This window comes from Gymnogyps californianus, chromosome 3 (assembly GCF_018139145.2).
Source record: "Gymnogyps californianus isolate 813 chromosome 3, ASM1813914v2, whole genome shotgun sequence".
NCBI classification, from domain to species: domain Eukaryota; kingdom Metazoa; phylum Chordata; class Aves; order Accipitriformes; family Cathartidae; genus Gymnogyps; species Gymnogyps californianus.
In genome coordinates, this window is record NC_059473.1 from 114,955,011 (window position 1) to 115,099,189 (window position 144,179).

The 144,179-nt window shown below is 38.7% G+C and overlaps 1 protein-coding gene across 5 annotated transcripts; it reads right to left on the bottom strand.

Annotated features, from left to right (window-relative positions):
- Positions 1–31,348: 31,348 nt before the first annotated feature.
- On the bottom strand, positions 31,349–89,901 carry CYRIA (CYFIP related Rac1 interactor A). 5 transcript variants are annotated; one of them, XM_050894081.1, is made up of 13 exons: positions 89,822–89,901; positions 72,236–72,286; positions 70,330–70,398; positions 51,895–51,974; positions 42,468–42,589; positions 41,417–41,522; positions 40,215–40,351; positions 40,053–40,130; positions 39,665–39,781; positions 39,490–39,569; positions 37,511–37,637; positions 34,881–34,951; positions 31,349–33,617 (listed from the first exon to the last, which is right to left on the bottom strand). In XM_050894081.1, the coding sequence occupies exons 4-13, from the start codon at positions 51,962–51,964 to the stop codon at positions 33,554–33,556; spliced, it is 972 nt and encodes a 323-aa protein (XP_050750038.1). In that variant the 5' UTR covers positions 51,965–51,974; positions 70,330–70,398; positions 72,236–72,286; positions 89,822–89,901; the 3' UTR covers positions 31,349–33,553. The 5 variants fall into 5 exon arrangements, with proteins under 5 accessions (XP_050750038.1, XP_050750039.1, XP_050750040.1 ...); XM_050894082.1 differs by lacking the exon at positions 89,822–89,901 and adding an exon at positions 89,051–89,195; XM_050894085.1 differs by lacking the exon at positions 31,349–33,617 and having other exon boundaries at positions 34,891–34,971.
- Between the last annotated feature and the right edge of the window lie 54,278 nt (positions 89,902–144,179).

Sequence of the window (144,179 nt, forward strand, 5' to 3'; positions counted from 1 at the left end):
GCTAATTCTCTGACCCTTGGATTAATAAGACTTGGTGGAAATTAGACGAGCTTAGAGCATCAACACAAACTGAAAATGCATTCTGGTCTCAAATCATGTGAATCAGCATCTTATCTACAACATTTCCTGCCTTTTACGAGTGCCGGTATTTAGCTTACCACAGTGACTTCAGAGTGTCAGTATATTTCACAACTCAATTAGTCATTCCCAAGTGAAGTATTGTAATTGATTCTTTTTTGGTCTCCACTGATGATAAAAGTAATGGATGTTTTTGTCAAGCAAATGGACTTCCTCTAAATATCTGCTTCTCCATGTCACTGCCTCTGAAGTAAATGGTGAGGTGTATTTCTATAAATAGACAAGTAGCTGGCAAGAGGAGAAAAAAAGGAGAAGGGGAAAAAAGAGTGGAGAACCATATATTTCCTGACATTGCAACTTTCATAATGGTTTAACTATATCACAAATGTACCTTCTTTAACCACTCTTATCTTAGGGGGCATTGCAGGAAGTAGAGAATAATTTGGATGTTAACAGATACTGCTTAAAATACAAAAGGAAAATGAATCAAATGCCCCTGTACAGTGTCCGTGGTTTCAGTTTGGGAGAACTGATGTTCTCAGAACAGGCTGAAGTAGCATCTCAGTACTAAGAGCTGTGGCTTACAGCAAGAATTGATATACCATTTTCCAGCAGCTGGTCTGCACTTGAAAAACAGAGCAAGCAAAGCCTGAGAAAAGCAATCAATCATCAGCTGCATTTGTCACAACTCTATGAAGTCCTCAGTTATGGATATCGCTAACTGAATACAGTTTCCCTGCATGCAGTGAGGGGCAACAGGCCAAGAGCAGGGGTAGAGTTACCTTGAAAAACACCCTGAATGCCAGGTTTTAGGGCCTTCCTCTTCATAATGCTTCCTTTTGCCACCTAGAAAAGACTCGCTGATCTAAGAAACATCCTGGATCACATTAAAATCCCATCATATCCAAACTCTCTGGGAAGAATTTTTTCCTCATGGAAACCAAAACTGCTGATTCCTTGGCTTTTTGCCAGCGCTGCGATGTAACAGAACAGAAATGCCTGGCATTTTGCCAAGACTATGCACATGATTTTGGGAGGTACACAAGTAGCCATCGGAGGTAGAAAAATATTATTGTTTATCTGTCAGTAGTGGTCCTTTCCTTCTTGACATTCACATGAAGATGTAAAAGAAGAAATTCTGGTGTTCTGAGATTTTCAGAAAATTAAAAGATAATAGGTATCTCCCTGGATAGCTCACGAAGGATTCCTGGTGGGCTACTGTGGTTCCATCTTTCCATTTAGATGATTTTATGAAAGAAGAGCATGCATCACACACGATGGAATGTGTTCCACTATATTCACCAATCCTGTCAGATCTATAAATTAAATCAAGGACTTCTAGAATTGTGCCTAGAAGACAAATCTTTCAGAAAAGTCTGATGATGCTTTCCCTAGATTGTGTTAAAGCCCTCCATGCTGTTGCCCTTGGGTGACGTATAAAAATGTGACTGAGGCCTTTGCATATCCCAAGGCATATTTTCAAAAGCAAAAGGATATTAATCTGCAGCCAGACTTGTTTGGGGATAGGCAGTCTTCTGAAATTTCTCAGCAATCTCAGTATGTTATAGCTTTTCTCCTATAGCCTGCCTCAAAATCTAGAGTGGTACTGTCATGCACTTGTAATATACTGCAGAATTTTGCATTAAAGATGGATAAAGTCCATAATTTTTGTAATAATTAGGAAAGTAATCTGAATCAAAAAGCCTTATATGTTAATATAAAATAGGATTTATTATAATTAGAGATGTAAAGGATTGATTAGATCCCATAAGGGTAAGATATAATTTTGAAAACACATTAACTGTTGTGTTTCCATTTCCTTGTAACTTCTGTAAAGTCCCTGAGCATTTGGTGGATTTTAAGAACCTACTAGTTAAAGTAGCACATCTGATTTGAGCCTAAGGATGACAGCTTAAAGATTTCCTTTCTTCCACAGGTAAAGAGCACTACAAATTAAATGTGAAGGGCCAGCTAACATCTCTATGAGGCCATGGTGATCATGTGGGACTGTACCTTGTTGCCCACTCTTGGCAAAGAGAACGCGGAGTTCCCATCCGGGATGGAAATGGGATGACTTCGCTGGCATCTTGCCCGTTTGAGTTGGTGTTAGAACAGCCCTTAATTGACAAAACAGAGACTTTCTTTTTAGAAATTTTTTTCCTCTCTAATATGCTAAGCTTCGCAAGACTTCTTGTGTGTCAGCATTTCTTCCCCTGCTGGTAAAGGAGATTGGCATAAAGAAAGTATGGAAACTTGCTTGGCTCTTCTCAAGAGCACAACTGCCTCCCTAGCATTTTCTATTTAGTGAAAATAAAATAAGGTTATTTTAAGTCCACATCCTTAGCTGGTCTTTCGTTAACATGATCTTATTGATTTTGATGTTTATTTCAAATGAGGATTGGGCTGTCATGAAAAATCACTTAACTTCCAAATCTCTTTTCTCAGTTGGATATTATGTTCTGTTTTATGTTATGTTCATGATAGGTTATAGTCCATATATTTTGAATAAGATTTTGTAACACATTTTCAACCTTGTTCAAGTTTAGATATCTAATCTAATCTACTTATCTAGACCCCTCCTGTATCGGTAAAACATATAGGCACTGCTAAAGTGCCTATAAAATGTCCTAAAAAATAGCTGGCATCAATGTCTCTCTTCAGAGATGCCTGCCTTTCTCTGTAGAGGGTGATCCTCTAGGCAATTCACAAAGACAGGAAAATCCGGGATTTACAGAGACAGGAAAAACACTTTAATGATAAAAGGAGGTTGTACCAAGCTTGTTCAGACAACTGGAATTAGTTTAGGGATAAAACGTGTTTGTTCCAAAACCAACTCACTGGCTCCATTAGCCAACATTGGGAAACTGGAGGTGGTCTGTTTGGAAAAAGATGACAAATAAAGGAGTTGTAGACATTTTTTCCCCCTCATAAATGTAAGAGGGCTCTCTGTGAAACCTTCACTGACCCACAGCTACATTGTGATAGCTCAAAGTACTCAGAGATTGGAAAGGGAGTAGATGTGGAGGAATTGCACAGCACAGCACTAGCACTGAAATGGCACAAGCCGAGTTCACCAAGCAGCAGTCAGGGACCTCATACATCTGTTCCTCAGAGCTCAGCAGGCCAGCCGCGATGGAGAGAGATTAGCTCAAATGAAATGGAAGATGAAAAGTCTGGTGAAATTGCCACAAATGAAGTAAAGAGTGGTTCCTGGAGAGACAAGCAGCTCCATCTGCAGCAGAGCTAATGAAGCTTGGGTTTTTTCATGGATTTGTGTCTTGTGGTTGGATTCTCTGGTGTGAGTACCAATTAAAACTTTTCCTGTGGTTGGGGCAGCCATAATAGTTGTCTTCTGTGTGAATTCTCCAGTGGGTGGAGAGCATGCTGCAACCTTGTGATCAGAGAAGGTCTGACTCCATTAGACTACTGATGACATCTCTCCTGCTCAGCCACCTATTCCTACAAAATTGGATATTTAATTCCTGCTAACTTCTGTTATACGGGGTTGAAACTAGTTAAGTGATTCAAAATTATTGGGATGTAGAGGGACATGATGGCAGACCTATGTGCACAGATACCTGCATATGCACAAATGGAGTGTAATCTCATATTGCTCACTGCAGGGAGCATCATATGCTGCAAATATATGTATATGGACCTATGATATTATCTCCTGGGTAATGTTGGCTTGTGTTTTAAATAATAAAAGCTGAAATATGCCTTCTGTCAAGGTGATGATGTTTACTAAGATGACAGTGAGTACAGAAGTGTTCCTGAAGACACATGCCTTTCGGCTTAACAAGGGTCAGTACAGGCTAGTGGGTAGATCACTGTGTGGGACAAAGGAGACATGAAATCTAACTTTATGCTTTATTTGGAAAAGCAACTTCAGCTACAGCTCCTGTTTGTAAGAGGAAAATAGTGATCCTTTCTGTCCGCATTGTTATCCTCTTCATTAATTTCACATCACATTTTCATGGACTTACCCCTTAAGCTGAGGAATGTTCACCTTTTATGATGATGATGGCGATGACTGTTGATTGTTGGGTATCCCACTTGTGTGACCAGGGAGCAGCTATTTCAAGTGACAGCACTTTCATTTTTGGGAAGCAGAAGTCACCTTCAAGAGAAAGTCCACATCTCTAATGTAAAGGTCTGCAAAATTTGAATGAATTTTCTTGACACTCAGTTCTTCTTGGCACTGGAACAAGTGGACCAGTTCTCTGAGCTACTTACTTAACTCCTATTTTTAGTAAACTCCAAGAGTGACAATAAAGTAGGAAAGATGGTCTTATATTTGGCACTATCCTGGCTTCATTTCTGGCTTGGTCGCAGCCTTTCTGTGTGACTTGAAATCTTGTACCATTTTTCACCCTGTAAAATTCTTCACTGTCTAACAGGGTCATTGTAAACTACTACTCCTTTCTCTCCTTTTAAGTATAAAGGTACTAAAGCATAAAAGTCTGTATACATCCATATAAACATTAAGTTAAGATTAATACAGTTCCAGAGCTACTTAGTAACTCACAGAGATAAGATAAACAACTGAATTTAGAAAAAAGGCTTTTTATAGACTACAGAAAACTATTTGCAGAATTCTTATTTTGTTCCAGAATTTTAACAAAACCAAAAAACCCCAAACTTCTTTTTTTTCCCAAAATCTTCCCCCAGCTAGAGTTTTAAACACTAAACAGAACACTTTTGTTAGGGCAATTATTCCACATTGTGTCCAATGATTATATTAATTATAATGCATTGCTCCAGAACCATTGGCCCAGACTCATTGCTGTGGATTTTGGTGTAATAGGACTCTCAGAATAAGACCATTTCTATGATCCAGTCAAAATGGTGATCCCATCTGCTTGCTGTCAGAGCTGGAACATAGACTAAACCCAACTCTTCCCAGATGTCAGCAGAGAATTGCCATATATTTGTGGATCTTATTCCTGAGAAATGTTATGCCAAGAACACCCCCACCTGGTCAAGGAAAGAAATGGAGTCAGAGAAAGATTACCACATCTGAAACATATTGTATAAAAAACTACTATTCTGTGCTTATTTTTGGAAAAATGCTGTCCATGAATGTCAGCATGAATGAAATTCTAAAGGTTACAGAGGGAGAAAATAAAGTTATAAATGACAATTTTTAACATTTTGGTATTGTTCATTGAAAATTTGTCACACAATCCGTATATTTCAGATTGTAGTGTAAATACTCAAGCTAGCTTGCCTGGCGTCAGCAGTCAGGCTTCTACAACATCAGCCTAAGTACAAATTAGTTTCATTTGTTGTTACTGAGGAACACCAGTTTTCTTAAATAATAATCCCAGCGCTAGATACGGAATTCCTGTGCTCATAGGAACTATACCATACTGCACACATTTATTATTGAATTGTTTACATATGGCTGTTTATGTTGCCATTTTTTAATTCACACTTAAATCTTATTTTCCAGAATCTAACAAAAAGCACAATATCCATAAACTGTTTCAATCTTCATTGAAATACCCTTTGAGATTTTCAGTGTTACTTCGGTGATGCTTGCACTGTAGCTTGGTCAGATCCCATTGGGAATTTAAAGCCAACAGACTGTTATAGAATTAAAAGAATTGAAAAAGTAATGGAAATGAAGCATATCACCAGACTTACAATCTCATGAAGGATTCATATAATAATTTTTCTACCACTCCTTTCAAAAGAACTTTTAAGTTACAGCTGGGTAAAGCAATGGAGTTTCTACCCTGTCTCCTGAGAAATAAGCCCAGGCACATTCATTGAAAGAATGTTGTGAATTTTAGCACACAGGGGTTTTTTTATTTGTTTCTTTTTTTTAGCAAGAAGATTTGTACAGTGTTGAACACTCACGGAGTGGCCACCTACATGCAGCCGTGCACAAAACACATCAACACAAACATTTTTCCTGCAGTCACTCTCAACTTTCCAAAAAGAGCAGAAAAGAAAATCAAGAAGGCCTATTTTATTTACTGTAGACAATCAACTTATAATCATCCCTAATTAGGCTTCTAACAAGATGTTTGGTTCCAGTCCAGACGTTCTTAATTAGTCTATATAGCCATCGATTTCAAGGGAAGTTTTATCTGAGTCAGGATTTTGAATGAGGTCATGAGGAGTGAGCCCCGAGGAAGCAAACGGAGCCTCACCCTTGTGCAGGTGTGTGGGTAAAGTTGCAAGGAGCTTCTCCAGTCTGTAATCTTTTTGGTCCCCTGTAGGGAAAAGGCTGTATTTTTAGTGTGGTACTAATTCCTGTGGTACAGGAATTTAGAAGCATCCAGACAGGGTTAAATTCAGAAAAGGAAAAGATCCCAGGAAAAACAAGAAAAAAATGTAGGGAAAAGGAATTCACAGTAAAGTTCAGGAACAGCAAAGCTTTAGAAATACAAAATGAGGGTTTGAACTTGACACTGGGTTTCTATGAAAAAAAAAAAAGAAGCTTGTGGCAGGAGACTGGGAGGAAAATGTGAGCAGGATGTGAAGAGCAGTGCCGGCGAGGAGCTGCGGCTGGACGGAGAATCAGAGGTCAAACCAGCTGCCTGGGAGGGGGCTTTGGGAGGTCTCTGACCAAACCTCCTGCTCGGGCACAAAAAAGAAACTTGGCCTGAGAACTGGTGGGTCTGTAAAAGTGCAGACAATGAAATGAGAAAAACGAATGACTTCACAGAGAGAATGGGGTGACATGTCGCGCTGCTGTAGGAAGATGAGGACTGAGATGCTGTAAAAGGCACAATCACCCCCTGCAAAATTTAAAGCCTCATGGCATGTGGGTAATTGGATTACTTAGTAAATCACCTCTGTAACATCAACAAAATCATATATATTTCTTGAGACTGATGTATTAGTTTTCTGAAACAGCTGAAGAATTTTGGACAAAATTTTCTATGCACATGCATAGAATTCCACATGAAGCAGACGGCTGGCTTAAAAATAATAGCCCAGAAAATGGGAAAAATTCTAAACAACTGAAAATGGATTCCTGTATGCAGCAATGCCTTTAACCTTAATAAGATACAGGTCCCCCTCCAAGACTTTAAAATATGAATTGAAAGATTCCATAGACTGTGTGCATGAAACAGTAGGTAGATGATGAAGTCCAGTAAATGTAATTGTAGCAATCAATAGGTATGTATTGGCTTTGTAATTACTTTCCTATTAAAGCTAAATTAGCTAAGGTATATTTCAGGCATTTGTTATCATTTAAAGGATTGCCGATAATTCTTATCTTATTGAAAAAAAGATTACTCCTTATTGGAAAGGCCATAAAGCAAACCTGAAAATCTTTATCATCCATGGAGTTTGTCTCACAGCCCATGGTGTCATCAATAAAACATCTCACGGACTGCTCACTGCTGCTGCGCAGAACTGAGGACTATTAAAAGTGGTAGGTATTGATCATTTTCTGTCCTGACACACCCTAACACATGTTTTAATGTTGGTATTGCTCTTGGATCATGTCTCACTCCTTTAGGACATGTCAGTTCAGCACCCAGCTGACCTATCCAGCATTCCTGGCATACCTTCAGTCAAGCCCCATGAGCTGATATCCATAAAAAGCCACTTTAGCTGACAGAAAGGGTACAATACACTGGTTTTAAATGCCTACTTTTTAAAATCTGCTTCGTAAAACTTATTTTTGCCTGGGCCACCCAGCTCTGTTGTTCTTTTATGCTGCAAGAAGCAGGTTGCATCTTCCCCTCCAGCCGTTACCAAACAGTCTGAGGGGGGAGAAGGCAGCAGTTAAATCTCTCACAAACCAAATGTTAACTCTCAAAAACCACCTGTGGGGGGAAGAGTCTGCCTTTGCACGTGTCCCTCTTATGTATTCTGTGCATGCTACAGTTTCTCTCCTATGCGTCCCAGGCAGTTTTCTCAAGATTATGTGATTTACATTCTGCATAGGTCTATGTGGATCCATACCTCTCAGCAGGAGTGATTTTTATAGATTTACTGTACCAGCCAGAGGCCAGGGTAGGATTTGAATTTTTTTCTTAGATGTGATTCACAACAGAGTCTCAAGGGCAGAACATCCCCCAGCTGCTACAGGCTTCAGCTCCTGGGAAAATCATACCTGTCCAAGGTGGAAGGTCCTTCCCAAGGCACAATCCCTGCCTAAGACTTTTTAAAGGAGCTAAAGAAAACTGAGGGCTCTGACACATGATCAAGTTATTGAATATTAATGAGTTACCATGCATCAGCTGAACCACAGCATACTTAATCGTAGCCCATTGCTACCGCCGAGGATAACATAAAAGTATTACCTCTTTCACTGAGGTCTGGTGTGACTCATTTTATCTACGTTTGCTACAAACTAAAAGCACACACAGAGAGCCAGCTACTGCCACTCAGCTGACGTGGTAAGTCGTGAAACTACGGTCACAGGGGATACAGGGGAATCAGTAGTCAGGTTCATCAAAGTTGCTCATGCACTTCTGAAATGCCATGTCAAATGTCAGTACAGTAGAAAAAGCACTAGCAAATATCTCCTGACTGAAAAAAGACATCCTTCAACTGTCAGGAGAACAGCCGCAGTGATATGCTGAGCACTACTTTGACTTGGCCTATACAGTGGCTCTGTTCCTAAACTCTCCCTCCACCCTAGGGGCTTGTATCTCACCCCAAAAGACCTTGTTTCTCACCAGAACTCCTTTGCATGGCCACCATGCTCTTGACAAAAGGATGAAGAGATGGTTTGCAGACCAGTGCAGCCCCATCTGAGTAAGATATCTCAGTCTGGTCTCTCCTATTCAGTATGCAGCAGAGCTTAGCTTTTAAATAGTATTTTTTTAAGTTTATGCACACAAACAAGCGTTGTAGGCTATTGAGAAAAGTGGCCTTTCTGGATTTTGGAGGTTGTTTTGTTTTCCTGGGGTTTTTTTTGCTACTGCAGAAAATGGCGCATGGGGTCTATCTGCAAGAAATGTTTTGCTTTTAGATAATACCAGTCAGTTGGGGGCGGGGCTTAAGAATTCTAGTAGGCAATTAGTATTTTGGGTGATCTCAGGGGGCAGAAGCCACTGAACACTCTTAAAATGGTATTGCTAAGGAAATCAGGTAAATATACTATGCTACAATGGTCATTGAAAGTTTATGAACACAAATGCTAGGACAGGAGAAGATTCTATGGGCTACCAGGTCTTGCAGTGTAAGACACGCTGGATTGTTGCTTTCAAAATTCCTTCCCTGAAATATATGCTTCAAGTGTGGCACTTCAACGTGACTTAGAGTTGTTTATATTTGTTCCTGTTTTGATATTGTGCAGCTTATTTAATGCAATCCAGCCTCAGTATTCTAAGGGAATTGAGTATTCTTATGGGCCTGCACCCAAGAGAGATAAAATCTCATCTTGAGCTTAATTCAAACTAGCGGCATGCAAATACAACAGTACAGTGCATGTGTGTCTGTGACGTCTGTGCATCTAGACCTCCTGTGCACCAATCCCCAGAATTTCCTTTGGTAGGGTTAGTTTGCGCTGAGATAACTCGCAGTGTAGAAATCTCTTTGCAAGTCTATTCATCCCTACTTCCTGTAAAAACTGATTTAAAAAAATCATATTTCCTTATTATATATACATTACCAGCATTCTGTCAACCTTATTGATGGTTTCCCATTAAAATGTGAATTTTCCAATAGCTTCTAAATAGACATTCTAAGGTGGGATTTCAAAAACCTTGTCATTAAGTGAATTTTGCACAAATCAAGGTCACTGGAAAAACTCCAGAAAGAGTAGAGTTATAGCAAAGCTAGCAGACTTTCAGAACAACAACAACAAAAAAATCAATCCAAAGAATCACTAACCAAGAACTCCTTTGCCATTGTTGCCGCAAAATGACTTCACTAAGTGAGACAGGACCACTCTGTTTTGACTGGTGAAGAAATAATATTGAGAGGCTAATGTCAATGTGAGAAATACCTTTGCTTCTTTTCATACCATTTAAATTCCCGTTCTGTTACCATACCATACTGACGACATGCAGAAGTAATATCTATTGAAAACATGACTTTATTTTATTTCTGGAACTCTTAGCCCTCTCAGAACTTTATGCCTTTCCATTTAAGATAGTTCAAGACCTCATATGAAGGCATGATTTTTGCAAATAGCCTTCACTTTTTGTACATTGTCATATCAAAGGACTTTTTGCTGCCTCACTTTCTGTCCCCTGCTCACGCGCGTTTCTTGGAGCCGTGGATCCCAGGAGCACAAAGGAGCCCCGCAATGGTTGTGCAATGGTCGCGCCTGACAGGCAGTTTTGAGGACCTGTCTCTAGTGACTGCTTCTAGGCAGAAACACTGACTGTGCCCACAGCACATGGTGTCATGCCCACCACCCTTATATCTCATCAGGAATGTCTACCTCCCTCCATGAACTACATATGGAATAGAAATGCATGGTTTTCCTGAGATCAGAGGGCCTGAAATCCTGTGCTCCTTTTTTTTTTTTTTTTCTCTTTTGCACTAGAAGGTGTCTATACCTAGAAATTAAACCACGCCAAAGCCCATTGCTTGGGCTCCCAGGTCAACCAGCATAAGCTGACCACGTCCACAGTACTAAGCTCTTAGAATCATAGAATCATAGAATAGTTTGGGTTGGAAGGCACCTTTAAAGGTCATCTAGTCCAATCCCCCTGCAATGAGCAGGGACATCTTCAACTAGATCAGGTTACTCAGAGCCCCGTACAACCTGACCTTGAATGTTTCCAGGGATGGGGTATTTACCACCTCTCTGGGTAACTTGTTTCATTGTTTCACCACCCTCATTGTAAAAGATTTCTTCCTCATAGCTAGTCTAATACTATCTTTTAGTTTAAAACCATTACCCCTTGTCCTATCGCTACAGGCCCTACTAAAAAGTTTGTCCCCATCTTTCTTATAAGCCCCCTTTAAGTATTGAAGGGCTGCAATAAGGTCTTCCCAGAGCCTTCTCTTCTCCAGGCTGAAAAACCCCAACTCTCTCAGCCTTTCTTCACAGGAGAGATGTTCCATCCCTATGATCATCTCCATGGCCCTGCTCTGGACCCATTTCAACAGGTCCATGTCTTTCTTGTACTGAGGACTCCAGAGCTGGATGCAGCACTCCAGGTGGGGAGTACCAGGTACCAGAGCGAAGTAGAGGGGCAGAACCACCTCCCTCGACCTGCTGGCCATGCTTTTTTTGATGCAGCCCAGGATACAATTGGCTTTCTGGGCTGCGAGCACCCATTGCTGGGTCATGTCCAGCTTTTCATCCACCAGTACCCCCAAGTCCTTCTCTGCAGGGCTGCTCTCAATCTCTTCCTCCCCCAGCCTGTATTGATACGGGGGGTTGCCCTGACCCACGTGCAGGACCTTGCACTTGGCCTTGCTGAACCTCATGAAGTTCACATGGGCCCACTTCTTGAGCTTGTCCAGGTCCCTCTGGATGGCATCCCTTCCCTCAGGCATGTCAACCACAACACTCAGCTTGGTGTCATCTGCAAACTTGCTGAGGGTGCGCTTGATCCCACCGTCTATGTAATTGATGAAGATATTAAACAGTACTGGTCCCAATATGGACCCCTGAGGGACTCCACTTGTCACCGGTCTTGGTGCTTCCAAAACAGGTTGCCTGTGTTCAAATTGCAACTAGGACAAGATGTTCCTGCAGAATCGAAGATGCCTCTGATGGACTCAGGTCTAACTGAACTTCAGTGTTCAGATACAGCTCCTGACACTTTACTAGTATACACCTAATAGATCATTCTCAAGTTTATTATCCGCTTGACAGGTAACAAAAAACTAGCACATTGGTATTTATCCGTAATGTAGCTATGGTAAAAGTCTTCATCTGCTAAGAAGTAAAGAGACAAGAAAAAGCCCTGAACTAGTTACCAAAACAGAGGTTAGCATTTATGCAACTACAGCTTCTCCATAACACTGAGCTTTGATTCTCCAAGGTTGAGAGACTATTTCTATTTTTTAATTAAGATTCCCAAGATAAAGATAAAGACAAAATTGCCAAGCTTTTTGCGTTAAACATCAGGTAAGGAGGGAAATTTCATGCCCTAGGAAAAAAAGATGCTGTGAGGCAGAGTGGGTTTTTCTTTTTTTAAATAAGCACGATAAAAGTGTTTAGTAAAAGTAATAAATGTAAAGAGGAAAATAATAAACATAAAGAGGGAACCTACATGGGTCATGTAGTGAGGACCTGACATTCATTTCTCAGCTATGCCTGCTCAGAAAGGGACCATTTGCTGTAGGTTTAGAGACTTAAAAGTTGCCCCCTCCTAACCTTGCAGGAAGTTATGTGTAGCTTTTCACAGTCCATAATTTCAATGATCCCACAGGGGGTGGAGGGCGGCGGGCACATGTGAGCGAGTCCCCGGAGCCCTGTCGCTGATGGGAAAAAGATTAGCGCGGCTTGCAAAGACACGGAGCAACATGATAGGGAAGATAACTCAGCAGAGCGTCTACCCCAAAATGATTTTTTACTGAATTGCCGGCGTGTTGGCCTGACAGCCCCCCGGTTCACTGGGATTAACATCAAGGCTCCGGCGCGGGAACGGTTCCAGACTGACCGGCGAGAGAGACAATAGACAAAGCTGGGCTCTTTCATCTCGGGGCTGCTGGAGCAGAGCCCTGACAGGTGATGGATGAGCAGAAACCGACACGACTTCCCCATGTCCTCCCCAACACTGCGCGGTTTATGGCCCGACACACTGCGCCCATTATCCCGCCCCTCGCCCCCAGCTCTCCCCGGCCCTCCTCTCCCCCGGGGCCGCCGCGCCCTCCGCCCGCCCCCCCCCCCCGGGCCCCCGCCGCCCTCTCGCCCGGCCCCGGCCGCTGCCGGTGACGGGGGCCGGAGCCGGGAGGCGCCCGGCGGGGGCTGCGCGCTGCCCTGCGCGGCGCCGCTGCGCGCCCGCGGCCGCCGGTGCTGCAGCACCACCTACGGCCGGGAGCGGAGGGACGCGGCCGCGTAAGGCAGCGCCCGGCGCCGGCTGGACCGCATGGAGGGGACAGGCAGACACCGACGGAGTGCCACAGCCTGAGCGGTGGCGCGGCCGGGCGGGGAGCGGGCAGGCAGCGGGGGTACGCGCCTGGATGGCCCCGCTGTGTGGGTGCTGCACTGCTGCGCGCGTATTGCGTTGCTGCTTCCCGCATTGCTGTGGTGCGGGGCATTGCTCTGTGTGTGTATGTGTGTGTGCGTGACACTGCTGCCTGGGTATCACAGTGCTCTGTGTGTGCGTGACATCGCTGCCTGGGTATCACAGTGCTCTGTGTGTGCGTGACATCGCTGTCTGGGTATCACAGTGCTCTGTGTGTGCGTGACATCGCTGTCTGGGTATCACAGTGCTCTGTGTGTGCGTGACATCGCTGTCTGGGTATCACAGTGCTCTGTGTGTGCGTGACATCGCTGTCTGGGTATCACAGTGCTCCGTGTGTGGGTGGCGAGGGCACCCAAGCCGGCGGACCTTTCAGTGATCCGTGTTCCTGGGTCTTTGCTGCCATCACCCCCATCACGCTTTCAGCCACCGAAGGCACCGAACGCCCTATTCAGTCCTCTATCACTTTAGGTACTCTATGCTTTGTGGTCATAATTGCCATCAGATGTGACCATTGCACAGATGTTATGGAATATATCCCTCAAGGCTCCCGGAGGGAGACATTTAGAGAGGAAGAGGAGCACAAGTGGTGGATTCCTCCTGCTCCATCCTTCACTGGACAGCTGAATTCAGCTCTTCACAAGTCTCAGCTCAGGAGGATTTTAGCCTGTGCATGTAGTGCTTGTCCAAAAAGATAAAAACTATCTAACCTGCTTGGCAGGTCAAGACTTTTCGGTCTAGTTGCTTCTATATGAGGAAATATCCATTAAGCACCCTTACAGCAGCTTGTTTAGCTCTCCAGTGATATAAACATTTAACTCTGTGATTCAATCACTTCCCTCAATATTGTCTGAAGTCTAAGATGCTCTAAAGTATCTAAAGTCCTCTTGGATATGTGCTTCAAACTTATACTTACTAGCTAAGAAAAAAATTAAGCTTTAAAACTTCTGGTAGCCCAGCAGGAGTGCCACTTTGTAAGCTAAAAAAGTTCTCTGATTAGAAAGCAGGAAATTCCCTGCCGTTTAACCTGGATTTTTTAACTCACTTTCTATTATATTTCAGATAATGAGACAAGAAGTATCATGAACGATTAAGTACAAATATTATAAAAGAGATAATAGTGTAATTAATTGGGCTTGGGAGGGCGTAAGGACTGAATGAAGAATGAGTGATCTTTAAAAAGAGCTGAATTTAATGGAGGCTTATGTGTACAAAATTTAGAATATTTATATCTGTCATCGTTAACACAGGTATAGAAATATCACATCCATGGCCTTTGTTATGCATCAGCATAAGGGTGTGCTTTCCCTGCAAATGCAGTTATTGAGCATAGCTAATTGGGGGGGGGGGGTTATGCTTCAGGGATAAATCACAGAGAGGACTAAATGTTTGTCTTCAATGTGCACATACGGTGGAGTCATTGCACCTGTAGATGGTAATTCAGAGACATAAAAAGAAGCTTGGGGAAGCAACGAGAAACCATCTGAGCTTGCTCCTGATAGACCTTGATTGATGTGCCCAGTATTCCCTATGTTACTAGTCAATACACAAAAACTAATACTTCAGCAAAACACAGCAAAACTGATTAATATAGAGGCCTTTGAGTCCGCAGTGTCATACAGCTGACAGTTTTATAAATTCAGACTTCAGGTGAGCAATGAAGAATGCATGCCATTAAGCTGAATAATAATACTATGATGCTGAACGAGAAAGCATTAATATAAATGACAGCTAGATGGACTGGAAAAGCAACAAGATAGAAAGTTGAGGCAAACTGCTGTGGCTTTCAAAGGTAAAAAGGTAAACCTGATTATCAGCTTGTGGATTGTTTTGCTTCTTAAGACTGGTAATTTCCTGACCTCACAAAACACACAGGCCTGTTCTTACTAATTTCATGAAGCACTTCACATTGTCAATGAACAGATTTTATTTAGATTTTGTCAGCACATAAACAGGTCATTTAAAAAGGAGTGCAGTAAAGCCATTTTAGGCAGTGATGCTACTATTTTAAATTACAAAAATTTGGATTTGATACAATGTTAGAGAGACCTTCAAAAAATTCAAGCTCTGGTTGGCATTGGGTACCAAATGTTACACTTCTCATTGAATAATCCAGCTGCAAGCCATATGGATTTATCTAAAAAACAAAACAAAACAAAAAGAACCTCAATTCCTTTATTTCTATAACTTGTAATAGATGACTTCAGATTACCAGTAAGGTTTGTGCCCGTTCTCAAACCATTGCTGGAATTTCCACCATGCTGTTAGATGAACTCAGTTGATGCAAACACTCTCTTCTGCTCAGTTTAAGGCATGAACTGGTGGTATTTATGAAAATTTTTCTGTGATACTTTGCACAAAGTGGGAGTGGTTCTAATCTAATTAATAAATGGTTTAAACATTTTGTATTTTACTGTGATTAGTGAATAGAGATCGTTTTGAGACCCAGGCAAAGTTCTCTATTACCTTACAGGTTCCCTCCCGCACCCCCCTTTAACTTGCTTGCTTTCTGGTGCCGTGATTTCTGCATTCCTGAGACCAGCTTTAATAACGCTGTAGGGGTGGTGGAGCAGAATTGTTTGCAAGCATGTAAGTTTTGCTTTGAAATCACAGGTGATCTTGACATTTCTAGCAGGCGGAACTTCCACTTCTGTAAAGCTGCTGGATTCAGTCCAGAGAATTTGGTTTGGATGAGTGAATAAAGCTGAACAGAAATCCTGGGAATACCTCCCTTCACTATGACTCAGAGAGGCACTGCTGGGCATGGTCAAAATCTTAAATTAAAATTAAAAAGCTGCTTGCTTTGTCATACATGTGTTTCTGATGATTTTAATGAAACTATTCACATAGGGGAATTGTGTAACATTTATCTCATTTTCCGAGGAACACTACCGTATTATGTAAGATCGTGCCACTAATGTTCGGCTATCTGCACTGATAAAAGTTAGCTGTGTCACAATATTTATTTTAAATTGCCCTGATAATATGTTTCCATAAATTACAGTACCTGATCTTTCTATACACAGTCCCTGTCCATATGTTGAAACTTCAACTTGTTCCCTACTGTTCTTACTAATGAAAAACATTGCTATGAGCAATTTTCTATACACATGTATTAATTGTGGATTACTGAGATTGCCTAATGAGATTATAATTCTCTGTTAAATATTTCTGACAGAGAATATACAGTACAGAATTTGGAAAACATCTTTAGCTCATGATGAAACCAACTTCCAGCAGGTTTTGTCAGAAATATTCCCAAGAAAGCCTCCATAGCTCTGCAAGAAATTATCCTGCATAATGCTAATAAAGCAGAATTAGTTTAGGTTGCTGCTGACAGCAAAAAACTTCTCAATTGTTTCACCCTATCAGGCTCCCACACTTGGAAATTATTACAAGCAACTGCTAGGAACAAGAAAATTAACACGGGAAAAAGCAGAGAGAGAATTTTCTTTCCTCCAGTTACTCTTGGCACCTTGGGATGATCATCCTAAACTGGATCCCAACTCTGTTATGTGGGTGAAATCACCTCCAATGGAGCACCCTCTCAACACACAGGTAAAAATTCAGTTCAGTTTTCTATGAATTCTCATTTTTATGGGACTTCTGGATTATGTTTTATTATGCAACAGTGGAACAGTAGGGTTTTAAAAGGGAAGATTATTTTTCTCAAATTATTTTTGAGGTAAGATGCTGCACACCAGTGTGCTTTACTAACTGATGGTCGCAGGCAGGAGTTCAGTTGGTTGGAGGGAAGGTGGGCTTTGCTAGTTTTTGGTTTAGTTTCCTGGGAGGCTTTTTTTCTGCTGCTTCCTGTTTGAGATGCTGCAGCTCTGGTCAGCTTGATACAAATGTTTTCTTAAGGTGAATACTGATGCAAGTTACATCTTCTTGTGATTGCTGGGAAATCAGGGAAGATGCTGAGCCTTTTACCACCATGTTCTGCTCTCTGTGGTAAATAGCGTTACAATAAAGAAGCGTATACTAAAGCTCTGACTAGTGCTAAATAACAATGAATTTGGCCCTTTCCTAGTCATAAAGTCTGTAGTAAACAGAGCCAAAGCATGAAGTAAAAAAAAATATTAACTGATCATCCTTGGGTTATGTCAAATTTAAGAAGTTGTGTGGCCCAAGAGGAAATGGATCTGTAGAGCAAAACTGTTGGTGCTGAGGACATGATGCCTCCTGTATATGTATTTTGGAGGTTTTACTTCAGGCCAGATCTATTCTGGTGTCGTGGACTGAACACTCATTAGCACCTAGAGCTGTGAAGTGAACTTCTGGAGCACATCTCCTGGCTTAGTATCGGGGAAAGGAGTCGCTTCCTGTGCTCCAAGACAGCTCCACCACATGGGCAAGAGAGTTACTTCCAAAACTCCATTCCCCTGATCTAAATTACAAAATCGATGCCGACACACCCAAATATTTATTTAATTATCACCATGGGGCCTGGTGTATATGGATGCAAACTTTGCCATGTCACTCGCCCTCATCTTAGATCCAGCCGTGGGCTGTTGTGTTTGTAAGAAAAGCCACAGCCATCCCGCCCCCACTGCACACACGTCTCATTTGCAAGAGAAGAGGTGGTAAATGCAACTCGCATTTCCTCGACTTAATCTGCAGATTGGATATTAAGGAAGTGGGAAATGTGTGTCTGATGACCTCAGGCTGTGTCTATGCTTGAAAACAAAACACGCCACAGATCAGAGCTTGGCTCACACCCATACACGTAAGCTCTCTTCCCTTCAAAACCAGGGTCTCCTCAGGTAAAAGCCTTGCTTTCTTGTACTGAAGTTGCACATCTCTCTCATCCACTTCCTGCTTTTTTTTGTTTACTCTAACGTTTTTAATTTGAGAATTGAACAAAAAAATCCATCACAGCCATATAAATCCTCTCTCTTCCTTCTCTCTTCAAAAGAGTGGCACCATCATGCTACTACAGCTCTTTGGAATCAGAATGACAAAATTTCCAGAAGCAGAAGAGCCTTGTTTTACACCCTGGCAAAGACTGGTGGAATAGGACATGATGACGAAATGATATTCCTGTTTGGGAACTCAGTGTTGTGTACCCATCCCTTATTTTACCATTCTTACTCTGCAGACCAGACCACAGAGCGTGCGAGCATACCTTAAGTCTGCAGCACCTAACACTTGACCTCAGAGACCAATGCATCTAAAATCCTCCACACTTTGCACAAAACTAATACAACTCAAGCCCATCCTGCAGATTCTGTATACTTTGCAAATTGCTTTGCTTTCCTGGCACTGATGAAGATGCTGCTGATGCCCAGGGGTCCCAGTCATCATTGCTTCTAGTGTTGGCAGTTCTGTAGGTGCTGTGGTCTCTCTATTAGGTAAAAATTGCCTTTTATCCTCAGCTCACACTGAAATCTTCTCTGTCTTCTATTTTTGACATTTTTTTTTTTTGTTTTATAACTGAAAACCAAAAATAGGAGCCTGTATTTCCACACAGACAATGTAGTTAAACAGGGTTCAGGTGTAAACTGCCAGTATTTTGCCTCAGAATGCAGTGCTTGGTAAGGTCACATCCTCTGCTTCTATAAATTAGAGTTGCTCATTAAATAGAGCTATTCTGATTCGTGTCAATTCAGGAGATGGTTTGATGTGATGTGAAGAAAAAGTTCCTAAAAATTAGACATCCATCCTTGAAGACTGCTGAAGGAATATATTCCTCGTATTTGGTACGGACAATTTCTTGATTTAAAATCTCTGCATCTATAAAACTCCTGTCCATGGACACTCTAAAATTGCACATCCAATACTTGTCCGTATCAGGAGCATTAATTCTAGATAGGAGTGAAGGCTTAAGAACTACCTCTTTAGTCTAACATCTGGATGTTCGGGGGAAGTATTTATTTAAAATCCATTGATCTAGTACAGACCCCACAGACTATCAACTTAGGATGAACATGGTTGTATAGACAAATCTGCCTATAAAAATAAAAAAAAACCCCTAAAAATCCAGGTTAATCCAAAATAATTCACTTAAATGAATCTCATAAAGGAAAAACATACTTAGAGTTATCAGTAATTCATTGCCAGAAGGAAGGTATGTATCAAAAGAGGATTTGCAAAGGCCTCTCCTAATGCCCAGTGTTCTTCAATATATTTATAAAAGTCATGGACAACGGGCCAGAGAATACTTTCATTACATTTGTAAATAATACCAATGTGGGAAGGATTGAGAATGCAACAAAGACACTCAGGTACATCTTGCTACTGAAAAATGGTCCCATTTTCCCCAGGCCATTATTTCCCTCAGACACAATCATTCACATAGCAGTTGGAACTAACGTGACCAAAAAACCCCCAAAAGGATTACTTTTCAACTGCATATTGTAGACTGCGAAGCGACATGACACCTGGCTCAGAACGAGGAATAGGGTGGGAATGCGTGACCAGAGCTGGGGGCAGGGAGGGGGAGATGCCCTCTTCAGCCACAGGCATTGTAACGGGACCCTGCAATTGCACCCCCATAATACACTGAAGGCTGGAAATAGAGTTCAAAATAATCTTGACAAATGGGAAATTCACTGAAAATAGGATTAAATAGTATAGGAGCAAAGTACTGTACTTAAGTAATATAAATGGCCATTGTAGGTGGATAACAAGATTGCAGTTCCCCCTTTGAAGTTTATTTTTTTTCCACACTGACTTCTGTGTGCACCATCTTGATCCCGTGCCTCTGTGCTACCTATGTGAATTTTGGGTTGCCTTTCCAGTTTGGTTACGATTAAGTATTAGGGCAAACCAGAGAGAAGGCTGTTCTACAAGTCGGTGAGCCGATACTCAACCTGCTGCCAGTGCTTATTGCAGATAACATCTGTAGTAATTCTTGTGTCCTACAATTGTTTCACCTACAGCCTCCAGTTTCTGCCTTTTCAAACAAGGCAGGAGACAAAACAAACAAAAAATCTGCTCTCACACGCGAAAATCACAACCTAAATAATAGGATTAGAAGGCTTCATGTCTCTCATGTTGTATATCCACAGTTAAACCCAACACTGAGGTCTTTCCTCAGTCTTCAAGTAGACCTTACTCAGGTGGAAACCTTGTGGAAGGGTTCAGTGCACCAGAGATCTCGGCTGCCTTCTCTAGATATCATTCTCTCTTATATTTAGGCTTTCTATTAATTTGCTTTTATAGACAGGCACCCCAAAGCTGTACCTGCACCCTTCTATATTTCAACAGGGTACAAGGCCTATATAGTTTCCTATATTGCCCTTGTTACCTTCCCACTATGAATGGAGCAATATTATGTACATCTAACATGTGAGATTTCTTTTCTTACACTTTTACCAGAGGATAATGATTTCTTTTCCTAGCATTTAGATTAAAGGAAAGCTTGGGTGGTTTGGTTTTTTTTTTTTTAATTACCTTCTGATGTCATTTAAACTAATGGAATTACACTAGAATACAAACAATATGCAAAAGAAGAGACTAGGGCTCCTAAGCCATGTTTACATCGGCATCTGAATGAGGAAACCCTTTTTCTGAGCTGCACACACATCATTCTCCATGGAGCGTGGTTTGTATAAAGCTGTATTGTTCCCTCTTCCAACTCACTCAGAGGGCTTTTTGTATTTCTGCTGCCTTTTTTTCCCCCCAGTCCTATACACAGCCCATTTTTCTCTTTTTATTCTTACTGCTGCTGCGTCCTGCTTCCTTCTTTGGCCTTTTTGCAGCATGTAGCAGAGCTCGGACTCCCACCTCTCAGCACACAGTATCTCTCTCTTAAACCAGCCTGCAGTCCGCAGGAACACACGGTTCCATCAGCCCCGGCCAGCGACCAGGAGCTTCTCTGAACAGATCCTGAGACCCTCGGCTTCTGCAGCAAAGTGAACCGCAGGGTGGGGAAGTCCGTGGCTCAGCATTTAGCCTGTATCAGCAGCAACTCACACCCCTGGTTTTACTCTACAGGCATATAAAAAAACCCCAAAGAAAACACAAAACGTGTAATACTGGATTTAAGTTTGCTTCCAAAACATTGTGCTCAACAGCTTACGCTGAAAAGAGAGAAGGGTCTTTTCTTCCCCAAGTAAGATCAAGGAGTGATGGAACAGAGATAAATAACAGTTCGCAAAATTCAGCTGTTGTTTGGCACCCATGGTTATTAAATCCACCATTGTAACTATTAGATTTTCTTTTGTTCTTTTCTTACTTATTGTGACTATCTGCTGATAATAATTACATAGCAGGAATAAGACAGTGAGAGTAACATTCTACCCATATTCAATTATGCTACACTTCACCTTTCTCAGATTATATGAATTATGATTCATGGCTTTGGCAAACCACTCATAGTTAAAGGGCACTCAAATAAGGAAGAAAAACAAATGTAATCTCTGGCTCCAGAGTACTCATGCAAGCCCTGGTAACCCAGTGATCAAATGATCTAGCCTTACATAATTATCCCTCTTTTATGAACTAGTAAACAAAGGCAAAAAGGTGTCTTTCCTAGTGAGAGCCAGCGCAAGGATATCTTATCCATTAATTTCCACTGAAGCTTTAAAAATATTATTGTTAGAATGTTAGTATTTTGCCTTAATGTTCACAAACTTCAATCAGGATAAATTCTTACATTTGAAATCAATTACAGTGTTTCAGCAGGGGATGACAGATGACATCTAAGTCCCTCATATTTTAGACTGCATGGCAGAATTTGTATTTCATCAGCTGGCTACAGTTTTATATAATATCACTTAATAAAACTGAACATTTTCCTTAACACAAATTAATGTATTTTGGTGTTTGTTTAAAGGAGTAACTACACAAAAGCCATCATGTAATACAAAACAAATGTCTGATGAACCATTGTTTTTCCCCACCTAACATCTCTGTCTTCTTGAACCACAGTTACCTGGAGTAAGATTCAAAGTGCCTACATAAAAAAGCTACATCGCTACTAATAAATTGAACAGGTCTAGTCCCTGGCTGGTGGGCTGATTGGCATGATCTGGCTACAACCATACCCTTATTCTTTCTCTGCCTCCAAAACAGCATTGTCACAACTGACGGAGCGAAGGCTCGAGCTGTAGGTGGACCTTCTTGGGTACTGGGGTATGGGGTGGGACTGAAGGATGCCAGGCACCCAGAGACTCCCGGCGCTCACACCCGTGCCCTGGCCCGATACAGTTGTACAGCTGGAGTGTCTGTGTTCAAGAAAGGGCTTTTATTCACCTTGTAACAGATTTATCTAGACCACATTTCTTCAGCTACCTACAGTGTGGGGTAGTATCAAAAGCCTCATGGAGGCAAATGACTTGATATTGCTGCTTCTCCTCTGCTACTTCTTCCTCTCTATCAAGGAAACTATACTGCTTTGACATGGTCTGACATGGCCTGTTATCTAACTGGGCTCTTATTTGCACACCTCTTCCTGATTTTTAAGGGCAGGCACTTGCCTCACCTCCCCTTTAGAAGTAACCACATAGAACTACAGTCTGTGCTAAGCCAGTTCATCAAATACCTTTTGATGAAGTTCATCAGGCCCAACCTCCTCCAAAATACTGCATTTAGCTAAGGCTGGGGCACTGAAGCATGAGCTCGATATTTAAGGATATTACTTGCAGCATATCTACTACTTGCTATGGGATAATGGTGAAAAATGCTAGCTAACTGACAGATCAGCAAGTAACACTGCAAAGCTTTTCCATTACTAGGGTTGTGTTTTCTCGTATTAGTATTGTCAGTGCTATGTGCCATTGGAAGCATCATTCCTTTCTTTCCTCAGTCCATTTTAGTATCAGAGTGGAGTAATTCCACTAAGTCAGTGCAGCAGTACCTACAGGAGACAATTTCCAAGTATTCCGAAGAGCTGAATTGCTTTGCTATACCTCTTGATTTCATTGCCTAGTTCTAGAGGCTTTTTGTAGATCCTAAACATTTCCAGGTCCTCCTGTCCCTAGTTGTTTGTATTCGCCTCTCACGTTCTGATTTCACTGTTTAAAGGGCAGGGAAAGTTTACTGAATGGAAAGACCTTGGAGTCTACAATATCAAACAGCGGAGTGACCTCAAAGGAAAACATATTTCATTAAAAAGAAAAAAGAGTTTCCTTGCAAATCCAGCTTGTTTTACCCACTCAGATCTGTCTTTTTGCTGCCTCTGTGGTAACACATGTTTTATATGAATCTATATTAAGATGAATTTTAACCTACAAATAACTAGATACAGCTATGCAGTAGGAGGGAATTCCTACAAGATGATGTAAAGTTTTTTAAGCAGTAAAATTAAAAATAGCACATAAAACCTGACCAGTAGATTTGGATCTGAACCAAGGCAACACATTTGGGAAACATTATCAAGTTTATCAGGGGTAACATATCACAGAAAATCTGCTTCTGTTTATACGCCATTTATTATTCATTTTTGACATTTCCCTTTTTTCTTCAACCTTTTTTACCCCTAAGCAAATATATGCTAGACTTAACTGAAATGTGAGATAACAGACTGGTCTTTTAATTTTCTTTCCCTATAAGACAAAAGCAGATCTGACTAGAAGTAAAAAAAAAATTCTATGAAATATAAGTACAGGAAAAAAAAGTTGCCAGAATAGCATTGGTAATAAAGGAGAAACCTGCCTTACAATGAAAACCAGAAAAAAATTAAAATGCCTAATAAGATTAAACTAAGGGCCAAATTCTGTCCTTCCCTATGCTGTCTTCCATTTCATGATGTATAAATAGCACATCACAGACTTCTGCCTCATGCAACATACCATATCTGTGATAAAAAGCTATTTTTTATGTCTAGGACACCTATATTAATAGGGTTATGCCAGCAGAGACTTTTTTGCCCATGGTTGTCAGAATGTTTGCAGGTCAAAACAGTTTATGGTACCCAAGTCTAACTCAGGGAAAAATACAATGAAAGCAAATTCAGTCTTGGTAAATGACCCACTCCCACAACTTTACTCGGACAAATTCTCACTCATATCATCACAATAAACTTTAAATGAGAAAGAGCTATGACTTCTTGCTTTTGATCTGTCTTCGAAATAAAGGTAATCATTAAAAGTCAGTTTAAACCTGGTCCAAAGTCAGCCAAGATTCACGCACTCTTTCTACTGAATGCAGTTCAAGTTGAAGCTCAACTTAAATTTGAATTCTTTTATGTTGGTTGTTTGCCCATCAGTAGTTCGTAATTTCCTTCAATGGATTCAAATGCAAAATATCAACATGTCTTTGAAAGCTGTTATTGAACAGTGATTTGTTCTGATGCTGAGATCTCCAGCTGAGGTGAATGTTTATCATTCTTTGCTTGGATGAGCAAAACTTTTGGAGTGGTTTCAGGAGCAGATCTTTCCTCTGTGTGCTCTAGAATCCACGCTTAGACCCCATCCCATCAGCACTCCCTCCTTTTATCTCAAAGAAAGCAAACACAATAATGGGCATAAAGGGGTGAAGACATTTATTTTAAAATGCGAGCAAACCCCCAGAATATAATAATATAATATATATATATATTATTTAGTGTTTATTTATGGTTTAGCTTTATTTTAGTAAATGCTGCAGTTTTGTAAGTAAGTGGAGGCTTTTTTTAGCATCTGTGTGATAAAACAGCTCTGTGATTTCATCAGTTGTTGCATACTGCTGCTGATGTAAATGCTTTCTTTGAGTATCATCTACTGAATATTTCCAACTGAACAATTATTTATGGTAATAAAAGGTAACTGTGAAGATTCTTGTAATTACAACATACAATGAGTTTGCAGATTCACACCCAGACGTTACTAAGGAAATTTTGGGTAACTCTCCACTACTGTGGCAGAGCACAAAACTCATGTTTTGGCTAATGTAAGGTAACATGTCTTAAAACATGGTATTTAGAGGATGTTTATGCAAAGTGGATACAGATGGAAGAGACCAGAGAGAGTAAGTCAAAAGGAGTTACTAGTAACCCAGTAAGGTTGAACTGCTGAACCCTGTTGTGGAAATTAGCATTGCTGGTGATGCTGTCAGGTAGCTGAGTGCTACTAGACAGAAAAGATGATTTATTAGCACACATGAAGAAAAAGTTACAACTTGTAAGAACGAAGAGGTTTTGTTTGGGGTTTATTTTGGTTTGTTTTCAGCTTGGCAATTTGAAGGCTAATGACTTGAGCAGGCTTTGAATCAGATCCTCAAAGATAAACTAAATGAGGATGAAAACCAAGTCATTTATTTTATATTGCTGCTTGTGTTGCCTCTCTTTTGCTGCTGCAGAAATCCCAGCACAGGATAGCACTAGACACTGCTCAGAGTAAAAACTTTCAGATACTGGGAACACTTAGATGTTTCGTTGCCTCTCCTGAGGATCAGTGGAAGAGCTGGCATTTCATCCAAGGTAATAATCCAGGATCTCCACAGTCCACAGTGGAGAGATGGAGGCATTTCTGGGGGTGAGTCAGTCCACCCTAACATATGAGTTGAAGAAAGAATGAGGGTCTTCAGTGGTCTGTCTCTCCATACTGTTTGGAAGACTGCACATAGGAGGACATAATTTGCTGCCTCAGGCAAAGCCCATGGCTGTTGCAAGCTGTGTCCCTTGAAATGTCAAATGAAAATTAAGGTTATAACACCTGCCACCTGTACTTTCACGATGTCTGTGGCAGGCAGCACTCAAAAGTCTATGCTTCAAACAGCATATCAGGTCAAGACGAACAAAGCTGTGGAAGAATCCACCTGCTTCAAATGGAGGCAAAAATATATTTTCTAATTTTGAAAAGAGATGATTAAAAAAATTAAAAAATTAATGCCATTAAAAAGAAGGTGAGAGGATGTCCTTTTAGCAGCTCCAATGCCAGTACTCTGACCATGAATTATTTTTGTTCTGCTTTCAAGATCAGGGAGGTGAATGACCCGTCACTGCAAAGTCTAGAATGCTATCTTTCATTTTTATGCTTCTTGACCCATGAAGTCAATAAAAGATGTCTCAGAGATTCGTCCAGCAGAGGTTTCTAATACGATTGTGATACAATTGAATGAACGCCCCAGGAGAAATGAACTTTCCAAATACACACAAAATCCCAGACTGACTTTCCCCATGAGGCCAAAACCCTGTTATTTCACGGGCCTTTTGTTTTACACAGAAATGGCCCCACTGCTACCTGGTATGAAAATAATCTGAATTAAATTGAAGCCTGTACCTGTCAGAGCTAAAAACCACAAATGTTTGCTTGTTAGTCTTTATCAGCTGATTTTTATTAAGTATGGCATTTCAAATTGGTCTTGGGGTCAGAGAGGACAGATGACTTTTTTTTTTTTTTTTTTTTTTAATTTCAGAAGTATGAAAGAACTGAGGAATCTCAAACTTTCCAATATGAACAGTGATCAGTGGCTTAGGCACCCGTGTCAAACTTTACCAAAATGGTTCTGTCTTTTCTCAGCTCAATTACAGTGTGCCTCTTGATTCAAACTACTTGCATACTCAGGAAATATCTGTAACAGTAAAACCCCAGTTTCCATCTGGAAAATACATATAATAAGGAGGACTACTGATACTTGTTTGAAAAATAATCTTGTCTCAGAAGTAATATTTTTCAACGAAATAATTGAAACTAATTTTCAGATAGCATGCCTTTGAGTACTTTTCCTGACTTCATTTAACCTACACTGGATTGTATTATATAAAAATCTGGCCAATTATATCACGAATGACAAAAATAAAGAAAAAAAAATTGGTCTCATTTGCATATCTCAAAGTAATTACAGTTGTACAACATATAATCAGAATAGTGGGTCTCAATGTGAATGTGAAACCACTGAACAAAAGGAATCTTCATTAGCTTTTTAAGCTTCCAAATTTAATAAAGCAAATGTCACTTTGACAGGCTGTGTAAAACAAATGTGGCATTCACCCTGTAGTTTTAAAACACAGCTGCAAAGAATTGGCTAAGTCAGTGGTTACAAATAATCTTTCATTGTATAAATATCATAGATATTATTATGAATGTATACCTGAGTATGTGTAATTCAAAATTAATCAGAAGAACAAATACGTACATTTCATCTGATACACATAACAAAAATCTCCACAAAATCCTTTAATTAGGTTGGCTAGATAACACAACTTTTCTTTCTCCAAATTAAAAATTTTCATAGAGATGTAATACCTGGTTCAGTCTTACATTGATATATTCAGTATCTCAGTAACTAGGACCATGTATACCTGTTTGGTGAAGTTCATCTAGAGACCTAATTCAAGTCCACTGTAAGGAATCTTGTTTGGGAAGGTTTCTATTAAAGACCCTTTGAGTTCTGATGCTGGATGCTATTTAAGTCTGAGTTTAATAGTTAAAGTGCCTATAATTAATCACAGCCTTGTGTGCAATACAAAAAAAAAAGAAAAAACATGAAATGGATTTAAATTTTTTTTTTCCCCAGCCACCCTAAACTAAATCAAACACAAAAGATCATGGAACTAGCGTATTTCACTGTCAGACATTTCTTTCTTATGAGTTTATAAAGACACAAATAGGAACTGCATAGAAAATTCTTGCGGAAAAGAATTAAAATCATATAAAACAATAGTATTCGATTTAGAAATATATCTGAAATTGTCAAATATTAATACTGTTGAAAAACCAGTATAAGATCACTTTTTTCAATAACCTTCTCAGAAATGTTACCAAATGAGGTTCAGCTCCCATCTCTCTGAATTCACTGAGAAGACTCCATTTACAAGAGGAGAAGGCAGATGGAGGCTGCATACAGGTGAGGTAAGGTGAGCCACCTCGCATTCCCTCACACGCTGCTTTACATTACTTGATAAAGCCAAGCATCAAAGAGCAAAGGTTACAGCCTGAGGTGGGCCCTCAGGCAGCAACTGGAGTGGCAACCGAGGCTCTGCACAGTGCAATGCTGCTGCCACAGAAAGGGAGGTAAGGTTTGTAAGAGCCCTTAAGCTTCCTCCTACCATGGAGGTAGGACTAAATCATGTCTGTAAAGAGACCAGTTTCTTCATTTTGGTTAGAATCCTTTCGTGGTCAAAGCCCTTCAGACGTTCCCTGTCCATCTAACATGATCTGAACTTCAGACATTGCCATGTCACACAACCCACAGGACAGGGTAGTTTTTGCACTGCACGGTGACTGCATCCATGTCAAGTCTTGTGCTTTGTCCTCTTTTAATTATGGAAGATCTAAACCAGTTGAGGTTGATCATCTCCCACTGTCCTCTTCCAACTTTTTTTGTGTGTCTAGAGAAGACAGACAAACTCTTCCACAATTTTCAAGGCAGTAAGAGAGTAGCTGTTTGACACATCACTAAAATCCATGGAAAATTTCTTTAAACCCTAGGATTTCACTGAAGTGGATGCAGAATCAGAATGAGAACAATCATAAGCTGTAATAGCAATTTTGATCCAAGCCACACACAAATATTCCAACCTTTAAGTTCTGTTAGCAATTTTAAAATGTCAAGAGGTATGTCACATTCTTAATACCCAAGTCTACAGATTTAATTGTCAACAGCCCAAATATCCAAGACAAGAGAATTATATTAATTCCAGCTGGACCTCAAATTAAGATCTGTTGAAAAATCATGATATATCTTCCTCTTAAACTAGGGATTAGTGCTTGGTTGATCTACTTTTTAACTATATACTTACTGATTTTCTAGAACACCTACTGCACTGTTCATTTTAGTTTTAATTTCAAAGCAGTCAAGCGCAAGAGATCTCTGCAAGATTATCATGTTACGTCATTGATCTGCACTAGCAGAAGACTCAATTTGCTCAGTAATAAGCAACTTAGGTCAAAGGCCACGACTGAGAAAAGACAAAGAGTATCATTTACACCCATGTCAATCAGAAACAGCTCTATTGAAATCAACTGAGTTACATTTGTCTCAAATTGGTGTTAAAGAGAATTCTGTGTTTGCAGAATTTGGATTATGTGTCAGTCAGGAATTCACCTTTATTAGTCTGTAGCAGGGAGCACTACAGACTACTAAGTTAAAATACTAGATCTGCTATGTTGGCTTTTTAACCAAAATGGGTTTTATTCTCTTATTGGCAAATCAAAATTCATGTCACTGTTTCAGCTCACTGGCTTCCATTGCATTATCTAATCTGCTTCAAGGTATGAATTCATAGATTCTGTAATTTTGCATTAGAGAATTCATCTGAGGTAAGAGAATAGTAATTAGTGTCCTACTTTTTAAAGAAAAAAAAAACTCAACAAAAACCCACCTCTTCCAACTATTTGCAACTATTAGCAAACTAGGATATGCAAGATCAAAGATGGCAGGAGGCCTGCATGGATGAACACGGAGCTCCTGACTAAACTCAAACATAAAGAGGCAGCATGCAGGAAGCGGGAGCAGGGACAAGAGACCCAGGAAGAATATAAAGACACTGTCTGAGCATGCATGGTTGGGGTTAGGAAAGCCAAAGCCCTTCTGAAGTTAAATCTGGTGAAGGATGTGAAGGCCAACAAAAAGGGCTTCTACAGGTATATCAGCAGCAACAGGAAAGCTATGGAAAATGTATGCCTGCTGCTAAATCGGGTACGGGACCTGGTGACAAAGAATGCAGAAAAGGTCAAGGAACTCAGTGCCGCCTTTGCCTCAGTCTTTAATAGTAGGATTTGCCTTCAGGAATCCCTGGTCCCTGACACCAGAGAGAAAGTCTGGAGCAAGGAAGACTTACTCTTGGCGGAGAAGGATCAGGTTAGGGAACGTTTAACAAACTGGACATACGCAAGTCTATGGGACCTGATGGGAGGTACCACAAATGCTGAGCGAGCTGGCCGATGTCACTGAAGGCTTGTTTATCTTGACTTCAGCAGGGCTTTTGACACTGTCTCCCATAACATCCTCATAGACAAACTGATGAAATATGGATGAGATAGACAGTGAGGTGTATTGAGAACTGGCTGAACTGCCAGGCTCAAAGGGGTTGTGATTAGCAGCACAAAATCCATCTAGAGGCCAGTCCCCAGTGGCGTACCAGTGGTTGATACTGGGACCAATACTGTTTAACATCTTCATTAATAACCTAGAGGGTGGGACAGAATGCACCCTCAGGAATTTTGCAGATGATACAAAACTGGGAGGAGTTGTTGATACACCAGATGGTTGTGCTGCCATTCAGAGGGACCTTGACAGTCTGAGAATTGGACAGATAACAATCTGTACTGGTTTTGGCCAAAACCAGATGTGGCATGAAAAAATGATGCAGTATTTCCCAAATGTGCATCCACCTAACTGGCACTGTATTTTTGTAGGAAAGTATTGATTCCATTAAACTTCTCAAGAAGTAAATGGGGGGGGGGGGGAAGAGAGATAATTTCATATGAAGAATTTATGTCCCACTTTGTTCAATTCAGAGTAAATGTAAGAACGTAAGTCATCTTATATACCACTTATGTCTTACTTCCAGTTTAAATTTAGCTGAAATACAACACAGAAAGCAACACAGAGAAGACTTTTTGTTGCTTTCTATTTTAGTTTAGAAAACATTAGATAAGTTAACTGAGTGATGTAGTCTATCACATACCAGTAAATACAATCTCAGTTACTATCCTTTGTGACAGCCACTTAGTAGCAGCAGAAATCTTAGAAGTCATAAATTATGTTTCAAACCCATTCACTTGTTTGCAGCAGCAAATTCTAGTCTTTCAAATTCATAGCACCCTAAAATAATATTTTCTTCCACCACAAAACATGCAAATTTTTTAGAGCTGTTCTAACCCAAAGTAGTCACACTCATTTATGCACATTCTGAAATGCTGTCATTATGAGGCTTAAATATTTATCATACTACAAACATGTATTCTTACATAATGATGAGCCAAAATAAGGAGAAACACTGACAAAATGGAGATCAATAACTTTGACCATTAGTCTATATAGCTCTTCTTCCGAGAGTAATTCATTTGCACTTATCTTAAAATTAAATGAATCATCCTCTGGTGACCTTATTGATTATAAATGCAACCTGAGATGGCCACCATAGCCTAGGATGACTAATGTGAAGATATAAAAGTCATAGAACAGATTCATGCCCTCTACTCTGTAAAGCAGTATCAACAATTTCCCCTGGTGAAGATGACAGACAAGTGCCAAGAATCATCAGAAAAAAACAGGAATTAAGTGATGTGAGGCTATATTGTTGTGGCATACAAGTACAACATTTTAAATGCTTTTTAAATAAACTGTAAACTGGATACATAAAGGTGAGCCTACTATATCTCAGATCCAAAACTTTAAATGAGATATTTCTCAACCTGTTTAGGTTGTCTCTAAATATAGACAGTCCCAATACTTACTGTACCAAACTTTTTATTATTTCAAACAAACTTCTGTACAAAAACATCAAAGCAGGCAAAGAAATTCAGTGACTTCGGCAAACAGCACATGACAACTCACAGAATGCTTTAAGGTTTACATTTTTATTATACAAGCGACAAATAGCTTTCCTCTGGGCTACTTAAAGATAAGACTTCATTGTTTGACAAATAATCGCAGGTAAGCATGTATTAACTTCAGTTACCAAAGCTCAACAGAATGACCTGTCATCCACCTAGATTTACCTAACTGGAAGTGACTATGAACAAAGCAGGATTTTCCCTAATATACATTTTTAAATGTCCCCCCATTAAAAATGGAGCTTGTAAACACTGGATTTACTACTGTGAAAAAGCAGTGTGATCACTGCTTCTAGAAAAAGAAAAAAAACTAGCTTGATTTCTAATTCTGTTCCCGACAACAACATAGTGATCTGCTGCTACAACTGCAGATGTGTGACATGAATGCTGGAGTTGCGGTGCTGCCCAGTATCACGACATGTAAAACGTTGGCACCTATGGGTTCTGATCAGGCTTGAGACACCTCATAGTGGTCGTTCTGCTCAGAAATAAACTCTAAGGCAATCCCTACTCCAAAGAACTTATGATATTGATACTGTTTAAGGACTGAGTTCAATGACTCAATTTGTCACAGCGCAGCCAAGTTTCAGCAGACCAAATGCATCTTCAAAGTCCTAAGGTGATGTTTTTAGAAGTGATATGCATGAAAATTCCAGTGAGAGCACACAAACCCTGATTTATGTACACAGGAATGAGCAAATACAAATCTGAATCTGTGCACAAGCACTGGAGTTTTCACACATACATGCAAGCAAAGTACACAAAATGGAACACATTTTCAGAACGTGACCTCTGCAAGAATATGTACAGCAACTGCAGACCACCGAGAAGACACACTTAACAGAGCACGAGCACTTTGCTGCTTCTGGCAAAGTATTTCTATTCCATTTACTGGAAAAATTACTAGAAAGTAAGAACAAACAACTCAGCAAGGAACTCAACTCCTTGAAGCATCAATCACATCTCAAAAACCAATGAAGAGCAGTCAGCTGATATATATTTCTGTGTTGACTCTGAATCATCTAATGAATAATACTATCAAGGAACTTGATGAAGTGCCTAAGAACAGATCAGCTCTTGAAAATTATTTATATCACCCCTAGTTTGATGAGGCCAATTTGACACTAGGGAAGTTTGCTGCTACAGAAGAGTGTTCTGCTTTATACCGGTTTATATCAGCAAAAAAATGACTGGGTAGAGCTGTCTGAGAGACAAAGTTCATCATCATATATTTACACTGACAAACCCTTTCTAGGTAAGTCAAGGCATTAGTATTTTCTCTTTCCTTTCTAAATCTAATAAAATTATACAGAATTTTCAAAATCTAGCAATGGTCTTAAAACACATTTTCTGTTTTTTTTTTATATTGAATCTGAAAAAGGATATTAATTTCCTCAATTGTTGAAAGGTACAGGTTATACTTAATAAAAAAGGTAAAATGACCTCTTTGCAATATGTTTTTGGATGTCAGCCAGCACATAATCCTTAAAACTAGGTGGATCTCCACTTATTACAGGAAAGACAATGTATTTTATGAGAGTGATGAACATTCAGGTATTCTCCTATTCATACAAGTTTGATGAGATCCTAAAACTAACTGACTGAAAAACTGTGCAACATGTTCTTAAAACATATCCAATGAATTTTACTTTCTCTTACATTAACTTTCTCCTTCTTTAAAGTTCCTTTTCTGTGGTATCTTTGTCATTTCAGTTTATTTGATTTCCATTTTGTCTTCACTACTACTTACTTCTCTGATAGAGAAGGTGTTCAAGGATTAAAATGCACAGATAAACTGTCGCAGCTGAAGTATCTAAGTAAAAAAGTATTTTAAAAGTCAAAAGATAAAGGCTAGCATAAAAACTTAGGCTGCACTATATAAAGTCAGTCAGGTTATGAACAGATTCATATATTTTAGCAATGTGAAGAAAATGGTTATGTAAATACACACAAGTATTAACATCAAACTGTATTAAATTATGTAAACATACACATCTTCTGTGATCAATACAAACATCTACTTGTCTCAGGATACTACTGCAGCATAGCTCGAATTTGTTTTGAAGTAGATTCATCATTCAGGTGTTTTGTAGTGAACCTAGAAATTACAAGTTAAAACAATATTTTATAAAATGAACAGGGATTAGAAAAGTCTACAAACTTCAGTGCCTGTTTTTGAAATCAGTGCAGTTCAATTACACAAAGGAGGAACTTACATGTTCCTCTAGTCACTGATCACTGGAATTTAACTGCTAATAGTCTGGTGCTCTTTGTGTTCTAAATACCCCTTGCAATAAATTATTCCCTGTTAATAGGTGGAGAACTGTGGCTAAAACCTGTTTGCCATCTGTCCATGACATTGTCATAATTTCGGGTCAAAATTATCTCTTTTTTCCCAATTAAAAGCCTCAAAAGAAGTAAAAATCATGGAAAGACATAAGAAATAGGGTAAATACTAAAAGGACTTCGGAATTTAGACCGAATTTTGGCGTAATCTATGAGCCTAATTTTAAGCAGCTTTCTTAAATGTCCTGGGAGGACTGAAGAGCTTTAGTGTGGTTTTTTGCATTTAAGCCCAAACATTCTCCACTGCTTATGTTTATAGGGAGATTGATTATCACATAAGCTCAAAACACACCTGATACCTGTAGGATTTAACTCCACATCAATTATAATTCAAAAGACATGATAAGCAAATATGGAGGTGGTTATGGCTGCAGTTCTCACTCTACCCAAGCATTCAACAGCTACAGAATTCAATACAGCTCTGAAAAACTTGGTACTAAGACTCCCTTCTCAGCTTGTGAGAAGTGTGAGACCACTGTGTCTTGCTTCCCAAGACAGCACCTTAAACACGTAGCTACAGGATTGGGATTTAGGTTGCTGTTGTCTTGAAGTTGTATCATTTAGCAAAATTAAGAAAAAAAAAAATCTTATTAAAAGGGAAAGACAGAAGGGAAGTATCAAGGGTTTGAGAAACAGAAATTCTACTCTTCGCTTCTAAAATGTTCTAGTTGCTGGGGTGTTTTATATAACAAATCTTAGCTTAGATACATTGTTTACCTCTGAATGTATTGTTTACCTTTTAGATGGCTAAGTTTTAGGTGATAAAACGAACCTGAAGTGTCTCTGAAGAAGGACATTATGACTTCCAATATTAAGTCATTACTTATCAAAGTGAAATGGAATTGAAAGAAATGAATGTTACTTAAGAAAACCCCAGGTGATGAAGGTAAACCTGAAAGGACAATTTTCTTAATAGATCAGGCTTCTAAGGTGAAAAGTCTTAAATATAAAGAGATTGGGAGAAAAACAAAGAGGAATTTGTTAACGCTGAATCAAACAATTATTCCACACATACCTGAGAGCATTCAGAAGTCCTTCCACAGTGTCAGGTGGTTGTTCCTTTAAAACTTTTATGCATCCCTTCATCTGGGAACAGAAGCATGCCACTATTGAACAATAATATATGAATTGCACTAGCTGAAAACAAGGAAGAATTTCACCATAGACAGGCAAGTTTTTTTCCTACTGTTAATGCTGCTTTATATGACACAATAAAAGCATTATAGCTTATTAAAAATTATCTTAAGTTAAAAACCTAACTTTTGAGAAAACATCTACTTTAATAAGTGTTTGTAGATAGTAAACTATGTATCAAGTGTATATATTTTAACTTGCACATGATTTCTTCAATTCCAACTTAAAAAAATAACAAGAACAGCTGAAATAAGCAAAAAAAAGAGATTTTGGAAGAGAGTTCCGTATCATTGCTCTTAGCGACTATCAGAAGACATGTTTCAACTTTGACTTTTATTTTTATGCTTGCACACAAGGAAGTAATTTTCAGTATTCAGTTTTTAGTTGTAAACCTAACTGGTGATAACTTAAGATTTGTTTCATAACTAGTGGTTACAAATTTAATCTGAGATAAGAATTCCATGATGTTGATTTTAAACACCACACTGAACAAACGTCTTCATGGAGACTGTAAAAACCAGGCTGAAACTCTGGCTAAACCTAGTCAATAGAGAGAAATAAGAAATTCCTCTAACCTATTCAGAATATACTTACATATGTAATGAATTGTGCTCCAGAAGTACCTATTTCTTCCCATTGCTATGAAGACATCTAATAGCTATCCAGAAATTAGTGTAGATTAATTTAATCTTATTTAAAATGACAGATAAAGACATGGCAGTGTCAAGATTTGAACCTTCTAATTTTCCAAGTCACATTACAGTGCTAAATCTACATGCCAGTATTTTCTTTGCAGCTAAAAAGCAACTCTGCCTTATTATGGAAGCGGATGATGAAACACTTAACTGAAGTCAGGGTCCATGTATATGCCAATAAAAATTATTTGGAAAATGTAGCTCAGCCTCCTGCACAATGACCAGCCTAACAGTCACTGATCGCTGCTCAGTTGGCTCATTTCTACCTGGAAGATAAAACTAGCTTTGGGAATAGCAGATTAGATGAAATTCTCAGGGTAGCAGCACATGTTTTGAAGTGACACAGTCACTTTTCCTGAACTAGAGAAACTCAAGACTATGTTCACGTCACTCAGTACAGGTTTACATGTCCGATCAGATCAAACTCAAAGGGGATAAAAATTCAAACCATTCTTTTCCATTTTTGTTAGAATCAGAATCCCTAAAACAGTCAAAAAAGAGGACGTCCTGTTAGGACGTCTAAGCTAGGAGCCTGTAATTAACAGCTTGAAATACAGTCTCCAGTCTTGAAAGAGTAAGGAAAGGGTAATTTGTTCCACTGTCCCTGAAATTCTCTTGAAATGGCTCCCAAGAAGTGACTAGTTTGAGAAAAGAATTTTCTCACAGTAAAAAACCCTCCTCATCTGAAATATTAGAAGATTTTTTTATTAGAGAAGAATCACTAAACTAATTAGGCGAATTAAGATTTGGGACCATGTACTCATGTTTAAAAACTGAGTCATACATCTCCTGCCTCCCATTTACATCTAGCTAACTTCCTTGTAAGATTACAGGGCGTTAGGATAAATGTGAGAAATAAAGTACACACATTGTATATTTGGTCCTATCAAAATTTTACTTGTGTTGTCTCTGTAGGCAAGAGACTGAATTAGCAGTCAGGAAGTCTGCATTCAATTCCCGGGCTCTATCTGCTGCATGACCTTGAGCAAATCAATTCACCTCTTTGTGACATATCTTTTCCTCTGTTAAACAGAGTCAAAGAGGAGATGTGGTAAAATACTGCTATCTGCAGATGAAAAATGCTAACGAAGACTCAGTGTCATGGAGCACAATAATACATACATATTTTTGCTTTTCTTTTGAAGAAGGCTCTCTTGTAAAGGGAAAGACTTAGCATCTTTTTTTCATGAATTACAGCTTATTTCTGCTGAAAGATGTGGCGCATGACATTTAGGTTTGTAAAAACATGTAGCAAAAATTAAGAGTACTTTTTTGTGTATGCTTGCAATATCTCAGATGAAAAAATAAGGTTGATTTCCCTGTGACTGGTCCTGCCAAAGCTACAACTGAAGACCCATTATCAACATTACAACAGTAACATCTCAGTTCTGCTACTTCAGATCTCAGACAAAGCAGAGACAATGTCGAATATCTGCTTATTTACAACAGAACTACTGCCAAAGATGAACATTTTAGCATAAATAAATTACGTAATTAATAAAAAATTATGACCATAGAACTTATTCCAGGGTAGGTGTAATACAAAATTATTTTAGTGTAACTGTACAGTTGGCAGGAAAGCAGAGTTAACTAAGACAAATGAGTATCTGTGTCTGGAAGAAAACACAAAGAAAAAAAGACTGATCCTTATTTTAATTTTCAAATGATCTATTAAAGTACGCAGGTGAAGATGAATTCTAAATTTTGCCATTCAAAAGTAATTAAGATGATTTATACAAAGTCATAAGCTTGTGCTGGAAAAAAGCTTCAGACTAGTATTCTTAAATCTAGAGTATTAAAGAAAAGTCACTCTTACATCAATCTTTGATGTCTTTGAGAAAGCTCCCACAGGATGAACGTGATCATACAGAATAATAACTCCCACCATTACTCGCATGCAGAACATAAGGGTCTCTTCACTGGTGAATCTACTCCTGTACTCTCTGGAAAACAGAACAAAAGAAATAAACAGTCTTGACTTCTTACTGGACAATTTTGCAAACTAGACTATGAGTGCCTGAAATCTGAACTAAAACTGTATTTTAAGGTTGAAGATGCATCTTAGTAAGATTTTAAAGATCTTTGAATTGCGTAAGTCCTTGTCAATTTAGAAGAATGGTTAGAAAGCAAATAGAGATATGTAAACCCCTTCTAACACCCCTTCACAGTTCAGATCCCCACTTCAGCAAAATGTCTATGATGATGGCTTTACAGAAGATGACTTCCACAGTTCATGAAATATGATGGAGACTGATCGTACCTCTGTTTAATCTTAGAAACACAACATATCAGGACCTCCAAGGAAAGCTACTCTTTTTGCTTAAATTCCTACTTTGAAACAGTTAACATTTAAGTGGGATCTAACTTCAGCAGCTAGTAAGTTCAGGGCTTCACTTATGTGGATCATAGTCATTGCTCTCTCTCTGCCCCCTAAGTCCATAGGCAACTTCAACAACTGAGCATCTAAAATGTGGAGGCCTACTAGATAGGACTGGACTTAACTTATTCCAAAGAGTTTTTCTTTGACTTTTCAATTCCAAAATAAGAATATGGATGGCACAGTTAAGACAGCCCCTATCGGCTCTAATCCCTGAAACTATCATCAGGAAATGAAAAATGAGCTACAGCAGAGAAAAACAGAAATCCCCAAACCCAGAAATTATCACAATTTTTCTAACAAGTATTATTTTGAGTAGGTAATACATAGATTTGTCTACCATCATTTATTGATTTTCAATATAAAACTTGATTTTTTCACTTAAACATATCATTAAAAATACTAAAATCTGTACTATTCTACCTCTCAGTTTACAATAACGTCAACCTTTATTCTTACACAGCATCATAACATGAACAGATTTAAAGGCTACAGACATTTTGATGTGAAAATGCTTGATTATCCCACAATTAGAATTAAATATCAGATAATCTTCTGGTAGATGACTCACAACTTTGTTTCTCTACTTTTGCCAAAAAATGAGCTGACACATAAGGTTACTTTTCAATTACTACTTCTATGATGTCCTGGGACTGAGAGATGAGTCCCACCTCCTACGTACACTTCTCCAGAATTTTCATAAACACAATAACCTCAGGAGTTCTACCCTTTACATGGCACCATGAACAAATGATTCAAAGACAGGAAGACTACCTTGACTCTATCTTGTATGTGTTTCCACTCAGAGAGACCTCTAACCTAAAAAATACTCAACTAAATGCATAGCTAAACAATAGCAACCCCACTATCTACGCTACTAGATAGGAACGCAATTGCACAGTTTCCATACAGCTGAACTTTCTCATATCCAGAATAAGATGGCTGCATCCAAAAAAGATCTATTCATATGATCTTCAAAATAGTCCCTGTGTATCATTTGCGAAAGCACTACTTGGAAGAGCCAAAATCTTGCCCCTAAAGTGTGCCAATAACTGAGCAGCATGGGCAAATGAGACAGTAGTTGGTCTATGGCCCCAGTTAGACAAGACACAGACGCTGAGGCCTATGAGTGCACAAGTTTACACTTGTATTTTAACCTTCTGTTGAAATGCAGGCTGCCCATGTAAGCTCTCCTTAACAAAACTCAATACTGATTCATGAAAAATATCGTAAGGTGGTTAAAATAGGAGGCAAGGCTTTTTAATAGCAGGTCATGCTTTGTATACAAAAGTGGTAACAACTTAAAGGCAAACATACACGAATTTATTTGCAAAAAACTGTATTTATCCCAGGCAGCTACTTAAAACACAATACAAATTCCCTCAAATAAGAAAAACAAGATTTAAGGTAAAACTTACGGTGTTTCCAACATGACTTTACATACACTAGCCATAGTACTTAGACAGTCCGTTGTATTTTCAATTGGTAATGTTTTGTTCTAGAAGGGTTAAAAACAGCCAATGTTCAGTAAACCATCTTGTAAAATTAAAATCAAGAATGTCTGTGTTGGACATTTTCTCCCCCATTACCTACTTCTGATACAAAATGTGTAGTTGCATTACTGAGTGTTTTCAGCATCGGTGTGGCTTCTGCATAAAACAGGGACATCCTATTGGCCATTTCATTATTTACTTCATTCTCAATGTCTAGCTGATGAAAACATGAGAAAAAATAGTCAGTAAAACTCTTTAAAATCTTGCTGCAGCAAGAAAAAGATACAGTACATGCTCATGTCAGCAAGCAGATTGTTGCATGAATAGTTCCACTCTAATCACTTCATCCGGACTGCTGATTAACTCTCAGTGTGAAGGAGAGAACATGACAGCTAGCGAATCAAAAGAAAAAACAGTACCACAAATGGTATAAATGCATACTGATAAATACCTCAGTGCGAACAGCAGATCAGATTTTATTTACTTACATGCATGTTGTTTATTCTATTGCGACTTATTGTCCGCCTGTAATAACTGAAGTCATTCTGAATTGCTGGGTTTCTCATCTTCGAGGAAGACAAATAGGAAATAATCAGTTTCGGTTCAAAATACATGGAAAAAATCAGCATATATTAAAAGACTTTATTAACCTTAAGTTCATCAAAACGAAGAGTAAAATGTAAGATTTCTGCAAACTCTTTTGCTAGAGCCTGTTCCCGTTCCAGGTGTTGAGTTGGAGTATAAGGTGGGCACGTCAAGGACTCCAATAAACTCTGCAGAGCTTTCTCTGAATAAAAATCAGAAGCACAAACTCTATTCAGTCCACATTACGACAAAGTTTTAAGTAAGTATCTAAATACACTTTGAAGGGAAGGAACCCTCCAAACATGCAGAGCCCAAATAGAAATGTTTTTTCTTACTATTCTAAGGTGAGAAACATTAGTCAAAGACACCTGCCTCTTCAAACTCTCTGCCATTTTCTCTCCATTTTGTATCACTGAGCTCTCCTCCCTTTTTATCACCCTTTATCTGGGTTCCCTATCGAAAATTCTAGAGAAAGCATTTTTCCTGCATTCAAATATTCAACTCTTTCTCTTTGATCTTCCCCAAGTAGCCATCAGCTCAGTATAGAGATTATTCTGGCATTCCTGTTACTAAAAGTAAGTTAGGCACTGATAGCAATGTAATTCAGCTCCCGCAGCTATAATTACCAGCAAAACTCAAAAAGTGAAAGACTTAGTAAGGAGGATGTTGTAGAAGAATTCCCTTGCATTGGGAGCTCTCCCACTTCATACATACATTTTTGCACACTGGTTCTCTTCCAGAGTCCTAATTCAAGGAGTAATTACACGATTTTGGGGGTTTGTAGGGATGACAAGGTCAGTGTAAAACATGCCCAACTTTGGATTTTCAGCCTGTGAGAGAGTTTATTGATACCCTTCTCCCCCTGTTATCCCTGTTTTTAAAAAGTCTCAAAATATTACTGGTTTATATTCCTTTTAAAACTTTGAAGGATCCAAATTACAAAAAATAAATTGTATTAGCACAACATGGACCAGTGAAGTGCAGAAGAGTGGCAGGCACCAAAGAAAAACTTTATACAGTTTTATCACGTTCTCTGCTTGTACTCTATTTAGATAATACAGATTTAAGTGACAAACTAACAAACTATGATAATTTTGAAATTAAATTAAGATTAAAAATATGCCTTGATAAATGTAATTGCAGTTAAATGTCTGCTGATATCAAACAGAAAGAATAATAACCCTTTAAAAGTCTCTGGAAAAAGAAACTTCCTATTTCTTTATACAAAAAGTAGCCTAATAAACAGACATACCAAAACAGGGCTCACCTAATCTGAGTGAAAACTCATAAAAGCGCTTCAGCCTTACAACCAGAGGACATACTGAATTCCATGCTTTTTCTTGCAACTGGATATCATTGGGATTTTGTATTGCCTGAAATGAAAATATTACTGTAAAGAACTGTGATATATGAATAACAAGCAAAAGGTGGTTTGGAATTTTTCTACTACATTATTTTAGAAAGTAAGTATTGTAAAACATAGAACTATGAGTAATTACATTGCACAGGAATAGGAAATTAGTAAGTCCAAAACCCACCATGTTTTCCACCTTCCCTCTCCCCCTGTAACATACTGATTTAAAATTATTCATTCCAATGCACCACTGACATAGAGAAATATGTTGTAACATATTCTTTGGGGAGCAAAACTACTGTAGATGCATCAGGTAAGACCTTTTGTATGACTAATGGTTGCAGAAATAGCCTTTTTTTTAAGGTTTTGATGGTTTTGATGCTTCAACATATTCAGGTTCTTAAGTAACCAACAGCTGATGCTAACAGTAACTACGAAGCTGATGCAGGAAAACGTCTGGTCAGCTGAGAAAAATTTTAAGTTACAGTTCAGAATTGTACTTCGGGACCAGCTTCATAGAATAAGATGCCTGTAAAGTGGATGCAAGTTTAAAATTTGCTGTGGTTCATTATTTCACTTACACAGAAGAAAAACTATTTTCAACTTTTTTTGCAGTGTATTTCTAACATCTGAGTATTATTTCTTCCATGTCCTCAACTTTGACTTCTACCATTAAATATATGAAATAAGGTATAGGAAATGCTGTTTCTTAAAGTGAAAATAATTACTAATTACTAATAGTAAACCTACAAGAAGTTCCAACAGCCATCATTTAATGATTTCACATTAGGGTTTTATATTCAATGTTACACATAATCTGTAACATATTTTCTAAATACAATTTTAATGAAGATTTTCATATCATTTCACAGAATGTGCTTGGACACAGAACAGAAGCAAGGAACACACTGAGTTTTGCTTGATTTTGCTTCCAAAGAACTATCATTAACTTTAACAAACATACATCTCTAATTTCTTGTCCAGCCCCTTTGTAAGCCTGAAGGTCTGCAAGCATACTTTCCGAGTCCTGTAAAACTGCACTGATCTGGTTCCATACCTCCCTTTCTCCATCTGTGGGCTGTGCATCTAAGAAACAGAAAAGCAAAATGCACAAAGTCAAAAGGTAGCTGCAATACAAATGGCAAGATTACTCAGTTCTACTTAACGTTATATCCAGCTTGACTATGTGTAACTCTATTGTGATGTGTTTTTTTAAAATATACAATTATACTGCACTGCCATTCTGCTAACATCCAAGTTTTTGCTTTCTATAGCAAGCAGTTTTTGTACGCTCTGGCTCATAATGCCTCTTCTCAAAATGCAGCATTTTAAAGTGAAGCAGTATCATAAAGCAATGTTATTAGAAAATAGGACAATGCATCAGTCCTTTAGTAAAAATGTCCCTCTCTTTCATGAGCCCCACAGCTTGATTACAAAGAATTGTTCACTTTTCTTGCAGCTTGGGGATAAAATCAGGCCTTTCAGTGGATGGAGCAGTGGGATATTACGCCACTTCGACTTTCCCCCAGGCTTCCTTAACCAAGGTAATTTATTTCTCCTTTTGTAAAACACAGATACAGTACTGTTAAAAATAAACATTTTTCTTAGGTATGTCAGAGATCATTCCTGCTACTAAAACAAATCCAGCTCTGTCAGTGATCAGTTTTCAGGGTGGGAGTGACCTGTAGGCCTTTATTGTTCAGAGAAATGACATTTGGAAGTAGATCAATTTTCCCACTCAAATCCCATCTGATGGGATTTTCACAGCAGTGTGACACCAGGGAGTGACGTTAACCCTAGAACATCGACACGTTAGACAAGGTAGAGATCTCTCCCTTCTTTTGCTTTAAAACATAAAGACAACTGGCACTGACTAAAAACTGGATGACCTATATATAGAATTGTAGTCAGTATCTGTAGAAACAATCACATCGTCCCAGCAGATTTCTACAGAGACACAACTTTTTTTTTTTCCTTAAATTTGTATTAGCTTGTAAAGATAGAATTTTTATGGAAGAAAAAAAACACTTTGAAGGTGAATCTTGGGACTTCAGGACTACTTGTTTGAATTAAAAGCAATGAGATACTTTCAGTTTAAAACTCACCGATTAGGAAGAGCTACTGTACACATCTCTACATTAATAGACAAGAAATATTAAAAAATACTTTTTCTATTTAGTCTTCTCACTCTCCTTAAGAAATGAGACAGAGTTTTCCACCCATATATCTGTACGGGCTTCATTTACCCACCCCTCATTAGAAACAAATGAACCGCTTCACCTTGGAGAGTATGGAAAGAGCAGGCATTCTCTCCATGACGTTCCAGGTTAGGATAATTTGTTTAAATGTGTCAAGTTATCTATGGACCTTGCACAAACGAGACACAAATGGCTGAGATTTACATGTCTGTAGCTCTGAAGCAACTAATACTTAAAATCTTTCCTATATTCCCATGTCACGAGTCTCATGAGACTGGGCACATGAAGCAATACTGATTTGAATTCCCTTTTATTCTGGAAGTTTTCCCTAATCTTGTTTAAAAGACAGAACAAATGAAAGTAAAAATAAGCTGGGCTTACTCAGCTGGGTTTTACATCCAAAATATTTCATGTAACTGAAAAATTCCACTATCCTTCAAAAAGTGAGGGAAAGTAGCACCAAAGGGAAAAAGCATCCCAAACAGGAAAATCCCAGCTGGGACACGGCTGTTGAACTGACCTATTAGTCACATTAAGTTTACAGTGTTACTGACTGGTTCTGTCCCCAAGCTGCAAGAAATCTCAGGTACACACTGTAAGGGCTCTGTCACCTTGTGATAAAGGAACAAAACAGTAAATGCTTCTGAGTTTAACGAAGAAAGTGGTAATCTTGCTAAACAGTTACATACCATAGAACACAGAGTAGGGGGAAGGTAGGAGTCACCTATAAATCAGTATCTATATTTTAATAGTTAAATAAAAGTTAATTAAAATAACATTTTTAGTGACTATTAAGACACAAAAGAGAATAAGTAATTTATTAGTACAGTTCATGAGTGTAAAATTTGCATGTTCAAGTCACCTGAAGCATGAGTTGGTTAACAAGGTACTTCTATGTTACTTTTTACAATTTATTTGCTTTAAAAAACATTAGCCCCTAAGAGAAATGTAAACAGTATAGACTGCTCAGCACTTTGGGACTTAAAAATGGCCTTTAGTAACACTCTTTATGGTTAGTCTTTTTGAAATTTTCCCAGTTCATCTTTTGGAAGTTGGGGGAAGGTTGAATATTTGAAACCCATTGAGCTTTCTGTAGTATCCCAGCACCTGGGGAAGTAGGAGAAGGAGGAAGGTAGGTGGGTGGAAGATGGAAAGAAAGGGAAGGGAGAGGAAGAGGGCTGCAAAGGCTACAGAGCAACAGGCTTAGCTGGCATTTGCAGAAGCGGTTTATATTTATGCTGAAAGTGTTTAGCTTAAAAATAAAGGTAGGGAGGATGAGTCAGGCTTTTTTTAAAAAAACCATGCATCTTACTTATGAAATATATGTTATGCAAACAAATGTTCTCATAAGACCATGGCCATGTTTCAAAAGGGATTTTACATGAAGATCTTGCCAAAAATGGTCAGCTAAAATACCTGTAATCGATCACTTTGAAAAAGATTTCATCTTGCTGTCAACAACAATAATAATAATGGCAACAACGACAACTAAAAGGAATACAGAGTTCTTCATGACAGATTTTGCCTTTTAAAATTGGTTTTCTATTCCAACAATACCAAAGCTTGTTTCTGTTTTGAGTAAAAAAAAAAGCCATTCCTGAATCACAATGTGGAATCACTGCTTGGCAGCGCTCACCTCTTATCCCCATTCCACCAGAGAACCAGCACGCGCTTAAGCAATTTGAGCCCATTTATAAATAAAACCATAGCCACTGACTAATCCACATTGAATGCAAGCCCTCTCAATAATAAGTTACCATAATCACCGGACTTCCTGCATTTCAAGTCTGAGTTTTTATAGTACTCGTGATTAGCATTCAGAGTACACTGTCTTTAATAAGACAAAATAGGAAACCCTTTCACCTCCCTTTGCCCAAATGTTTCAATGTGAATCCTAAACCTGACAACTAAATGAATCCTCTACCCAATTAATTCAAGAGTCAGACTAGGCTTGACTCTTCTATATACAGATTCTACCAGCAAATTTTCATTTAGAAAACAAAAATTTTAGCTTTGGAGAGAAACGTAATTCCATTGACTCCATCAGAAATAACCGGGACATGATAATTCATCCATTCCACGAACAAGTGCTCTCCTTCATCTTTACACACGATCTATTCCACGTTTTGGATGGGGCTTCAGACTTCATAAAAAAAAAGGAGGAAAGCTGGACCCACTACAATCCGTTTGTGGATGCATTAAATAGTTCAGGTGCGCGGTGGGGTGCAAAGGTGGAATCACTATTCTTTTCTTAGAAAAATACCTGTCGTTTGTTTCAAAAAAACGCCTAACAGCGCAAGGTATCTACCTCATTCTTCACCAAGAGCGCACTAGAAAAACCATAGAAACTGCTATGTAGGTAAGACATTAGTACTCACAGGACAAAACTAAATATAAAAAGAATAGATATGAAGCCTTTACCAATACAAAATCAAGTATAACAATATCTCAGTAATTAATTTTTATGGAGAGATAACAAGACAGTACTAAACGAAGCGCTTCCAACACACACACCCTTTCTGTATCTGAAATGCAGACCAAAAGAACAGAACTTTATTCCACCCTCAGTCAAACTGATTGCAGGTTAAGAGGATTCCCACTGAAGCTGGTTAGTGCTTGCATTTCAGTGAATATGGAATCATATTTGTCAAAAAAATCACACCCTCCTGGCCTCGACAGCCTAGCAAAAGAATAGCGAGTAAAACAAGATGTCTTACAGGCTCTGCTTTCAGCTTTTCTTGTCCTGCCCACTGCTGAAGGTGGCCAATAATTCTACCGGCCACTGACAGCAAGTTAGAGAGCAGTACATATATTTTACTGTATAATGCTAGAGTCCTGTTTCAGGTTTGTCACCAGGACAATGATTTTTCCCATTGCAATCTGGGACAAAATTAGATGAAAAGCTAGTTTATGTCCTTGGAAAAGACAAAAAGCATTACAACTACAGTGAATAATGCATTTTAGAGGGTATGAGAACCTGCTATACTCCATACATCAAAAAGAACAGTATTAGGTAGAAACAGTACGCTATCCAGTCTACACTGGATTTTTGATTTTCATCCTTTCTAAACTAGCTAGAACAAAGTGAAGCTCCCCAAATTGTTAATACTTGCTACGGCCATGGTGCTGTGCCAGGGATATCAGTGCCAGGCTTCAGCTCCGTGACAGACACGGAGTGAACAGCCTCTCTCCGACTGAGCCGTAGCTTCTTGCTTAGGGCACTCTCTGCAGCGCAGGAGACAAGACTTTAACCTCCCACAGGCTGGATACAGATTACATCTCCAGCCTTGCTGCCTGCGGAGCAAGGGTATTAATTAATATCCTATTACGCAAAAAGTGGGCAGTTGCTCCGCTGCCAGACTTGTTCTAATAACAGACACTTTTAATCATACATGAACAATGATAACTGAAAATTTCATGAATCTTTCTGGGGATGGGGGGCGGAAATAGCGTCCTTGATTCTTGGGGGGCTGAGGAGGATTGAATTAGGATCAGGTAACGAGCCCACCTAGCTAACATTTAGGAAAAAAGGGATTTTTTCCTTTAAATGAAAGGTTAGAGAGTTTGGTCTTATAAAAGGTATTTGTATCTGAGGAGAGGACGGGACTCAAGGTGTCACTTAAGGTCACCTCCTCCCAATAATCTATAAGCTTTAGTCTTTCAGGTTCAGAACAAATTGTTGTTACCTCAACCTTCAAATTATTTCCAAGAATTATTTATTTTGCCTGAAAAAGGCCCTCTATGGGCAGTAATAATTTGATGTTAGATTTTCTGCAAAAAAGAGCACTTGTAAGCTGCTATGGAAAGAGCCTCAAATACCCAGAATTCATTTACCTGTGACTAATTTAAACAAGGTCAACATCTAAAGAACAGAACAGTTCTTGAACTGACAAAATCCATCTCAAGAGAATTCGCCCTATGGGCTCGTGAAATCCTGAAATCCACAGACTCTCAAGACTTGCCATGCACTCACTCCTCCTAACATTATTTTCGAGTTGAGAGCTAAGAAGGAATTAAGGTAAAGTAAGTGGTATATAATCAAATCCAATATGTAGTAGTTTGATTAAGAATACCCTCACCGAGATACAAGTGTAAAACAGCAATATGGTTCACTTTCCGGGAATGAAGAGATTCTTTTTCTTTACGTAAACCTTTCAGTAGACCTTAAAAAAGAGTAATTTGGCTGAATGCATATAGTTTGCACTTCACCTCAAAGAACAGGCTTTTTCACCTGCATAGGAGAACACTATTCTCCATATCACTCGCTGAAGTTACCACAGTTCCCATTTGTCCTTGTTTGCTTTCAAGGCTGGACTGAATGGATCTTCAAATTGCTTCTCCTTGCACAGATCCAGAGTAACTGCCTAACTCTAAAACGATTACTGGAGAGCATGTAGAACTGCTTTTGCTATACAATATTAACTGAAATTAATGCTGGATTCAAGCTTTTTCAAGTATGACCATGGAGTTACGAAACTTGGTTCCCAGTTTGGAATGAAGAATAATGCCAGTAAAAGGTGTCATAAGAATTGCAACTGATTATATAGACAGCTGCAGGGAAGGGGGGAAAAAGAGATGATTTTAATCAATTTTTTTTTTTGTAGCCTAAACTTTTCTAGGGAAAAATTAAAATAGCTATTAAAAAAAAAACAACTGGAACGTGAAATTTTGAAACTTACTTTTTTTTCTTTCATGATTCTTTCCCATTTTCAAATATAGCACAAGGCAGAATTTGAAAAAAACCACAACTCTGAATTAGGTGAGAAAACTTAAGTTTTCTAAGTGTTCCTGTTTCTACCTGCCTATTTTTCAAGACCTCAAGAATTGGACAGAAGAGATGTATTGGAGGGACTAAGGCTAAATATGAAAAAATCAGGTTGGTGGAAAATATGTAAGACAAAAGTGAGCACACAGCTGATGAAAAGCAACTTGTAATTAAGTATATTTTAAAACAAACAAACAAAAACCCATAATGGAATTTTTCAAAAGATGCAATACAAGATTGTCGTCCTCAAATTTTTCATCAAAACAGAATTCTGCCCAGGAAAACAATAATTCACAAGAAAATAAATTAATTTTTGCACAGAACAACTCATCCTTACAACACATTGCCTATAAAATGTGTATTAAGGATAATAAGGGAAAATAATAAAATAAAAACCTACTACGCTGACCTTACTGTGTAGCTTCATGACTGACCTAAGATATCTAACTCTGTACAACTGCTCGCCATCCTCTCCGGCATTTCTGTTCCCATTCACGTGCCACTGCTGGGGCTCTTCCAACCATGCCATTACCCACATCACCCTGACCTGACTGGAAGAGTACTCAGTAGGTGGGGAGAGAGGTAAGGTGGTAGTTTGGTGGGGTTTTTTTGAACAGCTAGTTCTTAGCAAGTTCATTTTCCCACATAGCTATCATTCACGATGGGTGCAATCACGTGTTTGTACATTTCAGTTCTAGCATAAGGATATGAGACTATGTGGCAAAGCATCACCCATGGGATGACCCCTTTGGAGCAGCACAGATTAAATTGACTGTCAAATGAAGTTAACACCTTAACGTTCTTTTCCCACTTTCTTTATATAAACACTTGTATTACTTTTGACCAACATCAGCCCATAAAGCCTCTGATTTTTGAGGCATGGAGACAGATTGTATCTGTTCTACTCCTGCGTACGAGGAAAAAGGCTGTTTCTGTTTTTTAAAGCAATATTTGTGTGGCACATTGTATGCGTAGCAGGAAGAAGTATGTCACACACCCTCCTTTCAGGTGCAATACATACCAAATGAAGAGCAGCAAAAAAAATACCAGATCAGGAGTATCCAAAAACTCTGTAAATGTTTCAGAAGTAGTGCTGACAGATTTGAGATTTCAGCTTACAGCTAATGAAAAAATGCACAAAAACTAGAAAGAAATATGCTGATGCAAATAATGAAATACAGTAAACACATCACCTCAACATACCCCTCATCCTCTGAATGGCCAATTGTAGTGACCACTTTCATCCATGAACTCGAACTGAAAACTCAGGCCGCAGAAAGTCACACGTCCAGCGAGCAGCCAAGCAGGCTCTTATCTATGTCCACTAACTAAGAGTGTCCTTTTACACCATACGATGGCTAATTAAAGGAGACCGAAGCATGTAACTACAGGCGTCTTCAGTCACATCCCTTCGATACAACACAGATTTTGTGCTATAAAAACCTCCAGGACTTTATTTCACAAGTAAAACATTTTAACTTTTCGCTCAGGAGTGTCAAACTCACTGAAATTTGGAGATGACAGTTTTGTTCCTCTCTAGGTAGATGTGCCTGACTAGCGTGCCCATGTGCTTCCACTAACCGCCGGTGACCTCCGGTGGGAGAGGGTGCTTCACCCCATTCAGTTCTTGGCAATGCACTTTTGGAAAAAAACCCAACCTTCGCTGCCAAGGCAATAAAATAGAAATTTTCCCCTCTCGCCACCACCTCGGCTCCAGCAAGGCTTCCCCCTGCCAGACCACCTGTTTCCTGCCAAGTCTGCAGCCTGGGTCAGGAGTACTTTCTTACCATCCAGGACATGATGGGGCTGATTAAACCTGGAAGCTCAGAGCAGCTGAAAAACTTTGTAATAGCTTGGCAAAGGCACAGAGCACTACCGAAGCCTTCGAAAGTTTGATAGAAAAAAATTATGTGGTGGTTTAGAGAAAGGTTTGACATCCCGGGTTTACAATAAAATTCTCAAATGATATAGACAGAAGAGAAAAAGGGATATACGGCTTGCAGTACCACCTTCTAAACCCAAACTAACCAATTAACTTTTTTTCATCATTTAAAACTGATTCTTCATAATGAGGTAAATAAGATCTAGATGAGAAGATTAAGATATGTGCAAAGTTATAGTCATACACTCTAGCTCTCATCCAAGAAAGCATGTTTGAACAATTTCATGAGATTTAAGTACGTGTTTAAATGACTTTTTGAACCAGTGCTTCAGAGTGCATATACATATACAGTCTCATCTCATGTCAGTAACTTTTTTTCAGAAAAGTAATTCAGGAATAAATGATTCAAGAAAACTATTTCAAGGTGATAAAATGTGTGTCTAATCGCCTGAAATTCTCTCTTAAACCATGCTTCAAAACGAAGTTATTTTAAAAACACTGGCTTCTCTCAAAACTTTTTTGTTTTTTCTTTACACTAAAGGTATTGAGAGACAAAACATCACACGCTGTTAGCATTTTTAATAAAAAGCATTTCACGTAAGTAGTGAAGTAAGATTAAACCCATATTTAAGGATTTGATGACCAGTTTTCAAGACAATGTCTAGAAGTACATGCAGGGAAACTGTAACCAGCAAAAGTGAAATAGCTTTGAATCAGATACAGATGTGACAAGGAAATTAGAATGCGAAACACTGTTTTGCAAACTGATAACTGTGCAATTAAGAGAGATGCAATCAAGCACATACACTTTGACCACTTCACTACTTTTTAGAAACTGTAATAATCCCAGTTAAATCATCACTGAACCAGGCAAAACCAGTGCCACCTCTACTGCTTGTATTTTTTCAGCTTTTTATTTCCAATTTATATCTCCGTTCAAGGAAGCAACATAAAGAAATTTTTTTTAAACCCTGATTTGTTAAAGAAAGCTGAGGTCAAGTTCATTCATATGTAAATTTAACAATGGCTCATAAATGTTTTGAAACTAATGCAAGGTAAGGTTTTACTTGCATATCTATCTTTCTGCCCCCTTCTCTGCTCAGAATGAATTTAAGTAATTTTGTACGGTTTTCTAAATCTCAAAAAGCAATATTCAGCTGAAGTGTAATTTGATTTGTTTGCAAATCCCTTTTGAATTGCTTTATGATGCGTAAGCGCATGCGGTTTATTAGGAAATAATAAGCAAAGAAGGCAAGCCAGGCAAGAAGCTTTGCTCACTTTCAAAGTCAAGGAAAAAATTTGGCCCCTGATCAAGCTCTGTGCAAGTGAGAACTTTTAAAAGATTTCCCATTTGGTTCCTGAAAAATAGAAAAGGAAGAGAAAAGGAGTCCTGAGTGAACAAATGATTTTAGAGACAAGGACTTGGACAGATTGGTTGTGCTGGAAAATACACACTGCAAGCAATCAGATTTTAAAAGTTTTTCCTCAGTTCGCTGTTAAGTCAAGGAAAAGATTCTCTCATTGTCTTGTAATTGTTTGAACTTACTTTCAAAATCCAGGAAAAAATGTGGATAGTTTTCAATTTCCCTGGTAAGGACCTTAAGAAGATTACCCATCCCAGCAAACCTAGTAAATGCAACAAAATCGTAAACAGTTATATATACATAAATGTAGAATACTAAAACTAAGGGCTTGACACAGTCTGCATCATATATTAAACATTTTGGCAAGTTCTGGACCATGAGAAACATTTTGACCGTCAATTTGGTGATATTTATGCATGGGGACAGAGAGAGCAAGACCTTGGATAAATATAGAAATAATTCTATTCAACAAATTGGAATTTAAACATCAATATAACATCACAGAGTACAGATATTTATGAGTTTACTTACTTAGCAAGAGAAACAAACTCAGAACTATATCTGTATTTGTAAATCCTCTAAATTGCTGGACTCAAGATTACTGAATACCATTTCAGAGTAAAAAATGAGGTCTTAATCCTTGCTTTGGATTCTTTAGCATAAATCCATGTTATTTCATGAAAATAACTCAATTTAAGGAAAAAAAAATCTAATTGTTTCTAATCAGTAAGGCTTTATAAAATATTACTATAAAAATCTATCAGAAAGAAAAGCTAAAAAGCTTGCTCTTTTTAACTTTTAAAAATGTATGTATGCATTTGGGGTGGGGGGGGGAGAGGTTCAAACTCTTATCTTTTTATCTGTTATTCCTATCTTTTATCATCTTGGAAGCCTTTGCATTTCAAGTTATGAAAAACTCCCAAAGGAAAAGTGACCAATTCTCAAAAGAGCAAGTCTCTCTGGAAGACAAGAAGGAAGGAGATTTGAAGAAAAGTTTTTTACCAGTATAGTACTTAGGAAGATACGTTATTCTAAAACTATGTAGAAGTATAGCTTTCTTGGGCAAACTTAAACTTTTTCTCAGAAGAGAGAAAAACTAAACCATGATAAGCACATATAAGGATAAAGAGGTCTGCCTGAAGGAATGTAATTTTAGATTTAAAACTCAGATTGAAAACTGATTTTTGCCTCAAAGATAAATATTCTCAGTACTCTAAACCACGGCTCTTGGGGCTCACATCTGATGCTCATCTATTTTTCAGCTTAACTCTTTTGCCACTTAAGAAATCAGACAATAAAAAAATTATTCTAAGCATGTACATGGCTGATATTCCATATGAGAAGACAAAGGTTTTTTTCAAATTCTCCCCCAAGCATTACAGAAGAAACAGTATTATCAACCCTAATTTCTATATGCACACAAGGGATATATTTCTATAGTAGGAAAACCTAGGAAAGTATTGTAAGGCTTGGAGATTTCAAAGCAGCCATAGTCATTCCATAAAATGATATAAATTTAACCAATAATCCGTTCAGAGCATGCAGCTTCATCTAAGCCAGGTTTTTGTTAGACAAAATGCCTTTGTTTTGCATTAAATACTTCTTCAAAATTTTCTCTCCAGAACAAATCCAGTGAGCAGACTGTCAAGCCCTTTACAATTAGCAACATCTTGCATATACAATATTGAAACATGAAGAAACATTCTCCATTATTCATAAAGTTACATCCATTTATATGCAGGAAAAAAAAATTACACTTTTACTTTCAGAACAAGATCCACACTGTATGAACTGAGTCTGACTTCCTGATTAGCCTACAAAGGGGAAAAACATGCAAACAGAGCGAAATAGATTTTATACAGCATCAAAACTTGCATCTTCAATAATTTAACATTTTCATCACACGGTATAATACATTTTATCAGCATCAGGTAAGAGGGACAAGATAACGTGCATACATATATTTTCCTTCCCATAACCTTGAAAGAAACAATTTATATTATTATGAAATACTATCACAATCCAAATTACTGACTCATTTTGGATTCTTCACTTTCAACTTACCTCATCGCCTTCAATCTTCAGACAGTATCCAACCATTTCTTCTACTGCCAAAGTTAGCACTGCATCCAGAGACTGGTTTAGTTGATAGCATGCTTCGAACAGCGAGGAAGCCTTTTTGCCAAAAACCTGAGGATATGCTCCCTCATTTGCATTGAGTAGCTTGAGGTCATGTGCCCAAGCTCTGGTTTCTGATCCTTCTTACAGAGGTACAGCACAGGACGGCTCTGGAGATTTCTGAGTATTTTTCCTTAACTTTTACTATATTTCTTAGCTTGTTTTTAACTTTATTCCCCTCTCCTTCAATCCCTATGTAGAAACTGATTCAGCTATTTAGGTCACAAGTATGAAACAAGAACTCTGCCACAAACTTTATACCCATTTTCATGGTCAGCCTACATTTTCCAATGATCTCAAAGGCACTGGTTTGACACCATCTATTTCCAATGTACTTCAACCCAAAAATAGTGATATTCAACATCAGTATCTAGAAGATATGGTTCAGGCAGCTGCTCAACATGCTTTACTTCTTTATGATTTGAAATAATTTCTTTATGGTTTCCTAAAAAACAAAACTAAAAGCAAGATCTAGTTCCAAGAAACTTTCACTTTAAACTGTAACTCATCATTCAACACTAAGGTTTTAAGTCTGTATTAAAAGGCCAACCTTCACCTTAATGGAAGTGCTAATAAACATAATTCCTTGCCCCAAACTGAATTATTTTATTCTGTACAGCTTCCTGCTTCCCAGTACTTGGATCTTCCAAACCGTCTTTCCTCGAAAACTCTAATAATGTATTCCAAATCTCAGACACTGCAAGTCACTTCCAGAATAATTTTTAATGAGATTTCAAAGTAACTAATGACATAAATTCTGAGCAGGTCATTATATATACTGTGGTTGCAACAGAAATGTAAATAAACAGCTGATGCACAGAAGCAAATCAGAAAGGTTTAACTTAAGAGCATAAAATTCCATTTCATTAAACTGGAAAGCATTTTCTTTTACTGTAAAATCAGTTGAAATGTTGAAATGAAACTCAATGCATATATAAAAATATTGCTGTTGCAGCACTCCTAAATGCTTCTGCTGCAGCTTCTCTTCAGTGTCCAAATCCCTTAAAATTACAACTTTTAACAGTATGCCTTAAAAATGATGACATGTTGACATGACAATGATGTTTGCATTTTCATGTTTTCTACTGTTTTCCAAACCATTAAAGCTTATCCTAAGATATTACATAAGCATATAGAAAATACTTTCTAAGCTACTGTTGACAGTTTAAAGCTCGTTACTTGATTTTTGATGCTCACTAGTGGCACACAGACATAAATAAACTGTAAAAACAGTAATGAACAAGAAGGTACATTTAGCAATTTGCGTTTTATATACCATCATCCAGTAGCATATTTAAAAATGTTGAGCTTTGAGCAAAATAACACAGGCTGGTTTTCTAACATGTCTCTTTGTTCCTAAAATTTCATTAATTTCGTTTTGATATTCTAGAGGCATTATCTAGGATGGGAAAATAAATCCCTTCTCCCCCAATAAACCAATCAGTTCATTTTTCAATTGTGATAAATAAAATACTAGCCCCCCAAAACAAATCAAAATGCAACCCTTCAAATCTGCCATGGATTTTATATACATACACTGAAAATATACTGAAATATGTACTTATTATACACAGAAATCCAGTTTTGAAAAGTCAATAAATGTTCACAAACTGGGTATTATCAACTAAATATTGCATGTCCAAAGCTAAGTATCATGTTATTTAACTCTTCTTTAAAATCTTTGTTTATGTACTGTTTTAAGCGATTGCATAATTTTGAAGTGTGGAGTTTTGTATTCTTTTTAAATGATGGCTACAGCGCTATATGAATTGCTAGAGAAGTACTAATTTATTTCTTCTTCCTTTACAGGACTAATTTAATCAGTACCAACTCAAAACCATCAGCAGCACTGTAGCTACATTGAAGATATAACAGACAAAGCATTTAAACCTCGTGTTAGTGAAAAAGGACACATCCACCAGCTCAACCCTTTGCTGCTCATCAGTGCTCCTTTGCCAGATACTATTTCCTAAATCTGCCTGCTTACATAAACATAGTCTAAAAGGCTTTTGTCAAAATAAACTGGATCAGCAAATACCTACTGCTTAAACTCATTTAGATCATCCTAATGAAGTGGGGCTGGGAATGTTCTCATGAGCAGCTCCATTGGGAGTTTCAGGAGAAACAGGGGCTCCCGAGTTCAGGAGTGGCCATGAATGATTAGGAATGATAACTTCTAACGGCGCACCTACATGGGTAGAGACAGGCATCCAGTCCGCAGCCTGAGGGAACTGTACTGTACTAAGCATATTAGCATCATTAAAGCAGTGAAACTGACCTCACTGTGTGAATAATTAACTGTGGTTCCAAAAAAACACTGGCATCTGAACTCAAGATCTCCCAGATCAAAAGCACGATTCCAAATCATTGTGATATTCACTTATAAAGTTTGTTGAGGTGCTTGTAAAGAAATAGCAGAAGTGCAAGACTCAGAAAACAGTTTTATTCTATTAACGAATAAAATAAAAATGAACAAAGATTAAAAATTGCAGAAGTTTCTTAACAATGATCATTTATTTTGTTTTCTGAAGGAAACCCTGTATCACTCACTGTTTTTTGTTTGGGAGAGGAAAGAAGAAATAAGAAGACGATTTTCAATTGCATTTGCCAACTCTACTACCCGTATTTTTGCCTTTTTTCTATGCAATAAAGATATTAAAACCACCTAATCTCTCAAAGTATTTGTGTAGGACTAGCTCCAAGAAAACTGGAGTGCTGCAGTGCTTGGAGTCATACACAGAGTGAAGGTACAAGCAGAGACTGGAGCACTTTCACATGGGTGCCCCACGCACACATCCCCTACTTCTCCCTTTCACCATCTGCACCGGAACGGAGTTCTGCAAGGCTCAGGCAACAGAACAGGCTTTATCATAGGTAAGAAAATGGGAATATTACTGCTGTGAAAAGTGCAGTGCTCGAGTCAGGAACAGTCAAGGAAGCATTCTGATTTACGTTCACAGCAATGCCATAAAATCATTGGAGTTAGGGGTGGGGTTATCTAGATCCCAAACCAGGAATGCCAGCAGCTCTGTCATTCTGTACAGATGTTTGTCTAAACTATTGTTAAAGCTCTTCAAAAAGCTCTTTAAGTTCAATCACGACAGTTCATGTTTTATTATACATGACCAGTCTCACTGCCCTTCTCGGAAATCTCTCCAAGGGGTCCAAATTCCAGTGGGTCACTCAACTCTAGGTACAGTGCTCCAAATGCATCCAAGTATGGTGCCAAATATAATGAAGGAATTGTGTCTTGCAGAAAACTGTGCTTTACACATCCCTCAAATATTATTTGCATAGTTTTATTTTACCCATTGCTTTCCTTTCTGCATTTTGGCAAATCCTTTGTCCTGCTTCTATATAGCACCTTATATTTATCCCCAAACTCCACAGTATGGTTTTTTTTTAATCATCTCTCCAATTTTTTTGTAGTTAATATTTTCATGGATATGGTAGTATCATTATCTTCAGTTGCTTTACTGGTAAATGTTTAAATTTTATAAACTGCAGTTGCATTGATGAAGAGAAATAAACTGATGTTTAATAGTCTCAGTTGTGCAAATAGATGTTAGTTTTGAGAAATGGTATTATTCCCCTATGGACTTTATTTTATAAATAAGCATAAGACTGTATCTTTATACTAAGAAAAAAAAAAAGTAAAAAAACCCCATTAAAATAGTCATACATTTGTGTTTGAGATGGTAATTGCAAAAAAATCCCAAAGATATTTCACAGTGAAGTATCTACAGTATTCTCTAGCAAGGCACAGATAAGGGAAAAACACACCCAAGTTTTTTTCAGAGGGCTAGTTATATTCATTTTCCAGAAAAAATCAAATTATCCCCAATGTTGGCCTCTAAATACTGTATTTATAAGATTTTCATAACATAAGTAACATACTTGCATAACAAGATGCACCAAGAAGCAACCTACACACACAAGCATAGAAAAACCAGTGCCATGCATTCCTTACGCAGGTGAAGCATAAACAGACAAAAAAACCCCCAACAAAACTCAAACCCAAAAAACAGACGTAAAGAAGTGGAAAGTGGAATACGAGAAGAAAGTTGCTCAAGGTGAAAGTAACCCAAGATAAAAGAATCATTCCTGCTTTGAACAATTATTTTATCACAATTCCTAGATAAGCAACACTTCAAGCCAAGAGCTTTTGCTGTTAACTGATATGCAGATTGCAGGACACAATTAAAACCTACAAAAAAAGTGAGGCAAGTCAAAGGGAGTCAATAAATGGTTTGTAATGACAAATACATTTTTCACTAATCATAAAATGTTAAAAGAGCTGGCCAACAATATTAGTACCAGTAGCCCCAAGGATTAAAGAGCTTGGCTCATGGTTTCACTCAAAATCAAAAGGTAAAAAAAAGAAAGGATTACCTCACATGAACTTATAACTTATTCAAGGGGGGGATTTTTCTATATGCCAACCCTCACATCTGAACATACTTTGAACAGAACTCCTATATATTTTCAAAGCGCATAATGTCAGAAGAGTCGTCACGAAAGGATGAAAAACAGGCAACCAAAATATCTGGATTCTAATTCATAGGTCATAATAATAAAAAAAACCCTAAACCCCAACAAAAAATGTAGAATGGAAGCCAATTAAGTAATTAGAATAAAATTATATTTGAAATTAAGAAAACGCTGTTGCACTTTGATCCTTCCACCTGAGTGTACAGTAACTACAGTAACCTAGTTTGAACATGGCATCGCATGCACAGATGCTTATACACAAAACAGGGACACAATTTCCCTGTACACAACAAATGGAGCCTCTATCAATTGACACTGGTAGGTAAGCAAAGCAGGATACTAATATTTACCAAACTGATACACAGGAGAGAGATGCCTTTAACTGAAACAGAACAGGTTTGGCTAGGTCAAGTGTTTCTTCCTTCAAAACAAAACCACTTCATTTTTTTCCAGGTGGAGTTTGACTTAGTTCTTCTGAACTCTTGTAAGAGAAGAGCAGCCACATCGTCCTCTTCTGCTTCAAATTTCCTTGTCCTTGTCTTCTCTCACCCAAATCATAATGAAAAAGGAAATAAACCACCTTAGAACACACTCTATTTTGGAAATCTAAGGATTTGGGCATTTGAAAACGTATCTGGTTTCAACATTTTTGGATATACTGAGTGAAAAATCTATTATTGATCATATACATTCTTAGATACAGAATCAGAAACAAGACTCTCAGATGAAAAATCGGAAACAGAAAAAAATGTTGCTGCTCCTTTCTGCCTGTTAAGGACTGCCAATTATTCAGCCTTCTGACTATGCCATACAGAATATTCTGTACTATGCTCATAGAAAATCCAGTGCAAGTGTCTGAAAAAAACAAGATGAGAACTCTCATATTCTAGTTCTTCGTGCAACTATGGTAAAGACTTTCCTCGAGTGATTTTATTTTCAAGGTATTTCTTGTGCCAGTTGATAATGGGAATGTCTTTGCATGTTAACTTTGTTCTGTATCTATTTTACTACTCTTTTTAATACATAAATGCCAAAACAGCACATCTAATCTCAGTCAAGCCAGACATAAATCCTACAATGACGGGATTTCTTAATGCGTATTTGCTAGTGATCTGCTCTGAATGTGTCAGTATGTAGGAGATAATGCATTTTGCCAGCTAAATTTGTATTTCTGGTTTGGAGGGTAATAATCTCTAAGATATGGATCTGAAGCAGTCTTTACAAGTATTATTTTCTGGAAAAGGGGAGAGAAGCCAAACAGTATCTTAAAATACTAAGCAGACAATTAATTCTGATCAAAGAAACATATTGACATTACCGGAATTAAGACAGCTGTGGCTGACTATATGTATCAATAGCTCAAGATTTGAGGAATTAAAGATGAAATGTGGATCTTTGTACGGATTAGCTGCTATTAGTTTAAAATACTTCCAGTTGTGTAATAGTGGTCTTATCTAATATCTCATTACACAAAATAACAAAACTTGCTGACCAATTTGTGTTACGATGCTGTTGATGGAAATAGCAAGAGTTCCACTAGGGAAAAAAAAAATTATTCAAAAAATCACTGTAAATAGACTGGAGGATAAGATATACTTTTTTGTTTAATTTAAAATTTCAGAAAAATGTAAAAGAAAAACTTCCTATGTGTCTCTGGGTGAGGGTAAAGGAGGAAAGAGCAGGTATCATCCAAAGACAGCAATCTGAGAGACCACCTAATCCCAAGAAGGTTGTAAAGGAGGTTTTGCTGAACTATGGAGGCATCTGATTAACAGAATCGGGCAAGAAGCTTCAGAAGGGTTCATTAACCATGTATCTGTAAAAGCTCCTGGAGTGATAAATGTTCTTTCTAGAACACAGAGAAGTTTGCCACAGGAATGGCTATTTTAGACTTGTTTGATTCTTATGGGGAGAATTAACTGAACATAAGGATGGAAATACAAGAGAAATTAATTAAAAACAGCAGAGGTTACTAAACAAGGAGAAAACAGCAAACTAAAGATCAAGATTTCAAAAAAGCAGTTTCAGTAATCTCAGATATCTGGAAAAACAGGTCTCTTGGAAAGTTGATTTAAGGGATAAGGGAGGGCAGGAAACTCCACAGTTAAGGAAACACACAACAGGTTATTCCAATGGACAAAATAGACAAAATGGAGAGTTAGAAATCAATATGCCTATATAAGCATACAGAAGAATTGAAGGAAGCAAAGAAATATATAAAGGAGGGAGCTTTGACAAATGACTGGAGATGAGAAAAGAGAAAATGCTATTTAGTACCATAAATTTGCTGCAACACTGAAAATCTGAAAAAGTAGCTGTCAGTGGTTTACCGGCAAAAAAGAGGATGGTATTTTTAAACAGTACCTGTTTAAAGATCTGTTTAAAAGAAAATACACTTTTAAAATGTGCACTAAGCTAGAAGGGAATTAAAATATTCTGGAAAATAGGACTGTAATTCAAAATCACTTTGATAAGCTGCAGATACCATCCAGAAGAAATTCAGTAAATACAAATGTAAAATACTCACTCAAGGAAAAAAACCAAATCAATCTCACAAATGCAGATGGACTGGTAAGCAGAAAGACTGAGGAAAAAATATTTAATCGTTATACTGCACTATAAATTAAACATAAAGCAGGTTAGAAAGTTGTTAAACTCCAGAATTTTTCAGATGGTTCTCACAGTCAAGTTAAAGGACGAGAGGACCGAATATTGAACAACAACAGATTTTCTCCAAAACACTAGTCTAATCTGTAATTATGCAGGAGTAACAGAAAAATAGAAATTCCAGTAAAACTCCTCCTTTTTTCTTAATTAGCTTTGTGTCATTTTTTAATTCCTTCTGATATTATTTTATTAACTCCTATTCTTTCACATTGGACACTCAATTCATTAAAACGTACAGGGGCAGATTGGGTCCATGGCATTTTTCTGCAAAATAGCCTGCCTTGAAAATTGCATTTAGTTAATAGGCAAGCACATTAGCCCTCTTAATGATGTAAACATAAAGAGACTCTTAATTTTGCATTGTGCCTAATACTTTAAGAAGCGCATTCCCTAGTAAATCTATTTTAAAATAATGTGTTTTACTTACACAGAATGCCAAACAAGCTTTTGTGCCCCAACACGAGCTGCCAAAAACCACTGCAACTTTTTTTGGTTTATTAACAAGTCTGCTATTTGCCTAAGATGACAAATAAGGAAGGAGTACAGTCAGATGGTGCTGAATCAAAACCATCCTTTTAATTAAAAATTACATTTCTCGTAAGTGTACATGAAAATGCAAATAACATACTGACCCTGACAGGCTCCGCAGTAATTAATTCAAATCACTACTGGAAGCTATTCCTAATTTAGCAATGAAATTTGCACAGTAACTTTTTATTACGACAATAAAATTGATGCACAGTAGTGACTTTATATCCTACTCCTCCTTTGCGATAAAATCTCTTTTTAGCTAACTGACAAATTTGGATGGCGACTAATCCCAAGCCCATTTATGACACAGTTTGCTCCCTTCCCCACGACGAGATGCACCAGCCCAGAGAGGCCCATTATACAAAGAACACAGAGCATTGTTCAACCACGTGAGCGAAGTGAAACATATGCACAAGAGCGGACATTGTACACTTGTTTTGACAACCCTACCACGCTGCCGGGCGGATTTCCTGCGAAGGAGACACGTAAAACTCGCAGAGCAGCCGACAGACATGCGCTCACCCGGGGCGGAGCGGGGGCGAGCAGCCGCCGCCGGCGGGTGGCCCGTGCGTGGGGCGGGGGTGCCCTCTGCTGCCGCGCGGCCGCCCCCGCCGCGGCCACCCGCGTTCGTCCGCCCAGCCCGGCGCAGCGCCGGAGCGTCACAGGACCAGGCAGAGGGTTTGACACGCAGCACGGGAAAATTCACGCTCTCAATAAAAACTGCTTACCTCGTCCGAAACGCTTACTACCTTTACGCCTACGTCAAAGGCCACGACTGGATCTAATCCTTAGTTTACATTTGCACTCAGCCGTCGGCGCTAACTTCCTTCTGCAGGAGATACATACATCGAGCTGAAGTTTTGCAGGGACTACAGCTCCCATACCAGGGGATGACTTTCTCCTCTACTCTTACTTTTCAAACTAATCTAGATAATATTTTAACAACCACATTTCAGAACAAGTACCAATACTAAAAAAAATTATATTGCTTTCCCTTTCCTCCCACTGAAACCCAGAATTTAGTTTAAAAGTAACTCTGACTGCATCTAAAATTATGAAAACTGTCATTTCTACTCGATCGTTAAACAGCGTATGGGCAACCAGGCTTAGCAGGAGTGAAGTCCCAATGCTGGTGAGCGTTCTTAGCAGGGCATCCCAGCCCGGCATCTAACACATCAGCCCCTGGCAGCAGTCCTGTTTTCTCCACATGAATAGAAATACTTTTTTTTTTTTTTTTTTTTTTACACTTATTCAAGAAGTTTCGATTGGCATTATTTCTTTTCAAGTTAAGAAGCAGACTAAAAGTTGAGAAAGAAGACATCTGGTTTTCCTTTTGTAGTCTCTGACTAAAACCCAGATACAGGGGATGAGATATGCCAACATTAAAATGCCAGTTATCTGCAATCAAAAGTGGAGGGAGGTAGCTACATCCAAGATTTTCTTACTGCCTTTGTTGAATACTCCTGTTTGAAAGGCAAATCATGCCTTTTAGAACTAGAAACTATAGAAAAGACACTTTATTAGGTTTAGAGCAAAATTTAATAAGTTTTATTTTTTGCCTAAAAACGATCTAAGAACCTTGTTTCATTTTCAATTGTAACTAACTCTCCACACTTAGAGGTGACATAAGTCACATGGAAAAGAAATACACCCTTGTAAAGGCAACATTCATTAGTTTCTAAGAAAATTTCTAAGAATTTCTAAGAATCTTTCTATTCTAAGAAAATTATAAACAACTATTTAAATAGTCAATTTAAAAATATTTTTAGAACTTTGCTGAAAAACTTAAATTGTGTAAAAACTACACATGCACACACACAAATGCACATAACGTACATAGTTATACATACGTACACAGAGAGTTGCAAATGAGCATGTTTAACCAAGAACTGAGAATTAGGTGCTTGTTACAGGAAAAAAATAGATACATCAAGATTAAAACTGTAACAAAATCAAGATTAAAATAATTTACTTAAGCAAAGCTTTCTGTTTGCTGACTCAAAGCCACCTACTCTAGCTATCCAGAGACACAAGCAGTTGTACAACAGCACAGTGTGCAGAGGTACGGAGAGGAAGAACGCCCGTGTGATTTCAGCACTAACAGAGTCGTAAAACTTGGCTTCCTCTTAGCTCATGACTTAGATGATGCGAGTTCTCTGGAGTATGGGATGAGGCAGAAAAAACCCTCAATTATTCCCAATTTCATGATAAACAAATGGAAGATAGAGGTTTTCTGAAAAATATTGTTACTTAAGCCAACAAAAGTCTTTGTATTGTCTTTCAATCTTCATCATTAATACAACCAGCCTGTAATACAGCACTGAAACATGTCTGGAAATTGAATTATGTCTTCTTCCTTCTCCTCCGAGCCAATCATTATTTTAGTTGCAATTTATTCAACTGACTTACTAATAAAAACAGTGTAACAGAGAACTTCAGAAAAGCCTGAGAGATTAAGTAAAAAAATGCTCAGTGATTGAAGATTATCAGGGTTGATGGGAAGTAATGGAAATTTACTTAGGGAAAAAAAAGTTCAAAGAACACAGTTTAAAGACTGAAAAGGAATGGAAAGACCTAAAGCAATATATGTTTCAACAGTGCAAAAAACCTTTGCCATAGAAAAGCCATTGAACTGCAGAGGATAGTATTCTTTTATTATAGAATGGATTTTTTTTTGATACACTGATATTAGAAAAAATATACATATATACACAATACAAACTATATATATATGTATATATACATTGGTCTCAGGTAGAAAGTTTGAATTTTTATATATTTAAATTTTATATCGAATACACCAAGTTATTAATACTACCATCCAAACTACTTAGTAAAGAAGAGTCTTTATGAAAATAATACATTCAAGAAGTAATAATTGTAAATGACAGTGGTGGAACAGACATTTGGCATCTACCTCACCTTTCTGATCTTCCAAAGCAGAATTATTTGAAGTCTACAAAAGTTCAACTAAAGCAGGCCCCAGCCCAGTTCTATACTCCCCCTTTATGTAAGCCCTCCACACTGTTGTCCAAGAAAAGGCATTAACTACTTTCAGTCAGGTCCTCTTCAATTCAGTTCTTGAAGAATCGACTTGTTCTAGGTCAGATTTTGCCCAGCCACCAATCTTCCAATCATAAGGGCTCAAACGAAGCATTGCCTAAACCACCAAAATTATCACCATACTACCAATTACATTTCATTAACCTAAAGAACCAGTGCAAGAAGGCCAAGACTGTTGTTTAATCTTTCCAATCAAATTAAATATGCAAATAAGATCCTTATTTTCCTATAAGTAGTTTAAAATTCTGTAATAAATGATTCCTACATTTTAATGCACTTCATCCAGAAACTGAATTGGCTATCATAAACTTCCTAAAATGGTGTTGATAAGAAAAGGTTCTTTGAAAACATGCTATGATCAGCATATTCTAGCCAGGAGGAGAACTCCAATATAAATCCAGATAGCTGTCTGCCACCTGATTTGGTTTTGAAAAAAGGCTGCAGTTAAGGCTGTTATCCACTAAGTGGCATTATCAACTCAAACACCTAGATTTGACAAAAAATAATCATCGTACAGTGCATTTTACCTCCTACAAACAAATTGATGGAAAACATTTTCTTTGGATGATTCATTTTATTCAAGTTTGTCATAAATTTAGGCATCGTTCCAAACAGTCAAATGTATTAGTAAACCAGCACTACCAATTTACTTTTCACAGCGAGACATTCGCAAGTATTTAGCAGGATGGTCAGGTTAGAAATAGAACGATCATGATAGACATATTAAACAAAGCAACCAAAATATCGGAGTAATATGAGCTCAAATTAGACACATAAAGGTATAATAAGGTATTTTAAAAGTAGCTGGGGTTTCAGAAGTGCGGTACATCAACAATTCTAGTATTTCCTGTTGTGAAGTGTTGAAAGTACCAAAAGTCACACCACATATTTACTTTAGATAAAACACTTCAAAAAAAAGTAAATCTAATAGATTAGATAAACTGATGCTAGAAGGTATTTAAAAAATTACAATCATTGGGAAAGTAAGAAAAGTACTACATTTCACTAATTATTTAAGGATTAGTTTTCAAAATGTTACTTAAGGATTAATGACTGTAAATATAGTTTTTTGAGAAATGTTTAGTGGAACAAAGCATTTAGGAGCAGTATAAATACAAGAAAAAAGTATTAGAACAGAACTCTCATTTTAAAATAGGGTTTCTTCCCCCCATTCCTATTGTTTGTCTCTGGTCTTTTATCACTGTCAATTTGTTCATACATAAACAGCTACTGAAAATAAAGGGGAAAAAAATCAATATTACTCTATACAAGAGTATAGGAAAATGAAATGAGCAACTACTTTTGTCTCACTGCCTCGTCAAAGCATAAATTTTAAGCTTGTGAAATGTCATATACATGCACTCAAAATTCTGAACATGCTTCAATGCTACAAGGATCAAGACATTCCTTTTTTTTTTTTTAAGTGATTTTTTTTTTTTCCCTCACTGGCCACAGAGGAATTGCATTAGGACATAGTCCTTTTTCCCTACATCCGCCTACGACAAACATTTGCTGCAAGTCAGCGACTCCAAAACCAAATTGTTTACAATTAACTCAAAAAGCCATTAAAAAAATTGTTTCTTTGTTCCAGTTGGAAAGAGAGACAGCCAGATGTGTGGCTTGTTGATCTTGCTCTTTTCTGACCTCTGAGTGTAGGAAGAACTGCAGCTGAGGAAGGAAGTCAGCAAGTTGTGTTAATGAAGGTGAACATTGCAAAAAAAAAAAAAGTTTGCAATTTTTTTCATGAAAGAAAAATCTCTTTGAAAGAATTTTTTATTAAACAAAAAGATAATAGAAAGCCTTACTTTATGCTATTGGTGAAAAATTAGAGCCTTTGTTTCAGGAGAAGTCAATAGAGTCTGTGTCTTTTGCTACTTTTCAAAAACTCTACCCTTAATTTCAAGAACTTCATGAAGTTTCACTGCTGTAAATTAGCAAACACCTCATCATTAACACCTGCCAGGAAACCATCCTCCTTTGAGGGTGCAAAATTCAGGAAAAGCATTTTAATTTTAGGCTCTGAGTCACAGTCTAGCACTACAGATCAAAATCAGGCCTAAAGCTGAATTCCAGATTGAGAGTATGCCCACTTCTTTGGAAGACACATCTGGCCAACAACGCAAGGCAACCAACTAGTTACCACAGTACCTTTCTTCACATTTCTCTCTGAAACACATTTATGCATTACATCTGTAAAACACCTGGCAATGAATTAACTAGTAATCTGTGTTGAAAACGTCATTACATGGTACTCCTCACGACAGTACAGAACACGCCTGTACAAGATATTCTGCAAGCATAAAAAAAGAACAATCTCTCAAAGATTGCACAGTAACAGAGATGAAACATTATCACCTTGTTTCTGAACTTTGAATTATTTTCTAAAAAATGTCTAAAATGCATTCTGAAGTTCTACGACCACACTGCTCCTCACTTTATCAAGGTAGCTGAGAAGTTAGTAAAAGTTATCATGGCCTGAGGTGATACCTAAGGACACATTTGCATGTGAAGTACAAATTCACTCCAGAGATTCAGCTTTAGATATTAATTCTGGCACCTAAGCATCAATCCAGACTCCTTATGCAGTTAGTGAAGCTTCCCAAATGTACTCTAGGCACCCAACTTAATTGTCTGAATTAGGTTAAATGTTTGATGTTGCTCTCCCTGCATTGCTAACTTCATCTTAACAGCTCACTCTAGTTTTGGTAGAAAATGCCTATTTCTTGTCAACCAGTTACTGTTTTAAGAATACACTTACCATCCGAAGACCTGAATAATATCATCATAGTTCATCTTTCAACTTACGTTTACTATCATAGTATTTAATTAAGAAACTTTCCTATGTATTCTTAGAAAACAGGCAATTGAAAATGAAAAATAGTTTACTCTCTTCCCACCCCACGTTCTCCTGCCCCCTAAGGTCATTTAAAAATCAACATTAACAGATCCCCATACACATGCATATGTACGCACAAAACCATTTCTGTAAACAGTTATACAAATATTTAATCTGATAAGAAAATTCAAATTCTAGAGAATTAAAACAGTATTTCATGTCATACTTTTCAAAACAGTTGTAAGGGATATTGGTCATTTTAAAAACAGCCTATGAGATTCAATCTTTCTCTTTGCGCTAAGAGAAATGAACAACCTTATCATGTAAGACTTTCAGCACAGCTCAAACAGCTCACAGCTATAAGCACAAAGAATTGTTTCTGCTGCATTAGTATTTAGAAATTATTATTGGCTTGTCACTGTCATATTAAGATTTGATTTTCAGAACCTTTTCTTTTAGAAAAAAAATTGTTCAGATGCTTCTACAGTCCGTATTTTGTCACAGTCTTCTGAAAGAGTCAATCTTTAAGGTCATAAAAGGCATATTTAAGGGCTACATTTTGAAAAAAATAATTTGTCTTAATATCTGTAAAGGGTCTCTAATAGCAAACAGTTAGGACTTCAAAAATTTATCAGGTAAAGAAAATTACTAAAAATTTTTCCTACCAGTTATAGTTCCTACCAGTTTATTATTTCCTACCAATGGAATTAATAAAAACAGTGAACTACGCTGTAGTAATATTAACTTTCTATGGACTAAATGTAAAAGAATCCCTAATTTAGCAAATCTCTATTTCCTCATCTCACACCTCCTTGTTTCTCATCATTTCCTGTTTCTTCTGACATGTTAGAGTCTTCGTCTCCATTCTTACCATTTTTCCTTTTATTCTTCCTTTTCACTCTACTTGTCCTGCCTCAAAGATCTCCCTTCAGCTCATCTCTGTCCCCCCCACTAGGGTGGTTAAGCCCATGCAAAGCACTCACTTTTGAGATCCTCTCCACTCCAGCTCACAAAGATTGTCCTTCATTTAAAAAGTAGAATGGGCCTTAAATTTTAGTTGAAAAGCTATCTTTATAAAATTTAATAGGTATGTCATACACATAATTCCTATTTTAAATTCCATTCAACTGTAACAAAACAGAAGGCTGAAAGGCCTTTTAAAGGAGAAAGTAAAGTGTAAAACTAAAATACACAAAGCAGCTTCACTGGTTAAGTATACAGTCTTTACAAGTATCACATCATTCATTTACAAGGTAGAGAAGAGTAATTTCGTACACTGCAGAAATTGTCAAAGCTATGATTATAGCCTTTAATCTTAATAAGTCTTTCCTTCCACCCCTCACATCCACCTCCTCTCTTGGACTTGGGTTTCTTTGCCCATCCAGTGAAATGAAACAGCAATATTGCTGTCTTTCAACTATGCCGGTTCCACATTCACCAGAATCCTTTGTGGCCTTAAATTAATGAATCTCTACACCTTCCAAACTCCTCTGCAGGCACCTTTATTTCTTTTGAACAAATATCCAGATGATTAGCAAACATCTTTACTTTGACAGACTGCCACTGAGATCGCTGGGTTCACTTGGGTACTGCAAACCTGCTTTGATAGAAAGCCAGTCAGGCTGCTGCCATGTTGGGCTTGTTTTTACCTGCAACAAATTGAAGTTTTTGTGGTCATTTGCCCACAGCATTGCTTGCTGGATGCCTCTCACGGCACCTGAATTAATGACAGCATTCACTGTTACTGAAGTAGGGTTAGCTTAAAGAGTCCTCTCCGTACTCAACGTTTTCCCTCTCTCCAAGAAGCCACTGGATGAAAGTTACCATCTCGCACGGCCTTACTTCCCACAATAAAGAAAGATATTATTCCCTTTCAGATTTTAAGTGTTACGTGCTGCAACCGCCCAGCTCAACATGGCTGCTTCACGTTTCCCAGCAGTCCAGAAATGGCTGGCAAACAGCAGTGTCTTTGGGTCAGAACCACCAGCACTGGTGTATGCGACTTGTAGCCCTGGAGCCCCGGCGCAGTGCTGACCACAGCTCAGCCGCATATGAAGTGTGACACTGAGATCTCCCTTCTGTTCCCTATAATCTATGTGGTAAACACGAGTAGCCAAATTGGCACGACCTCTAGTATTTCACTAAGAAAAAGAAGGTAATCTTCAGTGACAAATTCTCTTGTAATTACATCTACAGATCAAAATCTTCTAGCTCTTCTCCATCACCCTCTGCCTCCTCCTCAGATATTGAAGTCTGCAGCTGTTCACAACCCCTTCGTAGTCTTCCTCATGTATCAAACCTTTTCTTGGAGCAGAGAGAAGCAAGAAGTTTAAAGCCAATAACACAATCTGTGCTGCATGTACTGGCACTGATTTCCTTGTGTCGACACCAGTACTTGTTTGAGTCCACAGCGAGCTGATGCAGAGGCCTAACTGACAGAAAAGTAATCCTCCAAGAAGACTTTGCAATCCGGTAGATTTTCAGCAGCAAATTCCCTAAATCAGCACATCCTGGACGAGTACAGGTGTTGACGCAAGAGAAGGGACAGACAGAACTGAACTACCACTTTGAATGGCAACAAGCTAATCAAACAACTATGCACCCGATCATGAAATTAAATCCCGTACATAGATAGACCATGCAGAGTTGCTGGTGTGGTTTCTCTCAGGGAATATAAAAAAATTAGGACAACTGAACTGTTGTTATTTAAAATCTCAAATAACACTGGTCTCATTCAACAAAGACGTAAACACTCTGTACAAAAGTCCAGCATATTGCACTCTTTAGCTTTCTCACAATTCATGTACAAAAGAAAGTGGGTACTTAACACAAACACTTGGTTATGTCTTACCTAGAAATACAGTGGTTCCAATTCACATTCAAAAATCCAAAGAGGTGATGCTAAACATTCAATGTCCGTCTGTCACGAAAAACATTCAAGATTATACTTGGGATCACTGTTCTTTGCCCTCTCTCAATTTTCAGACAAAACTTTCTAGTTTAAAAAGGAAATATCCATGGACAACGGAAATTATTCATTTCAAAGTGAAATTTGTAACATCCAAAAATTTTTGAAGTAATACCATTCAAAAATGCTGCTAGGTTGAAATGATCAGGTACTTAAACTAAATTTTATCCCATATAATTCTGCAGAACAGAATCAATTTAATTTGGATTTTATAACGAGCTGTTGCCAAGACTGGTACAGCCAAAGGAAAATAATGTTCACTGGTACTGGTATACATTATATTAAGAATTAAAAGAAATAAAAATGAAATAATGAAAATGCAAATACATTTCCAAAACATTTAGCAATTTCTTATAAAGGCTGTATTTATTTAAAACAATATTTACATTAAAAGAAGTCCGCTTAAAGCTGTTCTAAGTTCAGAAATGAAGTTGCCCATCTTTTGAAACTACTGAAATAAATAATGTAATTTAAATGCCTAACAGTGATCATTTCATTCTGCAAGTGTTGGGGGGGGGGGGGGGGAGGCTGAGAGAAAAACAAGGGCACCAGGTCCTTCATAAGGATCTGTAGGGACAGCTATTCTTATGTTACTTTTTCAACTCTCTAAATAAAATAACTTAGAGATGCAAGTTTGCTCCCAGAACAAAGGTGAAGTCAACTTAAGAAAAAGAAATCCGCTACAGAAAAGCTTGGAAGTGAACTTCCATTTCATCCATAACGTCAACAATGCTAATATAACTCCACAAACACTCTTCCCAAATATTCTGGTTCACTATCCTCACGACTACAGAAAAACAGAGGTCGAGTCATCAGGTCCATAAATCAGATGAATTAAGTTTTGGCCTTGAAAAACACATGGTTGTGTTTCTGCAGCTATATTTATAAATACATGACTAAAAGCTGGTTCTAATCTAATGATGTATTTTTATTCATTTAATTTCAAAATCATAAGAGTGCTTGATCACTGCCTAAAGAGGAATTATCTTTTGAAACTCAGGGTGGTGCGGTGCAGATTTTTTTTTTTCTTCTAAAAATATGTTCCTTACTGCAAATTATAACAATTCATTATAACAGCAGATTAAATTAAATCAGAATGTAACACTAATTTCCCAAGTAGAGCACCCACATAGGGAACTAATTAGGAATAGCTCCTCTGTGTAAACAAACCTTTGTACCAATTAGTAGCTGGTCAAGTCAGGGAACTCCCTTTCTCTAGGGGAAAAAAGTCTATTTTCAGCATTGCTTTATTTTGCTGCTGGCTGCAAATTCTCTCCAGTTCTGTAGCAATGGAGGGTGTTTAGAACTTATATTTCAGCGAGTTTGATGGGAACATGGTCAAGATTTGCGGGGGGGGGGGGGGGGGGAAGGCAGTAGAAGGCCTAAAAAAAAAAAAAAAATAAGAAAAAAAATCACAGAATTAGGACTTCAAAAGGGATGAGAACAAATCCCGTTCTCTGCCTAAGCCAATTCTGTCCCAAGGGTTTACACAGACCAGAACAATAATGCTGAAATGATTCAAAACAAACAGTGGAGTAAATGAAAAAAGTACATGGGAAGAAGAATTCTCAGTTGTTGTTCTATAATAAGAAAAGCAAACAAATAAAAACCTCAATGTAAGAACATTATGGCCAGATAGCATTTTGAAAGCATCAGTTGGGTGCAACAGTAAAACTACATAACAGGATGACATCCAAGGGAGGCTGAGTATTCATTTATCATTTATGATGTTCGAATCTGCTAGACAGCTGTTCTGTGCAAGACAGAAAGTACCGGAGTTGACTCTTACCTTGTTGAAGATGATCCAGAGCCTTCCCGATAATTAGATAGAGGCTGCAATCTGTGGATTTTAAAATTTGTTTAAAAGAATTGTTATTAATGAAACTTTTAATTACTAAATAAAAATCAGAAAAGTTACTTAAATGCCTTCAAAACATACTAATTTCCCTTTTTTTTTTTTAAAGCAATGAGTACTGCTGCAAGGTATCTTCTACTGTGTGTTATGGCCAGAGCAAAAGGTCAATTAATCTCACAGTATAGTGCATCAGGATAGTGCGCTACCGTTACCGTGTTTAGGACGCTTAGTTAACTCCAGAGAGTTATGCAGCTTACGTGGGAAAGAAGCCGGGAAGGAGGCATCAGAGAATGGGCAAAGCAGGAACACCTCAGGACAGGGAAAGGACTGAAAGCACCTCACAGAACCCAGAAAACCACCATTTCCTACGGAGCAGTGATGTAGTAAGAGAAAACTTCTGACCTTCCAGCCCTACTGGGTTGCAAAAACCAGCTCTAGATACCGTCGTTTTCTACAGCATTTACTGGTTGAAGATATATGAAAACATGACCCCTTCCCTCTTGACCCAACAACAACAAAAATGACAAGTCTGAAGGACTCAGGAACGCCAGCACTAATTAAATGAGCATCCTTGAGAAAGTTTCAAAGGGGTATCCCACTTATTGGACCATGTTAACTGCCAAGCTACTAAGCATTTAGGTATTTTCCAAGCTTCATGTAATTAAGGTTAACTGGAAAGAGTGGTTCAGCAACAATGCAGCAAGATTCATGTTAAACAGAAACCAAAGCAGATTTACTACCAAGAATGAGAGAAAGTGAAGGTGGTAGAACAGAATGGATGAAAATGATGAGAAAGGATTACAGGTGGAAAGAAGAGACTGGAAAGAACAGCAACGGAAACACTGCAGGTAAACAAAGAGGACTGTGAAATTTAGGAAAAAGGTGGAATTTAGCTTTGAAAGGGCAAGTCTAGCACAGACTACGCTGACATAACATCAGCTGGCTTTGGAGGAATGTCACAACATGAAAAAAGACCTGATGTCAGTTTGAGAAAGGGGAGGAAAGTATTTGTTAGCTAAATACCTTAAATATATTAATTAATCAATTAAGTATCTCTTACCAAAGCAGATACCTACAGAACTGTATTTATTTGAGCCATGACCTGATCCATTTATTTGATCCACTCCAGAAGGAGTTCATCAATGTGAAAAGTTCAGTTCCTAGTCACTGAAGCAACAGGTAACACAGTTCAATTGAATTCACGACCCATTATCACAAGAAAGAAAACATAAGTAAAAAGACCTTAGTAAGGGAAAAAAAGTACTAAATTTCCACTTCTTTCTGGAAGTATTAAATGGAAATATGACTACAAAGATCATAATTTGAGAGTGAACAACTACTTCATTCCCTTCAAATGCACAGGACCTATCTCATCAAATTCTACAGAAGTATTTGAACAGAAATGTGTTTCAGGAAAATTAATAATTATAGAACAAGACTTACAAGTTTAATTATGGTAAAAAATTGCCGGAAAACCTTAAACTGATTGCAAGTGGGACAGAAAAAAATCCAGGCTAAAACTCTATGGAATAAAAATAAAAGATTGCTGTAAGAAATGGAATAGCGTAAAAGTTGTGAAGTAGATGCAAGAACAGAAGATAAAATACATTTGATAGAAACTTTAGGATTTGTATATTGCAAAACAAGACAACTGGATTGCTTTAAAAAACTGTATGTTCATCAGAGCACATAAGCCTAGTGAGCTAATTAAAAATCTTGAGATCTAACATAGACCAAAAGAAAGGTCAATGAGAATTTTCTTGAATGATATTCGTAATTTCCATATTTTTATGTTAGACCAGTTTGTTCTGTTACATAACTTGGCCTATTTGGAGAAAATTAACAGTGCTGGCAACAATAAGCTCTCATGTAACAGGTGCAAAATACACTCACAAAAAGCTTACAGACTGGCTGGGAAGTAGACTATAGCACAGTTACTTTGGAAGTCAAAACACATTTTTATATAGAAAAACTAAATTTTGGAAACAAAAAACCAGCAACTATCAAGGAGTATCTCCTGTTCAGCTGAATCATGAAATTACAAAAACTTTGCAACTTATACAGAATAGCTATCCTAAGCACAACTTAAGTAGTAGCTAGCACTGAATTAGATTTTTAACAAAATATGCATTACATTCTGGAAGCCTGCTTTTTAACCTTTTTTGAAATTTATCCCAGATATCCAAATTTCTTTTCAGTCTAAAGCAAAAACAAACTAAAACAATCTCAAATAAGATGTAAAAACAAAGTCAGTCAAATTCATAGAGTTAATATGATGAACGGGTATGAAATGGGCATTAAAAAAAGACTACGAACAGAAGCCAGGAAGCACTTCTTGTTCTGCAAGCAATAACTGCGTGGAACAGGCTTCAAGGCAAGCTCATTGAGGTAAGACATTGGACTGAGAGAGATGCTGTCGAGTGGGAAAGCATGTGCTATGGGAGAGAAAGAGGATAAACTACTCTGACTGAAAGAGCTTCAAATTTCCAGTTTTGCATCTTTAAAAAGGAATATTCCTTTAAAAGTGGAGATAAACAGTCCAAGATTGATATCAGAGTCTTCCATAGGAAAGCTGGGGGGAATGAAGAGGGACAACACTTTAATATGTTTATAAAACAACTAAATAGCAGGATACTCCTTACAGCACTCTGACCTAAACACGGGGTGAAGAAACATGTTTATGAGCAACCGCTCTTCTCAGGAGAATTCGCAAGTCGGGAAGAAAGGAAAGTAATCATTTCTTAACCACCAGCATGATAAAAATGGACAAAAATAAACAGACACTCTGGAAACCTTAGCAAAAACCTTAATGCTGCTTTAAGGGAAGGATGTCAACAAGGAAGCAAACCATCACATATTGATGCAGAAGAGAAAATTCTCTTTTACTGTTTTGGTAACATCCAGTAAGTCAATTTATCCCTAGTTAAAATGCATTTATACAATGAAACACAGAAGTCAGTTCAGTACCCTCAGCGTAGTAGTCTGGGGGACCTGCTGGGAGTAAAGCTTATTATTCACCCAGGGATTTGAGCAGTCGTAGTCCACAACCAATTTGACTTAAGGCAAAACACAGCTGCTACTTTGAAAGTTTCCTGCTGTGTAAGAAATAATTAAGGCTGTATGATCAGTATTCAACAAAGCATAAATAACAAAGATGCTAAATTAATTCTACTTGCAAATAAAGAGTTAAGTGAAGTTGCATTACAGAATGGACTACATAATGTTGTAGTTCAAAGGCGAAACAGAAGAGTTAAATAAGATGAAGTGTGTGTCAGAGGCCAGACTCTGAATCCTAACTATGCAACCACAATATTATTTCATGTTTTAGGAGTCCTTTACTCAAAAAGTAGAAAGTATATGTTCCAAAATGAAGTGACAAATCTATATTTTGATTTCAGATATAAAAAATAAAAAAGGAGCAGCAGCAGAACACACTTATCAATGTATGTACTGAAAAAGCACAGGCTCATTAAAGCCTTTACTACCAAGCTGGTACTATTTAAATATTATGCAGAAGGATGCAAGAGATGTCGATGGCAATACAGGTAATTCAGGGCAGTTCATCCTTAGAGCATCCTGACCCAAGCTTCGATTCTCTCCCCACGCAACCCTCAAACCGCACTAGGAATTCCCAGGCCAGGAATGGCACTTGGCCCGTCACTGTCTGCGCGGGGACCGGGAGCAGTTGGACCCCTTCCAGGTGGAGGGATGTGTGGCCAGTTCACCAGGCAGCCTATGCCATCCCAACAGTTATTCCTCATCTCCTGTAGAAGAGAGGTGGTGAGACAGATGGAAGCGCTCCATGGACAACAGTCAACCTGTAAATTGTCCGTTGGACCAGACTCTGTTAAGTCATTAGGATGCTAATAGCTTTAACACTGCTTAAAGAAGGGAAAAAAAACCCACAACCCCACTCCCACCCCACCCTACAGTTTTCGCTAAATATAAAGTTAGACTTGCACCTCCTTGACAGAAGGCAATCAGACAATTAGAAGAGGGCTGAAACATCTGCTTGAGACAGGGATTCTCCAGGGAAAACCTAAAGATCATGTCAACTCAGGTTTGTGCTAGCAGGTTGTTACAGCTCCTTTAGTTAACAGAAGGCAAAGCTTAGGACAGGGATAAATTTTATACTCCTGCCAGGATATACATCCTCTGGTTGAGCACACTGTAGATGCCATCTGCTTACATTTAATTTATTCATTTTGATTTAAAATGCCAGGCTATAATTCTTCTTTTTTTTTTTTTGAACTAGCACTTTCAAGATGGCCAATTACACCTGTGTATTCCCTGGGGCTTTTCTTACAAAAACAATATGAAACTCAATTATTCTATGATTTTAAATTGCTCTGGATTATTTTTCCAGCTTTCCAGGCACAGCTTCTCACTTTCCAGTTTGATAGAATTTTTTCTCCTACCCTTCTAAGCACACAAAGATAATCCTGTCATTGCCTTCCGAAAGAAGCTGCTGAATCCCAGCTTCCTGGAAAGCAGGATCTGTGGCCACATATATGTCAGAAAATAAAACAGACCAGGGCACATAGCCACGCTCTGGGCTTGGAACCAGCGAGCATGGTACAGCTCATGGCTGTACAACTAAAATACTATCCCTCCAAAACAGCCTGGTCAGATCCAAACAGCCTTTTGGAAATGGTCCATCATCTCTCCTAATCCCAGAACTATTGTTGGGCATTATCTGGGAGAGTGTTAGCTGGCACAGGACAAAACTGTGTCACTAACAGTACTAAAAATGTAACAATACTGTTGCATGCCATATCCATTCCTTATTTAGTTCCTACTATAAACATGCATCATGATTATAGTACCCAGTTGCTTCTGGAGAACATCATTTTTAGAAGTTAATTCCATAAGTAGCCAATGCATTTCAGAATTAACAGGTCACCTTTTCCAGGCATTATAGCTTCTGGCTTTAATATCACATCCTCACCTAGGTGGTTGTTGCTTTCAATCCGAGAGAACAGAACCAAACAAACACGTAACAGTTGAGCATTTGTGTTTCCACATGTATTATATGCAGCACACATGGAAATTTGCACTCTCTAGGTTTTGGAGTTTTTTAATGTGTTCAGACAGACTGAAGATGAGCATCTGATTTCTTAATTTCAGCAAGCCTGGATTGCTACCAGTAGAACATTGGTCCTGACCGTTAGCTAGTATAAAGCAGGCATAGCTCTGCTGACAGCATCCCAATGCACAGCAGCTGAGACTCTGCTTCTCCAAACTTTACCCACATCGGGGTAGTGGGCAAGGAAGAAATTCACTTTACAAGATTAGCATTTCAGTAACAAATCTGTAGTTTTTTTTCAATAATTCACGAACTTATATATGTCTTCACAAATTTGTTTCTTTCTTCTAAGTCAGAAATCCCAACTTATTTACTTTAAAAAATTTCATGCAAACCTGAATCAAAAACATTTACCCTTATTTTGCACAAAATGAAACACAAGCAAGAAGTCTTCGTAAACACAACAGAGGCATATAAAAAATTTTCCAAAGGAAAACACAACTACCAAGGTGCAAATTTGGATGTAAATATTATACTTAGCAAGAATCACTGTGTTTAAAACTTTGTATAGATGTGATTATGCAGTGTCACAGGGTACTGAAAAATTACACTGACAGTACAAAAACATACACCCCTTTCACAACTGCTTACCTACAGATCATCTCACTATATGCTGCTCCATTCCCAACTCTGCTTACCTTAAAGTAGTCTTAAAAATGTAATGGTATTGTGTATTGGGTTTGCATGGCAAGGTTTTGGTAGTGGAGGGGGCTACAGGGGTTGCTTCTATGAGAAGATGACAGAAGCTTCCCCTATGTCCGATAAAGCCAATGCCAGCCAGCTCCAAGACGGACCCACCGCTGGCCAAGGCCGAGCCCATCAGTGATGGTGTAGCGCCTCTGGGATAACATATTTAAGAAGGGGGAAAAGTTACTGTGCAGCAGCAATTGCAGCTGGAGAGAGGACTGAGAATATGTCAGAGAAACAACTCTGCAGACACCAAGGTCAGTGAAGGAGGGGGAGGAGGTGCTCCAGGCGCTGGAGCAGAGATTCCCCTGTGGCCCATGGTGAAGACCATGGTGAGGCAGGCTGTCCCCCTGCAGCCCATGGAGGTCCACGGTGGAGCAGATATCCACCTGCAGCCCGTGGAGGACCCCAAGCTGGAGCAGGTGGATGCACCTGAAGGAGGCTGTGACTCTGTGGAGTGCCCATGCTGGAACAGATTTGCTGGCAGAAATTGCGACCCCACGGGGGACCCACGCTGGAGCAGTCTGTTCCTGAAGGACTGCACCCCATGGAAGGGACCCACACTGGAGCAGTTCATGAAGAACTGCAGCCCGTGGGAAGGACTCACGTTGGAGAAGTTCATGGAGGACTCTCTCCCATGGGAGGGACCCCATGCTGGACCAGGGGAAGAGTGTGAGGAGGAAGGAGCGGCAGAGACAACGTGTGATGAACTGACCACAACCCCCATTCCCCGTCCCCCTGCGCTGCTCGAGGGGAGGAGGTAGAGAAATCGGGAGTGAAGTTAAGCCCAGGAAGAAGGAAGGAGTGGGGGAAGGTGTTTTAAGATTTGTTTCTATTTCTCATTATCCTACTCTGATTTGATTGGCAATAAATTAAACTAATTTCACCAAGTCGAGTCTGTTTTGCCTGTGATGGTAATTGCTGAGTGATCTCTCCCTGTCCTTATCTCGACCCACGAGCCTTTCATTATATTTTCTCCCCTCTGTCCAGCTGAGGAGGGGAGTGATAGAGCAGCTTGGTGGGCACCTGGCATCCAGCCAAGGCCAACCCACCACAAGGCCAACCCACCACAGTATTGACAAAACTGCGTATTATTCTGTAAAACCTTGATGAACCATTTATAACTGTTGGAGTACTGGCTGCCAATCTGGTCCAGTGAGTCCACCTAATAACCATCTGCTCCAACCTAATAGTCCCAGATTATGAACTCCCACACCCTGATTTACCTGGGAATACTTTAATCATAGTGCCTTGAACTACAGGTACAATTTTTGTCTTTCAAAATGATGAAAAGATGACACATCTACCCCAACAGTGACATCAACACTCAACTAAAGACCATCACTCCAATTAACCAGAAAACTCACTTATCAGATCTTCCAAGAAAAACAACCAAAAACCTACAACACAACAAAAACCCTCCCACATAAGTGAAGTAACAAATATATTAAATCCCAGCGATAACAACACTGCTGGCATGAGACAGACATCTGTTTCTCACAGATCTTGGCCTACATCCTAGTTCTGATGTGGAAAAAAAATAATAAACCAGCTTGAAAGAAAAAGTGACTTTAGATCCAGAATTAGTATGGTCCTTTTGCTCTGTTCCCAGGATACCTACTAGAAAATGATGATGCTAGGAAATGACTGCTCATTACTAAGATCTTCATTTTCTCCAGCTCCCTTTGGACTCCTTGACAAAATGCTTCATTTCATAAGAAAGTAAATGTTTGGGTTGAAGATCTCCACTTTTCACAGTTGTCAAAGAAAAAAGTCTGGTTTCCACAGGTAGCTCCATTCTGCTGTGATTTCTAAAACATCTTGTGTTGGACTGAGCAAGAAGAGAGACAGCTGATTTACATGCCCCCATGTCAAATCATTTCACAGCATCAGTAAGTAAAGGGAACGTACAAGGCTGACTAAACCCAAGCCAATCAATACTGTGAATCATTGACTCAGAGATGGCTTTGAATGCACATGCAGGACATCAGCTGGCAGCATGGTTGAAGCTGACAGTTCAAGACCATCCTGGTGCTGGCTGCACACTCCGATGCTGAATCAGGAGCCCATCGAACACCATCTAGTAACCCATGCAGAAGCTGGGTGGAACTTACTTAGAGCTGTTACTTGCCTTCGCTCTATGGAGAAAATGTGACCCTCATCAGTGGGAGGGCTATGCTTTTTGTCAAAATACGTCAGTCAGGCAACTCTTGCTTTACCGTTCATTGAAAGACACTGTGAGACTGCAGAGCAAGTGGGCTCAAGGACTTCTCCTGTCATGGAATGGCACCAAGATGTCCAGATTTGATTTCTGGGCAAGTCTTCAGAGAATCACCTGAATAGCCTGCTTTCTGGAAAACTGGAGATGAAACTTTTTAACAGTGCAAAATTAAGCAATAAACTTAGGCACGCCTACCTACAGCCACTGGCACAAGATGGGAGAATACCACACACAGTCATTCTTTAACCACCAGCAGGAAAGTGTCTGCAGGTTTGGAGGACAGCCTAATCCCCAAGAACTGGGATATTTATCTTCTTTCCAAACTCATTTATATCCAACTTCCCTTCAGAATCTCTCATCCATACAGAAGAGAAAAAAAAAAAAAAAGATGTTATGAGAAGAATTAAATGTTTTACTTCAATGTCAGTTGAAGGAAATACTACCACATACTCTCTAGTAATATCACATTAAATACAGAAAGCAGAATGTCTTGTACCATGTGCAAGAAACAAAGCTACCTGAATACCCCCCCGCCCCGATCCTCATCTTGTGATTCTCTCTGAAGCGAGTCATATGGTAGCACTTTTCTCCTTTTATGGGCAAAAAAGGAGAAAGGAAGTCAGCACCCCGAGCGGGACTGCATTGCCACATGAATCGAGAAGCTCAGAGCTGTACTACTACTCACTCATGCCTACCTCAGTGCATTAAGAATATATACCCTGAGAGAGGATACCATGAATCAACTGCCATTTACTTAATGCATATATAATTACATGTCACCAAGTGTTTCACGCTGAACTCGTCACTAGAGAATGTATTAAAAACTAAAGGATAGAGGGCATGTAATATATTTGCATTTGCTTATCTACCACCTCCTTTCTTTGAGTGTCCTGTCAATAGCATGCAAACCTCTTCTTTGGGAAACAGCTGTAGTGATAGTATGACGCATAGCAGCAATTAAAATTATAGTACTTTCTGCTGCATGAATTTCCATGCGTGTCCGCCCCAGTGCCCACTACCCACACCCAGCTCAGTCCACCTTCCTCTTCTTCAGAAGCTCTACAAGACAGAGTCAGGGAAAGTTACTAATGATCTGACTTACCAAATTTGGCTTTTTTTGAGAGAACTGTGGAAATTTCATTAACTCAATGCTAGGGAAAGGTAAGTGACATACAGAACTCCCTATGTATCAGGCAAAAAAAGGAATGAAAGCCTTGTTGTTCTTTTATCAATAGAAAGAGAGAAATCATTGTTTATGCCTCAATAACAGATATTAGAGTTAAAAGCCTAAATCATGAGGACTCCTACCCATAAAAAGCTAAAGAATTGAGAAATTATAAGGAAATCCATCTCCTCTCCATGCACAGATGATGAGATCAAGAATTTCTAAGAACTCCCAACTCCTACCCAAGCACAGGCGACAGGGCGCATCAGCCAGACCACCATAGTGTACACACAGCCACCCACAGGACACCTGCACACATCTTCTGTGGAGTCAGGGAACATATTTGTCAGCCTTACAGGTACCCATCGTTGATTCAGAACCACCTTGCTTTCCCTCAGCTGTTTATGTGCAGTCATTCTGAGTTTTATTTGAATATTGCAGCTTAATATTTGACTGCTTTGCTTGGGAGTGATCCTGAAAACAACTGAATTTAATTACATGAGTTATGCTTGCTGTGTCACAGCCTACGCATCAGTTAAAATACAGATAAGCATTTCCAGAGTCAGAGTCTCTGTCCTTAAAAGTTGGTTGTTTGGTTTTTTTTTTAAGGAAGGAAACAGTCTCCCTGGTTATCAGATCATTATCAGGTCAGATCAGATGGCCAACACAGCAGAGTTCAGTAAGGAGTTTAAAATAATCCCATCATTTTTTGAAGTCTAACATTGCTCTTACACACAAAATGGAATTTGTTAAATACATGTATATATACATATTTCTTATTGTTAAAGATTACCATTCGCTCCTTGGAAGCTTTGAAGTGTTACCAGTGTGTATTTAATTCTCTTTTGACAAATGTTATTTCAGTATAAACATGGAATATTTCTTTAAAAAGTAGTATTTTAAACTGTAGGTGTCCCTTTGCCTTATGAATAAATTAGAAGACACTGAATAACAGCAACCGCAGAAGTACAAACACTTTATTACGATTGTGGTGACTCAGACTGCCAGGATTTGGCAGCCCACAGTGTTCCTCAGCAGCAGAACAAAAGAGGATTTTTTTGGCGGATTTACTTTTAGTTCAGTAAAGGACAACATGATACTGTCTGTGTCATAATGAATCAAAACCTCAGTAAAACAAAGGCGTAAGTAGTCAGACCCCAATCATTTTTTGTCTCGGTATAAAAATGGACAAGCAGATTATCTATACCTCTAAGGCCTCTAGTATGTGTGATCTCTCCCTGTCTTTTGGGAAAAAAAATAAAATAGAAGTAGTAAGATTATCTAGTTGCAGAAATACAAATCAGTTCTACAGGCAACATATTCGCAGAATATTTCAAGATCAGGAAATATTTTCTATTTTCCTCTTGAATACAAGAGATGCAAAATAGTAAGTGGATTTTTTAACACCTTCTCTAATTAAAAACATAAACCCTGTAGACCTAAGTACTGCACACTTAACAAAATCTCTCAAGTATTCAGAGCATGAAACACATTTTGAGAGAGACTCGTTTTCCAGCATCCCCATCATGATCTCATTTGGAACGGCAAACCGTCCCTGCAGTAATTGGTATTACAGAGTTCTGCTGCAGCACAGCCTTGTGAGAGGGTGAGGGAAGTGTTCCAGTCCTACAGGGCATTTATGCTTTAATAATAAAAACGTAGGAAAAACGGTTACAGAATATCAGCTCTCATTTCCTCTGCCACCATCAATTATTAGGGAGATGATTACAGACTTATTTCCAGAAGCTTCTGAAGATGCCAATGTCCGACATGAAATCTTTATCTGAAGGAGTCACCAACAGTCTACAGATGATCCTTGAAGCAAAACACTGTGCAATTACAAAGCAATACAGTACAAGGAGTCAGACCGTGTATATGTGGGCGGGAGAAAGTATAACTGAGACAAAATTAGACTGTTCCTGGAAATAAAACATAACAAATTTAACACTCTAGCCTTCTAAAATCTAAACAGGTTTTATTATAAATTTTTCATTTTATTGATTTCACAGATTAACAACCCCCTTCAAAAAATTAGGACCAGCAAATCATCTGTACCAAATACCACTGCACATCTCTCATGGAGGCTATTTAAACACAATTCTGGAATCAATTTACTGGAGATAAAATCATATGGATGAGTTACCAGAGAGAATTTTCCTTCTTCTCCAAAACCAATTCAGCTCCATAAGTGGCACTACCACTCAGCATTTCCGTACCAGCTAACAACCAACAGTAATGAATTTTTGCCCCACAGCTCCACACCACTATTAATATGCATGAGAGAAACCAGAAGATGAACTTTCTCCCCCTCTTCCCAGAAAGCCATTAACTCAAGCTAACCTTCCAGACTTAATCTGGGGCAGCTGCAAAATGAAAATTATAATGATCAGGCTAGGTAGCAAATACACTCGCAATAAAGAAAATAAAACAGAAAGCAGGTTTTCTTTGAAATGTCTTTGAAAAACAACAAAACAACCCCTTCCTCCCGCTTCTCAGTCTAACCACATTCAGACTAGACAACAATAGTCTTAGGACTCTACTGGGCTCAGTTCAGTTGCAGAGGCAAATAGTACCGAGCTGTCTTAAAATATCCCACCTTCCCAGTAGGTGCTAGTCCAAGCAGGACATGGGTCTTCTGGCCATCTTGCATCTGCTAGCCAAGCATAGATGCAGTGGATGTCGTAAAGCATCTGAGGAAGGACGAGATGCCTGTGCTGGACAACTGAATCAAACCAGGCTCAAATTGTGTTCTAACCCCAAAATAAAGACTTCCTCCTGAAGGAAACCTCAGTCTTGCCAAATTCTGGCCTTCACCCCCCAAAATCTACACTTTTCTTAGATTTACTAGTCCATATGAGACTAGAAGCACAAAATGGACTCACAGGAGAATTTTGAGCATGGCTACAATAAATTTGGGTATATAATGGAAATTAAGATAACTGGGATAGTAAGCACGAAGCCATCTAACCTAATAGGAGACAAAGTTGTGAAGGCTGTACCTTAAACACCACCTATCCTGGAAGCTCAAGAGGTACCTATGTTATTCAAAAGGGTTGTAAAACCCTCAGGCCTCCCCAGGAGCAAGACACAAAGTCATCCCTTTCACAAGCTGATGAGGAAAGGAGTCATGCAATTTTGAAGTTTCATATGAGGAGGCAGGAGCATGCCCCCAAGCACCACTGAGCAATTTAAAAGCATCAGGAAAGCAACCACAGAGGAAATAAAAGTGGGTGGTAGGCTCTTTCCAGGTTGAGAGGCTGGCTCACAACCACATCTCTGCATGCCAGGGTAGCGCCCTAACCCACAGACTATAGTCTGTCCTAGACTATTCCTGCTGAAGCTATGACATGGAAAAGTATTTACTGGATGAAAGAATGAAACACCCATAGAAACCAGATTTCCCTCACCTGAATGCCTTAATCACAGGGCAGGAGTCACTCTCCCTCTGGCCTAATTAATTCTTTTTTTCAGAGTAACACAGTTGCAGGTGAAATAAAGGACAGCTTATGACATGCTGCTTGTTGCACTCCCCTGGGAAGAGGGAGATGTGAGTTCAAGTTACTTCCAGCTGAAAAGGGGACAGAGAATCAAGCTTCACACTTCATGAGTAAGGGATGTAACTAACGCACCATCGAATATAAGGAGAAGAGGGAGAGAGAAACATCATTGCAAATGCTTCTTCCTCGAGTTTGAGTAAATAGCTTACACTTACTTACTTCTTAACAAAACAAGCTTTTCAAATCCTGAGGGAACATTCCCATCTCAGGATGCCAAAGGCATTTAGGCAGGAGAGAGATGCCACTCTCCAGAACAGTCACAGTGGTAACAGCTCTGGATGGATGCAGAAATGAAGCTCTGTGCACCTGATTTTCTTCACAGTAAAAAATACAGACAACAGTGTGCTTTCAGACATGAGTTTCAAGAACATCAACCTTAGCTTTGAGGCATCTAATTGTAAAATAGGCCACTCGAATAATTTATGAATTCAGGCTGTAATACAACAGGGAGAAGGATTTCCCCCCCAAAATCCCATAAATTATATATAAAAAAGCTTCTAACAACTACTTAAATTTTAAGTTAAACCTATGTATATCAGAGAGCTATAGGAGAGTACAGAATGGCTTTTATCTAAAATGTCAGTGTAAGTCTACACATCCCCTTTAAAAACACCAAACCATCTCCACAGTGTTATTAAACCGTGCGAACTCCAATGTCCAGCTATGACTAAGTCATCCAGAGCTCACCACAAACAAACAGGGGACCAAACTCAAGATCCCAGTATGCTCCATGCCATATTCTAGACATGACAACTCCCATGCCATACCGATGCTCTTCAACAGGTCTGAGGGACATACGTTCATGAATCACATTTATTAACTTAAGACTTTAATGAAACCAGACTAGCACTTGTGATTGATAGGCACACAACACCACAAGTTGCACTGCTACTAGAACTGTATGAAATTAAAATGAAAACTTGAACTTTTCACATTTTACAAACTTCACAGATTCCTTACACAGATTTACTTAAAAATAAGCCTCGGACTTACGCATTAGTTTCACCTTTTGCACTGCAGGTCATCCAAACCATGATGTTAAAAGTCAACCTGTCCGTTGCCACTATGAACAGCCCTACAGAAGTATTATCACGGACAGGAAAAAAAGGATAAAATGCACAAAGAAGTCCCATAGAGCACTGGTTTTGTAGTCTATTGACAAGTTCATAAATGAGACAAGAATATTTCAGCCGTTAGCATGCAAAAGTAACCATTCCTGAATTAAGGTAAGACTGACTGATATTTAACTTAATGTCAACATGAAGATACCAATCATGAAGTTATTTCTAAACATTTAAAATCCACAATACTAAATAAAAATCTTTCAAGCACCTGTGTGTCAGTGCTGCACTGGGTCATATCTGTCCTAAAAGGTATTTGTCCTATATCTATTACTGTTATTTTTCCTGTGGAAGCAACTACTGCTACCAGTTTAAATCAAGAACTTGTATCAAGCAGTATATAAACACAGAAAATAAGATATGTTTTTCATTTTAATTGGAATTGTGAATTGGAATTCTGTGAAAGTAGAAGAATGATAAATTCAGTACTTCACAAGAATTAGGACCTGTACATCTCACATCATTCACATCGCTCTCATCATCGCACTCACACAGGAGTGCATAGCAGCTTCTATTACAATTTTAATTTAAACAACAAAATTCAAATTTATGACTGCATTTTTTGCAACTCTCAAGCTGTCCCATATATTAAATATTTTAATTCATGCCTCTCAAACTGTTTTCTCTGATTTAATGTTACTGTTTTGCATTCCTACATAACATAAGTAGAAAGCACTCCTAAAAGAATGATTGATAATACTGAAACAGATCCAAATACATACTGAATTCAGTACAGAGGAAACACTAAGAGGTTTTGGCTCCTTCAAATCAACATATATTATTAGTATGCATATTCCTCTGTCCACTGATGTTATAGGTCACATTGACATACTCAGTTTGTCTCCAGGGATTTAATAGAAGAGCTAATGATGTCTGGATTACATACAGGCTTTGGATATAGAATAATATTTTTCTGTTTTGTATAAAATGTGAACTGAATGATCAAGTTCACGTGCTACTGCATGCATTATGCACCTACTGCTAAAGAATGCCAGTGATTCTACAAAACTCTTTTACAGTTTCTCTAAAAACTCTAATTAAAAGGGTATTTGGAAATACATATAAATATGATTGACTAAAGAGGTCTTATTTATAGTATCTGTACACCTATAAAATAGGATTTCTGTTAAAGTATGGGAATTGTTATTCATCTAAATAACATCTAGTATTTTTAACACAGATTTTAAGCTCTCATTTTGTATAACACATAACATGTGGAAATCTGCAACATACTGCACATGCAAATCCTCAATGTCTTTGTGAGAATACCATACTGCTGAGGACAAGATATTTCAGCCTGACAAAACAGTGTCAAAAAATGATGTCATGAAGACAAGCTAAGCACACTAACAATGAATTATCTTCCCAGCACTGTAAAATTCACTAATAGACTCACTATTATGGCGAAATGACATCTGCCGACAGTAACTATGCAGTAGTATCCAAGATGATCACCATTTTTCCTTTGTGAATTAACCAAATATTTTTTATTCTAATTACTGGCATACATTGTCTTTTTAATCACTTAGCGGCTTGTTTATTTTCTGTTTTTAATAAAGAACAGAAGTTCACGGAAAAAACGAAGCGTCACTGCAAAAATAGCACAGGAGGGTAGTGAAAAAGTACAGAGCAGGATACAATAAAATATTGGGCAGTCATTAAGAAACCATATAAAGAACGCAGAGAGCCTCGCTTATACTTGCCATAGTTGACATTTAAGCGAAACCTTAAAGACAAGATGATAGATTATACTATAGTGGTTCAAACTGAAGTTGAAGTATTTTATTCTTAGTTGCTACTTTATGCTTTTTATGAATTTAAGTGAAACCCTTCATGCTATTCCCATAATCTGTAATTTCATTTCACTAAAACATTTTTTTTAAGTCTACCTTAGGAAAGCTAAATTCATGAGTAGTAGGGCTTTATCATTAGTTTTTCATTCGGGCCTGGTGAGGTGGGGGGGTAGGGGTATTACAGGAAAGTAGAAAGGAGAATCAAACACGAGAAATTACAAAGTTTACTCCTTCAAAAAATAAAGAAGTACATTGCTGATGTATAAGTCTTCCTTACATGTTATAAAAATATAAAAGTTAGCATAACAGAGAAAAGGGAAGTATCAGCTTGGTTCTTCCCTGTGTAATATTAGTTGGGGTATTTTTGTAGAGCAGTGCTGAGCATGTGAAATTCTTTGCCCACAAGGCAACCTCACGTCACGACAGCATTTCATTCCAGATCTCCCCACCTAAGAGTTCACAGCCAAAGTCGTTTGCATTTTTTTCTGACCTTGCAGATGGTGAGAACAGGAGAAGCAAACCAAAAACATCCCTGTCCCCCTTAACTTACCCTTCTCCCCATACACATATAAACTGCCTTTAGGAGCTGGTAAACAAAAACAGCGCAAAGATGGGCTGTATGGCAATCAAAGACTACCAGGAACGGGCTGGAAACCAACCCACATCACCACCCTCGGCAAGTAATTAGCAACACCACTGAAAGCATGTGAAGTTGAGTCTTGCTGGGTTGCCAGCGAATTATGGAGCATTCGATTTTACACAGTGGCGTCATGTATTACCAAGACCTTAGCATAACGAAACCCAGATAAATGAAATTAAAGCTAAACGGTCTTGAAATTAAATTAGGGAAAAAAATAGTAATAGGAAGAATAGATGCAAGCGTGGTATCTGTTCACTGTAACACATCTCAACATGGACAGAGATTCAAACAACGAGATGAATGCAGTATTACAGATCGTGTTTTTCATCTCATGTCTAGGTACATCCCTCTGGAAACACCGCGTTTATAGCACCTTGCATCCAACCACCACCAGCAGCTGGAACAGAAAGTTTTCGGTATAATCAAAGTTGTCAGCTTAATCCCCCTTCCTCCCCCCACTACAGCACAGGCGTACTTACTCCAGCAAGGCACTACGACGTGTTGTTTGACTGATATCCTCGGCCAGTGTTAGAGTTAAGCCAGGCTTCCCTGGGCCCGGGTGCAGGCAGACAGGTCCCCGCACCGGCGCTGCTCTCCCCTGCAGCCGCGGTGGCTCCGGCATTCACCGGCCGGCAACGAAAACCCAGAGGTTTCCACCCTGGAGGGCCTGCGCCTGGGGGAAGCGTCTCCCCCGGCCGGGGCAAGGCCAACCGGGGAACCTCCGCGGGGGCCCGCACCGCAACCGACGCCTTTCCAAACGCAGCCGGTAGCCGAGGCGAAGCGAGCCCTCCCCAGCGCCCACCGCCCCGGTGCTACAGGAGCTGACAGCGGTCTGGGGCCGGCGCCTTCCCCGGCAACAGTTGGCTGCGTCCCCCGGCGTCCCCCCCGCCACCGCCTGTCCACCCCGGCCCCCGCCCCCAGGCCGCCCCCGCGGCGGCGGTGCGAGGGGCAGCGGCAGCCGCGCCGCCTACGGCCCGGGCCGGCCGGGGAGGGGTGACCCCGTACCAAGGAGCGGGCACAAAGGCGGCTGCGAGGGCTCAGCGCGGCGGAGGGGGCAGGGGGTCGAGGGGAGCCCTGCGGGCGGAGAAAGCCCAGGAGCCGCAGAGCCCCGTCCCCGCCCCGCTGCCGGCGGGGCTGATGCGGGGGGCGCTGCGGGAACGAGCGGCAGAGGCGGCTCAGCCCGCCCGCCCCCGCGCAGCCCCCGGGCGGGCGGCGGCACCCAGGCCCGCCGTGCCTTCCCCCCCGCTTACCTGGGCCGCCCCTCGCCGCTCGCCGCTGCAGGGGCCCTCGTCCATCCCCCGCGCCTCTCCCGCGCCTCAGAGACAGCCGGCGGCGCTGCGCTGCGCGGCGCGGCCCGGCCCGGCCCAGCGCGACGCTCGCAGGCCCGCCCCGCCGTGGCTGCGTGCGGCTCCCGCCGGCGGGCGGCCCCGGGCGGGCGAGCGGGCGCGGCTCCCTCGGACCCGCCTCCCGCCTCCCGCCGCCGCCGCGGGCTGACGCGGGGCGAGGCGACCTCCGCCGCCCGCGGGGGCAGGAGGGGGAGGAGGGGTCGGCGGGACAGTGGCGGGGGGGCGAGGGGAGGCGCGGCGGCGCGGCTCTGAACAGGGGGAACGGGGAGAAGAGGCGGCGGGGGAGGGGGGTCCCGCACCTCCGCACAGCCCTTAGGCGGGGACCCCCAGGCTCCCCAGCCCGGCGGGTGTGGGGGGGTCCGGGGTGTCTGCTTCGACATAAGGGCGGGGAAACGTGCGGCTGTAACCCGTGCTGCAACCCCCGCCCGGGGACATCGGCCCTGACCCAAATCCGCCCCGTTCCGCAGAGATCCCATCCCCTCTCCTCCCAGCTGGTGGGCTCTTTTTTGGAGGGAGCGGGGGCGGGACAGTGTGTGTGTGTAAATGCTGTAGTTCGGCGGGACTGCAAATACATTTTTTGCATTTCTGGCTTTGCAGAAGGCAGCGCTTCCTCAAGACGTCAAAACCAGTTCTGAGCCCATTCACAGCTCGTGAAAATACTTTGTACTTCCTCTTGCTGTTTTGAGGGTTAAATAAGGTTAAAGTTGCAAGAGTGGCTACACAGCGCTTGGTTTCCCCCTTCCCCAAAGCCAGTCTATGAGTCATTTACAGGAAGAAAGAAAGAAAGAAAAGAAAAAAGAGAAAAGCCTACAAGTAACAATATTGGAAGTACAGCATAGAAATATCTGGTTATCTGTTCATACCAGGGTTTTGCTTGCCAAGCTCTTTAAATGTGAGAAGCCATGATGGTGACCACAAAGCCATTACAGCACTGTGCCAGTGAACCTGAGAGTTCACAGCTGCGTTCTGCCTGGGGCAGATGCTGCAAAGAAAGAGCCTGTGCGCACCGAGAGGTGTGATTCTCATGAATAAGGCAAGTTTTGAAGTGCTGTGAAGCCGAGCGGTTTGGTAGAGATGCGAGGACGTAGGGTGTGCTGGTGACTTGACCCTCTGGCCTGTCACTCCCACTGAGCAAGCATCCCAGAGCAGCATCACTTACATGCTTTAACTCGTTGCCTTTACCCAGGCTGTATCCAGATGTCCTTGAATTGTTCTTCTTTGGTCTGAAAATTCCAAATTTTCTAGTTAGAAAATAATTTGAGTGACATACTTAGTCTATTAAAAGGCTTGGTGTCTGCAGCACATATTTAATATAGCTACCCTTACAGCACCCAGCTTAGTAGAACACTAAGCTGCTGGCTTGCATTTTTTATCCACAAGTCTCAAAGTACCTTTTAAAAGAAGTAAATAGCATTGCTCCACTTTGAAGCGGGAGGAACAGTCACATGGAAAACTTGAACCAGGAGAGAGAACTGAACCTCAGATTCCCAGCTAGCAGCTTAATGTCCCCTTTTACTTACTTTTCTGGGGCATGCCTTCTGACTGCTGTATAACGGACATATCTTTATCTGGATGCTTTTACAAAAGAAGAGGCAGCTGTCACCCACCATTTGGAAATATTCTGACTCTATTAGTGCATGTTATGCACGCTCTCGGATTGTCTGCACTGAATGCATCAGGGACTTAGCCAGAAGAACATTTTGATTCTGGATACGGATAGTATTTAGGAGTTAGAAAAGTCCAACTTTTAAATCCTGCCAAAACAAAGGGACTGTTACATATTGATGCAATGAACTGTAGAACACCTACATAGCTTTAGCGTCACATACTGCCATAAGACTGCAGTTGAACAGCCTGTAGGGGGAATGGCAGGCGAGTGACAAATTTTAGATTCTCAGCTTTGGACAATGACGTTAGAGACCAGGAAATAATTGTTTAACCGGCTACTTGCGTATTAGCCAAGCCACAGTAACTGCCTGTGCGAAACTGTTATCCCAGTGCTGGTGTGAGACAAATTCAGTTTGAGGCACATCGGTAGGGTTCAGATTCTTCAATAAAGTCATCTCTTATCACTTGGGCTCTGAGAGGGATCTCATGTAGCGCCCAGTCTTTGCTTTGAAGAGGCGCAGGATTCCCATAAAGTTCTGTCTGATCTCTACCAGCCCCATCCCAGTACCTCAAACACCCTAAACTTTCTCAGATGAAAGGATGTGCTTGCATTTACACAGGTGAGTTGTGCCTCTAAATTTAGGTATAGAGACACCTGCACGTTCTTAGACATTAATGAGGTGTCTAATCTCCCATTACAGTCAGTAGTAGGGTCCAGGTCTGGTGCTTTCATATGGTTGTCTCACACATCACAAGAAGCAGGTAGGTGCCTACAATCAGTTCTCTGATGAGCAACGCAATGGACCAGCCACTAAGAGGCTGTGTTATCACAGCTCAAAGCTACCCAGGCTCTGTTGACCCAGGTCCTGATCCACGGGTGGCATAAGCAGAAACATTCAAGGCTTTTTAAGATCTTTGGGTATCTTGCCTTGTTTTCTACTGCTCTTCCAGAAGCATCAGATGTCCTGTAGGTCCTGTGACCCATAGAGGTAGCCAGGTAGCTCAGAATGCCCATTGCTACACAAGCGAATCTGTCTTCACTACAGTGGAAACTTAGACACCTGCACACAGACATCTAAAATTTAGCAGTCTAAATCTCACACTGAATCCCATCCAAACTGATTTGCAATCTTAAATCTCAGGGGAATTTAACACATTGTATTTCACAGTATGACAACGTATACACAACCAGTTGCCATGGCTCAACTAGGACATAGCAGCGTAGCAGCAATCTCCCTGTTTTTTTAGATGCTGGCCTTATAACATCTGCTGTAATTTGATTGGTGACATAGAGGTTTGTTTTTTTTTAACAGGAATGATTCATGAAGCCATCTACAGTGTTGGCAAATACTTGAATTTTTATCTACCTGGAACAGTGTTGTCTAGTCTTTTGTAGAGTATGGTGCCTTGCAAGTCTTGAAACTCATGGCTTTATGCAGAGTTGCACCTGGTTGCAACCAGTATGCATCTGGATGCAACCAGTGGTCTCAGAACAGATGGGAACATGAGTTTTCAGCTTTTGATGTTTAACTTGCTAAGCAGAACTAATGTTCTGGCAGTTTTCTCAAGTATTACATGTAGGAGTTGATTTGTGGAATAAAAGGACATCTTTCTTAATGCTCATTTTAGCTCTGTGCAGACTGAAATGAAGAAGGTTAATACAAAGAACATTCTCAGGAAAAGAAAGGTTTAGAGCCCAGTTCAGAGATTACCAAATTCAAAGGGAAGTGTCTTCAATTTCAGTGGCCATTGAATCAGCCCCTTAATCATCTCCTCAGTCTAGAAGTACTTTATTTTTGTGGTTAACACAGAAAAAAAGGATAATGCTAATATATTCTATGAAGTAAATTGTATGAATATTCAGTACGATCCTGTCATCACTTGCCTAAATCACGGTACCACTGGTATTGTTTGGAATTGTAGCTGTTCATCACTTGTGAAGATGAACCTCAGTGCTGTTTTGGAATTAAGGGACATAATTTTCTTCTGTTATACTACTGAAAATTAGGAGTAAAGCCAGTAACTTTTGAAATATAACAAACCAAAAGAGGAGGAGGGAGTTAATCTGTCATTTTACAACTCTGAATTGTGTCTGAAATTGTTTCCTATGAGAGAATTGTGCTGCTGTGGTTTTGTCAGTATTTTTCTCTCCTCTCAAAGAACTAACCATTAGCAAGGGGGCAGAGGAAACTTCTGCATCTCAATTGTTGTGGGTATCTTCAGCTTGAAGAGCTTTCTTTCTCAGCATACATTGAGCCTTTATTGCAGTAAACCCCCAGTTTATTTCTCCTATCAACTGATGCATGATGTTGGAAGAAGCATGGGCAGCCAGCCTTTGCTGACAAGGGACCAACCGTGGCAGATGAAAGCAGCTACACCACTCACCAAAAATACAGGAGTCCCAACTGAATACAGCTGGAAATCTGACCTGTTTATCTACCTGTTTGGAAGTCAATATATAGGAAATATAATCCCCTTTAAAATACATGTACACACCTTGAATGGCACAAAATAAAAATGTATTTATTTTATACATTAATTGTCTTCATTAGTCAGTCAATGCAGAAGCATTTTCATTGTCAGTCTTACACAAATTAAACAACTTTACTCAGGAAAGTGATATGATTAAGCTTCTGGTATAGGCTTTTAAAGATATCGATATGCATGCATACAGCCTAAAAATAGTCAAGATTTATAAAATATATTTCTTAAAATAAAAAAAAAATTATATTTTTGTCGTTTTTTAGCAAGTCAGAATAATATACATTAAATAATGGGACTTTGGCTATGTAATTGTATAGGAATGTGGTTAGACCCTAGTACTTTTTTTGGGTATGGTTCTCAGCTGTAACTACCTTATCCACATACACATGGACAAAGCATAATAATAGTGTTGCTATACACTGATAGATGCTTACTGTTAATGCTGTACCACTGAAAATCATAAAAACAATTAACAGGAAACTTACCTTTTGAATTCAAAAGTTTATCAAGAAGCAAACATGGAATATTTATTCATTCTGTATGCTGCTTCTACAATGAAGCTGCAGGGTATTTTAGTGGAATTGCATTGTACAAAAATTAGTTCAGATTTGCTTGAAATAATATTCCTATTGCAAAACAAATAGTAATAATTTCAATAGCTCACTGGATACATAATGTTTAATTTATCACTATTAATGTTAATGAGAAAATGTCTAAGTACCAAACTATTTTAAGCTGGTCGGCACAAACCCATTTTCATTTGCATCTAGCAAGATGTATCCTGGCAACCGTATATTTTTGGATTCGTAACAATTTATTTTATTCATTTTATGCAAATGAGGTAACCAATACTGCAGGAATCATGAGAATTCAAGATGGATAACTTCCGTCGTTCAGAGCTGTAGATGGATGACTAGGAATCTATGTGAGTCATATTTTTTTTTAAATGATCTATTAAACATTTCCTTCAATGTATCCACCCAGCTAAAGTGTTCATCTGACATGATTCAGATACTTTTACTCCAAAATGGAAAGCAGTAGCAACCTAAGCTGTGTCTTGTGAAGTAATGATTATCCCACACCACAGCCCTGCTTCTGCTTTGTTGTTTTCTGAGTTGAAAATGCTGCATTTTTCCCCAAACTCACATAGAAGGAAGGAAGGAAGAGGAAGAGCAAAGGCTCCAAACATTGACCGCATCTATGCATGCTGACTTGATAACTTGATAAGCTAACACAGTATCTACAGCAAACACTAAGTTTAAGTGATATATATGGGGTTTCTATCATATTGTATGCGAACGTCATCGAAAGGACATTTTTCAGAAAGCTGTCTTCTGGTTTTGGTGGGTATGTGTGAATGATTTGTTTGCATGTGCTATAGAAGAATGTTTACAGAAACCTGTGTATCTTCAGTATATTCTCTTATTATCAAAACCTTTTTTGTTTGTTTTGAGAAGATCTAAGGAGTTCAGCTGGGAGAAAGCTCTGTTTATAGAAACACACTGTGTATAATACCCTCATACGTGCAGAACGTTTATAAAAATAATTAATTCCTTTTTTTCACTTGTGTTCTTCAAGAGCTTTCAGCCTGGATCAAAATCACTGAACCTGAATACTCTAACAGCCAGGCCTATATAGTTTCTTCAAAAGCAACAACAATAAATGAAACTTTCTGTAGCAGCATAGCTGGTAGACTGAATGAGAACCCTACCAGCTAGACCTCAGTGAACGTGATAGCTGTTGTTGTTCCACTCTGAGACAATAATCTTCCACTGCTGACCAGTAGGACTCAGTTATACCCAGAATAAATTCAAAATGGATGACTGAAATGGTGCTCAGTCACTTTTCCTGTCCTTGTATCAGAGCTAAGTGTACATATAGCAAGAGTGGTTGAACAGTTTCTGAAGCAGCTCCTGAGCCACTGAAGTTTTCAGGTGGCCTAGGACCCCTTTTCCAATTTATCTTCATACATGGTACTGACTAACACAATATTCGGAATGTGCTTCATGAGATAATGAGTAGAACCTTCCTTGAGTACAACGGGCTCTGTCAAAGGAGAGGAGGACATAGCTGATGAAAATGGAAATTTCAGCCATCTAATTTTGCCCTATTGCTACATGGCAGTCAGTGAACTTAAGTTTGACTGAAATCTTTGTTAGAGAGTTAAAAGGTCAGGGCTCCAATTTGATGATGTATGAAGTGATGAGCAGTTGTTACAGGAAATTACACAAGTGTGTTAAAGTAATAGTTGGGTTGCTAAATTAGATTCTTATCTTTTGTAATAGGAAAAGCCAGGGTTTGAATTGCCCATGCAATCACAGTGTGGGTCCCAATACATATACATTATGATATTTTTGCAAACTCCATATACCTGAATGCCTGATGTTTAAAAACCAGCACACGTAGTCTCTGACTCAGCCAGAAAGCAGGGTGGGTGCCCAACTGGACTACAGGAAAGGTATATTAAAATCTTGATTCTGATATTTCCTAATTCTTGAAATCTTAACCTTGCAGCTTTAAATACTGTATTTAACACATGCTTTATGTATGCAGCACAAGTGTTTAAGGAATACATCAAACCAAATAAAATCTAATACCCTGTCTTGCATAGACTATTCGGAAAGGATTTGCAGGATCCAGGCTCTCCTTTGTAGGAGCATTAAGTTGTCTCCTCAGTTCCACTGTATTGGTAAAGGACATTACCACTCCCAGCTGTTTGTCAACTTTGTGCCTGTGTTTATTGTCTCCGAAGAGTTGCTGGGATGATTTGCTAATGTAGTCAAAATGAGACAAGTTAGATTAAACAGTTTAAATAGTAGGACTTTCCAGGGTCACCTCGTTTTGACTGAACCATCGTTAATATGATATGCTCATGCTGTCAACTGTGCAAGAAGACATGAGTAAATGTGACAACTTCCAGCACACCGCGGAGAGAGACGGGCAGATTGTTCCTGGAGTGCGCATCTGCTTAGTGCCTACCAAACTTAAGGAATTCAAAACTGGATTCTCTCTTCTACAATTATTTGGCGCTTCTGATATAGCAAAAACCTTAAAGCACATTTATTTGAGAACAAGAAGGATAAATAATTTTAAAATTGTCTTACATGTTTTAGTCATCTGACAAAACACCCCACGTTCCATTAATTATTTTTTTTCACCTAAAATCTGAAAAATCAAGAATGGTACCTCTTTAAAAAGGAGTGCTTCTCTCTTTTAGTCAAAAGTTCAAAGAAAATTTAAGTGAACAGCACTGTTAAAGACTCTATTTGAGATGGTGCCAACATGAAAACAATTTAAGTCCTCTACAATCTAGGCATTCCAAGCTCAGACTATCATTTGTCTAGTTTATAATACAAACAGCACAGCAATAGAATTGTTGGGAAAATTGAGATAACGCTTTCTTCACTTCCCAAAAGTGCATTATTCTTTTTCTGTCTTATTAGAGTTAGAATAATTGTAGCCCATATACCATCCTCCTGCTAGATGATGTTAAAAATACTTAAAAAAAGGTAAATGTTTTTATTAGTAGTAAACTATCTGGGCTTTTTCTGGCATCTAAACTAGGAAAGCTAAACATATTCTCCTGAGTTCTCTAAATAACCTTACATCTCTTCTTGCAAGCATTGAGTCTATATGTAAATGAAATAAAATATTACTAATCTGAAAGATAAGTACGGTGGTAATTATGAAAAGTCAATAGTCAGCAGTCAAGCAGATGTTTATAATGAACAGTAATTAATGCTGAGTCAATTATCAGGATAAATGTAAAGTTCATTTACGGAGGTGGAAAAAGACCTGTTTCCACAATAAATTGAACAATCATAGGATCACAGGTTCATAAAACAATTCATGTTGGAAGGGACCTCAGGCAGTTTCTAGTCCAGCCTCCTGCTCAGAGCAGGGTCAGCTGTGAGATCAGACCATGTTACTCCCGTGTTTATCCAGTTGGGTCTTGAAAACCCCCAAGAATGGAAGCTGCACAACCTGTCTGGGCAAGGTGTTGTACTGCTGACTGTCCTCGTATTGAAAAGACTTTTCCTTACATCCAGTCTGAACCTCACTTTTTTTCAAGGTACATGCATTGTATCTCCTCCTTCTGCCATACATCACTCTGAAGAGCCTGGCTCTGTCTTCTTGATAACCTTCTCAGGGACATCAGAAAGCTGCTGTTAGTTCCCCCCTAATAGCGATATACAATAGACAGTAAATCTTTGCCTCATTTTTCCCATCAGTTGCTATGAATAGGAAATAAATATCTTATTCCATCTCACTTTCTTCTGTTTACCCAATAATGTCTCCTCTCCTAATCCCCTGTTATGTCTTTTGGGATTCATTCACCCCAAAGCCCCCAAAGCCATGTTCCATCATGATGTTGCCTTGAGCTTTTATTCTAGGGAAAGGAGTAGCGACAAGAAGTTTCTGGGAGTCAGAAAGAGTGTCTTGTTACATTGGCATTGCTTCTTGCAACAGTCCTAGTTAGACATCCTGCAGTTCTACCTTGTACAGTTATTTCAGCTTTGTCACTGTGGTGCAAAACAAAGTATTTCTCTGACAACGTGATATGCAAACAGTCTTTTCTAGCTCATTAATAGGTGGCAACAGAAAGCTATTTCTCCTATGACAAAAATTATGTTCATTCAGTTGTTAGAAGGAACAACTGAGCATTGAATTGTAGAGCAATTGATTTTGCATAAAACAAAGGAAACTCATAAAAAGCTTTTCGTCGGCTCCTTATAGATCTCGTAACAGGATTGAAGCATATTCTCTGCTTTAAGTCTTTCAGTGCATTTTCTATATTTCTTTACTTACGAGAGATGGCTTACTGCTGCTGGTATCACTTTTAAAAGGAGCTGTAGGACTGAACTGAGAGCTGTGTCTCAGTGAAGCCTTAACAAGGAAGTGTCTAACTGTGCCACAGCTTCCGTCAGGATGAAGACAGAAGAAAACCATAGATGAAGATTGAAAAAGCGTTAAAAAATTTCCTGGATAAGACAGCCTCTAAGTCTCAAATACGGCAGAGGAGAAAACAACTAAAATTCTTTTTCTTTCCATCATTACTAGATCAAATCATAAGCGGATCTATCTTCATCACAGAGTTTGAAATTCAGTTAAAATCTGAAAAAAAAGTGTGACTTAGGTGGATGCTGGTCTTCCTAGTACTGCATGCAGAGCAGAAAGGAGCTCTGCCTTTTGCTGAGGTTCAAGATGAGGGAATGAATTTCCTTTCTGTGTGTTTTATTTGTGCGACCAATGATTACAGATGATATTTTCTCTATCCTGAAAGTTCAGCAGTGATAGGGAAAGCCATGCAATGAACAACACGTAATGTGCCGTTAGAGTTTTTCCTTCCCAAGCATTAGTTTGTATCACATTTTGTGCTGAACTGTACTGACTCCTTCCCATCAAGTAAAGCACAGTATAAAGAGGAGGCTTAATGCAAAAGAGTCAGTGAGGCAATTAGTGTTTTATTCGAACAAGCAAGTTCAATTCATGAAGTACCAAATAAGCATTTCCAGCTCTGCTTCCCTGACAATCTTTAGTATTAATTGAGCACATCTAGCTTGCAGTTTGCTGAATAGCACAAAGATGACAACATGGGCCATGCTGCTGCACATGGCTTGCAGTCCACTGATTACCCTACAGCAAATGGAGAAAAAAGGGAGAAGGTTAAAAGTTGTATTTTAACCTCTTAACGGCTATGAAACCTACTGACTTTGGGGTCTGGTTCAGGGTTTCAGTGTCTGGCAGTCAGCAACTTTCAGATCTCTAAAGGGTTCCTCTCTCTCCAAGGGTAACTGCCGTGTGAAGCTCAGCGAGAAGCACAGATATGCATATTCAGTTCTGGGTACAATAGCTCCATTCTAACTGTCAGGTCAACAGTCAAGTTCAGTGTAACTCCTCCTTCTGTTTCTGAATCAGGACTTTATGGAAATGCTGAGGATTTTTAATAAAGCAACTCTGCTGTGAAACAAATCTGCCCTTCGTGACAGCTCTTTGCTAAGCAGCACCAGTGCAGAGCTTATTAAGTTAAAATTTTAAAGTTCAAAGGCAGCATCAGGTTTCAGTAGGCGTCTCTCATCTGCTCTTCACAGCAATGTAATTTGTTACCACCCATGTTTTTATTACACAAGTAACGTCTACGTGCTCTTGCTGTTGTAACACTTGGTCTATTTTAGTAACTAGTGAACCATTCACACATTTTTTCTCATAAGCTAAAACTTCAGATCTTTAAACTGATTCTCAGCCTTTTTGTACCTAAATTCAGTTGCACTGTATGATTTCTAATCAACCGCAAGCTCTTCCATAACCCTGGAAATGATCCTTTTCAGTGATCCATATCACTGTGCAAAATTAAATTCATGCATCACAGAGCAGAGAAGAATATTATTCCATGACTCTCAATTCAGTCATTCATATGAGCTGACTTATGGTCAAATCCTGCTTCACAGAATATAATTTCTCATGTGGGTAAATTCCATCCTTTTAAATTTTAGTGTGATAGCCTTTGGAAAAGAACTGTTGCAGGTGATTAGAATCTTGAGTGAAATCAGCATCCAAAATATTTCATTTTTAAAACAAAAATGCAAAGCATGGCATTTCTGGCAACACTCAAATAAACAGTTTTTTCCCCATTATTGTTATAGAAACTCTAAAAAAAACCTTAAAAAAAATCTTTGCACCAATTCATGGGAATTTCTCCCGTTTTTATACTAATTTCAGTGCTTTGAGTTGCAATCGCATGGAGCCCAGTTTTTAAGTGCAGAGGGCTTGTAGTAATGTTAAGTGCATGGCAAACGATTTCCTTTAAATGACTCATTTTTGTGGTGCTCGCCCGTAGACAGAGTATCAGTCAGCCCTGCAGTTCCCTCATCATTGCGAATCCAGCCACTGGCTTGAATGTGGTATTTCTAACTCAGTGACTGGGTCTCTGGGTCCATTTTTTGAGGATTTATGAATGCAAACTTACTCCTTTCCTTCTTCATCCCACAGTAATCCTATAGATAGCAGCTGAGGATCATTGTCCAATCTCCCTGGATATTTTTCTGCTGACTGGGAATCCTTCCTCAGCCACTGCCAGAAGAATTAAGCTTCACTCATAATTAAAAGGTTATGGAAAACAGTTTTGAAGACACCCAGGCCTCTCAGTGAGTTGAATGCCGTGGGTAAAAAAAAAAAAGCGGGGTTTTCAACAATTTTTTATTAAACCAAATAATTCAGTATCATCTTCTAGGGTCAATTTCATATGTGACCAGTGGACTCAATGGGAGCTGGATGGGTGTATCTGAGGAAAGGATCTAACTGATATATTTTTTCCAGGGTAAACTCAGCCATATTTTTTTTGTTCTTGTTGTTTTTTTGTCAAAGTTTCCATTTTCTGTGCAGGAAGCTTTCACCGAAAGAACTTTGGTGTCTGAAATGGTATGCGGCATATCATGCGAGGTGACAGTAGAGTAAATAGGATGCCTGTTAATGAAAGTGAATTTCCTTCTACACAGTCATTACTTTTGTCATGCTAACTTTCCATATCCTGTAAATATGAACCTCACCTCAAGCAGGAAACACATGTGCGCACATTCTTGTCATTGAAAAAAATGATAGAAGGCAAAGTTAGCCGGCACTGAACTTTTAGACTGCAATGTTTGTGAAAAGTCACAAACATACCAAGAGGAGTTTTATATAGAAAACATGAAGCATGAAGTTGTAAAGTAAGAGCTGAAAATGAACAGTGATATTTATTAGATTTTCTTAAATAAACCTGAGCATTCTGATTTCCTTTCCTTCAGGCTGAAGCCTTTTCTTGTACGTGTAATAGAACCTAAAAAACTCTAATAATGAGAATTCATCTCTGAAGTCTTACAAGGTTTATAGTACTGTATCTGCATACTCCTATAGCTGTCAAGGGCCAGTTTATGTTAGCATAAGCTGATACAGCTCAAACTGCTTGTGAAGTACTTGCGTATATAAAGTAACCTGTGTTCGTGTATATACAGTAATATTAGGACTATTTTACAACGCAGCAAAAACCCATCACTTCACAAACAATTGTTCTCGAGGGAGACTTTATATACCTTGCACAGAAAAACATTGCATAGATTCAGTTTTAATGAAGTTTGGGAGTGGAACTTCAGGGAGCCAAAGGAGAATCTGATTAAGAAAATCTCTGATAGCTTTAATTACAGAGAGACTACCTGCATGCAGTAAGGAAAAATGTGACTCTTCATCCCTGTTTTCCCATTCACAGCTGGATGCATTAGGACTGTGCTGCGCTATGTGCACTTCAGTAGGGCATAATGGCTGTGGTGGCCTGGATAAGTTGCTAAGAACAGCAGTAATGGGCTGGGAATATTGACATAGCTATAGCAATGATACGGGTTATGAAGGAAAGAGAAAGAAGAAATCTTACAATGTACAAAAGTGTAACATGATTATAGAAATTTACCTTTCTATAGCAGCTGTCATCTCAAAACATATAGGTGATACCTGTAGTGATGAATGCCAGTTGTGGTAATTGGGGCTGAGGCTGAAATTTGATGGCTGAATCTGGAAAGCAGTTCTATTTCACATATACCTCAACATTTCATCAGTAGTGTTTCCTATGGCCTTGATTTGAGCCTTTGCTTAAAATTGCTGCCATTTTAGAGCAAGCGGCTACACCCTTTTTTCACAAATTAAGCCCATTCTAGGAAGCAGAAATAGGTACTCTGCTTCAGCCATGTGAGGGGCACAAACTGTCAACACATTCCTGATGCACACCGAGGGCAAGACACAAGAGCAGAGCTCTACCTGCCAGCCTGGCCGCTCCTCGTGATCGAAGCTGCCCTTGGAGGTCCTGTGCAAAGGATGAGGAGTGTTGAGCTTCTCCCATTCATTTTCTGCAGAAGACACCTTGGGAAGGGCTGGGAGTTTCTGCGTTTCAAATGATGCGTCCGGGAGCAGCAGGGTGCTGGGCAGGGGCAGGAGTGTGGAGAGCCACGGGTGCCCTCACTCCCCCAGCACAGCTTCCCAGTGCCAGAGCCCAGGGTGGGGGACTGGGGTCAGTCACGGCCCCTGCTATGATGCAGCAGGGCCAAGGCCTGCAAAATTCAGTCCTGTTATAATTATTTTACAACTCTACATCTGTAAGAAATATGAATTTTAATGGAAACTAGGATATCCTAGGCTTGAATAAATGTTTTCTAAGAAAAGCAAAGCTCCTGAATTCTGGTTGTCAGAAAAGAGTAATCATTTTTGTTAATAGTTATTTAAAAATCCAGTGACCCTTTTTAGTACAGGTCTGTTCTGAATCTTCATCAGAGGCCAGCATTTCTGGCAGCCCTGCAATGTCTGTTGGGGCATTTCATCGCTTTTTGCCTCAGAGATCCATATGTGGCACTACAGACATTCAGATGTAACATGGGATCTATCGCAAGTCAAACGTTTGTAGACATTTGTAAACATACAGATCAGTTCTTGATTAAGCCTTGTATGGCTTTTCTTCTTTGTAGGTATACACTTTCAGTTAGCTTTTCTTTATAAGCATGCTAAAAGAAAAGTGACAAAGTGTAGGGCTGGTGTCCCAACTGCGACCAGAGAGGTGACTTGAGAGAAGGCTTAACTGTTCAAAGAACTGGCAAATATGGGTCTTGGCAGCTTCTATGCAACCAGTTCTAAAAAGCCCTTACGAAAGATCTAGTGAAACAGGATCTTCTTTAAAAAAAAAAAAAAAATTGCTGCACATACTAAAGTGCTGAGCGTAGGAAGTAACACTAGGAACATTAGATGTTTGTGTCATAGTCAATGACTATAGCCCTTAAGAGTCATTGCACATCTTTAAAATGTCGCTGCTTTCCCCCCCCCCCCCCCCCCCCCCCCCCCCCTTTTTGGGATGCCTTGGAACAAAGTCAGACCAGTTATGGTAGCAGGCTTAGGCTGCAGGAGGTATTCATTCCAACTGCGACAATATTTGTAAAAGAAGATTCCTGGGAGGTCTACTGGCTTATTTCAAGATCATCTTTTTTATAGAGACCATCTTTCATTTGAATACTTGTTTAATGTGTTTTTTTTTTTTCTTTGTTCCCTTTGTTTTTTTGTGGAAAATCTAGGGTGCAAAATTCAAGACAGTAAAAAAATTGCAATATTCATAACTTTCCCAGAGATACAAGTTATAGATGATACAGAATGCATGGAGGTACAACAAAAAAGCCATGTTACAATAATCAGTAATGTGTTTTAAAAGTAGAGCCAAAAAAAGTCCTAAGCCACATAAAATCACTTTTAATAAAGATTCACACCTCCCTGACTACTGCAAAACACAGGTTATTTTCTCTATCTAACTTTCGTTTCTATGAAACTTCATTTTCCGGGTCTCTCCGTTTTCAATCCATGTGAAATAGCAAGGTGTTAAACATAACTAAACTTTGATCCATTACTATGATATCCAGCTGTTGCAAGTTCCAGGCTTAGGGGATGGGGAACAGAACCAGGTCATCCAACTGGGAGCTGCGAAAGAGAGCAGTCTTCTCATTATGAAGGCATATGAGCAAAGATAAACAATACTGCCATACAGGCTTATAAAACACAGTTTTAATGTAAATATAGGAACACATGTATTTATGTAATGTTTAGATTCTAAAGGTTTCTCTCATCCTTCATCTGATTAGCTTATAGATGCTTCACAGTCCTCTGGCTAAGGATATGTATGTACCTCCTTCAATATTAAATCTTCAGGCTGAACAAGAGCTGGTACTTATCTGAACTCTGGTATAGTTCTTCAGAACTGCCTTTGAAGGATATTCAGATTCAGTCCTCCATGTCTTTTCCTTCTTTATGGATTTCTTGGTCCTCAATTCCATCAGGAAGGTGTTTGAACTTTCCTGTCATTACATGGTTGTTCAGCCCCTTGAGTTTTAGAAAAATGATGTGCTTTTGTGTCGTGGTTTAACCCCAGCCGGCAACTAAGCACCACGCAGCCGCTCACTCACTCCCCCCTGCCCACTGGGATGAGGGAGAGAATCGAAAAAAAAAAGTAAAACTCATGGGCTGAGATAAAGACAGTTTAATAGGACAGAAAAGGAAGGGGGGGAAAAAAAGTAACAATAATAATAGAATATACAAAACAAGAGATGCACAATACAATTGCTCACCACGCACTGACCGGTGCCCAGCCAGTCCCCGAGCTGTGGTGTCCCCTGGCCAACTTCTCCAGTTTATATACTGGGCATGATGTCATATGGTATGGAATTTGGCTCGTTCGGGTCAGCTGTCCTTGCTGGGTACCCTCCCAGTTTCTTGTGCACTCCCGGCCTCCGCTGGCAGGGCAGTATGAGCAGCTGAAAAGTCCTTGACTTAGTATGAACACTGCTTAACAACAACTAGAACATTAGTGTGTTATTGATGTTAGTCTCATCCTAAATCAAAAACACAGCACTGTACCAGCTACTAGGAAGAAAATTAACTTTATTCTAGCCGAAACCAGGACATTTTGTCATGGCCATATCCAGTGATTACCTGCCTAGTAGTAAACGTGGCATTTTCTTGACACTGAAGCCAGTTTGACAGTGAAGCTTATTCATCTTCCTCATTCCTGCTTTCTACTCCTTCTTCTCCTCCTGTTTGCTAGACTTTCAGATTATGCCAGTTAGTTTTAACTCTCATAATTTCACTGATCTGCCTACAATCTAGTTTCACAAGGAATTGTATTTGCACAACTGAAGATTTGATGAATCGGGGCAAAAGTGAAGGGGATTCTTCTCTGCTGAATCAAGCATTTAGTAAAATATTCATCCCAGCAAGGCCTTATTCAACTCTCAGTCTTTGGTTAGAGGATATAGTAAATTTAGGTTTAGGACTCCTAGCACCAGATAAAAATATAATGAACACATGATAATAATAATTATTCTAGTATAAACCAGCTGTGGAAGTTCAAGTCTCTTTTAATGATTAATTTATATGAGGCATGGACCTTGCAGTGGTAGGTTTTATGCCTAGTAAGTTATTGTCTATCTGATCCACTTTATGCTGTGTCAAATACTTGCCATTCTCCCATGTTCAGCATAAAGATGGCAGAAAAACATAAAGCCAACATAAATTTTGTGTCATATGTTCAAGACTAACTCTGTGAAAGCATGATTATCTGCCTGTTTTTAATCCAAACCAGTTTAAAATTCTTGGGTGATCAAAAAATGCTCAGTCAAGTATTGATAATCGTATACCTATTTTCTCAGTGTGAAATTCTTCATATGTTGAGACTTATAAATAATAAGAACATGTGAAATGACAATCATACTTTATACAAATACGTAAGTAGAATTAATCTTTCTGACTTCTGACAACCCCAGACACCGTGGTAACAAGTCACTTCAGAAGGAATGTGACTCCTCCCTCCGACTCCGTCCTTGAGGGATACCATATTACATGATTCATCTGACCTAACTTCAGATGTCTACACCTGAGCTAGCCATACTTTATAGACAACGAAGAGAAATGGGTATGTGATTCATCTGACCTATTTTAGCCACATACTTTAGGATGAGTTTAATTGCAGTCTAGAAATGTGTCATAGTCTCCTTGACTATAAAATTAGTCTTCAAGACCTGATCAGATGAAGATGTCTAAAATAGGTCAGAAGAACACCATTTAAACTATCTGAAAGCAGAGACTAGACTATGTAAGACATTCCACAAAGGAAGGGAAGAAAAAAAAGGACTGATCTTAAAGCTACTCAGTGCCAGGAAAAATTACAGGTGTCAGGTGCTTGCTGAGCCATTTTTGTGTTGTAAAGGGACTCATAAACACAAAATATCCTCCGTTCTCTTGCTCACACATAAGCATACATGGCATTTTGAGACGCCTTGGGTATTTGAAAGAATTGAAGAGGTTTGTCAAATATGACATAGGTGATCCAGGCCATTTTGGAGTGGCAGGTAGGGACCAGGTCAAACACTAAGATGTATCAATCCTAGATGCCAATGTGTGGGCAACCACATCAGCTCTCTACTATCCTTGTAAAAAGATATCTAGGGTGGGATTCAGCTCCAGATGGAGACACCTACGCTTAGGTTTCTACCTGTAGGAGTCTGTATGTGTGCTTGGTGTCTAAAGATCTTGTTATAGTCAACAAAACTTAAAGCTTGATTTGCCCCTGCTTATAGGTAGGTAATGGTGTATGAGATGCCCCAGAGCATCATACCTTGCCCGCAACAACCACTACAAAAACATAAGTCTTCCACAAGTCTCATGTCATTTCTTAAATAGCAGCACCTGACCATTTTTGCAATGACTGAATTGAGCTGAGGATGTCCAGGTCTGGATCTGAATCCCATTCCTATATTGTGCCACTCAGTAACTGTAAAAGAGAAATAATATTTTATAAATTCTAAGCAATCACCTAAAGTCAAATTTATTTTTAGAATTATTCAGCAAGACTATCCAGTTCAGAGAAGACTGTCAATGAAAGAGACTTTATCAAGTAAGGTAAATGCACTGAACCTTCTCCAGGTTCCTGTCCAACATAACTAATTTGTATCGTTCTGTATATAAGTTTATATATCAGTTTGTATCAATTGCGCATTGACCTCAAATGTTACCAGGTCAGAATGTTGTTGCTATACATCTGCTTCGGCATATTTAATTAATAAATGAATCTCCCATATCTTCAATAGCATCAACTTTATGATGATGGCCAAATTCACACCTTTTTAATGTGGCATTTGGCCCATTACTATCCTCTCTTTATTGTTTGTGTTACAGAATGTTGTTTCTTTGCTGTAAAATTTGATCATTTATAGTGAAATGCTTCTAGTGACCTTAAAGCAGAGTATAAAAATGCAAAATGTCCAATTTTCAAGTCCCATAAATACTCTTTTAATTCTTCTTCTAATTCTAATTCTAATTCTTCTAATTCTTCTTCTACTCTTCTAATTATTCTTTTAATCTCCAAACCATTAATTTCCCATTTTAAAATATTGTCTCATGTTGCCTGTACATTTTTTGATGAATGTCATGAATTACCAGAAAGATTTAAATCTAATTTGTGACATGTTTTATAACACCTGGAATACAGGTAACATACTTCATGTTTGCATGTGGCAATTTAGAATTCTGCTTCTAATGGAATGACAAAATATTTTTTTTGCATAATTCAGCCAAAGTTATTTCTAGATTGAGGTTATGCTCGAGAGACATGCATTTATTACTATTTGATTTATAACCTTTAGTGTCATATGGATCGCAAGCACTGGAAAAAATGCATATTTTACATAAAAATATAACATAGCTGAATACCCCATAATTCAGAGATTTCTGCATTCTGTCATCACCGACCTCTGAAAAATATCAAGAGGTGAATATTACAGGTAAAGACCTTGCCCACACAGTGATTTTGAGCATTAGTCAGAACTCTGAATATAAATAATTCCTAGATATTATTCTCATATGAATACTGAAAAATAATAAGCTTTATGAGGGTCTTAAACCCGTGACAATATTTTTTCCTCTACTTACTGTGCTAATAAAGCAATCACTAAATAAAGATTCAGATCTGGCTTAAAATTTATGCATATTTGAGGCAATTTACTCTGTGTTAGTGCAAGTGCATATTATAGATCTTGTTGCTTAGAGACATGACAAGACTGGACTATCTGCAGAATAGGAACTCACTACAAACACATATTTCTGGGTCCTGAGCCAATCTTCCAAGCACTATGTCTGTTTTTTTCCCCTTTTGTCTCTCCTCTCTTCCCAGCAAACACATGAAGATCCAAGCTGAGAAACTCTTTGCCAAGATTCACCTTTATTATTCATTTCCTGACTTGAATAGATTAAAATACCGCAAAACCCTCATCCTACTCTCCTTTTTTTTCTGCTTTCCTTTTCTATGAAGGCTGCTAAAATAATGGCTGCAAAGCTTTTTTCCTATAGTAGGGGTGAATGGACCTTTGATCAATGGAGTCATAGTTTTTTAAGACTGACTACCCCAGTGCACTTCACCATGGTGGGTGGTGGTGTGGGTGTCAATCTCTTTTCCGAGACGAGAAAAACAGCCTGAAGTTGCACCAGGGGAGATTTAGATTGGATATTAAGAAAAATTTCTTCACTGAAAGGGTTGTCAAGCACTGGAACAGGCTGCCCAGGGAAGTGGTTGAGTCACCATCCCTGGAGGTATTTAAAAGGCGTGTAGATGTGGCGCTTAGGGACATGGCTTAGTGGTGGACTTGGCAATGCTAGGTTAACGGTTGGACTCAATGGTCATAAAGATCTTTTCCAGCCTAAATGATTCTATGATTCTATTAAGAACAGGATGGAAAATGTTTTAAATGAACAAATTAATACTTTTTAGAAAGGCTTCTTGCAATGCTTATCAAGTTTGATGTTTCTTTGTTGAGGTAATATTGCTGTACATGCACATGTACATTTTGTATCTAAACATTTTCTTTTCTTGCATGTTCCAAATACAGAAATAGAAAAAATAATGGTAATATTTAAATAATCCAAAAAGGGACGAATTTCAGAGATTCCTTGAAATTCATCAGGGACCTTCCTATTATCTTTGGCTTTATGTGAAGACACAGATCTACTTGTGATGAGTGGCAACTCAAAACTCAAGAGACAAATGTCCTGGGCCTGTCTTTCAAACATATGCCTGAAAAAATATTGTACTTAGACATTTTCCCACAAGTAAGAAAGTTTTCCCTCACCTGTATTGATATAAAGACAGGCTGTATATTAATTGTGTGACATGCTCCCCAGCAGGAGTTGCATGTTGAACTTAAGACTGCCAATCAGACGAAGATTTAATGGCCTACATTTTCCCAGTGAAGTCAGTGGGAATGAATGCCTTCCTCCATATGCATTTGGGAACAACCTATTCCCTGAAGAATGCAGAAAAGCTGTAGGACGTGCCCTCCCAGGTAAAATCGATCTTGACATTCATGCAGGAATGTGGAAAAGAAAGCTACCTGAGCTGTATGGAGCAACACACTAATAGAAGAGCCACAATTTCTTAGGTCTGAATAAGCATCAACTGTCTTAAGTTTCAACCAGCAATACCAAACTGAGTGTATTGGGTGTGCCTGAGAAGCTCTCTTGATCTTCCTTTCTCCCAACATGAAACAAATTCCTGTTCCCCAGGATCAAAACACAGTACTTTGTGTCATGCTGTTGTGCTGGGAAGCTTGGGTAAAATTATTCTTAGGGCTGCGGATAATGTTAATACACACATTCTGCACAAATGTGTAAGTGTCCATGCTACAGAAGTCCTTTCTCTTGCAAAATACTTTTTCTGACCATAGAAATTAGTGCAGATGAATTTTATCTTTCAAAGAAATGAAAAAGGTTGAGAAATGCTGTGAGGACAGTTAAGTATTATTTCCTGAACCTGAACACTTACAATGAAAGTTTAAATACTAGGTAACCGTATCGATGTGTCCTTGCTTAATCTGAACCAGACCAGCTGTCTTTACTTCCAGCCGCTGTCTGCCTCCTGATAACATGGGGGCAGATATGTCATTGCTTAATGAATTCTACCCTATTTCTACTGAATCTGCCATTTAGCTAACTTTTTAATATTTCCTGTTCATTTGTTACTATTCATTTTATTGTTATAAGCCTGTATATGCATCCTTTACTGTTTTTATAATCTCTGTTAACCTATTTATTGTTTTAGGATACAGAATAAATCAGGTGGCATAAAACAGTGCCATCTTGTGGCACTCATCAGTTGAATAGCTGTTTCCTGATTTTTCAGTTATATTACTTCATAAAGTCAACATTTCCAAGAGTGTTAATTTTTGTTGTGATATAATAAGCACCCCTAATTTTAAGGTCTTCAAGATTATTCTTGAAATGTTGTCCAAGAAAACAATTAAACAAAATGTCCCTGTTCACCCAGGAACATTTTTGAGATCTTTTATTTTGCTTTTGACAAAAATTTTCATACTGTTAAATAAAAAGAAAAACTCCCTACCTCTTCTAAAAGACATTTCAGGATTTGAAAGTGTGCAAACTGTCTAATCATGTTATGAAATTATGTTGTTAAAAGGGTAGCTTGACAGGTTGCTCTGATAAAAATGGGGTTCATGGAAAATAGTTTTTTTGAAATGGATGAAGAGTGTCCTGGACACCGACGTACTGTAGACAAAGCACTGAATATCTGAATTACTGAAATGGTTTCAAGAATTTATCTACTATTACATCCAACTATCTAGCTGGCTATTTTTTCCCCCCAGAACTGTGGAACTAACCAATTTTCCCCTTTTTTACTCTGTGTTGCTCCTAATGGGAATGATAGCACCTGGGGAGGAGGAATCTGATTCACTGTTTATGAGTATGATATGCAATCAAAATAAATTAAAGGATTAGAAGGAGGGCCTTTTCTTGACTTCTGTTCTCTGCTTGACCTTCAGTTAGAAAAGGTAGCATGAGATTTTCAAAAGCACTTGGCCTTGACCTAGTTCTCTTCTAATTAAATCATTCCTAAAACTCCCACTCAGTAAAAGGTCATTTAGGCCATCACTGCGGACTTTAAAATTAGTTCTGTTGCTTATTTATGCTTCAATTCCTCCTCTCCACATAATGGATGTAATAATTACCTGCTCTGTAGGAGTTCTACACAAGCTTCATTAGTGTTGGGTAAAACTAACTACAGAAGTGCAAAGTGGTGTGTGCTTCTACCACAGCTACATTTGCTGCACATCTGCCCACATGATATTTTGCTGTACAGCTCATAGGAGGGATTCTCCAGCTTATAGAATTTCATTAAGATATTATCTTAAGAATAAATAACATGGCCTACATGATATGATTATTAATTAAATTGTAACTGCAGTTAACTACAGTTTTTCTCTGGAAATTCAGTTACAATCCAACACAACTTTACAATTATATTACAGCAACAAAGTACGCACTGGTGTTTGGTTTATGTGCAACCGATTTGTACATATTGCAGTGAAGCCTAGGAACATACTCGACTGTATTAGTAAGACCACAGCCAGCAGGAAGAGGGATGTGATTACTGCTGTCTATTCAGTGTAGCACTTGTAAGACTGCATCTGAAATGCTACATCCAATTTTGTGCTCCCCAGTACAAATAAGACAGCGATTAATTGAAATGAGTACGGCAGAGGGCCATCGAGATGATGAGCAGGCTGGCGCACATGACATGAAGACAGTTGTAGAGAAATGGGTTTGTCCAGCCTGAAGAAGAGCAAGCAAATTGCTTTTTTCAACTATTTAGTGGGTGTTTATAGAGAAAATGGAGCCAGATTCTGCTTGGAGGTGCACAGCCTCCAATGCTAGGGGCAATGGGCACAAGCTGCAGACAGTTAAAATTCCAATTAAGTAGTAGGACAAAGCCAATTACTGTAATGAGAGTGATGAAACACTGGAATGAGTTGCCTAGAAAGGCTGTGTGATCTCCGTCCTGAGATGCAAAATTTGGCTTTGCAAAGCCCTGAGCAACCTCATGGTTTCAAAGTTGGATTCAACTTTGCAGTTGGCTCTACTTTGAGTGGGGAGTTGGACCACACGACTTCCGAAGATCCATTTCAACCTAAATTATGCCATGACTCTGATTCTATCTCAGTAAACGTGTTTTAACGTTAACAGAAAATAAAGAACATTCTTCTTAGGCAGTAAGAGCATTGCCTCCTTCCATCTTTCCATAAATCTTAGTATTTTTGTTTCCACTTCTGTTGGAGCACAGTGGCAATAGCGCTGTGCCAGCTGGAATACACTAATAACTCTAGTGCTGCTGATTTCATTTTTGAATATCAATGGCATAAAATGATTTCCCACTTTTTTGTTCTGTCCCCCAACAATGTATTTCTTTGCTTATAAATCCCTTAATATTATCATTTGGAATGCTAGAATAGTCACACTGGGGCTAAGGAAAAAAAAAAAAGGCAATTTTTTCATTCCAGAAAGCAAAGCCTCTAAGGAAATTAAAAGGACATTTTAGGACAAAAATATTTGGGCATACATAATGATGGCTCTTGCTCTACCCTTTGCAGATACATACTATTATCTAGAGTCCTATGTTCTTGATATATTCACAGTAAAATCCAAAAAGTAGAAGGAATTTATTTACTGTAAGCATTGTAGACTGTATATTCCATTTGGTCTACATATCCCATGCTACCAAAGGAAAAATAAAAAATGGAGATTTTCCTGATGCGATTTCTGTTTGACACTTGTCTTTTATGGAGTAAATGGCTTGAATTTTAGGGCATGTGGGTAGAACCACTCTCAAATGTGGTTCTAGACAGGCTCTATTTTACTCCCTCCCTCTGCAAAACTTAGTCTTGCCTTTGCCCTCAGCAATACCTCCATTTTGCCTCAATTTGCAGGGAGAAATCAGGGGTTTTGTGACAAAAAAAAGGCAAATCTGGAAGAGAGCCTTCCTTCTTTATCTTATTTGCTCTTCAAGGTATAGCTCGGTCAAGGCTACTTTTGTGCTCAAAAACATTTGGTACAGTTATCTTCATAACTGTACTCAACTCCAGACAGATAATAATTGTACATTAGTGACTCAGCACAGATAATAAAAATATATTGCCATTTTTCCCAATGATTTGCATGAAATGCCTGTCATAAAACTAATCTTTACAAAATTAATGTAAAAAAAAATTAAGCGGCAGCTAATAAAGACCAGTGTTGACACTTGAATGTTGCAGTTTACATGCATATAGTTGGTAAGACATCTAAAGTAGGTGTCTTGGGGATTAGAAGATGAGATGAGATTGTGTTTTGCTCATCCAAGTCTAATAGTCTCTAATGGGAAAGTATCGGAGTCAGTGAAACCAGACCTTTTTGGAGAAAGTCGGTCAGGATTTCCTAAGGAGCAAATATGCCAGAGTATGGCTGCTACATTACAAGGCAGGGTAATAAGCTTAAAACAAATGTGGAAGGTTAAAAAAACTGTTTTTACATCTGTATCCTCTAACACCAAGAAAACACGAGGCTGATAGTTAGGATTAGAGCTTGTCCTTCCACAGGCATATTCTGGACAGTGCTTGCCTGGCGGTAAGAGCGGATTCGTGCCTGATGCAGCTGTACCACTGACCCCCAATTTATTTTAGCACTTCAACCACAGTATGCAATCTGTGGACATACTGAGCGTCTCTCATGCGTTTAGAAATAAATGATAAAACATACGTCAGTCGCCTATGTTTTATGAGGATTGGGAGGATATTTATATAAAACACGTGTTGTCTTTGTATGTGGGGGCAAGACCTGCCTCACTCAGCTTGTGTGTGTGTGAATAACCTGTTCTTCAGCCCGGGGATGGGTGTTAGTGCAAGCTGGCAGCATCCAGCAGATGGTGCTCAGTACTAACAAAAAGAAATTTAAAAAAAAAAAAAAAAAGGAAGAGTCAGGGAAAGAATTTTTTTGTTGTTGTTTACATTTTCCTGTGACTAACAGCTATTTTGGTGTCATTTTTTGTGATTTATCACCCTGCAGCTAATATTACAATGTCGTTCACAAGTGATCGTAATGAGTTTTAGGTGGTGGATAGGTGAGGTGGTGTTGATCAGCTGTTGACAGATCTTCTGCAAGCTTCTTAATGGCATCCTGTGGGCTTCAGACTGCTTTGAGATTTCTATAAACCAGACTCCATCATAATGTGAGTAGAAATGACAGTTAATTGCTGTGGAAAAGCACCAGATTTTTAAAGAGAAATTCTGCACATCCTGTGGAGATCTAGTCCTAGTACAGACTATTCACCATACTACCTTAAATAATATTTGGCATAAGAGTCACATCTTTTAAATGTTTGAAGTTAGTATTAACAAAAATCCTTAGACAAAACCTTGGGATATTGATTAGAAAAAATACTAATAATAAGTCAAATATTGTCCATATTTACAAGTGACTTTCTTCCCAGTCAAATTAGATATTATAAAGTGAAAACAGTTAAATCTCAGATATTTGTTTTGTCTTTGTACAAGAAAAAAGAGCCTTGAGGTCTGTTGTCAATGGGATCTGACAATGACTTGGAAACTGCCTAGCAGATTTTTAGGAGGCTGGACCTGTCACATCTCCCTGCCTAAAGGACAGTGCAGAGCCACTGTCAGACGGGCAGCACTGCGGAGTCCACGGAGAGGACACAGACTGGCTTTTCATTGTCTCTAAAAACACCGTGTTGGAAGCTGTGTCCTTGCTGGCAAACACAGTAAAACCTCCTTGCTGTTGCCCTGGTGCAGAAATACCGGGACACTTCCTCAGGAATGGTCATTCTCTTTTTGGTGCACTGCTCTCCTCTCCCATGGAGGATCTCACTTCATGTTTCATTCTGACCTTTTAAAGACATCACTGTGTTGACATTTGCTCCTCCTTTTCTTTTCATCCTCCATCAACACAGAAAATAACTGTTATAATCCCAGGCCCAGGGAAAGATCAGAGGCAGATGCCTGAAGTTACTGATAATAAAACAACAGCTACTGAATCCTCTCCCTTCAGAAATCAGGTTAATCTTAGATCTCATTACATTTAAAATGTAAGAAATCTTTATTCTGGTCTGTATCCTAACTCAAAGATTGATATGTAAATAGCAGAAACAGAATAAAAAGTGTGGAATAAAAAAGTGATTTATTTTGCTAAATAAAAATCTTCTGAAGTTAGAGACAGCTATATTGCTCCTCCTGCCTTCTATAGGGCTAAGAGCAAGTGCAGAATCCTTATGACAGCTCCTTGCTTTAAATAATGTTGCTAGTGCCTAGGACCTAAGCACTGGGTATACTAGATACATTGCTGTGTTCCAAAGCAATCACACAATGTCATAAGGTAAATTAACCTGTGTAAACCCCAAAAATCTGTCTACTCTCAGCAAATGCACTGGTGGCATATAAAACCTGGTAGCAAAACTTACCATCATAAGAGCCTGTAGAAAACTGGGATTTTGACAAGTTTGTCACTGACAATATGCTTTTATTCTGCTAAGCAGTAGCTTTTCTCGGTTGTAATATACATATACATATGTACTTTTCAAACAAAAAGAAATATTAAGATTTTCAGGAATGACATCAACAATTTATGTAATATTGCACTGAGGTAATTTGCTGTCTCTTAAAGGCCAGTTCTAAGAAATGTCTCACTGGTAGGAGTGGATAATAATAATAATTTTTTTTTTAGAGGGGTGATGGTGAAGGAGTAAGAATAAAGAGTAAATTAAACTCATTTATTTAACAAAAACCCCACAGTCCTGACCTAGCTCCCTCTATGACAGACTGCACATGACCATATAGCATAGCACAACATTTATGTAGAGTTTTTCTCCTGGTTCAGAGTGCCTGAACAGGCACGGCCAGGAACAGTAGGTATGGGGCAGCCTGCCCGCCGCCCCAGCATGAGCAAGAGTAAGGGATGCTTGCAGATGGGGAAATGGGGGGAGCAGAGGGAAACAGACTTGGGGTAGATTTAATGATATTGCCTCCTAGAGGGTAAACTGACCCCAAGCTCGTCCTAGGGTTTCGCTTGGAGAGATGTTGTTGGAGAATTCCAGAAAGAGGCAGGGAAATGAATAGTGCTGCAGTGTGGGAAAAGCATCCCAGTGCTCAGCATCCCTCCCAGGACATGCCTCGTTCTGCAGTGCAGACATATAGAGACACTGTGGAGGAGGAGGAGGCAGCTGTGGATTCAATATCCCAACAATGAGGGCAATCCACCAGAGCTGAGAAGGTGTGCAGATGCAGCAGCCTGCATGACAAAAAAGGGCAGAGATTGAGAGATGATTTCTCCTGACTCTTAACTCTCCAGACTCCACCCATAGTCAATGGAATGATGTGGAGACCCTTATGTTAGTGGCTTAAAGTGACCAGAGGTGCAATGAATAGATGAAACAAAATTAATTAAACAGATCACATTAATCAAATTGAAAGTATTCACTGTAGAACTTCTTTGGACACTTCTATATTGCAACATTCATTCCATCCATGCAAAAAGTAGGAAATCTATCAGATGAGAAGTCTTCTGTTCCCAGGATCATTCATAGCTTCTGGGAATTATATCAAATACGATTAAAGTAGAATGTTAAAGAAGAAGATTGCGACGGTAGGACTATGTTAGCACTTATATATATTATATAATATAATATAATATTATATTATATTACATTATTTTATTCATTTAATTATAATTTCAGCATCAAGCATAGTCTCATTTCACTAGGATGAGTCTTAATAGCAATAGACTTTATTTTAAGAGTAGAGCTAAAAAGTTACTTTGGATTAAGGTAGAAAATTAATTTAATCTGCAGTAGTTATTCCTGAATACCAATGTATTTAGAAATCTTCATTAGAGTATTTTATCACTTATTCAGATTGCTCCAAAAATCAAATCAACCTAAATGTGAATAAGATGATACTTTTATTTCAAAACAGGAATATTCAGAAGGAGCTGCTGAATTAATTTCATGTGTAGACAAGCTCCCACAAAGACGGTAAAAAAGCAGAGAGTATCAAACAGTGTGCTGAAAGGAGGGGAAGAAAACATTAAATAGAAATACAAATGGAATCTGACAGGAGGTTGAGTCTGAGTATTTATAGGTGACAGGGTGTTAATGTATTATGCAAAAGGAAACACAAAGCTGGTGTCTTTTTCTAGATATTGCACAAAAAACAGTTTAGTAGAAGCCTATTCTATCTGCAGTGCCGTGTTCCTTCTCCAGCTAAAATAGAGTAGCCTTAGGAAATGAAGTCCAGATCATCTTTTCATCCTGCATAATTCCACAGGGGGCTGGGGGAAGGCCGGTGAGTGTAATTCCAGAGAAGATGTCTGTAACAGCATGAACATTGTAATACTTTGTGCCCTTCTAGTGCTGACTTTTGCTGGTCTGTCTTCAAAAATCAGTGGACCTTTTTATTAGCAAAGATGAGCCTTTCAGATAAAGCCTGAAGGGTTAGTGCTTTATGACCCACAAGTGCAAGTAGAACTTTACAGCTGCTTGGCAGTAGAAAAGCAGGGTGTTACTGTCTGAAATTGTGTGGCCAGTTACTAATGGATCAAATAAACCACACCTATAAGCAAATCTTCTTTGTGTCCTTGCAACATAAAACTAGGCTTTGCATGTTGTGATAAACCACTTAGAAATTAAAAGCTCCCAGTGGAGTCCACCTGGTCTACTATGTTCTTTATGTCACATGAAACATGCTGTAGCCTCATGCTCGGCTGTTGCTCTGATTCCCACAATGGTTTTAGATGGGGTGGAGACAGTCATCCTGTCTTTTCTTCAGTCCTCCTTCTCTCTGGTGACAATTTATGGCAACCACTAGCACAGCTCTCGGATCTGAGTTGCTCAAGAAAGGATTGCCACAGTTTTTGATGTGAATTCACAATCCAGATAATCTGAAATCAATTTGACCCTGAACTATACTTTGGAAAAACTCAGATTTGTCCTGCTAATATCATACAGCTATTTTTTCAAGCTAACCTGTAGAGCTTTTCACTTTCTTTAACTCTAAGGTGAGCATCCTTTTAATGGGAACTATGGATGTTACAGCTTTTCAGCATATTTACATCGCATATGATTAACTACATGAAAGCGTACTGTAGCATTTATAAATGACAAACTCTCATTTATCCAGAAACAGTTTATCCAGCTTGCAGATTAGACAGTGGCGCTTGCTCTGCCTGGACTATTAATTATGAGTCCAAGCATAGCAGCATGTAAATGCATTTATATTGCTTCCAAGGCTAGCAGCATAACCACTTAGCAAAGCCCAAGACAACTGCCTGTGGGTAACAGATCTGTTATAGCAGTAAGCTGTGTTCCTGGAAGCTGGAGTTCTCGAGGTTACAGGGAAAGGACGCATGGCTCTATTCCATGTCAGCTCCTATCCAGAAAGATTTATTAATTTTGCCTGAACGCAAGCTCTGCAGGAGATGTGCTAACTCCTGCAGATCCTCTTGTTGGTGTTATTGCTAGAAAAAAAAAATTTACAGAGAATTCATTCTACAATGCCACAGCACACATGGAGTTAGAAGTACAGAAGCAAAGAAACACAGTTTGTATTTTCTAGACTGAACAAAATCATGTTTTCTTAAAAAGTACTTAGCCTTAAAACCAAAATCCTTTCAATGAACAAGGTTTAATGTCTCATATATTCACTTTTTTATGCTCTAGTCCTGTTTGGTATCATCATTCTCAGAAACACTTTGTTTTCCAGAAGGGAATATTATTTGCCATCTTCTCCTCATATCTCTTATTAAATTGTATTTTTGTTACAGTTCTAGCATTAGTGTGTAGATAAATTGCAGTTTTCTAAAGACACCATGGCATGACAGTTTCTTAGAATCTAACCATAATCAAAGTATGCTGACCAATATATACCAAATATATATGTAGTTGCTTCCCTCCAAGCACTGCAGCTTTGAGAAATCATGTGATTACAGGAAATATCCAACTTTTATAAAAGATGTAAGCTCTGAGCTCTCTTGTTATTGGAGAAAAGGCCTAAAAATATGCTGAGGTGCACCTAAAGGGTGCAAAAACTAGACTAAATAAAATGACGAATACTCACACTGCATTTTCTGAGGAGTACTACCACCACATATGAATTCTGTCATTTTAAGTTGCTTTTTATGTTAGGGTCATTAGGTTTGTACTTAAGGTTGTATGTTTGAGAACATGCTCTACACAAGTATAATTTTAGGGCCAAGACAGAAGGATTTAAGTCCTTGAAAAACTTATTCGTGGTAAGGAGCTTGCAGCCAACCTCACACGGCAAAGTGTGAAGCCTGGAGCTGTAGAAAGTTAACAGCCTCTACACTTTTTGAGTCTTTGAGATTTATTAGAGTGAATTTCATAGAATTAGTCCTCTAAAATTGCTGTCTCCTTTAGCTGATCTCTTTCTCCAGCTTACTCCTCTGTTCTCGTGCTTTGATAATTCTGTTCACAGAGCAGTCTCATGAAGCATGCAAGAAACATGCATACAATAAAGCTGTCTTGAGCAGTTGCTTGGTAACTCTATGTATTAAAATGCTTCTAATATTCAAGAGATACATGGATTACAATAATAAAAATACAGGAATACAGCAGGGAATCACTAACAGCTGTCAGGGATTTAACACCCACATCCAGATGCGTGAAAAAAACATGTTGTACTAATAAGCAATGGATTATTAGCTGTTTGAGTAATTGCTTTGGATTCAGCATAATGATCCTCTCTGATATGATGAATTTTCAAAAATATTTTGCATTTTTTCAGGAATAGTCCTTATTATAAATATGTAATAACAGATTATAAAATTTAAGGTAATGGATATTAAAATTGTTCTCCAATAGCAAGGTTTGAGAATCTAGATATAAGAAAGAAATAACAGATTTTCCTATAGAATCCACATGTCCTATTCAGGACCTATTGCTTTGTATTTGATTTTCCATACAAAGATCGTAGCAAATGTCTGTGCAAGGAAGGTTAAGGGGGAAAATGTCTTGAAAAGATACAGTACTTCTATGAGTGCGTGTGCTGTTTTAAAATTTAAAACTTTAAAATTTAAAAAGGGTATGTAGGATTTAATATTCATAGACAGAATCTTCCTTCCAAAACCAGCAAAAAGAGTATTTGGGTTTCTCTCATACTACCTGAATGAATTATTCAAAAGATGAATTATTGTGGCATTTACTTGCAATGACTGTACAGAAGCCTTGCCTTACTCTGGAGCTGCTGTGGAAGCCAGCCACAGTCTGAGATGGGGCATCAGACCAGCTCTGGAGGCTGGAGGTTAGGACCTCCTGCGAAGTCAAACATTGGCTTTCTTTCTAATCCATGCTCCAAAGACTACTAAAGCACATTTATACAAACCTGAACAGATCAGTCAGGAAAGACTAAGAGGGTGTTGTATCCTAGTGGCCAAGACATTATTGCAAATTTTTAAAAAAAGTGCTAAACTGGAGGTAGAAATTAAAGTCTAGTTAATTTTCTAACTTTTGAGTTGCTATAGTAAGAAAAGGGAAGGGAAAGTATCACTACATTTATTGGGTGAACATTGTAAGTGGAATTCAGTTGCCTACACAGTTATCTAGTACCATTTCAGATGGCTAGGGCCATCCTGTAAGGTCTGTAGCTGCAACTCCAGAAGGAAAGGCATGTGTCTTCTACAGGTCCTGTGTCATATCTATTAGCCCCTTGTAGATGCCTTGTGGTCTTGATAAGACACCTCAAATGCCCTAGACATCTATGCATGCACTGTTGGATTGAGCTGGAGATGTCTGACTTCCTGTTCCACCCGATGGAGATCTAGACAAATACACTCAGTGGAGCCTACGTAGTACTTCAGCTCTTCTAAAGCAGAAGGTCTTAGGTACCCCAGGGCATCTCAGATGACATAACATGCCTACGCTACTGACAAGCTCCTCCTGGCTGTGCAGACAATAGATCCATCCTGGCTGTTACTATACTGTCCTCCAAGCTCCACTGGCTGTAGTGACTACATCTCTGCAACAAGAACTCAGCGCAAGTAGACATCTAAATTTAGGTGTTTTAAACTCAGACTGAATCCTGACTGATCTGTGCACGTCCACTGGGTCAAGTACCTCATGTAGCATTAGGGTAAAATATAATTCTTGAAATTCCAATAATGGCCTCATCATGAAACAGGTTTCAGGACTTTGGCAATTTTATGTTGTGTTCCACAAGAAAGGAACACATCAAAGGAGTTTAGGTGATATCGGGAAGGATGAAAGCTTTCAGTAATACTTATTTGCTGGGACTTCAGTGCCACAGTCTTTCAGGCAAAATAACTTTTTGTATATTTTATTAACACATTTGTAAAATTATCCAGTAGAGCTTTCTTCCCCAAGTGCATTGTCTTCTGTGTTAGCATATCTGGTAATAGTAATAACAATACAAAAAGTGTTCTTGTCCTCTTTTTAAAGACTATCCCATAGATGATGAGACCTCATGGTTCCTAATTTTTCTCCAATGGCTTTTTCCTAGTTGAAGATCTTACAACGGGAAGATAGCCTTAACTTTTACTAACACTTTTGGGGAGCGTAGGTGATGGGGAGGCTTCCGGTTTGGGTTCAGTTTTCAAAGTCCATGTTATGAAATATTACTGTCTGAATAATTTTTTCTATTTTTGTCTGTTATGAAGAACACATATTTAGTGGCAAGCATAGCCACAGAAGTGAACGGAATGAAGTCCCTAGAATCCCTCTACTAAGTGCAGAGAAAATGTACCTCCTCTCAATGTGTTTCATCATGAGTTATATGGCTCAAACAAATGGGATGATTTATATTCTGAAAATATGTATATGTGTGGTCTCGATTCAGATGCCTAAAGACAGGTTATCTAGCACCATTTGGGATGTCCTGCTCTGTCCAAACATCTGCATGGGGCTGACAAATACAACACATGACTTGGTGGAGACTTGTACCCTTTTGTAGCAGCAGCTGGAGGCTTCTCTAGGCCATCTCAAATAGACATGAATGCTTATGTTCAGACAACAGAATTAAGTCTGTTTTCTCTCTGTTTTGGATAGAGAGCAAGAGATTCCAGTCAGGCAAAATTAATCCGATCAAAAGCACACAGAATCAAGTGAAACTGATGTGATGAATGACAACATTGTGCAGATGTGGTAAAAGTTTTGTAACAAACATAGACAAGAACTCTCCCTTCCATCCTCTATCCTTTTTCCAGAATTAATTATCTGATTACTTTGGGGTGATAACTTGTCCTCTATTACAAAAGAAATTGTAATAGCACGGCAACCAATGAACATTGTGAAGTATAGTATTTTGAGTTTCCTTCACAGAAATATAATGTCAGTAGTATCAGAAATGTAGAATGCTTTCTAAATTTCACCTGTCCCCTTTTCTGACATTTATTAATAATCCTTTCCCTTTTTGCTATTATTCTTTGTTTATAAATAGTACAATTGCAATGCCATCAGCATTAGTCCTTCCATAATGCTGAATAGGATGTAACATAGCAGACAACAAGAAATAGAGACCAAGATGGTGTGGCTGAAGGCTAAAGGAAGGAAAAGACAGAAATATAAACAATACTTAACTATCACACGTAGTCACCCTTTTAGAGGAGAGGTGCTATGCAAATACAGAATACTGCCGCAAAAAGAAGTCACCTTAGCTATCTGAACTGTCATAAACATTAAAATTGAATTACTCAAACAAATAAGAAAATCAAGATTTAGTGTGCATTTACAGAGGCACAAAAATCTGATTTTATAATATTCTTCTGCATATTAACTGTTAAAATATTCTACTGCTCCATTTTCCTGCTTCTTGTAATGGAGTCTAATGATGTTACGTATACTAGAAGTTATGGACAAGTTGATGAGACTATGTAGAAGAAAATACAGAATTTGTTGTAATGGTACTGAATTTCTATCTGGAGCTGCTAGAGCTCAAAGCACAAAGATCACAACACATGGTGAAAGTTGTTTTCTTTTATGGATCAAGTGATGAGAAACACGTCCTTGCGCAACTCATTTTACAAAATAGATTGCTTAGATTACAATATATAGAATTGGATGTCACAGATATGGTTTTTATTTGCTGGGCAAAACTAATTTCCCGTATTTTATACATCATAGCCACTAAGATCAATCACAATACAGTAATAAAAATTAGCTATTTTATATTTTTTATATTATTAACAAATAACAAAATTACCTTTGGTAACTTCAGCAGCCTATTAGAATCAAGGAATTCATATTATTCTAGCAAGTAACATAGGTGGTTCTACCTTAATAAAATACTTTGAATATGTTTATAAAAGTATTTTCATTACATGATTACAGAAAATGCAAGGACTATTTATCAATCTTACGCTCAATTTTATTTAGGAATAGCTGACAAGTGGGAATTTATTCTACTTGTGATTGTCTTTTATTGTCATATTTACAAAGTGATTAGTTGTTTGAGTCTAGTTTTTCATCAGTATGCCATGTACAGTCATCAGATAAGTTATGGCTTGGCTGTCTGCTATCAATGTAGATAAAGATATTTATACTCGTATATTTAATCTGACATAGAGAAGGGCGATTTAATTAACAGTTCATAAATCATATCATATTGCCAATCTGGTATAGCTATACCAGAAGGCTTTGATCTAATCTGAATTTCTATGTGCACCAAGTCTAGCTTCCTGCTTTTTCCACTAATCGCCAGTTGCTTTAGTACTATGACAGATATAATAAATCATATACTTGTAGTATAAGGCACAGAATAACTTGATTGCTGTTTGCACCTTCACAATTCGACACCTTGATTTTATTCTCAAATTGTTAACAAATTTCACAGAAAGGCTTCATGGCAAGTGGCAGTTGGATGACTTTTGTCGGCAACCCAAACTGCATACGCATCATTGACAGCAACATGGATAACCCTTCTAGTTTGTGCAGAATAGTTTATTTGGTACACTTCAGATGGCTGTGGACAGAGAAAGAAAAAAACCCACAAAACATAACCCCAAACATTGGAAAATTCAGTGTTATAAGTCATGCAGGATGTTATTTTTACTTCTGCAGTGGAAGCCAAAGAGTTCATTTGGCTTTAATTAACTATTTCTAATCACCTTCTCTCCTTCACTAAAAAGCCACGTTCATACTCTCTTCAATACTCAGCCTGGCTGGGGTCTAACTAACCTTAAGAAATCTTGAACATTGCTTTAAACAGAACAGAGAATTCTGTAGCCAACCTATAGGATTAACTTTGGTCTTCTTAGTCCTGATTATGTGCATTAATCAGAACATCATCACTGCTCTTATCAGCACTTTCTTAGAATTAGCTATGTCTGAAAGCTGTCAAAACTGTTAATAATTAAAAACAGAGATAATCATGACATTCTGGAATCTTTGACCCTCCGTTATGACCCTTTGCTGAGAGAACTGCTGGGTAATATACTACAGCTCTGCAAGAAACTTTTCATCTATGGAGGAAACAGAAATCATAAATCTTTCTTCATATACGCCAAAGAAAATAATTGCTTGCCTTTTTTTTTTAAATTTCTTCTACCATGGTCTGTGTATCCATGATATCTGACATTGAAGCTATAAGTCATTTATCAAAGACAGAGAGAAATTATAGGAAAGGAAGTAAGACAACATTCTAGCTTTAGAGTGCTAATGGATAGATGCTTTCTGTAGTTTGTGTCAAATTTACTGAATAATAAGAGAAATTCCACTTCATGTTTCCTTGGTTACAAATCTCTCTACTTAAGGCATTAGAATTTGAAAGTCAAGCACAGGGTAAAAACATACGGTTTAATATAGTCCAGGCTGAATTTCTGAATCTCCTTCTAGAACAGGGTGAAATGTATTTATGTATTGAATCCCAGTCAGTAAGATCCTCATTCTTCACAAATCAGGGGTCTAAGCATTTGCATTAAGATTAAGGTATGAGAATACAGAAACAGAGCTGCCAAGGTTTTCTGCCTTTTTGGATGATCTGTATGTTTTCAGATGTTCTTTCCTTGAGATGTAGGAGTCACTACTGTTCCCAATGGGTCCAACTTGTAATATGGTTGTTCCAATGTGCACTTTAATCAACTTCTTGCTATAGCAGAAGTAGATGAAAACATGATCAACCCCGTCTCAGACAACAGGATAGTTTGGTGTGATCAAGGAAATAGATAGCCAAATTAGGAAAACAACTTGTAGATCATCAAGAAGTCCCACTCAAAGTGTCCAGAAGTGTCCAGAACAAGCAGATCGTGAGTGCCAACAATAGTGAAGCAAATCAGAAACCAGCAGCAAATCAAAAACCAAATGATCTGATCATCAGTGAGGTGTTCTTTAGCCAGTCCTACAGCCAAGGACATCAAAGAGTACTGGGATAACCAAAAATGGCTGAAAAATGACTCCAGGGAGGGAAGTCCCACAACCATGCACCAGGATCCGAGACCATCTCTCCATCCTCTGGGGAACCCATGGAGCAGAGAAGAGCCCAGGGAAGCCTCACAACCCTGCACCAGGACTATGCACAGCACAGCAGGAACCACTACGCTTACCACCAAGCCTCCCTGCAGGGACTGCACCATCTCTCATGTGGAACAAGGAGGTCTTGTAGGAGCCTCTATGTTAATCCAGCTGGCTCCTCTCCCTCACTGCACCATCTCCACCACAGCACAGGGAAGTCATGTAATTAATAAAACCGCATATATCTGTGATTGGAGTGCTTTAGTATGCAAATCTATTTACCCTCCACACTGTCATTTGATTTTATGTATGACATATGTAGGTTGGACTTACTGGGGCAAAGGGGAGTCAGGGGAAGCAGATCTTATACAACAGCAACCTTGAGTAACTTAGTGAAAGGAAATGGATGGTGATGCACTAATTTGATCCTTTTTGGAGCTGAATACTGTTGAACAGCACTAAGATCTGAGTGAGGAATCCGCAAATAAAATGTGCTGACATTGTGACTGCTTGCACTTTGAGAGGAAGAAAAGACAATTTAGAGAGATCTTTTCACTGTTGTTACTTGCATTAGCATGATCCGTTCAATACAAACTAAAAAATCTTCCACTCTCTTGCATAGAAATGATTTTAATTATTTTTTATTTAGATGCAAAAAACTTAATGAAAAATTTCTCAGATTCTACTTGATTTGGATAAAGTATATAATTCAGCAGGGACAAAATACCAAGTGAAATGGAAATTATCAGTGTGAAGGAAAACAATCTGCCTTTCACTTATCTAGCTAACCCTTACATGTTGGCTGCAGACTGCTGAGCATTATCTCTGAGCCCCCAGTATCTTATTGGCATTTGTAGCCTTGTGCAGAGAGCAGTAATTTGCAGTAAATCTCCTCACACAGGGTTATATTCAGAATGAATTTTTATCTGAATAGTGCCGTGAATACTGATGATAAAATACTGAGCTTTCATGCTTGCTAATAAGAGACCAACTATTTCATAACTTCACTCCAAAAGATAAAGGCAAAATCAACACGTAGAAGAAAGAAAAAATAAGAAATATAGTTGAAGAATTAGTACCTAGGAAGAACTAAAAGAAAAAAGAAACAACACAAGAGGTAATTAGATCATTACTTAAAAAATAATATCCTTTTGTTCTCTTGACTCCTTTTTTTTCTTACCTGTTTGATGTGACAAATCAATCCTCTAACAGCACACATACCCCTCGCACCATTCTGGTTTTTGGCTTCACATACACTCGGAAGAACAAATGTCGTCTTCTGATCCGACTGACAAGTAGCTCAAATATTGCTCAGTTCTTTCAGGCCCCAGTGAGGGAATGTGGCATGAGAGCAGAAGCTGCTGTAGTGCTATTCAGTTTAATCTTATAAAAAATTAGACTGCTATTAATGAAATATTTGCGAGTCTTGTAACACAAGTACAGTTTTTGTCAGTGAACATTATTCTTCTACAAAGACATTTCCAACAGTAGGTCTTCCCTCTCTTCTCATTTGCTGTATCTGCACAAATAAAATAGATCAGGCACGTTCCTGATCGTGACGCAGTCTGTGTCCTTACAGCTGCTCTTCCTTATGCCCATAAAACCGAGGGTTCAAATCCAAACTTTCTGTTGCTCACGCTCCCGGCAGGTGCTAACCCCGAAGCATGCCCAGGCATTGTCTGGGGGAGCATTAGTAAGCTGGAGCCAAAACCATGCCATAGACCATAGCAATTTAAGAGTATGGATGATTACATGGCAGAGGTCAGGCCCATTCCCTGTTCAGTTTACTAGTGTAGATGTAGACACAGAGAAGAGTTGGGAGTGCCAGGGAACACAAAACCAGCATACTTTTTTGCAAAGACAGTTTCACGTAGGTTTTGGTACCGTTGAACATCAGATCCACAGATTTAAAGAACATTTGTTTAACTGGAATCCTCTTTCTATAGCAAGCACCAGAATTTTGAAGTTTTTGTCCTTAAAGGGAAGAAAAATTTAAAGAATCTAACTTTGTTTGGATGAGAAAAAGGGAAAGAAAGTGATTCACATTTATCAAACATTTCATTCAAAAGAAGTTTGAAATGTCAGAATGGAAAAGTCAAGAAGAAGCAACAAGGTCAAATATGTTTCATGTCAGAACAAAACTAGAATGATTTGTATTGCCTGTTCTCTGTAGAAGATATAACCAAAATAGAAATGTTCATGCAAAAGCTCCCATTTTTCATTGCAAAATGATTTGGCTAAATTTTTATTAACCCTTTTAAGAACTTTTCATCAATGTTTTCCTCCATGGTTCCACTATATCTGTTAGAGAGGGAAGGACAGGTCATCCAACAAATGGGGGTGACATTTAAACTAATTATTGAACATTTCTAACTGAAAGTGTCATCATTGCTTCGTTTCAGATTACTTTTGGTTTTGGGGGAAGGAATGCCAACTCTAGATTATTACTGAGTATGAATCCTTTTTTTTTGTGTAGGAAATGCATCACATCTCAAACACAGTGTCTCATTCAAAACTGCTGACATCAGCTTGTGCAGTATGTTGGCATAATCTTAAAATCATTTTGCAGAACAGCTTTGCTCATGGTGGACTGGAATGGGGAATACTCCTGGAATGTCTTAACCTACTCTTAGATTTTGACTTTAGATGTGCCAGGAGATCTGAGATAGCCTCCCGCTGCCACAGAAGACCATCATGCATCTGTACACGCTGACATACAAACACCCAGTTGTAGTTTTTTTAACACCAAACTAAATCCTGCTCCTAACTACTAGTTGACAAATATATATCCAGTCCCTAGAAACAACATTCATTAAACATAAAATTTGAAGATACGAACAATTCAGACACTGTTAAACACAGACCAAGTTAGTTAATGACTGGAAAAAGAATGTAAAGATGTTTAAGATAATGCAATAATGCTATAAAATACTTATAAAACCAAAAATTAATACAGATATTTAAAATAATACCTTTTTTTTCCCCCTAGGATAATATATCACTTAATCGTACTTTTCTTTCACTTTCTTATTAGCTTTTATACCGAGGATCCTAAATTTAATAGGTCATTTCAATTAGGAAGTCTGGTACTGATGATACCTTCAAAACCACAACTTTGCCAGTGTAAGCTGTGACTACACTTCAAGCTGTGATATGCTTTTAAAGGAAATCTGACCTAAGGGAGATCACTTCCTGCAGACCAACATTCCTGACGTCTTTATTCTGCAAATATCTAAAAATGCAGGATGTAATCTTGGCTTCTCTAAAAATAACAAACATTTTACCCTTCAGCTTCATATAGCCAAAAATCCACCTGCAATTTTGTAAGTGTCAGAGTGAGCTGCTGCTATGCGATGAACATGTTCTGTAGTAGACAAAATTACGGTTAGTCTTGATAGAATCGTAGACAAATTTAGTGGAGCTATGTTTAGGACTGCAGAGTTTATCAATTTCCCTCCACTCACAGCATGGCAAAACTAAGCTGATTTGGGTTGCAAATATCTCTGCTGAATGCAGAGATTCCCCCCTTCACCCTCCCTATTTATCTCGCAAATAAAAGATTGGGTATTTTAAGAGTAGCCCGACTTATTCAAGTAGAGCCAAGAAAGAATCTTTATTTAGTGTACACCCACTATTACTTGCATCAGTAAATCATATGGCTTGTTTGGCCTGACCCCATGTGTTACATGTATCTGTCATTAATTACAGATATGATATTAGTGTATTCTATTGCTATCATGTCAAAATAGAATGAACTGAATTTACTAAGAAATAGAAAACAAAGAAAAGACAAGATATACGAGTGAATTTGTTTAAAATATAACTTTATATATGGCAGAGAGATACTGTATGGGCTTTGCAGGTATAGTAAAATAATAAGGTAATTAGCCTGTTATTTAATTTTAAATTCATGGTTGTATCCACCTATTCCTGCAGTTCTGCAATGCTACCATTATATGATTTTATAGATAATTTAAAATTCCATATTTGACTGACTGACTACTGTCTATGGACATAGAGTGACAAACGAGAGGCAGATTTGTGTCACAACTGGATTGTAAGGTGAAAAAACCCATTCAGATGTGTCGTTTGCATTCACTGCTATACTAGGAAAATGATGAAGAAAATTACATTTGGAAACTCCTTCTAATTCAAAGCACAGCCTTCTGATGCTATATGCTCTAGCAGCAAGGGATTTCCAGAATTATGCACTCTTGACAGGAAAATACCTTAGAGCTGTCTATCTTAAAAATAAGTTTCTAATAAAAGCACAGGGTAACACCTGGTGATTCTGTATTGCATTTTTATTATATTCAGGAAAGCTTTGCATTAAAGGGTGTATTAGAAACTGCAGAGGCTCCTGTAAATGACTGGCTGAAATGAATTTATGAAACTCTTCAGTAGAAAAGAGCCTAATTGGGTTCGAAATGCTTGGGAATTTAGGTGTTAATTTTGAGGGGTTTGGTATTTATAGCTGCTACTATTTTGAATGATAGCATCTCCTCCTCCAGATTATCACACTCATTATGGCTGAGGTGCACTTGCAAGACAATTTAGAAATTATACTGTAGGAAAATCACCAACTCTTTCTAGGGAACATTGCTGATGGTGAGTTGCCTCCTCTATCATCTGTGATTTCCATGATTATTTTTTATTCAAGTTGTTCAGAATTCAGACCTTGATTCTTTTTTTATCTATTCTGCTTGAAGAGATCCTTAAAAAATGGTATTGGATAACTATTTAATATTTCTTAGAGTTCATAATTAAGAGGTCCTTCAGGTTTAAAAGACCTTCAGGACCCATTCTACCCCATCACTTTTCTTTCCCTCTCCAACCTACAGTGAGAATATTCATGTCACTGAGATGTTGGCAGATAAATTATAGCTGAGAGATATTTAAACTATATCTCTTTTTCTTGCACATAGGAGGATAGTCAACATCTGGCAGAGAATTGCTTGGAAGAATACCATATGCCTTAAATACAGACTGAGTAAGATGAAGATGATGCTGGCTGATAGTAGAGAGCATTTTGAGGAACTTGAATAAGGGATGTCCATCTCTTACTTGAAGAGATATTTTTCAACAAGAACACTCACTGTAAATCCAGGCAAAGGAGAATAGAAGTGACTTCTCTCACCTTTCAGTTGCCAGAAGACTCTAGGTATTTTTTTCCCCACAGATACAAGCTTCCCTGTGGTTAATTTTACCTATGCTATTCTAAATTTTAACAACTAACAAATTGTCCAAACTGAGTGATGAATGCTGCCATTTCATTACAGTAACTTTAGGATTCAGTTACTTTTTTCTGAGTGGGAAAACATGGTGAAACCATACTGAAAGTCATACTCTATGCCCTAAAATAGCTGCACCTTCATTTCCAGATGAAGCCCAAAGTGCAGGTTATTAAAAAAATATTGCATGAATTAAGTTATTATTGGGCAGAAACGCATCGGCTGCTTCTCCCTTACGGTGCAAGGCTAGGCACGCCTGTAAATTTAACATGTTTCTTCTTTTTATAAAAGCATTGTCCTTTTAGATACAAATAAAATGCAGTGAATACATTCCTAATTTCAGGACCAGATTGACTGTTTAATTGATTTCCCCATGTAAAATTAATTACCTTTTCATAACAGCATGCTTCATGTACTTGTAATGCATTGCCTTTCAGAAAAAAAAAAAAAAAGAATTCACAAAGGTTTAGAAACTAAACAACTCCAGTGCTGGTAAATCCCGGAATAGAAAATATTTAGTTATTGACAGCAATTCTTGTCCTTGAAATCTCAGCGTTTTAGGCTTATTCACTGTAGGAGCCAGAAGAAATTGGCAAGTCGTTATTGTTCTTTGTTCAGTTTCCATAGCAGCAATAATAACAAGTTGTTTGGTTTTTTTTATTATTATTTTCATTTTACAAACCTCCCTTTTCCCTTCACAATATGGGAAGTTTCTGGAGAACGTAACCCATCTGCCCCTGAACATACAATTGCTCTGCTCCTGCCTGGGAGGAGCTGTGTTGCAACAAATGTTGTTTGAGTATAGGTATATGCCTGAGAATTTGTCATTGCATCGTAACGGTCTTATGTTGTGACATGGTGAAGTTTACCACTTCTGAAACTATGATGATGCAAACACACTTCTCCCAGGCACTAACTAATGTTCGAGTTTCCTCTTCTCTCTCTGCTAAGGAAGAGGCATTGTTGTCTGATGTTGTATCACAGGAAGAAGTTTAATGAGACTATGCAGCTTTACAGCCATCTCCAAAATGGTATTTGATAAATCTCAAATAATGGCAGCAGTGCTCTCAGTCTGACTTCCGCAAAACATGGCTAGTACTGGTCAGCATCCATCCTGGTCCACGAGGAGGTCTGAGGTGAGCCACATCCTACGCCCTGACTTTTATGGAGAAAAAAAAAAAAATCAGTAATCAAACAGCGATCAAACCCACAATTTGTTTCTTGATCTGATCCTGAGTGGGGCAGCTCTGTTTTACCCTCTCCTGGAGTTTACACCAAAGTGCCACTGGACTTTGAATACGTCCTTTTCAGAGGCGTCATGGGCAGAAGTCAGCTCTTGTTAGATATTGTGGGGGGTACAGGAGAAGTTGCCAATTGTGTATCGCTCTGAAAAGTGGGGGAGAGAAGGTTCATGATCTGGGAAAGGAAAGGAGCGCAGCAAGTGTGGAAACCTGCCAGTGCTGTGTTGAACCTGCTTCCTCCAGGGTGAGGGAGGTAGAGCTGGAGAACATTTTCCCCAGAAAAAGAGAAATCCCCTTTCTATGGAGAAAGGGAATGGGTGTCACCTCTCCTGAGCTCTGCTCAGTGCCAGATCCAGCGGAACTGCTCTTTCTATGACCAGGCTAAACACACTGTGAACTCCCAGTGTGCTCAGGATCTCCACGAAACAGGCCCTCGATAATTATCACAACTTTCTTTTTGTCTGTTTTCTGTGTTTGTCTAGATTTTGACTTAATATCTGCATGGATGTGAGCTGACCTCTCTTTCTCATAACTTCAATCTCTCTACATGTTTATTTTAATTTGATTTTTTTTCTCTGCAAGCATTATAAAATGAAAGTGTTTAATTTTGGTAACACAGGCGCAGCCACCACACTGATTTTTAGGGAGCCAATTCATTGTCAATGAAAGACTGAGTTTGGTAATTTACCACAAGAACTTCTGAGGCAAATAGCAATGTCTGCTTTCATAGTATGTTTTAGCTCTAAGGCAAAATCAGTGGCATCTTTGACAGGATAAGCACCCAAGCTGAGAAAACACATGATAAAAAACCCTCATTGTACATGACAACTTTGTCATTCATTTGCTTTCAATGTCATGGTCCATGAACAACTAGTGGTGAGAGACTGTGATTTTGATGCGTGTATACTTCTAATGATACATGAATACTGAAATATCACAACACCTTCTTACTAGATAAGCTCTGTCTGCTTCTCCTTCATTTCCTCAGATACTAGCCCGCAGTCTGAGGAAGAACCAGGTGCTAGCTCTGCTGTGTTAGCTGACATGCAGAAGAGCCTCAACAGTATCTTTAGCAACTTTCTGTCCAATTTTTAATGAGGAACTGAAGACTGCTTTGTCTTGCTAGAATGAAAATGTTCTTTTAAAAAATCTCTTCAATTACTGAACAATTCTAAAAATGAACTTTGGTAAATGTGATGTGCTTTTCCTTCACTTTACTGTGAACTCAGTGAGACAATTTTGGAGGTGCAAACAAATCCTTCCTGTCACCCTCTTCAGAGCAAGATTTGCAATCTCAGGAGTCAGGGTGTGTTGCACATCAAACTTCAAGAATTTACTTGAGGATTAACAGTGTTAATATCAGTGCATGAAGAGAAGTCTCCTCTTTGGCTAACCTTTGTTCATTTTTTCCAGTTTTCATGTAGAAACTTTGTTCATATTTTACAGACAAGATGCAAAAACTAGCAGTCTGAAATAATTTGTTTTCCGAGATAGGAATACAATCATAAATCTTTAAATGTTATGATCACCTGACATAAGTTGCTCTTTGTACATATCCATGTATAATTGAAGTGGAGCAGCCAGCTTCTGAGTTGATCTGCGTCAAAAATGTCACCCCTCTTTTAGTAATCCTCTATCCATTTCAAATTTAAAATGATCAGGAAAAAGGTGATATTTGCAGTAGAACCTACAGGCTTGTTTCAAATTCACAAAGCATAGATATTGACTGCCGTGTGAAATGCCATCAGGCATGTGGGACATCCACCTTGAAATGGCTGTATGGGAGACCTGTATCTTTCCACAGCAGGCCAGGTAGGACACTCTAGTGATTCAGTTGACCATGTTTAACCAGCTAAATTGAGCCCTTTGTGTCATTCAATTAAAAATGTTTTTCATGTGAAGAAAGAATGCATATTCTAAAGGTAAAAAAGATCTTCAGCTTACATGTGTTCAAAAGCTCCATCTTGTGCAGGGAAGTGAATTTTCCATTCTTTCACATCTACAGATGTGAACTGTGATGGTATGGCACAAGAATAATAATGTTTTCAGCCTTGACCTATGTAATATTTAATGAATAGATGTAATATGGTCCATGGTCAGGCCACAATGTCTTGTGTGGCAGTCAGATCCACCGTCACAGGGTAGAATGCAACAGAGGAACAAGATCTGCAATAGCTACTCACTTTACAAACCCACTTAGGGATGACCTGTAAGTTAATATATAAATAAACAAACCAAAGCTGAAGAAGGGAATAGGGTGGGCGACTGGATATAAATCTTCTTTCATTTGCAAGTAAGACAAGTGAAGATTTTGTCCTCTTCTCCAAAACCATCAGACTCAAATCTGTGAACTTTTCTTATATTGACTAGCACTTAATTATGTTAAAGAAATTAATGAAATCAACTACGTGTGGACCAAATGCAAGGACTGCTCTGCATAGTTGTGGGAGCACAGTCTGTGATTTTAAAAAAAGATTTTGTATGATTTCATATCTCTGGTATATGTTCAAAACTTAAACCACACTGATAACTATAGCATAACTTATTGATACCCAGTATGTGCTTTTCTCAAAGTAGCCATGTACCTTTGAGGTACTTCAAACCACAAGTTTAATATGTGCAGCTTAGGGACTGGTGAGTATCAGGAGCGCTCTTTCAGTGAAAGACAAGCTGCTCATATCTTCCCTTTCAAAACCTCAGTGGAATCCAAAACACATGCCGCTTCAGTGAGTAATTCCCCTGAAGCTAATGGCTTTATTGACAATTGCAACTCCATCAATTCTTCTGGTTTATTTGAAATGGCTCATATAAGCCACATGTATTATGTATGCTTAAATTGAAAATGTCCTAGTTGTATTTGTGTAATAGCTTAGGCAAATACTCATGTGCCCAGTAGCCATGGTTTAAAAGGAGAACAGGAGAAGGCATTCAGCATCACTAGTTTCAAAGGATCATGCTCTGAGTGAAATCCAAGTAAGAGTTGAATGCTTGTGGAAAGAAGGAAAAGCGAAGCTCAGGTCAAATCTCAAGCACTACTATTAAATACTGGCAACAGGTAACTCAGGATTTTTCCTGTTCATTTGGATGGGAACGCTCACACAAATAAGAAGTCACCAATGTGAGTAAGAGTTCAACAGACTGACCTTTCTCTGTTTTCACATCATTGTTGCAACTGTGTACTGTGGAAAATAACCAATGCTCGCCCATTATTCAGACAGTCAGACCTATGCAAGACCTTAACTCAGAGGTCTTCTTAACTTGCTATTATTCCTTTAAATTCATTTTTTGCTTTCTTTCTGACACCTTTTTCTATCTGCTAAGAGTAGCTTTATTATCATGGGTCATAATGTCAATATAAAAAAAAAAATCTGCAATAAAAAAATCCTCCTTTAATTGTCAGAGTTCAGCACACATAGAAGTAATTAAATTCAGACAATGACTGGTCAGATTTCCCCAGCTTCCTCCAGACAGTTGTAATCATCAATCTAAAAAGCAAATCCCGGTTTAGAATCTCTGACCTTCCAGCTCAGGGCTGTGAACTGAGAATTCATCTCAAATCCCTGACAGTGAAGCTGGGCTCTTGCAAAGTGCTGCAGATTTGGAAGACATATGACTGTGTTGAATGCTTTTGTGAATCTCTTGCTGCAAAAAGTGCCCAGTCAGCTGTTCTTAGATCAAATTTTAATCTATAAAAACAAGCAAAAAAGCAAAAGCTGGCACAGAAACCAAACTTTTCCAAAATTTCCTCACAAACTGCATTTCCTAATGTCTACAACTTCAGTTTTGCGTGTATTTTCCTCTTTCATTAGCTGACTGGAGTATTTAGTCTATTTATATATCATAAACATTGAGGAAAAAATAGTGGAAGAATGAGCAGAATTATTTCCACACATAAACTAAAGATAATTTCACAAATAATAACAAATATGCAGCTTTCCATAATTAGAAATCACATAATTCTGCAAATTTTTCTAAAGATAATCTTATTACATGCGGTCAATAGGAAGGGAAGCACAAGGAAGTGATGTGCCTTGCCTAGGATGACCCAGCAGGTAAGACCAAGTGCATGGGAAGAGACCTCATCCCTCTGGCGACCCAACCCATTCTCCACTTAAACACGCTTCTTGCTTTTTACTGGTACATATGGTTTGGGGTTTGCTACTGTGACCACTTTGGCCTGCAGCTGTGCAAAAGGAACAGCCTCCACTTTGTCTTCATCTGCTAAAACAGCCTTCCCAGGGCTGTCCCAGAACCTCCTTGGTGGTTACTGCTCTGCTTCATTGAGTATTTCATGTTCAGATGTGGACAGAGTCACAGAAACATAGTAATTTTCTTGTTATCACAGGGGTCTACTGCCATTCCTATTTGCCAGCAATTCCACTGGAGAAGATGGTATTAAATCTTCCCATTTCTTTCAGCACTTTCCTCACAAATTAAAATCTCTCTACTGCTGCAAAACAAAGCAATAAAACCCCAAACCCTGCACACGACAGGTGCTCTGGAGGTCAGACATCTGCCCCACATATTTCTGTGGCCTCGGTTACAATCTTTGGCAATGCATTTTGCCATCAACCATTAGAAAGATGTTGCCCTTACACAAATCAACAAGAAATAGGAGGAATATCCAAAAGGCTGGAGAATTGTTCTAGAGAAAGAAGTGCTGGGGGGAGACAGGACTAACAGAAGTTGAGAAACAGAGAATGAAAAAGAAAGGAAAGAGAAGGGAAAAAAAGCCCAACCTACCCCACAACAGAAGACAATATTCCTCACCATGAATCCGAATGGAGATATATGCTCCCTCTGCCTAGTAACACTCCTGAAGAGAAATGTAAAGACATTTAATAATATTAATCACAATATAAACCAGCAAGCCGCCAAACAGCAACATCACTTACATAAGGCTAGGGACTCTGTCCATCACAAACTTTCATTAACATCACGTTGGTATCCTCTGACTTTTAGGACAATTCTAACTGTACATTTACTCTCCCCAGTCCACAGGCCACTGTGATTTGCCCCACATTTCTGGATGTATTTCATGTCCATGCACAGTCACCCAAAGTAAGTGAGCATCCAAAATTTAGTGCCAGATCCTGGATCTGGAATCCACTTTGGCAATTCTTACACATCCAAATGAGCACATTGAAAGCAGCAATTGTGCCACTCACATAAACAAAGATTACATGCAATTTCAAGAGATGCAGCCAGAAATGCTCTGAGAGGCTGTAGGCACTTCACTTTTTCTAACTTCTACTTTTCAAAAAAAGAACACAATGGTAAAGCCAAGTGAGCAAATTAAGGCATTAGGAAAGCTGTTAGAAAGAGAAAGATGGAAGAATCTTGCCTTACAGAGTGAATATCTGTAAATTAAGTGCTGCTCTCAATTCTGATCACATCCTGGATTCTTTTAACCATACTGGAAATCATCCAGTCTATATATTACCTTGGGCAAATCTTCTCATTGCTCTTTCTCTATTGTTTGCTTGGGTTTTTTTACCTAAATACATAGCTGAGACTACTAATGTTATTTTTTTTTGGGGGGGGGGGAGGCGGAGATTTACGTTAGAGAAAAAAAAAAAAACCATCCAGCAACCACTAAGCCATTACTAAGCCACTGAGCTACACTACTATCTAATATGCAGCTCTTGAATAAATGTGAGGTTTATTTTGAAAAAAATATTTTTTTAAAATCTGAAGTTTCTTTTGAAATTTACATTTTGTATCATCTATTCCGAATCTTATACAGCAGAATATTCAAAGCTGGAAGTGTTTATGCAGCTTTGCTGGGAAGACAAATTAGGTAAGTTTATACAGCTTTTTATTTTTTAAAACGTCATTGATCTCAAAATATTTGACAAGCTTTCTTCAAAAATCAATAAAAGTCTTACAAGGTTCTCACCAGTTTTAGAGGTGAAGAGAAAGAAATATTTGTGACAGATTAAGCCACACTCATAGAGTGAGTCATAGCTAGGATCAGAAATCAGAACACTTGACTCTATTTCCCCATTTTTTCCTTTGCTCTACCAAATGTTGCCCACAGGACTTTATAAGATTTGCAGGTTGATTTTGGCTAAACATTAAATGAGGTCTTGGGCGACGACACCTATACTTAAGGAGAACCTTTGTCTTTAACTAGATCACAAAGAAGAGGGACTGTTTCCTATAAACTACATAATGTTCTATTGGAATCACTTTACCAAAATTCCTTTTTGGTATATTGAATGGGTGAAATGAAATGTCATGCTCATCTAGCCTTGTGCTACAACAATGTGAGAAAAAAGCTGAAGGCTTACTGACAGCAATATAATCTCCCTAATACTAAGATTGATCTAGTCTGCAGAGAAAGGGATGGCTGTGGTGCATACAAATGAAGAAGCAGTGCATTTGGAAAGATCGCAGTGAGTCTGAGCTGTCTGTCAGCAAATGAGTGAGGTTGTTCACTAAAAATCACAGCCTTCAGCTTAAGAAAACATGTACAGGAGGCAAAAAGAAGATAACATGAAGGATGAGTGAAGAGAAGAAACAACTATGTTCTCTGTGCATGCTCTGATTAAAATACAATAGAGGAAACCATTCAAAGTTCAATGAATAGACAAGAGAGTCAAGACTGATAGACAAGGACACAGTCAAGAAATTTTTTCCCTTCATCCTGATGCTGCCAGGACTGTGAGAAGCAGAATGAAACCATAAAATGTTAAATTATTTCAAGTATGTTTCTTTTTCCTATTCTTGGTGGGAATCACCATGAAATGCTTCTTGAAGGTATTACAAAGCCTATCCATTTGTCTGTATGTTTGGCCAAGTGGTTGTAGTCAACAAACTGGCAGCAGATTCTGAGGAATTTCTTAGCATATTTAGAGACTGTTAAAAAGCCTAATTGTTTCCAACCTGTATACAAAATATACTCAGTAGGGACTATACCTATCCTATCTTACTCTTTTTTCAATTACTTTATCACATCTTTAATAAGTTAATATTTTAAAAACAAAAATCGGTATCTTTCCCCATATAAAAAAAAGGAGGAAAAGACATGCAAGTGACTGCAAAATCATCTGGTCATATCTTTAGCCTTCAGTACCCACCAGGTCAGTGCTGAAAAAAAGAATTTGATCCCATATGTAAGTCATGAAGCTGAACTTTGGTGTATGGCTTGGAAAACTTTACGCAGATAATGGACCAGTGTTGCAATTTGCTGATCACACTGTAGCAGGAAAGCTGTAACTCAGAGGATGATTCTGTGGGATTCCGCCATTGCTCTTTTTATGCCCTGGCATGCATCTGATGCCAAATTAAAAATGGAATGACTGATGTCACTGAGTACAAAACTATATTTTCCCCCCAAACACCTCTTTAGGTGTTTCCCCCGAACACTCCTTGTCCACACACAGGGACATGAAGGAAAACAGAAAACAAACAGTTAATGCAAAACTATAACATATTCACAGGCTAATTTGGGAACTCAACCAGGCTCCCAGACATAAAGCATAAATTCACAGGCACCTAAAAAGAGACTTGAGCACCATTTCAGAGTTATCTGGATTCTTGTACAGAGACAATTAACTGTGCCACGGACGGGACACAGCTACCGGCCCTGAGAAGACGTTGAACGGGCAGTTAGAGTTGATCAGACAACTGGGGTAGCTCCCTGCTATGTGGAGCAGTAGTTCCCAAATTCCTAGCACACTCTTCCTACAGTACCTAATGCAGCAGTCCATCCAGGTCCGAGATCCGCATTTTCTCAGGATAAGAGAGCACAGCCAAGGCGGTGTGTAGTAGGCAGCATGAGACTGGTGGCATGCCTGATGGACTTAAATATGCATGATAGAGGGCGAGGAAGAGAAAGCTGAAGCAGGCTTTTCCTTGAACCTGCAAATACAGTGGTGCTGCTCACAAACTGCTGTTGCCTGAGAAAACTACACTTGGGATCCATTTTCCTTGTAATAAAAATGCATTCTCTACTCATGAGATTTCTTATTGTTACTAGACAGAGGTGGGCTGTACTAGGTATAGAGTTGCAAGCTCTCAAGAGGTCTCCAATGAGAATGAAAAATCCCTGGCACCCAGTACACACAGGATACTCTCTCCTAAGAGCTGGACAATAAGTATAGTTTTCAGTTCTCAAACAGTTAACAGCAAACGTTTTTAACAGGCCTATATGCAGTGCCCTGTCTATAACTGTCTTTCAGCTTATTGATCATGACCCAGAACACATGGACGCAAACCACGATGTAAATAAAACAGTAAAAGTATGGGGGAATCCTGCAGTTCCCTGTGGATGGCATCCTTTTCCCACAGTGATTTCCTATTTATTAGGCAAAGGAATTTATGACTTTAGACAGGAGAGGTTTGGGGAATGACAGGTGGAATCCCAATAAACATGAACAGCAGAAATCAGACTGGAAATTTTTCTGTTATGCTTTCTCCTGGTTCCATCTCCCTTGCCTTTCCCCACCCACACAGGTCTTGCGTGTGTTTTTATCATGCTTATGCTTTCTGTGCAAGGAGTGCTGTGTAGTAGAATTTACATTTGTCATCCCTTTTCCAGTTCTGGTCTCATGGTCTTTCATGTACGACCTGGCCCTCACTATGTCTAGAGAAGGGTTTATGAGAGGTTGTGGCTTCTGACAATGCTTTTACTTAAGTTCTATTTTTTTTCTGATTTTCTTTGTTATTCAAAGTCTTATTTGATAAGCTAATCAAGAAGAAACAGAAACACTGAAACTCCAGAGGGAGTGATTGTTATTTGGATGTCTATTATTTTCAACAGGCTTTCCATGTATGTCTTGATTATACTTGTTGAATCACTTCTTTTTTGTTATATCTTTTTCTTGTTTCTATACAAAAAATAAATTTCTCTGAGTTTGTATTGATAAAAAATAATAAAGCAGTTCACATTGTTGACTTTAAATTATTGAAATTCTTTGATTCGACCTTGGTTTGTGTGTTTTGTGAAATTTAAAAATCAAAGCAAGTTTTAAACTGTACTACATTCACGTTATTATAAAGACATCTTCACAAAAAATTATGAAAGCTGCTCATTCCTGCCTGCTACCACCGACCAACACAGAGTTCCTGAATATATATATATTTATACATACTGTGCTTTTATACCAGCACGGTATGGTTTATAGCTTAAAAATTGGATTATTAATTCATCAGCAATAAAGGTCAATATATCTTTAAACCTTTAAAGTTACACACTCATTACAATATACAAATTTACTTTCAGTCATTGCACATCGATCAGTTTCTAATGGCTTCACAAATGAGTACAACCAAGTGTGAGTGCCAGCAGCTATAGGCCAAAACAGCGACAGGAACTGAGTGAAAATTCAGCAATGTGGACAATCGTATGTTTCTGTTTGAGCCTGTGCCCTTGCTTCATTTAGTGTAGCTCTAGACTTGAATCCAATCTAGTGCAATACAAGCAAAAAATTACAGGAGCTGCTTGCATGAAGTTCCTTCTGGAATGCTTCCATCTCCTTCAGAAAGGGAACTGGATAGACATTAAAAAGAGCTCTCCTATTTCTGCTAGATCTCCACCCTTTGTGTTATTACAGAAAAGGCAGGTGTCAGTGCTTAGCACAATTCAAAACAAGAATCAAACTTACTTCTTTTTTAAAAAGACATCTTATATGAATCTTTTTATAGCAGAGGGCTTTCAGTCCTTGTGGGCAGATCAGCTTCCTTAGTTTCCCATTCATTTTAGGTACAAAAGTTCACAGGGAGGTGATTCTCAGAAATACCTTTGTGTTGACTATTTTTATCAGCTCATTCCATGTATCAGAAATAGTGTGGCCAGCAGGACTAGGGGAGTGATTGTCCCCCTGTACTTGGCACTGGTGAGGCCGCACCTCGAATACTGTGTTCGGTTTTGGGCCCCTCACTACAAGAAAGACATTGAGGTGCTGGAGCATGTCCAAAGAAGGGCAACAAAGCTGGTGAAGGGTCTAGAGAACAAGTCCTGTGAGGAGTGGCTGAGGGAACTGGGGTTGTTTAGCCTGGAGGAAAGGAGGCTCAGGGGAGACCTTATCTCTCTCTACAACTACCTGAAAGGAGGTTGTAGCAAGGTGGGTGTCAGTCTCTTCTCCCAAGTAACAAGTGATAAGACAAGAGGAAATGGCCTCAAGTTGCACCAGGGGAGGTTTAGATTGGATATTAGGAAAAAATTTCTTCACTGAAAAGGTTGTCAAGCATTGGAACAGGCTTCCCAGGAAAGTGGTTGAGTCACCATCCCTGGAGGTATTTAAAAGACATGTGGATGTGGCACTTAGGGACATGGTTTAGTGGTGGACTTGGCAGTGTTAGGTTAACGGTTGGACTCAATGATCTTAAAGGTCTTTTCCAACCTAAATAATTCTATGATTCTATGGTTCTATGATTCTGTGTGCTTCAATGCAGCTGTACTTTGAAGTATCTAATTCTCCCCAGATCATGTTCAGGGAATGCAGGTATGGAATCATCAAACTTTGGTTTACACTCCATGGGGCTACTGGAGGTGAGTAGAAGGGGTGCCCAATCTAAATTTTTTACTTTATCTGGACCTAACAAATCTACAAAATCTTACAGAAAACTCCACTGATAAATAATACAGTCCTCTGTCTTCTAGCCAGTCTTCTAGCCTTTGTCACATAAAATGTTTTATCCTCTTTCAATGAAAAATCATATGGTATATTATTCCTAAAGGGATGTCGTGGTTTAACCCCAGCCAGCAACTAGGCACCACACAGCCACTTGCTCACTCCCCCCAGGTGGGGTGGGGGAGAGAATTGGAAGGGTAAAAGGGAGAAAACTCGTGGGCTGAGATAAAGACAGTTTAATAGGTAAAGCAAAAACTGCTTGCACAAGCAAAGCAAAACAAGGAATTCATTCACCGCTTCCCATCGGCAGGCAGGTATTCAGCCATCTCCAGGAAAGCAGGGCTCCATCACACATAACGGTTACTTGCAAAGACAAATGCCATCACTCTGCACGTCCCCCCTTCCTTCTTCTTCCCCCAGCTTTATATGCTGAGCATGACGTCATATGGTATGGCATATCCCTTTGGTCAGTTGGGGTCAGCTGTCCCGGCTGTGTCCCCTCCCAACTTCTTGTGCACCCCCAGCCTCCTCGCTGGTGGGGTGGGGTGAGAAGCAGAAAAGGCCTTGACTCTGTGTAAGAACTGCTCAGCAATAACGAAAATATCCCTGCATTGTCAACACTGTTTTCAGCACAAATCCAAAACATAGCCCCATACTAGCTACTATGCAGAAAATTATCTCAGCCAAAACCAGTAAAAAGGAGGATGCTTCAAATACTTAGCAAGTGAAACTGCTTTTTGCAATAATGTCAAGAAAATGAAAGAGCTGGAAGCAAATTGAAAGTTTCCCAGCCAGTAAAAGCTATACATAAAACACAAGCATCGTGTCACCCCCTGACACAAAAATGCCTCATTACCTGTATTTCTTGAGTGCAATCAAAATAATAATAGAACCCCCTCTTTGCCAAACTGGGTTCTACTGCATGCCATCTTCTGACTTCAGAACTACAGTAATTATTTATTTTAGCTGTAATCTCTGAAGGATTCCTTGATCTGTGAGCATGTAGGACCAGTGGTGAGCTGCAGATAGTTTCTGCACTGATCCTTCAGTAGCCCTTGGAAGAACCCTTTGATTCTTAGAAGACTTTAAGAAAGTTACTAAGCAGGGTCATTATCGCTGAAGGTGAACTATATGGCTTTAAATATTGGAAATTATGGAATTTTTTTTCACAGTTTAAATGGATCTTTTTTCTTTTATAACTGCAGAAATCAAAAGGACTGATGTTAAGAAAGTGGTAAAGTTTGGTTGTCATAACAACTGAGC

Excerpts from the sequence above, each read along its gene's own strand:
- CYRIA (XM_050894084.1), bottom strand. The coding sequence starts at position 51,699 with ATGGGAAATCTTTTAAAAGTTCTCACTTGCACAGAGCTTGATCAGGGG. Across the intron at positions 40,131-40,214 it reads TTCGTTTTGATGAACTTAAG|ATGAGAAACCCAGCAATTCA; the intron begins GTTAATAAAGTC and ends TCTTCCTCGAAG. Across the intron at positions 33,618-34,880 it reads GGACTTCTGAATGCTCTCAG|GTTCACTACAAAACACCTGA; the intron begins GTATGTGTGGAA and ends TGTAATTTCTAG.